The sequence below is a fragment of the Trachurus trachurus genome, assembly GCF_905171665.1.
Source record: "Trachurus trachurus genome assembly, chromosome: 11".
NCBI classification, from domain to species: Eukaryota; Metazoa; Chordata; class Actinopteri; order Carangiformes; family Carangidae; genus Trachurus; species Trachurus trachurus.
Genome location: NC_139904.1, coordinates 494,233 through 617,626, shown reverse-complemented (window position 1 = coordinate 617,626; position 123,394 = coordinate 494,233). Strand labels below are relative to the sequence as shown.

The following is a 123,394-nucleotide window of genomic DNA, read 5'->3' as shown; positions in this document are numbered from 1 at the left end:
AATTTTCTGATAATATCAAACATTATTATGCATTTTACTTTTATATTACAGACATATAAGAATAAAACATAAAGTGTGTTCAACTTCCTGGTAGCAGCAGGACCGGTGTCGCCCTCTGGTGGCCGGTGGTTAGAAAGACGTTTGGAAGAAAAACACGAGTCGAGCAGCTCTTTTTAAAAAGATTATATATTACAGAAACAGGAATTTAAAAAAAAATTACTTACACACATTTTAAAATAATACTTTTTTCTCTTTTCAGCACCATATTGTTTTATGTTGAAATGTTTCGTCTTTTTCAACACAATGAAAAACAAACAACAAGTTGAGGTCGTTCTCTCTGGAGAAGCTCAAGGACAGATTGTGTGTTTTTTTTTAGTTTTTATTTTTATTTTTTAGGTTTCGGCCTCCTGCCCCCTCCCCCCTCTCCCCCCTGACCCCCCCATTACCCCCCTTTTACCCCCCTCCATCCCCTGTTATAGTGAAAAAAAAGACAAGACAAATAAAAAATAAACCCATGTGTGTGATTCTCCCACAGCCACAGACAATAATCATCTTATTGATCGTCTCATTGATCCCCGGGGGCCACAGGCTCGTCCCCCCCCCCCCCTCCTCCTCTCTCAGCCTCCCTCCTTCACGCTTTAGTCTCATGGAAATAAACCAAATAAACCAGATAAACCAACCAGATGACGGTGTTGTGAGTGAATCGGTTGCAGCAGCAGCAGCAGCAGCAGCAGCGATGGCGACAAAGAAGCTGCACAGACCTGGAGAGTCACCGTTTAATCTTTACAGTGGAGGCATTAAAAAAAAAAAATCGAACAGCACAGTACAGTCGATGAAAAACACTAGAAAAGGGATGTTACAATAAAAAAACATGGCCACAGATTCTTTGGTTGTACAACAGGAGTTTGGACAGGGCGAGTTCCACTTCAGCCACAGGAAATAAATACAAATGACATTTATTTTTTTTACCACATTGGACTGGAGTATTCGGTGGTTCTTGTTTTATTTATTTATTTATTTATTATTTTAATCTCAAAGCACCCTGTTTGTTTTAAATAAATACAATAGAATATCACTATTTCTGTACAAATGGATGTAATGCACATTTTCCCCAGTAAAAAAACAAGAGAGACAATGAAAGAAGATGGAGGCCTCAGAGTGAATAACACCACTTTATGCTCGGGTAGATTTAGCACCTGGCCACGCAGTTTCATGCATTTTACTCATCTGATCTGATTTACATGTTTTAAAAAAGCCCTGATGATGATGATAAAGATGAAGTTCCTCAGCTTGGATGCTGATTGGATGAAAAACTAAAAAAGAAAACCTAATCGTAGCATCCAGGAAGTGAGTGAGGAAACACACTGTGATGTCATCGAGCCCTTTAAAAACACATCAGAAACACGCAAATACAGAAACATGGAGTTTAGTTGAACACAGCTGACAACACAAATGGCTTTTTAACAAAAAAATAATAAATCACACGCTGCAGGTTTTACCCAACAACAGGTGATGCTGCTGGTGGCGTTCAATCTTTGGTTTTCAGAGGGGAAGTGTGTGTTTCTAGTGCGAGCAGCGTGATTGACAGGTCGATCAGAGATGATGTCATCACCCCGGAGGAGGAAGAGGAGGAAGAACTGGTTGTTGTTGCTAGGTGACGTAGGCTACATGAGCTGCAGGAAGCGACGTCCTAGAGAACATGTGATCTTTACGTCCAGGCAACCCCCGTGACTCGTGTTTTTCCGCCCTGTTCCTATGGTAACCAGGTGGAACGTACAGTCAAACTCGTAACTTCCCACCTGTGAACTCGTACTAGATCGATGTAGCTGCTCCCCGTTCACAGTTGTAACTCGTAACTTGCCTGGAAAGGCTGCAAATCTGAACCTAAACCCAGAGCGATAGATGTTATATCTATCGCTCTACCTAAACTCAACCAATGGCTTCACTTCACTTACTGTAGCTAGCAGCAGACCTGAGATCAGCCCCAACTGTACAGCAGCACCTTTAAATCCAGGTTAAAAACATTTCTCTTTTCACGTGCTTTTTATAGCCGAGCTCTTTTTAAGAACTTTAAACTTCATCCATTTTCTTTTCTTTTACTTTTTTATTCTTCTTTGCTCCTGTTTTTAACTCTGTGTTTTTTGTTCTTTATGCTGTTCTAATGTAAAGCTCATTGAGTTGCCTTGGTATGAAATGCACTCGGCCTATATAAATAAAGATGCTTTGCCTTGTCTTACTTTTGGGGTTTTTTTCTCCCTATTTCACACCTGTTCATGTCAGTTTTACTAAACTGAACCAGTCAGGAGTTCTTCTCGATGAGATCTATGTCACTTCCTGCAGCTCATGTCGCTACGGCAACTGGCTGCACTTCCTGTCCCGTCCTGAAGGGGGCGACGTTCAAACTCGCTGCTCGCACACGGGACGAGAGAGTGACCCAGGTGTGTGTGAGAGGGGGAGGAGGGGGGAGGAGGAGGGGAGGAGGGGGGAGGTAGAGCAGGTGAGATGAGTGGAAGACAGAGAGAGAGAGAGCGGAGGAGAGAGAGAGAGAGGGGGGGGGGGGGCGTCCGGCCTCTCTCTCTCCTTCTCTCTCTCTCTCAGGCCGGTGAAGAATAAAACACTGTTTGTTTTTACTTTCGACGAACTCGCTCCTGTTTTTCTTTTTGTTTCTTGTCGTTTCTCGCGTTCCTCTTCTTTTTCTTTTTCCTTTTCCTCTTCGTGAGTTTGTCTGTTTTTTTTCTTCTTTTTTTTAGATTCCTCTCCTCTTTACTTTTTTTTAGACGTCCATTATTTGTTGGGAGGATGTCGCTCTCCCCAGGCACGTACTGAGTGTGTGTGAGTGGAGTGTGTCTCACAACAGCATCTGTGTGTGTGTGTGTGTGTGTGCGTGTGTGTGTGTGTGTGTGTGTGTGTGTGTGTGTGTGTGTTTCATATCATTTACAAGTTAATTTACAAATTACTGGGCGTGTATGTTTATCATATATACGTGTGTCTCTAAGTGCATGTGTGTGTGTGTTCGTGTGTTGTTCTCTGCATGGTGTGTGTGTGTGTGTGTGTGTGTGTGTGTGCTTTAGCCTTGGAAACAGACAGGTCCCACTTCAAAGCCAAACTGCTGGTTGCTCTCCCCAAAGTCTGACACCTTGATGTCCAGCAGAGGAAGATGCTCCACCTGAGGTGTGTTGATCTCCAGCACCGTCCTGTCGAAGCCTTTACGATACTGTGGACGCACACACACACACACACACACACACACACACAAAAGACGAGATGGGTCAGAATCAAGATGTTTACACACAAGAAAAAAGCTGTTTGTCTACGTCAGTGTGTAAATGTTCCTTTAATTATGTAGATTTAATGATGGATTATGATCTGTCAGTTTAGAAGTTAATGAGCAGCAGACTCTCTGTTGTGTTCAGTGTTAATGTCATTATTATTATGTCAAGACAATGTAATAAATTAGATTATTCTCAACTGTCCTGAGATAAGATTTATTTGTTCCTGCTGCTGCACAAATGTAAATGTCCCCACTGTGGGACAAATAAAGGAATCTTAACTTAACTTAAAAAAAACCTAAAATGTTCAATATTTCAACCCTGGACCATTATTAGAGGATATCTGAAGACTTAAAAAAAATATATAAATGCAAATCGCTGCAAATCAAGGTCAATTAAAAGTTCCTGTCTAAGGTAATTCATTTTTGGTTTAATATAAAGGTTTAATATGTAAGAATATTTAAAAAACACACGGGTAAAGTTGAAGGAACATTATGTAAAACATAAAACATGTGTAAAAATCCTCACAAAATACTATTGTAAACTAAAGTACTTAGCTTAAACTTAAATAACTTATTATGTTTGCTAAAAATAAATAACTGAAGGTGGTTACTTGTCCAATAGAGGGATAAAATAACATAAAGCATCAGACTAAAATCTAAATAAAAAACAATGGATGCAATAATAAACTGTTTGTCATCGTCTGTGAGGAGATTATTATTATATTTATGTATTTATATTATCTCATGTACTGGAGAAGAGCGTAAATGTGACATTAGACCAGAAGCCAAATATCACCAAATATCTGTGATATCAGATTAATTAGGCGATGAGACGAGATCTGATTGAACAAAAGCAGTGTGTGTGTGTGTGTGTGTGTGTATATGTGTGTGTCTCTGTGTGTGTGTCTCTGTGTGTGTGTGTGTGTGTGTGTGTGTGTGTGTGTGTGTGTATGTGTATGTGTGTATGTATGTATGTCTGTCTATGTGCATGAACTCACAGAGCAGCCGTCGACCAGGGCCTTGATGTAGGGGTTGGTCTGGTAGCTGAGCTCCTGGTCGTTGGCGGCCTGCAGCTGCAGCGCTCGGCCGTAGCTGCTCTTGGCGGCGCCGCGGCGCTCGGCCCAGGCCACGGAGCGGTGGCAGTGGTAGGTCAGGTTCTGCCGCGCCTGCACGCTCAGCAGCCGCAGGAAGCCCAGCTGCACCACGCCCACGGGCTCGCCCAGGGAGTCCACGTAGGAGAACTGGAGGGGACAGGAAGTCACGTTAAAGGAGACATATTATAACCCCCTTTACACAAATTAAAGGTCCAGGGAGTCCACGTAGGAGAACTGAGAGGGGACAGGAAGTCACGTTAAAGGAGACAGATTATAACACCTTTACACAGATTAAAGGCCCAGGGAGTCCACGTAGGAGAACTGAGAGGGGACAGGAAGTCACGTTAAAGGAGACATATTATAACACCTTTACACAAATTAAAGGCCCAGGGAGTCCACGTAGGAGAACTGAGAGGGGACAGGAAGTCACGTTAAAGGAGACAGATTATAACACCTTTACACAAATTAAAGGCCCAGTGTGTAATAACTGTCAAGGTTTATTGCCAAAATCTGAATCTACTAGCCATAAATATATTTGTATAAGTGTATAATTGCTATAAAATAGAGTTTGTTTGGTTTCCGTAGCCTTATAATTACTCTTTTATATCTACATAAAACAAGCGTCTTGCTTTAGAGAGTGTCGCCATCTTGCGCCGCCATGTTTGTACGGCAGCCCGGATGGAAAATCCAGCCAGTCAGAGAGCGCATTTCAAGAGTTTCGCGTTCATAAATAAAATGGTATCGTAAAATGGTTTAGATCTTCACCTCATCGCTCCTGAAATACTCCCAATTATGGTAAAGTGTTTTTTGTCCTCGGAGGCCACCGTCACTTTGCTGACGGGAGGGGTGCAAACTAGAATCTGAACACTGGATGTCACGGTTTTACTCCCATTTTACACACTGGACCTTTAAAATAGTTCCCAGGTGTCCTTAAGTCATGTCTGTGACACGCGTTGGTCCAAATACCCCAAGGATCAAACATCACAGCTCTCTGTTCAGAACGGCTGGTTTCAGTGTCTGTCCCTTTAAATGCAAATGAACCACTTCTGGCCCCGCCCCCTTCTACTGATACCAGGTAGGGTATGCAAATTCGAAAACTAATGACATCATTATCAGACAACAGCTGGTAAAACCACATAGATTTCAACCTAGGGAGCCTGAAAAGTACTGATTTTTCTTGTCAATTCTCACATTTTGGGGCCCAGAAGGCAAAACAACACCTGAATATACGTTAAAGAGCCTCAAACAGGGATTTTTCCATAAGAATAATAATAATAATCTCCCCTTTAAAGAAGAGAAGATGTGAAGAGAGTGACTCACCTTACTGCCAGTGGAGAACTGACTGTACCACGACCCGGGGGTCTCTGAGTCCCAGGAGCTCATCTTCACCTGAGGACCAGATCAGACACGTTCAGTTTGGACCAGTTTGTTTCTTTTCTAAATAAAACTCTTTATCTTGCTGTATATTTCTCTCTCTGAGTCTCTCTGAGCTCCAACTGACCGTGTTGATGCTCTTGCTGGGATACAGACACGTCTCAGCTCCGTTGGTGAAGTTACAGAAGACCTTGAAGGAGTCTCTGGAGCAGCCCTGGTTGGGGTCGATCCAGTACTCTCCTGCAGGAAACCAGGATTTTACATGTTCATTCAGTCTGTGTTCTTAGCTGTTGTTCTTAAAGGGATAGTTCAACATTTTGGCAAGTTGGCCCATTGCAATTATCGCTTTAGTCATAGCAGTAGGTTCATTACCTTTATTTGTCAGTGCGAGCTATTTTTAGAACGGTGGAGCAGAGCCGTGAGCTGCACATTCACCACGCTATGAGATAATAACACAGCGTTACCAGACAGAGTTGTTTTAGAGGGAAATTCATGCAAAACTGCTGATGCACGTTGCCTTCAGGGACAGTTTTTCATCATCAGTCTCTGTATTTCCCTCTAAAACAACTCTGTGTGGTAACGTTGTGTTATTATCTCATAGTGTGGTGAATGTGCAGCTCACAACTTGTCCACCAGAGCGTTGTGGAGTTGTTGGATTGTGTATTTGATGAGTTTGATGAGGGAAACCAAGAAATCCCATAATGAGCCTCCGTAGCGTAGCTCTGAGCAGCTCACGGCTCTGCTCCGCCGTTCTAAAAACAGCTTGCACCGACAATTAAAGATAACGAACCTACTGCTATGACTATAGGGATTATGGTGATGGGCCAATTTGACAAAATGTCAAACTATCCCTTTAATGAAAAGCAGAATCCCCGACACCGGTTTGTTTCTGTGTCCGGTCTCTCACCGTCTTTGAGGTCGGGCTGGCTCAGGTGCAGGTCTTGGCAGGTGCGAGCTGGACTCTCCTCGGTGCCCAGAGGGAAGCGCATGGTCTCGATCTCCTGCCTGAGGGAGTTGAGGGAGCCGAAGATCTCCTCCATGCCCTCGCTGCCCGTCAGGAACTCTGTGCCGGCGGTGTCCGAGGCCGGCATGTCGGGGTCGGACTCGGGCAGCATCTGGCTGGCGTCGATGGAGCGCTTGGACTTGGGACTCCTCTGGATGGGCAGCGGCTGGATGACCTCGCCGGGGGGGCCCTGAGAGGAGGACGGGTTAGATGAAGACGTCAGTGATTAATCCTACGTTTCCTATAGTGTCATCAGGACTTTACACTACCACTGGTCAGTCATAACACAACAAAACACAACACGTAGCATTTAAAAAACAGATAAAAACATGAGAAGCAGCTCTGTGAACATTAAAGGGATAGTTCAACATTTTGCCATAACCCCTATAGTCATAGCAGGAGGTTCGTTACCTTTAATTGTCGGTGCAAGCTGTTTTTAGAACAGCGGAGCAGAGCCGTGAGCTGCTCAGAGCTACGCTACGGAGGCTCATTATGGGATTTCTTGGTTTCCCTCATCAAACTTATCATAGCTTGCACCGACAATTAAAGGTAACGAACCTACTGCTATGACTATAGGGATTATGGCAATGTGCCAATTTGACAAAATGTTGAACTATCCCTTTAAGGATAGTTCTCTTATAAAATAGTAGGCACTTTACTCCATGCACTTTATGACAGATGCACTCTAATGAATCTCAACAGCACTTGACAACACTTATTGTGGATTAAATGCACTTTAACATTGTACCACACCTTTCTCCTTCTGCCTGAAGCTCCCACTGTGTGATGTATTGTATTTGTACAATATTGTGCTTTGTTTTGTCCTTGTCTTAGAGCTAAATCTGGCATATTTACATCTTGTATGTTCATGAATATGCAGAGTCCCGTTACAAATAAAAAAATAAAGAACTTACTGGAGGTCCAGGAGGTCCCTGGACTCCCTTCTCTCCCTTCGGACCAGCTCCTCCCTGAACACAGCACAGAGAGGAGAGAGTTTAGTTTGACAGCATTACATTAAATCAGTGCATTTTATTGTGTTACAGACTTTTACAGGATACTCACAGAAGAACCTTTAGCTCCCTTGATACCTTGAGGACCCTGGAAGAGACACAAGACGTTAGTTTTAGTGTTTATGACATAGAGGTAGAGACAGAGTAGAGACAGAGTAGAGACAGTAGAGTTAGATACAGTAGAGGTAAAGACAGTAGAGTAGAGTAGAGGGACGGTACTCACAGGCAGACCAGGAGGACCAGCGGGGCCGAGCGGTCCGGTTCCTCCAGACATTCCCTAGAGGGACACGAGGGACAGGACGTGAACGTGAGGACACGACGAGTCAAACGTTAGAGGAGCAGACGAGACAGAAGACAAACTCACGTTCTCTCCTTTGGGTCCGTTGGATCCCTGAGGTCCGTGCAGACCCCGGTCTCCCTTCTCTCCCTGCTCTCCCGGGGGTCCGATGAGGCCGATGAGGCCGGGGTGTCCCTTCTCTCCCTTGGACCCGGGGTCGCCACGGAGACCGGGCAGACCAGGAGGTCCCTGCAGGAGGAGGAAGACGAGGAGGAGGAAGGAGAAAGGTTTTAGTAGTTACAGTCTAATCTCACAACGCTAGAAAACCAGATGGGAGATGGAGGGAGATTGACTCTATCATTTCTTCTTCTTTCTTCTTTTCTCTTCTCTTTTTGTGTGTTTGGACCCAAATGTTATGATTTTTATTATTTGTGTCAACTAACTAACTGAATAAAAGCTGAGTGTAGTTTTCCTACCAGAGGTCCAGGAGGTCCTTTCTGTCCTGCAGGTCCTGGAGATCCTTGTTCACCCTGAAACACACACACAGGTGAACAGGTGAACAGGTGAAAAGGTGAACAGGTGAACAGGTGAACACCACACACACAGAGTTAGGTTGCGTCCACATCAGTCTGCTTTAGTCAGGTTGAACTGAACCCAGCAGCGTTTTCCCCCTCAGAGCGTTCTCTGGTCTCAGTCCGCTACCAACTGAACTCTAGAGCGTTTTACTTCTGGTGTGAACCCGTCTTCATCAATAACAGGATGAGCATCGTCTCATTCATTCACTCAAGGAGATGTCTAAACTAGAGCCGCTGTGATGAGCAACTGTGTGATTTTAAAGTTAAAGGAACATTTAGCAAAACATAAAAAAGTGTAAAAAACCCAGTAGTACTTAGCTTAAACTAAAATAACTTATTATATTTGTCAAAATAAACAAAAGAAAGTGGTTCCTTGTCTGATAGACGATTAAAATAACATAAAGCATCAGACTAAAATCTAAATAAAAAACAATGGATGTAGAAAAACAAATGTTCGTCTTTATATGTGAGGAGATATTTATATTAGACATTTGTGCAATAATTCTAATGTTTTTCACATATTTTCATTTTTGTTTTCTATTGTTTTTGTTTCTATTCTATTTCTATCATTTTATCTCATGCTTGTTCACTGTTTTCTGGATGATGTTTTCTTCATTTTTGTCTTAATTGCTGTATTATCTCAATTCAGTAAAGTTTATATATTTATTTGAGGAGATTGTAAATTATAATGTGTAGCCTATATATTAGTTATTATATGTTATATTATTACAAGTTTGTGATTGTGAACTTATTATCATCCACTGACCTCACTGGTCCTGCTTTACGCTACAGAAGAAAAAGGTTGTGGTCGGCTCTTGTGCTCTTGTGTTACCTGTCGTCTTGTGATATGACCGTCTGGTTGCAGAGCGTCTTCAGCTAAATGTGTTAATACATTATGTAATGGCTGCAGTCTCATCAGCTGTTCATATGTGCAGCGCGTTACAGTCAGCTGATATTCAGTCTAGATCGGCACCAACATGACAATAAACCGATGCAAGGACATTGTTGTACTCGTCTAAACTGTATCAGGGTTCACACTCTTTTCTTGAAATCACTTTCCAGGACATTTTCAGCTGCTACAGTTTGGCAGACATGTTATTACACCAAACACTAATTCATTCATGTTTTGAAGAAGTGTTCCTTATTGGACCTTATTTTGTACATTTAACCAGTTTGTTTCTCTCTCAGACCCAGAAGTCTGATTTAAACGCTGCTCTGTCTGGCCACTCACCACTGATCCGGGCAGACCTCTGAGACCTTCTGTTCCTGGTTTTCCCGGGACCCCCTGGGGGCCGACGGGGCCGGTTTTTCCTGCGGGTCCGACAGCGCCGGGGTCTCCCTGCAGACAATGATACAGAAACATGATCAGACTGTTTTATCACTGGTTCTTCTCTCTGAGCAGAATGTTACTGTAACACTGTTAGTTATGTATCAGAGTTGGTAATGTTAACACTGTTAGTTATGTATCAGAGTTGGTAATGTTAACACTGTTAGTTATGTATCAGAGTTGGTAATGTTAACAGTGTTAGTTATGTATCAGAGTTGGCTGATGGAGGAAAAACATCCTCAGTTTGCAAATGATCTGAGAATAAAAGATTTATTCTGGAATAATCAACGGGAATGATCATCAGAGGGAATTATGGGATGTTTATATTGTTTCCTTTGAGTTGAGAGATAAAGCTCACCTTGGTTCCCTTCTCTCCCTGACGTCCCTCTGGTCCTCGAGTTCCTGCTGGACCCTGGTGGAGGAAACACGACGAGTTTTTATTCTGTCAAATCGAATAATCTGAGATGTAGATGAAGCTGAAGTTGGAAGTTTACCCTCTTTCCTGGGGGGCCGAGGGGGCCGTTCTCTCCGGGGGGTCCAGGGGAGCCCTGAGTCCAGAGGCAGAGAGAGGAGGTTAAACATTTTACAAACATTCATCATTCATAAATCTGGATTATTTCTGAATCTGTTTTCCACTCACAGACTCTCCAGCTTCTCCGTCTTCTCCTCGCTCTCCTTTGGCGCCGTCTTGACCCTGAAGGGAAACACATCAGCTCATCACATCTTCTTCTCCTCCAGAGTTCATGTGTATTAAAGAAGATGAACTGAAGTATTTATGATGTATAAACACAGATACTCACTCTGGGTCCCAGCTCGCCGGGAGGACCGGGGTCGCCGGGGAAACCAACGGGGCCCTGCAGCAGAGAAGAAGAAGAAGAAGTAAGAGAGGAAGTCATGAGCAGAGATGACAGAGTACTCCACCACAGTACAAATACTACTGGTCAACATGTACTCCGTTACCAGTAAAAGTATCTCAGTGGACTGCACCACAGATGTAATGGACTTTTACTACTTAACATCATGTCTACATTTGCCACATAGCCCACCATAATGTACTCATCTTTTTCTTTTTCATTTTACGCAACTGTAATGTAAATGTTTGTCTGTTTTTTGTTCTTGTTTTTCTGATTGTTATCATGGCTATTTTTGTATATGTTTTTTCGTGCACTGTCCCTTTATGTTGTGCTGTTAAACTCCTCTTGAAAAAAACAATAAAAATATTATTTAAAAAAGAAAGACACCAAAAAAAAAAAAAAAAAGTAGCTCAGTCGACATGTTACTGCAGTAAGAGTAAATTAAAGGTACTTGAAGTCAAAGTCAGAGTCAGAGTAAATGTCTTTTTTTTTTTTTTTTAAGTATATTTTTCGGCTTTTTTTGCCTTTATTTGATAGTGATGACAGTAGAGATAGACAGGAAAATGGGGAGGCAGAGAGAGGGGGAATGACATGCAGGAAAGGTCTGCCTGACCCGGGACTCGAACCAGGGACGCCTGCGGCGAGGACTGTAGCCTCTACATGGGGCGGCCGCTCTACCCACTGCGCCACGCACCGCCCCAAATGTCTTATTCTCCACATCAATGAATGACTCTAATTGTTTCTAAATGAATGTAAGGAGCTTTTAACTCTTGTTAGTGAGAATGAACTCTTTGAAAGCAGCTGCACTGATGTGCTGCTTTTAGGGGTTAGGGTTTCCTTCTCTGACAAACACAGCTTGTGTCCAATAGGATTTTAGAAAAAGACCTGAAAGTAACCAGTACTTTTCAGCCGTACTACTAATTAACTCCAGTAAATCTATTACTCAAGTAAATTTACTCTGTTACTGTCACCACTGGTCACGTGTTCAATCTGCTGCAGAGTCTAAAGTCATGGATCTGTGTGTGTGTGTGTGTGTGTGTGTGTGTGTGTGTGTGTGTGTGTGTGTGTGTGTGTGTGTGTGTGTGTGTGTGTGTGTGTGTGTGTGTGTGTGTGTGTGTGTGTGTGTGTGTGTGTGTGTGTGTGTGTCGTACAGGGTTTCCTTTGGGACCGTCGTCTCCAGGTCGTCCTCGTCCTCCGGCCGGTCCGGCGGTTCCTGGTTGTCCAGATTCTCCTTTCTCTCCGCGCTCTCCACGAGGCCCCTGCAGACACAGCAACACAACGCTGTGTTAAAGTCACGGACGTTACCGACGGTCAGTGAAGGCACCGCCTCCTGATTCGTCGACCAACTCACCTTCTTTCCGGGCTCTCCGACTATTCCCGGGGGTCCAGACTCTCCAGGTTCTCCCTGTGGACACACAACGACTCTGTCAGCTCAACAAAACTCATGACAATATCAAGATTCAAGACTCAAGACTACTTTATTAATCCCTTAAAGGACAATTCCATTTGGTGGCTCACACACCATGCTCATAGCACAAACACACAACAGCACAAACACACACATAACATAACAGAGAAACCAGGAAAGAAAGAGAGTTGGCAGCTGTGTGCAAAGTCTGCCAGTTGCATGTAAGAAAATGAATAAATACATCATTAAAAATGGGAATTCTAATAAATATCACCAATACAGCTAATGAATGAGCATCTAATCTCCTCTGGTACCTTCTCTCCTAGAGGTCCAGGGTTACCCACACCACCAGGAGGACCTTGAGGACCCTGAAACACACAAATAAAACAATTCAGATTGAATCATTTACGTATTTTTAATTGAATATAGTTTAAACTGTATAGATCAGAGCTGTAAACTCACGTCAGCTCCACTGGGTCCAGCGGGGCCACGGGGTCCTGGAGGACCGGGGGGGCCCTGGAAACAGAGAAGATCATTAAGATTCATGAAGACAGAGAAGAAGCAGGAAGGATGAAGGATGGAGATGGTGTCGGTGTGAAACTCACCAGAGGTCCGACGTCACCGGTCTCTCCCTTCTCACCTGGAGGTCCTGGTAGTCCCTGCAGGTCAAAGGTCACAGCTGAACATCACAAACATCACAAACATCACAAACATCACAAACATCACAAACAGGGCACAAGTCTCCACAGGGCCCTAAGCCCTCTATTGCTACCAATAATACTGATTATTAATCATTTACACACCTACTACAAACTTATTTCATTTTTCATTAGGAATCATCATCCTAGCCTGGCATGTTTTTACCCATCTATGGTTTTAATAAAGCCTTATTCTATTCTATTCTATTCTTAACCTGAAACGGTACCAAATTCAGCTAAAAGTGCAGCCTGGGGTTGATTTACACTTGTTGAACTAGGCCAACAACTAAAAGTAACAGAATAGCATTTGCTGTAAACACATCATCTATGTCTTTATATTTGGTTTTAAATGAACTGCAACAGCAGCAACAACAATTAAAGGTAATTGTAATCACGCAGGATTTCTCTAGGGATCGACAGAAGTTACGCATATTGAAAATTGCTTTTTGGGGCACGAGTGGTTACTTGGCCCTAAGAAGGTGTTTAGTTAGCTTATGTCTTGGACCGGTTCATGTAATAAAATAAAACCCTCTCTGAGAGCAGAGCTGCGTCTCTCTGGGTGTATTTTGTACCTGCAGTCCGATGGGACCCGGTGCTCCGGGGAATCCTCTGGTTCCTTCATCTCCTTTGGCTCCAAACGGCCCCTGTTGGCCCCTGGGACCGAGCTCTCCATCCGCTCCCTGCAGCACAGAGGAGGATCACATGATCACACGACTCCAAATACAACTAATACAACAACTATACAACCTCTACAGACCATCAGGAGTTTGGACTTACAGCGGCACCGGGCTGACCGACGGGACCCATGGGTCCAGGTGGACCGGGAGGACCCTGCAGAGGAGCAGAGGAGCAGAGGACAGTGAGACGGACAGAACAAACCGCAGCACTGGACGGTTTTTATTTCTAATTAGATATAAATGTTGTAGTTGAATCCAGTTGGTCGTCACTCACATGTTCTCCTTTGCCTCCCTTGGCGCCTTTCTGACCGGGCTCTCCGACCTCGCCCTGAGACCACAGGAAACATCACGTTACAGCAGAGTCAAGAACAAACAGCACTGACATACATCCCATAATGCACCATTAACACGCTAACTGAGGTGTTGGTGTGAAGACTGCTGGTTTCTTGCCTTGTCTCCGTCCTCTCCCGGTACTCCTGGTGATCCAGCGGGACCAGGCAGACCCACCGGCCCCTGAACTCCATCGCGACCTGCCGGGCCAATCGGACCTTTCTCACCCTTCACACGAGGAACAAAGTGGAAAAAAAATCAGTCGTTGTATTTTATTTCTGGGATGTTGATCTCATCGTGGAGTCAAGTCCAGGTCCAGGCGGAGACTCACAGGAACTCCCTTCTCTCCAGCGTTGCCCGGAGGCCCCTGAGGACCGGGTCGACCAGGAGGTCCAACAGGTCCAGCTGTCCCAGCCTGTCCCCTCTCACCAGGAGACCCCTACAGAGGGACAACAGCATGAAGACAGTTAGATGTTAGAGACCAGCGGTGTCTTTAAGCTCCATCAGCTGGAGCTGGACTGTGATGAGCGGTTTGACACCTACAGCCGGTCCAGGAGGTCCAGCTGGTCCTTCGCTGCCCTTCAGTCCTCCACCGCCCTGAGAGGACAGAAGAAGAGGATTAATACGTATGAACGTCTCAGTCAGTGTCTGCATCATCATCATCATCATCATCACTAGCCATGTTTCCATCAGCAGTTTAGATCATCTAGATGTTTCGCATCAGAAAATGATGATGGAAACGCTGTAACTCAAACTAAAATCCCCTGATTCACACAAACTAAAATACACTCGCTAGAGCCGGTTTGGTTGATTTGAAAGGGATGAAACAGTCATGTTGAATTAAGTGACGTAGCCACTTTCACCTCGACTGCTCCCGTGTTGCAGTTCACTCACAAGACAGCCTCAGGGTTTCTGCTACATGTAATTGATCGTGGTACACCGCCACACCTTCAGAATGATGTTTTTTTTTCTTTTTCTTTTCTATGTTAAAACAATGTAAAGCAGGGTTTCCACTACCAGTCACCATTACTTTACATTAACCCTTTCCACTGCACAGTTCTTCATAGTTCCTCCTCAGTAAAAACCAAATTTATCAACCAGCGCATCCAGAGTTTATCATTAATACAGTCTCTCTCTCTCTCTCTCTCTCTCTCTCTCTCTCTCTCTCTCTCTCTCTCTCTCTCTCTCTCTCTCTCTCTCTCTCTCTCTCTCTCTCTCACTCTCTCTCTCTCTCTCTCACACACACTTACACACACACGGGCACATGGACAGGTCGCATTGTGACGGTAATAAACATATGCACTAAATCGCGCTAATGTGTTCAAAGTGCTATCCACTGCACATCAGACCGTCAGACCGGGGGGGGGGGGGGACCAAAGTCTGAGACCAAAGTCCGTACTTTTAATGGAAACACACAGGATTCTAATTTCTTTTAATGCTCATTTCCCAGTGATTAGAATCCCTCTGGATGGAAACACGGCTACTGTCTCCGTCTGGTACTCACAGGCGTCCCAGGAAGTCCTCTCTCTCCGGGGAAGCCTCTCAGTCCTGGGGGGCCGTCCTTGCCGGGGCCTCCGGGGGGGCCGGGGTCGCCCTTGGTGCCCTCCTTCCCTGAAGGACCAGACAGGCCCTGCTCTCCGGGGGGGCCGGGGGGTCCGGGGTGGCCGCGCTCGCCCATGGGACCGGTCTCTCCTGATGGACCCTGGGAGGACGGACAGACAGGTTGTTGTTGTTGTTGTTGTTGTTATGAAAACTGATGTGGTTTGTTGTCACGGTGATGAGAGGATGATGAAACACGAGGAGACGACTCACCTGAGGTCCAACGACTCCCGGAGGCCCAGGTGGACCCATCTTCCCTTGGAAACCCTGTAGGAGACAAACACAGTCACTAGAAGATCTGGAAAATACTGAAACTCTGTGCAGATGTTGAGATGTTGAGATGTTGAGATGTTTAGTTCTTCATGATTGGACACGGAACAGGAAACATCCCAGTGCATCAGGAGAAACAGCATCAACCTGACTGATTTAAAGAGGTGGAGCAGTGAATGAGTCTTAAAAACATCAAACTTACAACTTCTCCTCTCTGTCCGGGGTGTCCAGGCAGTCCGTCCTTCCCTGGAGGTCCCTGAAGGAGACAGAAACATTCAGGATCAAAAATCAACTCAAAGCCAAATATCTCAAACCTGCATCAGGGAACAACGTGCTGTAACTGTCTTTATCAACAGCAAAGTGATAAAACCTTCAACATCAACAATCAACTGGAGTTAAAACGTGGTCTTACAGGAGGTCCCTTTGGTCCGGGGAAGCCGTTGGCTCCCTGAGGTCCAGGCAGTCCCTGAAGAGACAACAACATGAGATACAGTAAGAACTCATGATAATATCACACACAGCCATAAAATGTCTGATTAGACTAAACATGAAAAACGCTCTGATCAGGAGCTGCCGAGGACTCACCCTCTCTCCTAGAGGACCAGGAGGGCCGTCGCTGCCAGAAGTTCCCTGATTGAGACAATACAGAAAGTTAATAAACATAAACAGTAGCTGTAGATCGTCTTCACTTCAGCTCTGAGCCACTTTATTCTGAGGAAAAAGCTAAAAAATGAATGTGCAAATGAAAGAAAGGAATCAGGTGATGTTCAGTGGTTAAATTCAGATTGTTAAATAGTTTGATGTAACCAGTGACTAACTAGGGGAGAGTGGGGTAATTTGTGCCATGGGGCAAGTAGTTCCACCCCTGTTATCTAGAAAACCATAGAAGAAGTTGGTCATGTGACCACATATTTTTGAAGGGGCATCCATTTCACTCATCCTATCAAGAAGGGAGACACATGGCTTGAGAGGAAAGCACATTTATGTTCAAAAAACAAGTTTTTGCCCTCCAAAGTAAAATTTCTATGATCAAGGTTTTTTGATTGCCGTGTTTGAACAATTATAGATAACTTTGAAAACAGTTCACACATGTTTTAGTGCTTTATTAAGCTACACCATGAGTCTATACAGTTAGCATGATGCCAGCTCAAAACAGCTGGGGAATCCTTTTTTTTCAAAATGCTGGGCTTGGGGTAATTTGTGCCAAAGGGCCTGGGTTAAGTTGTGCCAGTGGCAGTGCTGTCTGTGTATAGGAGAAACATGGCAGTGGGCACGGATTTGCTTGAAACTTAACATGTGTGATGAGGGACCGCCCCTGAACACACCTGCCTAGTCTGGTTGTGCTCGTAGCCTGGTGGATGAACAAAACATTGTGTTTCTTTGCGCCACAGCCCCCAGCGTGCCTCAGGCCTCCACGACTACATGGGGACAAGCGAGGGCCCGATCATCGCCGCTTCTGGCTTTAATTTTGTATTGAATGTCTTGCTTTTATATAGCATTAACATTTGTGAGATTAAAATTATCTGTTTTACTTCAATTATCAATGGCACAATTTACCCCAGTGAATTCTCTCCAATGGCACAACTTACCCCGCACCGGGGGCAAGTTGTGCCAGATTTTTTATTTTTTTTCTAAAGCTATATTTCTGAAACAGTTGATTTAAGATTCAAAGTGATTGTTCCCAGGGATGCACAACATCCTAAACTATATGCACATATATTAGTTGGGGGCATTATTATAAATCCCTTGCTTTAAAGGCAATTTAAGTAAAAATTGGCACTACTTACCCCGCTCTCCCCTACTAATCATCATCACACTGAGACTCACTGAGCTCGTCTTTATTGGACACAGATGATTTATTAGCGGAGACAAACCTTAGCTCCTGGTTTCCCAGTTGCTCCTCTCGGTCCCCTCTGTCCTCTGGGGCCCTGAAGGTCACAGACAGAGAGTCTCCATCAGTCAGACACACAATGCACATGTGATGCTACATGTGACTACACAAGTAACACAACAACAGCCTCTGGTTTTTGTCTTGTTTTGATGCTTGAACTTGAAACAAAGTTCATCTCCACCATCAGTGACACAGAGCGTCATCAGGACTGAAGTTTTCAAACAGACTGATGTTGTGCTGCTCTTTAATATCACAATAAAACTGAATATGAATCGTTACCGTTGGTCCTCTCTGTCCTCGGGGTCCTGCTTTACCACCCAGACCCTGGAAGGAGAAACAGTCACAGACTCACATCAGACAGAAGAACAAACTGAACATTATTATAACGTTACAGGAATCCTTCAGTCTGGATTTAATCAGGATGAATCCACTCACTCTGGTTCCCTTCTCTCCGTTTGAACCGGGGAATCCTGGGAATCCAAGAGATCCCTGAAAAATAAACACATCAACACCTCAACATCAGTTCTGTTTCTCATCTTTAGAGACGTCACAGTGGAAGACAGATGCTGTATAGACTGTATGTGTGTGTGTGTGTGTGTGTGTGTGTTACCTTGGGTCCTTGTCTTCCAGGATATCCAGGAAGTCCTGGTACACCGAGTTTACCCTGGAATCACATGATGGGATCAGTGGTGTTTAAAGAGTAGTGACATGTTTGTGACAAATTAGATTAGAAAGCTGAGAAATAATGACTTTTAATTTAGGAATATCGTATATGAAGGATAAATGAGAAGCAGCTGATAATGTGCAGAAAACAAAACGTCTTGCAGAAGCTCAGGTGTGCAGTATAAGACGGTCAATGGTTTTGTAAACTGTAGGAGTAAATATCAGATCTGGTGCAACTATGACCACAAGAGGGCGACACGCTGACGTTTCCTCCTCTGGTGTGTTATTAAAAAGGAGGCAGTGACTGAATTTCAAGAACATGAGAAATATTTTGGTAAATTTCTAGGATTTATAACAGACAGAGTCTTCCTCACCTTCTCTCCGAGGAGTCCCAGTGGTCCGAGCTCACCAGGGGGTCCGACGCGACCCTTTGGCCCCTCGGGACCGTCCTCTCCTCTGGGTCCTGGTACTCCAAGCTCTCCCTGCACAGGAAACACATCAGAATAAATCAGCACAAATGATAAAAAGAAAACACATCAAAGATATAAAATGATGATGGAAGAAGTTCATCAGTCCATCTTACCCTCTCTCCCTTCACTCCGAAATCTCCTTTGATTCCAGGGAAACCATCTTCTCCCTACAAACACAAATCCAGAAAACAACAGAAGTTTATTATTGTGCACCAACTTAAAATGTAAATATTACTGTAGTTCACCAAGACAATCACCATTTATAATATATGATACATACATGTAAATAAATAGATTATTTAGTCTCGTACCTTCTCTCCCTTGTGGCCCTTCAGACCGCGGATTCCTTGACCTCCCTGTGATCAAATTAAATAATCACAACAATGATAAGGATGTTGAAATGACGATCAGTTAACAAACATCATTCAGACTGTGTAAACTCGTGTCACATGACTGATCTGTTCTGACCTTGATGCCACGAGGGCCGGGATAGCCGATAGATCCCTGAGGACCGCTGGGACCCTGAGAACAGACACAGACAGAACCACGAGGTCACAAAACTATAAAATATATTCAGGTAAATATGGCGGGCATCACTTTTATCTTAACGACTGCATCTATGAAGACATATTTGAAGTAACAGCAGCAAAATGTTACTGTCAAAGTGCATTTTAACTAATCTCTATGGGAGTCGTATTTAACCAGTGAAGTGACTCTGAGCTGGAGTTCATGTTGACGTGGTGTTTGACTCTCACCTGGTTTCCCTTGGTGCCGGTCGGCCCCTCCTTCCCTGGGTGACCCTGAGGAGAGAGGACAGAGAGGTCAAAGGTCAGGTGTCGTTGGATTCAACTTCAACTTGAGTTCAGTTATAATGATAAAGATAATAAGGGAAGAGGAACGTACAGGAGGACCGTCAGCGCCAGGCATCCCTGGCAGACCTGGTTTTCCTGTTGGACCCTGAAGGAGAAAAGAAAAGAAGACGTTAGAGAAATAAATCAACTATTGTATTAATTTATTCATGTGATCTTTATATTGATCCAGTTTATGTTCATAGAGCGACATCATAACTCTAACAGCATCATCCTGCTGTCCCAGATCAGGATGCAGACTCTGTAGAGTCGACTCCCGTCCAGCAGGTGGAGCTGTGTTGCTATGGAAACTTCTTAAATGGTTTAGTTACCAGACTCATATGACTGAACTATAAGAGACTCAGCTCTGATTCTCACTCAGCCACATAAACCAGGAAGTATCTGCACATCCTGACCTGAGACCAGTTATCACCTGTGTTTGACCAACAGCTTCATGTCTTCAGCTCTTTATGTGACAGAGAGGAGGCAGAATCTCACTGTCATCTCAGTCTGATCTTCTCCTATCAGTCTTATCATTAGACGGAGGGTTAGTTACTCAGATACAGAGGTGACAGTTCACATGCTGCTATTTATTTTATTTTATTTTTCGTTCCATTACTCACTTGATACTTGTGTTATGTTATTTTTACTGATTCGATGACTAGTAACATAATTTACTATTGTATTAATCAGTATATGTTTGTTTTTTGTGTGTATGTGTATTTATGATAGAAAAAAGGAAAAAAAGAAAAAAAAGAGAGTTCACATGTTGCACTTTTTACTCCGTCTACGCTGCTGGATGCAGCTTCATATATAACAGACAGATACATGAGTTATTACTCATCTTGTGTAACTGTGCATCTTGCTCCAAATGTCAAACTGTTGCTTTAAATCAACTTCATCCTGGTGGTTTAATTGTGTAATTGTTGCTTGAAAAATAGTTTCCCCTGATCGAGTGTGATGCAATGAAGACAGAATAACTAGTGTATATATATATTTTGGTGTCTTACTTTCTCTCCATGGGGTCCGATAGCTCCCTGAGGTCCTGGCATTCCCTGTAAACATGAAATAAATGAATAAATAAAACATCAAACACATGAGACATGAGCTCAACAAATGTAAAGAATGCACACGATCAATAATAACACAGCCTCATGCACGGCTTTGTATCTCAGAAACTCAGTGTGATGTGATAAAGTCCTGCAGCTGATCCTGGTCCTGTCTCACCTGAGTTCCTGACGTTCCCTGCTGACCTGGAGGTCCTGGTTCTCCTTGTGGTCCCTGACAGACACAGAGAGAAGAAGGAGAAGAAGATGATGGAGTGATGAGGACGGAGGTTTTACATCATAATGAACTCATAATGACACGATGTTGAACTGATAGTGAGACTGACCAGGTTTCCTTTGGGACCGTGGGGACCGTCGTTTCCTCTCACACCCTGAGGAGAAGAGAAGGAGAAATCAACAGCTGCAGATATCAGATATTAATACTGATACACTCTGGTCAGTGTGTTGGTGAAGCTGACAGTAGTTCTGTAGATGTTGGTGATGATGGATCAGGCTGCTCTAAGGAAACGTCCTGTCTGTTTCATGTTTTACAGCTAAAGTCTACAGTATTCAGTCAGTGTCTTGTTGAGTTTGAAGTTTGAAAATAAAAACATCGTCCTCTTTTTCTCTGTGTGAGGTTAAATACAATAATCACTATAGTGAATCACTGACTGACCTCTTAGTGGTCAAGCTTCACCTGACAGATCGACTTTAAATGCCAGGTTTTGATGGAGAACTCACAGAATAAAAATGCAAAATTTAATATTTTCAGTTCTTCTGCAGAGAGAAACATTGACTCTGAGTCTGACTGAATCTCTGTTAGAGGCAGAAGTTCCTCCATGTTGGACAATCAGCTCCAGGACACATGAATATAAATATAAACACAATGTTAGATCCGTTGTGTGTCTGAACCCTGAGTGACTCTGGGCGTCTCGGTGTCGTGTCCAGGAGTTTGTGGGAACGAGACAAGTTCATTTTTAGGGTTAGACTGGAGATCCCCGGGTCAGTGTGTGTTGCTGTTTCAGGAGCTGCTCTGTGTGTGTGTGTATATATATATATATGTGTGTGTGTGTGTGTATATATATATATGTGTGTGTGTGTGTGTGTGCGGTGGTCAGAGAGGGAGAGACTGAGGTGTAAATACAACAGCAGCACAATGGAGCTTTGTTTCTACTCACAGGAGGTCCAGGGATCCCAGCAGGTCCTTTGGGTCCGAGCAAACCACGAGGTCCCTGAGACACACACACACAGGGACACGTTAGTGAGACACACACACACACAAGTGAAGGTCAGACTTCAACCACACACTGGATCCAAAACAGATCATAATAATAAAGATCATGAACACTGCAAAAACTCATAATCTTTCCAAAGATATTTGTCTTATTTCTTGTCAAAATGTCAAATTTCTAGTCAAAACTAAACTCTTTTCACTTAAAATAATAATCATCACCTAAATGAACTTGTTTTTAGATCATTTTCACTTGTTTCAAACTAATTTTCACTTGAAATAAGTAGAAAAATCTGCCAGTGAAAGAAAGTTTTTTGTGTTTGTAATAAGAAAGAAAAACTTGCTCCACTGTCAGATTTTTCTACTTATTTCAAGTGAAAATCTGCTTGAAAGAAGTAAAAAGTGTCTAAAAACAAGCTGCTTTTAATGTGATGAGTCTTATTTTAAGTAGAATGAGATTTGTTTTGACTAGAAATAAGACAAATATTCTTGGTATTTTGAGTTTTTGCAGTGTACAGGGGGTCAAAGGTCAACGAGAGCTAGCGCAGCGACATTAGCATCATGTAAAATCAGCTGGGTTGCTATGGAAACACTCACTGGTTCACCTGGGAGACCCCGGGGTCCAACGTCTCCATCGTCTCCCTGGAAACAGAGACAGAGAGAGAGAGAGAGAGAGAGAGAGAGAGAGAGAGAGAGACAACAGGTCAGAGATGAAACAGTTTAACCACAGATGGTCGTGGTCGTGGATCGTCACGGCGACGCGTCGTGTCTTCGTACCCGTTCTCCGTCCTCTCCCTGAGATCCCACGGGTCCCAACGGCCCCGTGTCGCCCTGAGGAGACGAGAGAGAAGAGGAGGAGTCAGAGATCAGCTCTCCTCATGATGAAGAGATATCGATAAAGTTAATAAAGTTTGTTGTTTGAATGTGGCGTCGTGGCGTGTTTGTGTTTGTGTTTGTGTTTTGCCGTTGACTCACTCTGTGTCCTTTGTCTCCAGGTAAACCAGGAAGGCCATCGAACCCACGATCACCCTGAGGGACACACACACACAGACACGTCAAGTCACGTCAAGACAAATGTATTTATTTATATAGCACTTTTCATATGGCAAGCGTAAACTCAATGTGCTTCAAAAATGAAAACAAAGATACATTGTGTAACATAAAACAGCATATAGGATAAAAAAAACATTTACAACATTATAAAAACACACACAAATGTATTATTATCATCATTATAATAATAATAATTCTTAAAGCAAACAAGACAGAAATAAAACACAGGCTTTAAACATAACTAAAAGCTGGCGAAAAAAGATGTTTTTAGTTTGCTGTTAAAAGAGGACACTGTTGTAGCAGACTGTGGTTCATTAAAGATACAGTTACTACAATACAGATGCATCATCACGTGTGACTCTACGTCTGATTTACAGACAGAAAGTGTTGCAGCAGCAGGACCGGGAACAATTAACATGTTATTATCATTTATCACATTTTTCACACCTGCAAACATCTAAAAGAAAAAAAAAAAATATATATACTGTATGTTTTAATTCAAGGCGACATGTTTTATGCTGTAAATTCCAGTTGCAGACAGAAGTTACCTTAGATCCAGACTCTCCAGGCATTCCCCTGGCTCCGTCAGCTCCAGCTCTGCCCTGTCAGGAGACCACATGATGTTTAGAAGAGTCTCCACGTCATAGTTTTGTTATTGACAGGACATGTTTGTGCAGATATCATATATATGGATGTTTTTTATACTCACTCTTCTTCCTGATTTGCCTGGAGGTCCCATCAAACCGTGAGGTCCCCGGGGCCCCTGACAAACAACAACACATCTCTCATAAGACACTTTTTTCATATCTTTTCTTTTCTCTATTAGGATCCCTGTTAGCATCAACATACACACAACATACACATAAACATTCACACTTACACATTAGAAACATACATACATACAACGACTACTCACTAATAATAAACTAAACTGCCATAATTTGACACCACAGACGTCACCATTTCTCTAAACTCAGATTTCATTCTATACTTCAATACCTTAAATAATGTAGTATAATACACACACAAAAGTAAATAAAACATAATAATAATTTAAAAAAGTCACATTAATAAACATTTACTGTTAAAAGTGACCACAACCCTGCACTTTGACTACCCGGACACATATCCACTCTAAAGAAAGTACATACAACTACAACTCCATTCAAACTGAAACCACTGTTCAATATGTTCAATCATAATTCATTAAATTCTGAGAGAAACTGTTTTAACAGCATTTTAAAAAGTATGCTGTAGATCTGAGTGGAGTTCACAGTGAGCTCAGTAGTAATATAATACTAAGAGGTGAAAGAGAGAATTAATCATGTGATTCAACATAAAAACTGATTTAAATGGTGTGATTTGGTTGTGGGGTCAGAGGTCGGTGTTTGTACCTGAGGACCGGGGTCTCCGCTCTCTCCCTTCAGACCGTTACTTCCAGGATTCCCCTGAAACAAACACAGTCATCATCATCAACTCTGTTCAACCTTTAATGATGAGAAAGAGACATGAAACCTTTCAGAACTGATAAGAGACTTATGATGACAGTGAGACTGTAGTGAACCTACCAGGGGTCCGGGGCGTCCGGTGAATCCCATGGGTCCTGGTGGTCCCTTCAGAGCCATCTGGAGACAACAACACCTCAGCATCAGAGATCAGGGAGACTTCCTCACACTTATTCATTATCTAAATTATAATTCAAGCTCCTGAATTCAAGCTACAGGGTCCCACTAGCTAAGGGAGCCTCTAAAAACTATTTTATCCCCAACGCCACTCGCCTCCTCAACTCAACATAAGTGATGCACTAACACTGAACTGCTCTTAACTGGCTCTTCTTCCTTTTTTCTAACTAGATGTTTTAACTGTGTTTTTAACGGCATTCTTAATGTATGTTTTTACTTTACGGTGAGCCGAAGGCAAATTTCCACCATGGTGGATAATAAAGATTTATTGTATTGTATTGTATTGTATTGTGTCTGAGACGGGCTCTATACTCTTCTCTCTATTGTAAACGATGAGCACAGTGGAAATGATGAATAAACACGTGGACTGACCCTGGCCTGAGACAAGATGGCTGCAGCCTGAGCTTCCTGTGCAGAAACAGCAGGACCTTTATCTCCTCCGCTCTGACCGAACCGGAACTGCAGGAGGAAAAAAAACAGCATGCATCAACAAAACAAACAACAAACTAGTTCTCGCACTGCAAAAAATCTAAAATCTTACCAAGAATATTTGTCTTATTTCTAGTCAAAACAAATCTAATTCTACTTAAAATAAGACTCATCACATTAAAAGTAGCTTGTTTTTAGACACTTTTTACTTCTTTCAAGCAGATTTTCACTTAAAATAATCTGATAGTGGAGCAAGTTTTTCTTTCTTATTACAAACACAAAAAACTTGCTTTCACTGGCAGATTTTTCTACTTATTTCAAGTAAAAATGTGTTTGAAACAAGTGAAAATGATCTAAAAACAAGTTCATTTTTAGGTGATGAGTTATTTTAAGTGGAAAGAGTTTAGTTTTGACTAGAAATGAGACATTTTGACAAGAAATAAGACAAATATTCTTGGAAAGATTTAGACTTTTTGCAGTGCGAACTAATAAAAAAGACAAACAAATCAAACAGTGTGATGTGAGGTGAACAGAGGGTCAGAGGTGGAAGCAGTCGACTCACCGGCAGCATGACGGAGGTTCCAGGAGGTCCGGGAACGCCGTCGGCACCGGGAAGACCGGCTCGACCAGGAGAACCCTGCAGGACGGACACACAGGGGGAGAGGTGAGCTGATGGGAGCGGTTTGATGGGGAAATAAACTCACAACAAACCAGTAACACAAGAAACACTCACCCTCTCACCAGGATCACCGACAGAGCCAGGAGGTCCAGACGATCCAGAGGGACCGGTGGGACCCTGAGGGAGGAGGAGAGGAGAGGGTTGAGGCGGTGCAGCTGGACGGTGATGTCGCAAACTCCAGAAATACTGTTAATTCATAGTTCACACTTCACAGAAATGAAGACTGTAATATTAAACCTTCATGTACTTACAGCAGGTCCCTCAGGTCCTGGAGGTCCTTCAATCAGCATACCCTGGAGGAAATAAATATAGCTACAATTAGAGATAAAAATACAACACAGGAGGAAAAAACTCAACTCAACAAAGGAACATAAAAGTCGTTACTGCATGAATCAGACTCTGACGCTCTGAGATAAGGTTTGCTTGTTTGTAATTTCACTTTTCCCAACTACAAACTTAGCAGAGACCGCTTTTCTGAGTATTTTGGGAAATAAATATGCACTAAATAAAGTTTAGTTTAAATAAGGTCTATGAAAATAGAAATGTTCAGCATCTTCGCAGGTCGAGAAAACAAGTTGTTCGCCTGTGTGAGGAGTTTCCTGTTTTTATTTAACCTTTATTTAACCAGGCAAGCAAATTAAGAACAAAATTCTTATTTTCAAGTGCAGCCTGAAGGGGAAGGGGGAGGGGAGTGCTAAAAGTGAAAACAAGGGTATATAAATTACACAGGAAAAATTCAATATCATACAATACAATACAATAAAACAGTTAATCAATCTTTAAATATAGTAAATATAGTAAATCTGTTTTTTAAAGGTGCAGCTCAAACATTATTAGAATAACTCACGGGCTCCAGCACGGCAGGATCTCCCTTGTCTCCTTTCTGTCCTCTGACGGCGGCCTGAGGAAAACACACATGTAGCCAACAACACAGCACAGTCAGTACAGATGCTCCTACACACACACACACACACACACACACACACACACACACACACACACACACACACACACACACACACACACACACTGAAAACGACGGCTTTGGGACAGCAAGAAGCTGCACACTCATAAACACACCAACAATAATATAAATAATAACACATTATATTAACCACTGTTACTCCAGTGTAGAAAACAGAAAGATAAAATAAAAACCTGTTTGACTTAAAGAGATAAACTTTAAGGTGACTGAACCGTTCTCCAGACTGATCTAGGAGCAGCTGCTCTACATGAAGCCACACTGAGATAAACAGCATCCAAAACAACAGATGCAGCAGTCGACTCTTTGAGATGCGTCTTTATCTCGTGTGCAACGTTCAAGTGACTCTGTGTTTATCAGGATCCTCTGGCAGCAGCTGTTCCTCCTGTGGTGTTCACTGCACCGGACAGAATAAAACCACTTTCAACTGTTTCGATGTGAGGGCTCAGTCTTGGTTCTTTAAAGGGATAGTTCAACATTTTGGCAAATGAGCCCATTGCCATTATAATCACTATAGTCATAGCAGTAGGTTCGTTACCTTTAGTTGTCGGTGCAAGCTGTTTTTAGAGGGATATGCAGAGACTGTTGATGAAAAACTGTCCCTGAAAGCAACGTGCATCAGTGGTTTTGCATGAATTTCCCTCTACAACAACTCTGTCTGGTAACGTTGTGTTATTATCTCATAGCGTGGTGAATGTGCAGCTCACAACTTGTCCACCAGAGCGTTGTGGAGTTGTTGGATTGTGTATTTGATGAGTTTGATGAGGGAAACCAAGAAATCCCATAATGAGCCTCCGTAGCGTAGCTCTGAGCAGCTCACGGCTCTGCTCCGCCGTTCTAAAAACAGCTTGCACCGACAATTGAAGATAACAAACCAACTGCTATAGGGACGACTATAGGGATTATGGCAATTATGGCAAACTATCCCTTTAAATGTATTCAGATACAGGTTTCTCTGAGGCTGACTGAGAGAACTCTGAACACAAAGACTGAGATTCACAGTCGCAGGTTGAAATTGATTTTGTTTTGCTCTTTTTGTTTGTTTGTTTTTTTGCCTCTGAAGCAAAAAAAACGACTTACGCCTCCCTCGTCTGTCACGGCGGACAGGGCGGGGCCCATGTGGGCGTCGGCCTCCCCGGTCTCAGGCATGGGCTCGTTGTAGTCTCTGTAGGAATAGTCGTATTCCTTCATGCCCACGTCCCCGGTCACATACTCCTCAGTGAAGAGTTCCTCTCCGGCGCCGGCCGCCTTGGAGGCTTCTACCTCCTCTCCCACCAAAGTCGTCTCCACCTGGGGCTGCACCGGCCGGGGGGGCAGGGCCACACGGGGGGGGGGGGGGGGAAGAGGGAAGGGAAAGGAAGGAAGGAAGGAAGGAAGAGAAAAAGATGCAAGAGGAAGAAGAGGTGCAGTATGAAGGGAAAGGTCGTCGTAGGAACAGAAGGAGGAGGAGTGGAGGAGGAGAGGGGCGACGTAGAAAGAAGTGAGTCTTACCTCTTGTACATAAACAGTGACAATGGGACAGAAAACAAACACACAGCTGACAGACTCTATCAGTCCTACTGGTTTAAATCTCCTGTTAATCCTCTATGAAGCTCTATAAATAATAATCACATGTTTCCATCAAAGCTCAACATCACCAGCTTGAGACGCTTTGAGGAAACAGCTGCTGCTACGCAAAGCAAAGTCTATGTTATACAGCTGCAGACTACTGTACTTACCATGGAGTTTACATAGGAATCCAGTGGAATTACACTGTACAGCTGAATATAAAACACTAACCCAACAAACAAATTGTAATAATGACATGATAATTCTTGTTCCTACAGTGTACAGAACTGTCCAGCAAAAACATTCAACTGAAAAACCAAAACCAAGTCGTCAACGTGGGCTGATACAGATCAAATGTTCATGACGACAACATGGATCATCTACTGTGTTTCCTCTCAAACAAGAATGCATTATATTCATCTCCCCGTTGTTTCTGTGGTTAAAGGTGCACATCAAACATTCCTGCGTGAATCCCCTTTTTCTCAAGATGCTTTTGCTCTGATGACGAGACGTGGGCCTGACTGACGAGCAGAGCAGAGTCCTGTGATGAGAGCAAACCCAGGGGATCTTGTTGTTAGGGAAAAGGGGGAGTCACATAAAACTGTTTGATGGTGGGAGCAGATGAATGTTGTGCGTTCTCCTTTGAAGGAGGTTTTTCTCTTATGTCTTGTGTCGCGTGGCGTCGGTGCAGATAAAACAGTGATGTGATGTGTTGGTTAGAGAAGAGACACAGAGCTACGGCTACGAGGTTAAACTACAGACTGGGCTCACCACCACAGTGCTGCACCGTCCTCTTTCCTCTTTCTGTCAACTTTATACCATGTTAAATAGACTAATAATGACCATGCATGTTCTCTACAGGGTCTATCTGCCCCGGCCGTGAGCTGTGAGCTGTGAGCTGATCAGTGTGTCGTTTTCTTTTCTTTACCTGCTCAGGAACCACTTCATGTCCATTCACCTCACCCTCTGGCAGTGGCACCGTCTCCTCATAGTAATAATCAGTCTCTGTAGCGGTGTGGCCGGCCTCGGCATATTCAGTGTCTACATCCTGATTGGTCAAGTTGACAGGAATTGGGGGAGCAGGGAGGAAGTAAGCAGATTTGATTGGAAGAGCGTGGTTAGTTCAAAGTCTGCTTGTGTGAGGTAACGATGAGGTAAAAGGAGAAAATGGAACACATCGTAAAACTGCGGTTGCCAGAGACAAAGAAACGTTTAGTGGCAACTCACATTTTTAAAGTTGTAAAGATCCATTTTTTTTTTTTTAGAAAAGAAATTTCAGGAAGTCGTTGAGTCTCAGCGACTATAAATCTCACCAGGTGTGAGATTTAGGGAGTCGTTGAGACGACACTGCTGAGATTTCTTTTCGTTGCATTGTTGAACCATTATTGCTTCACAAAGCCAAGACTGATGAGAGGGTGAACCTGCACTCAGAGCAGCTATCCATCCCATCATGGAAACATCAGGACCTGATGCTTCGGGATGTCTAGTTTCACCCAAGACCAGAAAACAGAGAAACAAACAACCCAAATCAACAGCCTCACAGAAAATAAATCTCTTCATTCACATGCTAGGACTGTTTCAGACCCCGCCCACCTTGAAAATTGGCAACTTCACTGTCGATTGCACAATAAACACAAGCAGCGCTAATGAAAGCAAACTTAACATTTGCTTTTTTAGATTCTGTGAGGCTGATTCACTTCATATTTGAAAAAATAAAATATGACCAGAGACAGAGAGAAAACACAGGTACTTCAACAAAATGACAGAAAACCAGAGTGAGAGAGTGACGGGGGAGGTTTGTCGTGTTGTGTTGTTGTGTGTAGAGTGTGACAGACAGTATTTGTGTTTTCTCAGGTTTAGTTTCGGTGCCATAGCAACCCCATGCTCATTCATTCACCGGACCGGTTTCGCTGAGAAAAAAGACAAAAAAAGACGGAAGAGACGGAGCGATGGAGTGTGTTCAGGCTCTGAGATCCAGTGTTGAGGGAGGAATATGAAAGAACAATGAAACTGTAGAATGAGCCATGCTTCAGTGTGCACCGCTGTATCATATCATATGGAGCAGGTGGGCTGATGGTGAAGATCATATGATATATAGACAGAGGAGAAGCCGCCCAGCTCGCTATGAACCGCTCCATCCTGAAGACCAGACTGTCCACCATGAAGGATTTACAGCAAACCGTCACTGCCGGCCACTTACTCAGAGATCAAACTACTCCCCGAAGTGAAAAAAAGACAAAACAAGTAAAGTGATACGCCAACATTTTTTTTTCGTATCTTGCCTCACTTCCTAGTCCATGACCAGCAGATAGACACCATCCTTTTGACTGTGCGTGCAGTAACAAGTGAGATGGAGCCGTATCGCCGTAATTAGCTTAGCTCAAACGCTGGAAGACATCCGTTTCCCTTTACATACAGAAAACCATGAGGATAGAATTTGTGCTTTTACTTTGAAACAGGAAGCTAACCTACCCTCGATGTAGCTAGCTTGAACCAAAATAAAGCGTCTTTGCTTGAACCCTCCGTTTTGACCGATCTCGTCCCGTTAGCGGCATTTGACCGCTCAAGATGCCTTACCGGAGAGTTTTGTCAGCTCTGAGACCAAGATCGGCCCGCCGGTTTCCGTTTAGAGTTGCTGAAGAGTTTCTCTGATGACTTTAGGAGGAGGCAGGCTAACACTACCTATACACTTCCAGTGTTTGAGCTAAGCTAATTAGCGACTGTAGGTGGAGGCAGGCTAACACTACCTATACACTTCCAGCGTTTGAGCTAAGCTAATTAGCGACTTTAGGTGGAGGCAGGCTAACACTACATACACTTCCAGTGTTTGAGCTAAGCTAATTAGCGACTGTAGGTGGAGGCAGGCTAACACTACCCATACACTTCCAGTGTTTGAGCTAAGCTAATTAGCAGGGCTCTCAAGTTTTGAAGTGAGTTCAGAGTGAGATTTTACCAGCGGCAGCGGGGATTTGGTTGAAGTGGGGATGGATGTCTGACAAATTACTCATAAATTAATTCAAACAAAAATATTTATGATTTATGACTGGAATATGTTAACCAGGGCGTCATGCAACCCAAAAATTGGAGGGGGCACAGTGAATGTGGATGTGCTATTGTGTGCGCAGCGCGCACAAAATTTTTTGGAGGATGCCCTCAAATCACTTATTTTGGACACTTTACAGGACTCTACACTAGTATTTGTTAGTTTATTTTTAAAGCACAGCACAATGAAAAATGTTTAAGTAGCACGTTATTTAACCTTTAAATAATGTTGAGGGTCCAATGTGACCCATTTTTACATTTAGGAACAGTAAAAACACCCTTATTTTCCTCTGACTTTAAGTTGAACTTGTTCTTGACCAACACAATATTTGATACATACAGATTAATTTAAATGGTCTTTCCTGCCACAACACTATGATGATTACTGTATTTAACTACTTAAATCACAGTAGCATAAACTGATTTGTTGAACTCAGCCTGATGTAAACATTAATAAAACTCAGTAACCAATCACACAGGCAGCTCCATGTTGTCCCTATGTGATGTTCAGGGACAGGTCAGGACTGGGGACAGACAGCTCTGAGGTTGAAGTCCTAATAATGAGATGAGATGCACCTGTGACAGTGACAGGTCTGTAGCTATTGACCACATGTCAGCTGATCAGCTGCATCAGAGGAAACTCCGCTGTTCTCATCTCCGACGAGCGCTTTTTTTTTTTTTTAAATTAAGCTCCGGTAGCGACCGGCTCAAATACGGGAGTAGCCTATAGCCTACTGTAAATCGGCGCGGATCTGGTGTGTTTATCAAAGCTTGGCCGCCGTGCTCAGGCACCGGGTCGGTTTGAGCTGCGTTCATGAAGTTAAGAGGCTGCTTTCAAACTCTTCAGGCAGTGACCAGTGTAGGCTGAGGCCAGTGGGCTAACAGGTAACAGTGTTGTTGTCTCTTTTCACCTCTCTCGTGTGATCAGTGCGCCCTCAAATCTGTTCCACTGCAAAAGCGGTGCAACTTGATGGACGTCACCGTGGTAATTTAAATGCGTGAGAAATACAATGTGTGGCGTGTGAGCGTGTGAACGGGTGGGAATGCGTGTGTCACACGCCAAATGCGTGAGACTTGAGAGCCCTGCTAATTAGCGACTGTAGGTGGAGGCAGGCTAACACTACCTATACACTTCCAGTGTTTGAGCTAAGCTAATTAGCGACTCTGTGGAGGCAGGCTAACACTACCCATACACTTCCAGTGTTTGAGCTAAGCTAATTACGGCGATACGGGCTCTACCTCGTTAACGCACAGTCAAAAGGATGGTGTCTATCTGCTTGTCATGGACTCGGGAGTGAGGCAAGACACGTAAAAAAAAATGCTGGTGTATCCCTTTAAGTTTCACAGTGATTTTGCTGCAGACCCTGGATGGTGGACAGAGCTGCTCCCAGATGGGAAAGACGGGACATATCCGACTCTGGACGCTCCGACCCAAACATGAGCGCTCCTGTTGTACCTGTTGGTAACCGTTGGTGATTTTCTTGGCCGGGACGACGGTTCCACTCAGCACCGACTTGCCGAAGGGCGGGAAGGCTTTGTGCTGGGATTTGACGTTGGCGTCCAGCACCAGTTTGGACTTGGTGGGTCTGGGCGGAGTGGGCCGGGCAGCAGCGGGCGTGGGCGTGGCCTTCTTCGCCATGGAAACCTTCTCCACAACGCTCTTCGCTGCTTTGCTCACGGACGTTTTGACCAGAGGGACTTTGGTGACCACAGTTTTAACTTTGGTGACCTCGGTGACCTTCAGTTGGCTTTTTGCTGCAGGAGCTTTGGTGGCCGCCGCCTTCGCTGCAGCCGCCGCCTTCGTAGGCTCAGGCTTGGAGGACTTTGTGGGTTTGGGCGTTTTGGTGGCTTCTACTTTAGCAGCTGATTTGGCTGCACTGACCACAGTCTTCTCTACTTTAACAACCTTCTCAGTCTTTGTTTTTGTAGTGGTTTCAACTTTTGCCTGAGTAGCAGCACCGTTGCTAACGACTTTCTTCTCTACCACAGTAGTAACTTTGCCATTAGCCTTAGCCTCACCGTTGACTTTGTTCTCAGCCTTGCCGTTAGCTTTGACCTTGACCTCCTTAACTTCAACGGTCACTTTGCCGTTTCCGTTGACTTTCTTCTCAGCTGCAGCTTTGCCGTTGGCCTTGGACACAACAGTGGCCTTTCCATTTCCGTTGGCTTTCTTCTCTGCTGAGGATTTTCCGTTTCCGTTGCCATTGACTTTCTTCTCAACTACAACCTTTCCGTTGCCGTTGACCTTGGCCTGAGCCGTGGGCTTAGCTTCAGCTGCAGCTTTACCGTTGCCATTAGCTTTAGTTACAGCTGCTTTCCCGTTGCCATTAGCTTTAGCTGCACCGTTGGCTTTCTTCTCAGCGGCTGCTTTGCCATTGCTAACTGTTAGCTTAGCCTTAGCTGCTGCTGTTGGTTTGATCTTAGACAGGAGGATCTCAACGGCAGTGGGCTTTGCTTTGAGGGCCTTGGCTGTGGAGGACTTGGAGGCCTTGGTGGGCATAGGCGGCTTCACTACTTTGTACGCTGCAGACTTGGCCAGCTTAGCCGGAGTGGGTTTGGCTTTGACCGGGGTGGTTTTAGTCGGGGCTGCTTTTCCATTGAGCGCCTTCTTCTAATATCCGTGATTATTGTTTAGTTGAGATGTTGTTTAGTATGTAAGAAGTGCATATTGACGAAGGCACGGAGAGAGAGTGGAGGAAGACAAAGATGTATGGAGGGGTTGGGATGGGGGTGAAAAGCACAAACAAGGGATGGACAGAAGGAGAGAGAAAGACAAGAGTGGATGTTTTGAGAAACAATGACATAAAGATGGCTAAGGCTTGGATGATTTACTGAGACTGTACAGGCATTACTGGATACAGCAGAGGATCAATACAAGCTTTACAATGGGAAATTAAAACACAACCGTAAAAACTACCAGTAAAAACCAAATTGACATCAGACATTTGAGAAATTTAATTCCTTTTTACTTTTTTTTCTTTTTGCTGATTTCTCCAGTAATGCCATTCCCAATATTAAAATGACAAAGCAGCATCTTGGTGCTAACAGGAACTGGAGCCTGTGGTTTGGCAGAGGCACTGAGGGTGTGACTGGTCAGGTAAAGCTGGTGCTAAACTCACACACACTGCACAGACACACAAACACACACACGTAAAACATACACATACACTCATGCACTCAGTTTGTAATGCACGGAGCAGCCTAACTACAGACAGTCAGAGGTGGTTGCTGCAGATGAGCCATGCAAATGATGAGATGCCAGGTTTGCATGCAAAGGCAGGTTAGTCACATAAAACCACTAAATGCATAAATCAATTATTACTACTCGTGCTGCTACAGTGAAAACACATGCAAACTAAAAGTGTAAATAAACTGTACAAAAAAAATCACCCAGATAATATAGTACGAGGGGGAAACAGGCCGTCACCGGGGATAGAAACTCCTCAAATATGCAATACACAACAGAGACTTAGAGGAGACAGACTGTGGCATTCATTGAAGTCATGTATGCCATACGAAGGTCAGATGTAAAACCATGATGCATTTCCCAACACAAGAACATGTGCACTGATACGTCGACTGGAAAACTGGTTTGGAAACTGACGACGCAGACGAACAGTCGGTGCATGCGGTGACATCCTCCAAGACAATCACAGTAGAAACCATGCAAGTAACAAGACAACACAGACACAACACAACACATGCCGCGGGTCAAACTGCTGCAAATCCATCTGGAGGTTTCCTGACAAACTGAACGGGCGGAGTTTTCCATAAACAACCACACAACAACCAGTGCTAGAAAAGACAAACAATCACAGGAAAACATTTTACTGATGCAGATCTGTGATTATCCTCTTAACACCTGCTGTGGGACAAACTCCGCCCATCCTGCACACAACGGATTCAGGAAAACACGACGTATTTACAGCGACTAATTTGACCAAGACGACATAAAGAGAAGGTTTCTCCTCACTCTCTTATTCGTTTCCCGTGCTCAGACCCACACAGTAAAACCAGAAATAGAAACCGTAGTTATATGATATTTGCTTTTAATTATGGACTAATTTCATGTTTCTAACACAGATTTAATCTTATTCTTGACACTCTAAACATCAACTTGCTCCTTCAATTCCCTAAAAAGTTTTTTTTACTTTTGTGGAGAAGAATGTGGAAAAGAAACAAGTGTGCGTGTGTGTAACAACACAGCTGCACCTAAACCACCCTAGTGCCCCCACTCGGCCACCTCTGAACACACACACACACATACATACATACATACATACATACATACATACATACATACATACATATATATATATGACAACATGTAAATGACATGAGGACAAAATGAATCACAAGGAGCAGAAGGTTTTCCTGTGTGACGGAGGTGAAGGGATGAGGTGGATGTGGATTAAAGAGAAGGTGAGACATGATTAAAACAAGGGAGGTGTGGAGCCATGAGGGAGGAGAGAGGTATAGAAGTAAGATTTTAATATTTTAGTAAATATATAATGTAAATTTAGTTGATGCTCAAACATATACAATGAATGATCCCTGTGTTATTGCTTTAATACCTCTCTCTCTCATTCTCCGTCCCTTCCACAACCCCAGCTGGTGTTTTCCCTCTCTCTTGCTCCCTCTTTACCTGCAGCTTGGGAACGCCTGTTGTTTCCTCATAATAATAGGGGTATTCATGGTCATCCTGCTCCTCATCAAAGTACTGAGAGCGGTGGAGGGATGGAAGGAGTGAAGGATGGGCAGAGAGGTGGTTTGGCAGCAGAAAGAGGGATGAATGGAGGGAGAGTGGGTGTCCAGGGGGTAAATAAAGGTGAAGAAGAGGGAGAAGAAGGGGTGAAGCAGCAAAAAGGGGGGTAAAAAATAAAACAAAACATGGTGATAGACAGAATGCAAAGCTTTTATTTTTCTCATTCATCAGAGGTCGTCTGTGCTGCTGCTGCATGAAAAGTTCTGATATTTAAAACGTCACAGATGCACAGACGACCTCGACCAATGAGAAAACAGCAAAATAACAAAGCAAAGCAAAGGGAACTGAAGCTGATGAATAAAACCAGAGAGGTTTGTATTCATTCAGAAAGCGGTCATCTCAACACGACAGGAAGTCTGACTAACAACACAGATCTTGTACTTTGGATGAATGAATGCGGATGAGAATCACTCGTTGCTGTTTCTAGATCAGCTTCCTAATATAAACAGAATGAAGGAGATCTTGCAAAGCTTAATATGAGATATTCTGTAACGTGCACATCCAGTCTCAGTGAGCAAAGAGGCTCCACCTTAAGCCATCGTCATGACAAATGCTTTTATTTCTCAATTTAACCAGAAAACCAATCAGAATTTAACTTCATTTTACTTTAACGTTTTAACTAAAGAAATTCTCTGTCTTGGATCCGAGGGAAAGAACGAGGGAGAGTAAAGCGTTGTATCATCCTCTTTCCCCTACCTTTCTGTGGTCCAGTGCAGCGGAGCGACAACTAATCCACTGACGTCATGTTTCTCCACAGCAACGTGTGTGAAATGATGGAAATGTGCCGCACAGGTAGTTAGTTAGTTACCTCGTATCAGACACACAGACCGATATGAGGAGGAAAGTGGATGGATACAAACTGTTGCTGATGACGGGGGGGTGAGGGGTGAGGGGTGAGGGAGGGGGGACAGGAAGGGAGAGCAGCACTTTGATGACATCATCAGATGACAGGTCGGTATCAAACTGAACCTGAGGACTTTTTTCTTTTCACAATAAGAGGTTGTGCTTCAACAAAGAGGCTCATTCAACTCAGAGCGCTGAACCAAAGATCTAATATGAGACAAAAAGCTTGCAATGGTAGCACATCTTCACCTACATTTTAGGACAAAATACTGACTTTGTGCTACCATTACAAGCTTTTTGACTTTTTATTTTTGTTTTCTGAGTGTTGCCTTTGTGTCATGAAGCTTTACAGACAGATTTAATGTCTTTATATCTGGAGTTGAGTGGACTTTGTAACTGGGAGGAACTTAAAGCAAACATGGGAGGGGAATTTGAAAACCTTCGCAAACCTTTTGCCTAAATTAAAGGTGACAAGAACTGACCCTATTGACACATATATATATAATATATAGAAAGGAAAAGTCATTCTCCTGTATTTGCGTCTTGAAATGTGTCCTTCCTATTTTCATTTTCTGCCTTTTCCGAAATTATCAAGATTTTTCCTTCATATATTTCCTTGATTTCTTCATTTCCATTTAGTTCAAGAAGGAAAAAACAGCACTGGCTAAAGAAACTAAACTCTTGTGCCACAGAAAAGGAAACCAAAGTCCACTGGTTCAGTTTGGGTTTGGTTTGTTGGAGCTTTAGATGAGTCTAACGTTGTGCGATCGGCCTGACGGTGTCGGCTCTGTATCTGAAGTGGGTTCATGTGAAACCTTATTGCATGAATAAAAGCTGTTTGTTGTCCGCTGCAGGGAGGTTTTGTTTCTGAGTGTGGAGGAGAAGACGTTGTGTTTTGTTTGTCTGTGTATGTGTAGCTGGTGTGGAGGTGTGTTACTCACGTATGTGTTGGGGTCCTGAGCCTGGGTCTTGGGCAGCGGGGAGTCACAGTCGGGGCTGTAGTGTTCACAGAAGTCGTAGGCAGCCTGAGGGTTGGAGGCGATGAGCAGCTGCTGGATGTCTCCCTGTGGTGACGGACACACGTTAACACACAGTCCCAGTCAGCAAACACACACAACATGAGGCCGAACAACAACATATTATTTTCACTAATGGTTTGTTTTGTAATGTTAATTTTGTGAAGCACAAGTTATTTCTTGAGTATAAAGAAGAATGGGCTAAAGACATCTGGTTTAAACCGAAGCTCAGAACTTATTGCCAGTTGTGTAATTGTGTATTGTCCCAATGTGACTTTGCCACTGGTCAGATCAAAGATAATAATCTTTATGTGCCTATCTGAAGGCTGGGATTCTTCCTCTGGCAGTAGAAGTAGGTCGGTTTAACTCTGTACCTGAGGAGGGAAGACCCTGCACATTATGTCATATAAATGTAATTGAGGATGAACTGCATTTTGTGTTTCATTGTCCGTTATATGACGAAGCCAGAACAGGCAGTTTTTGTTTCAGAAAATGCAAAATGTGATCGGCACCGCGACACAAACACACTCCGTAACTCGTAATCTTTTGTTTATGACAGATAAGACTACACAAACATACACATCGTAACATCGTATATGTTATATAATGTTATCCACCGCTCCATGTATTGATTTTTCGACGGCTTCATTGTAAACAAATGCACATGGCTGAGAGGAGGGTTAGCAACACAGCAGAAAAGACCAGACTTGTATAGTTCCTCTTTAAAGGTGACAATGACTGACCCTGTTGACACATATATAGCCTATATGTATAGAATATATAGAAAGGAAATGTGAAAAATGTTGTGTCGCCATGGTCTGGGCTGATGATGATGAGGTAAAGTTGGAAGTCTTTACTAGAGCTACTTTCATAAAAAGTGCCTGGACAATAAGAAAAAGTGAATTGTTTTGTCTGTACTCTGAGGATTTTGTTTTTGTGTCTAAATATGAAATGTGTCTTGTAAGCCCTTTTTAAAAAAATATTTAACCTTTATTTAACCAGGAATAATCCCATTGAGATTCAGAATCTCTTTTGCAATGGGCCAGAAAAACAGTTTGGCAAATCACATCATTACATTATAATCACCAGCTGCGTTCAGTAATAGTCTACTTGCCAACAATGAGTACCCGGAAATGTTGAGTACCCCAAAGTTTTATGTTAGAAATAGATAGTATGGGTCCCCAGTATTCAGAAACTGCCGGATGCTAACTTATATATATTGGACAATTAGCATAACTGACATAATTAGCACAAAATAGCATAATTTTCTATATGGGCAATATTTCAACAAAATTGACTAGGCTGATCTTGGCAATATTGGAGTGGTTTTAGGGGTTATTGATGATGCTGAATCCATTTCTGACATTTTCAAAATTCAAAATGGCTGTCTAAACCGGAAGTGACCAGATTTTAACCGCCAGTGGGCCGATTTTGATGGATTTCATCTGGTCACTTCCGGTTTAGACAGCCATTTTGAATTTTGAAAATGTCAGAAATGGATTCAGCATCATCAATAACCCCTAAAACCACTCCAATATTGCCCAGATCAGCCAAGTCAATGTTGTTGAAATATTGCCCTTATAGGCAATTATGCTAATTTATGCTAATTATGTCAGTTACGCTAATTGCCCAATATATATAAGTTAGCATCTGGCAGTTTCTGAATACTGGGGACCCATACTATATATTTCTAACATAAAACTTTGGGGTAGGCTACTCAACATTTCCGGGTTCACAATGGGGCCCTATGGGCTGGCAAGTAGACTATAAGAGGACATGTGCATTCATCTTATAGGCTGGGTGCTTTAATTGGTGCATGACACTTAAATAAATATAAATTCATTCATTCATTAATTCACAGCTGCTCTCTGATTGGTCCCTGACCTGGAAAACCTCCTCGTCGAGCAGACGGGCACCGAACACCGTGATGCCGTTGGTGTCGATCTCAGCGTTGTTGCCGCGGGGAAGTGGGCGGGTCATCTTCTTCTTACAGTCGAGCAGCAGAGTCACGTTCTTCTTAGACACGGAGATGGCGATGCGATGCCACCTAGAGACGAGGAGGAGGAGGAGGAGGAGGAGGAGGAGGAGGAGGAGGAAGAGGAGGAGGAAGAGGAGGAAGAAGAGGAGGAGGAGGAGGAGGAAGAGGAGGAGGAGGAGGAGGAGGAGGAGGAGGAAGAGGAGAAGGAGGAGGAGGAGGAGGAAGAGGAAGAAGGCGAATAAACGTGTAATGTGACGACAGGTCTGATTAAACAGGTGTGTAACTCACCACAACACACACACACACACACACACACACACACACACACACACACACACACACACACACACACACACACACACACACACACACACACACACACACACACACACACACACACACATCTGAACCAGTCAGAAGCTGGTTGCCGTGGTTACTGACTTGCCATCAGCCAGGTTGAGGCCTCTGAACAGGGGGTAATCCTCGGGGGCCGGCCGGCCGTTCTGGTCCTCGTACAGGAAGACGGGCGAGCGTCCCAGTTCGATTCCCAGCTGCTGGACGCCCGCCTCGCTGTAGACGGACAGGAGGAAGGCCTGCAGGCCGGACTGGGCCTTTACCAGCGCCATGATGGAGAAGTTCTCTGGGAAACGACCTGAGAGAGGAGAGGAGAGAGGATGGAGGGATGGAGGGAGGAGGAGAGACGATGAGACTGGTCCTCAGTGTGGTATCAGCTATTTACAATACAATATAAACTTTATTGTCCCCGGAGTGAAATCAGCCTTGGACAGTCAACACCTCCAGCAGCTGCAAGCTGTTTTTAGAACGGTGGAGCAGAGCCGTGAGCTGCTCAGAGCTACGCTACGGAGGCTCATTATGGGATTTCTTGGTTTCCCTCATCTAACTCATCAAATACACAATCCAACAACTCCACAACGCTCTGGTGGACAAGTTGTGACCTGCACATTCACCACACTATGAGATAATAACACAACGTTACCACACAGAGTTGTTTTAGAGGGAAATACAGAGACTGTTGATGAAAAACTGTCCCTGAAGGCAACGTGCATCAGAGGTTTTGCATGAATTTCCCTCTAAAACAACTCTGTGTGGCAATGTTGTGTTATTATCTCATAGCGTGGTGAATGTGCAGCTCACAACTTGTCCACCAGAGCGTTGTGGAGTTGTTGGATTGTGTATTTGATTAGTTTGATGAGGGAAACCAAGAAATCCCATAATGAGCCTCCGTAGCGTAGCTCTGAGCAGCTCACGGCTCTGCTCCGCCGTTCTAAAAACAGCTTGCACCGACAATTAAAGGTAACGAACCTACTGCTATGACTATAGGGGTTATGGCAATGGGCCAATTTGCCAAAATGTTAAAGTATCCCTTTAACATAAAAACATTTTTCCATTCACTCCTGAGTGGATACAGTTCATAGACCATATTGCACATAGATATTGTTGCCTTGTGACTGCAACCAAGAAAGAAAAGAAGTAAACCTACAATAAATATGGTAAATAAATAGGTACTGATAAGAATCTATAAAGTGCAGAGTGTCTTTGGGACTTCTAAAAGATCCTAAAAACCAGTAAAAGAAACCCTAAAAAGAATAAAATCTCCAAAAAGAATAAAACCCATTTAAGATTTAGCAGGTGGTTTGTTTAAGAGGTAGATGGATGTTGGGAGGAAAGAGAGTCTGTAGCGGTTACTTTTACATCTGCTTGCTCTGTAATTCATATTCTTGATACAGAATATGTGAAGGATCGTTTAAAATGTTATGTGACAGATTTAAATTGACTGAAGGGTCGGGTTATCTTTAATGCCAATTATTTTCATAGCCGTTTTCACCTGTTTATTGGTGGAAAAAGTGAAGAAACAAAAGAAACAGCTTTTGTTAGACGACTAAAATGTGACTAAAATGTGAATCGTCCCGTGGGAAGTTGACACAGACGCTGAGGACACATAACAATAAGAGGAGGAAGTCGACTGAACCTCAGAGAACCAGATGAAAATCTAATTTGACTCTTGAGGATTTTTCTCCACAGCCACATAAACACTACTTTCTGTTTTCACACAGTTTCTACACTTCATTTGTTCTGGCTCTGCCCTCACAGTTTAACTCAGCCTGCAGCGCAGCAGCAACACACAGTTTAACTCAGCGCAGCAACACATAATTAGACTAAAAAAACCTCTAGGAGCACTGGAGCATGAAGCTCAACGGCCTCGATCAGCTCCACACAGCTGCTGTTGAAATACACCACAACATCAACATAAAGAGCAACCTGTGAGGATGATTACAGGTCTGTGCTCTGTGGAATTCAATCTAAATATTATATATAAAGCTCTGCTGTACGTTCACTTATACACTGTGTAAATAAAACAGATCAAGAGCTAAATGTTCACAATATTATAGATAATAATCCACTGTATTTAGTTGATTGACTAAGTCATTAATGCTCTTCCTGAAGTTGAACTTTCACCATAAACTGCACATTGATTCAGGAGCTGGTTAGAGTAGTCATGGTAACTAGCTGATTGATTTTAACCAGTGAAAGACAATCAGAGTTAACATTATTGTGAAGTTTGAAAATACAAACTCGCACATTTTTTAATACTGAAGATTGAAGACTGTCAAGGTGCTAAAGGCAGATTTCCACTGTGTTTTTAAACCATTGAACAATAAAGTCTTCTCATCTTATCTTATCTCATCTTATCTTTTTTTTTTTTTTTCTTCTTCTCCCTAAAGTCGATTAAATCAAGTCCTCTGTGTGTCTGTTTCCTCCAACATTATGACATTACAATAATAAAACGCTGTCATGCCTCTCTAAACCAGACCAACATGGACAGTAGCAGCGACGTCGTGTCCCGGTGAGACTGACCTGAGAACAGCTGCTTGGTGGGAGCGGAGATCTGGGCCTTCTTGGAGATGCGGTAGGCGTGGTCGGGGTTGCCGGAGCGACGGGAGGAGCAGAAGCCGGGGACTTTCTTCACACCTTCAGGGAGAGACGGGACCTGCAGAGCCCGCAGCACGTCCACCGGGTCTGAGGGACAGAGAGGACGGGGGGAGAGAAGAGGAGAGGAGGGGCATTCAGGGTTATTATTCTTTCTTTTTTTCATTTTTCACATCATTTTGATCTAACGAGTTAACAACATTACACACATTTATCACTGATCTCACAGCAGTGAACTGAGAGTCCTGTTTCATCAGGACAGTTTTACATACAATACAATACATATTTATTTATATAGCACATTTAAAAATACAACCCAGGTTGTCCAAAGTGCTGTACAATAAAACACACAAGCAAAACTAGTGGCAATACAACTAGATGGGATACAGGTAATGTAGCTACAATAGAAGCATGCAATAAAACAATAAAACAAGAGTGAAGACATATAAAACTAAAATGCCAAGGAAAAGAGATGAGTTTTTAAAAGAGATTTAAAGTGCTCGAGTGTTTGTGCAGTCCTAATATTTCATTCGTCACTTCCTGTTTGTGTAAAGATTCACACACAGTTTCACTTTTTTTTCTTCTTTTAAACATATTATAACTCACATTATAACTTTATTCATGTAAACGAGTCACTGCAGCATCTCTACTGTATGAATCAAAGAGATCAGACGTGTGTAAATCTGCATGAGGTGGGAGTGGGAGGAGGATGAGGAGTAGACAAGTTCTACCTCTTGTTATTAATTATTTTATTTTTAGCTATTTATAATCTGTTTTTATTGTTGTGCTGTGTGTGACTGGTTCTATGTCAGCAGCTGACCACATTTGAATTTCCCTCTGGATTAATAAAGTCTATATCTATCTATCTATGAATATAAAAAACAGCTGATGAATTAGAGTCAGTCGACTGCGTCCGGTCATATAAACTGTTTTAATCCTAAACTTCATCTTTATCTTTCTCTGCAAACATTCAATCACAAATCTTAATCTCAGTAATAATCTGACTCCAGGGTGACGTCCACACTGGAAACCGCTGAGCTGCAGTTGGAGAAAGGGAGCAGTGTGTGTGTGTGTGTGTGTGTGTGTGTGTGTGTGTGTGTGTGTGTGTGTGTGTGTGTGTGTGTGTGTGTGCTGATGGGCATCGGTCCAACTCCACATACACATGAGCCACAGTGTGAGTCAGACCCATGTGTTTATCTGAGGACACACAATCACTTCACAGTTTAACCTACTGTAACACACACACACACGGTCCACACACACACGGCCTAACATCACATAAACACACACACACACACACGGCCTAACATCACATAAACACACACACACACACACACACCAGTCTGACATCCTGCGTCCAGTTTCACACACTGAGCTGGACCGGTCTGTTCCTCAGTCTGAGCTTTTATCACGTTGCTCAAAGCAGCGAGTCAGAGAGAGAGGACAACGTCAGCTTTAACAGTGAAGGTTTGATTCCCTCACTGTGCAATGAAGTGGATAAAAGTGACCCGTTTTATTTGATTTATTCTATATCTGATGGAGGTGAAGACCAACGAGTCACAGAAGGAAAAACCAAAGTGCAGCTTCATGTTTTCTCCTGTGAAACCATCATTTAAACATAATTCACTGCTACTTTGACATCCAGCTCTTATTTCTACCACTTTACACCTCTACAGTCTAATTACTGACATGAACAGACTTGTTACTGAGGAGGGTTTTAGTAAATGCAGTGATTAGACTGAGACGTGAGAACACAGAGAATAAAAACATTTATTTTAATGTACAGTAATTACTGAAACGCTGAGACGTTGTGCAACTCGCTGCCTCATTTCAGACAGAAGGACTGAATCACCCGATGCAGCGCTTCACCACCGCTTCACCACCGCTTCACCACCGCTGCAGCCTGAGAACCAGACCAGAGGTAATTACACCGGTTACAACATCTCTCCTGGTTGTGAGCGAAGCAGCTGTAAAGTTTTAAACTCTCACCAACACCCTGGACCTCATCCTCCCTCCCTGGCTCCCTCTTGGCTCTGAGGTGCAGTAACAACCAGTTAAACTCCTTCAGCCAGACCTCGCCACGCTGCACCGCACCGCACCGCGCTGAGCTGAGACACTTCTCATAATAAACCTACGGTGGCACTGACGCATCATGACACAAGAGACCAGGAGATTTAATAGCAAAACCTCCTTTTGATGCTGTTTTCATTTGACGTAACAGCCACATTTATCCACTTTCTCTGTGATGACATCATATTTAAAAAGAAACCGTGTGATCATTCACATCTCACTCAACATCAGTGGTTTAGTCTGTGACCTACTGGGACGGTCTGAAGAACAAATAACTCACAGTAAACTATGACTGAAGCTGCAGGTCTGAATATAGAGGTTCACTGCTGACCTGAGTGTAAACCTCGTCTTAAAGGGATAGTTCAACATTTTGGCAAATTATCCCATTGCCATAATCCCTATAGTCATAGCAGTAGGTTCGTTACCTTTAATTGTCGGTGCAAGCTGTTTTTAGAACGGTGGAGCAGAGCCGTGAGCTGCTCAGAGCTACGCTACGGAGGCTCATGGGATTTGTGCAGGTTACAACTTGTCCACCAGAGCGTTGTGGAGTTGTTGGATTGTGTATTTGATGAGTTTGATGAGGGAAACCAAGAAATCCCATAATGAGCCTCCGTAGCGTAGCTCTGAGCAGCTCACGGCTCTGCTCCACCGTTCTAAAAACAGCTTGCACCGACAATTAAAGGTAACGAACCTACTGCTATGACTATAGGGATTATGGCAATGGGATAATTTGCCAAAATGTTGAACTATCCCTTTAATGAACTTATCAGTGTGATGTTTTATGCATCGACCTCCTCTGTTGTGTGTGTGTGTGTGTGTGTGTGTGTGTGTGTGTGTGTGTTGTCACAGTGCTGCTGGTGTTTAGGTGACACCCAGTCACCACACATGGTAATATTTATTCACACAGAGCAAATGGTGCGTTACCACGGCTACAGGGCGTCTGGACCACAGGCTGTTAACGTCACTCTGCACCGGAGAGAGAGATGGAGAGATGGAGAGATGGAGGAGGGTGTAGCTTTATTCACTGGGAGGATGGATGGATGGATGGATGGATGGATGGATGGATGGATGGATGGATGGAGTTGTCACTGTGATGCTACATTAAACATCCAAAACAGAAACTTCCCTCAAACAGAGAATCAAAGGAGGAAAAGAACCGAAGGGAGAAGAAAGAAGAGAGAGAAACGGGATGAAATGAAGGAAAACGTGAACGTGTCAGTTTTTTTTTAGAAAAGCAGAACAAAAACCAGGTTTCATGCTTTTCTAAATTTGTGTGCACTTGTGTTTCCAAATTTAACAAATCCTGACAGGCACAGATTTATTTTCTCTCTCTCGTACTTTCATGGATCTGCAGAGGAATGTTGGGAATGAAGAGAGAGGAAAGGAGGAGGGTGGAGGCCAGTGGTTCAGGCAAAGGTGGAGGGTGTGTGTGTGTGTGTGTGTGTGTGTGTGTGTGTGTGTGTGTGTGTTTGGGGGGTCGGGCAGTGACAGTAGACAGGCTGGTTGTGTGATGGCAGACCCTGGATCAGATTGCAGCGGCCCCAGTACAATGTGGCGCTCTGTTCTCCGCCGCTCCACCAGCTCAGCTCAACATCTGCAGCCGGGGCCCTTCCTGCCTGGAGGACCACAATCACCACGGAAACACACCCACAAAAACAACACACAGAGGTACACACACTCCGTGGGCCCGTCGGGGGGAAAGTGAGACCATGAGGGGCGAATCTGAACCTGGACTAGGTGGGAAACAGAAGCAGCGACAAACCGCCTTTATATCCGTCCTCTTCCTGCTCCGTCCGCCGCCATAACGGATCACAGATGGCGGCGCCGTTTGATGTGAGCGCCGCCGTTGCCATGATTACACCGCGCTGTCATTAAGACAGGAAACAGGAAACAGAGCTGGAGGTCTAGGTACAGTAGCTCAGACCGCTACAGGTAGAAACACAGTGAACCTCAGCGTGTTGGACATTTAGACACAACAGAATAATATTCATCTACATTACAGAGATGATTACACTTGATTGTATCTTAAAGGGAAACAGTAGTTCAACATTTAGTCAAATTGGCCCATTGCCATAACCCCTATAGTCATAGCAGTAGGTTCGTTACCTTTAATTGTCGGTGCAAGCTGTTTTTAGAACGGTGGAGCAGAGCCGTGAGCTGCTCAGAGCTACGCTACGGAGGCTCATTATGGGATTTCTTGGTTTCCCTCATCAAAACTCATCAAATACACAATCCAACAACTCCACAACGCTCTGGTGGACAAGTTGTGAGCTGCACATTCACCACGCTATGAGATAATAACACAACGTTACCACACAGAGTTGTTTTAGAGGGAAATTCATGCAAAACCACTGATGCACGTTGCCTTCAGGGACAGTTTTTCATCAACAGTCTCTGTATTTCCAATTTGCCAAAATGTTGAACTGTCCCTTTAAACTGCTCTTCAGGTTTAAATGTCATGTCTTTATTTAAACAGCAGAAACAGTTCAATGCTGCAGAAAGTGATCGGACACTTGATGTAAAGTTTGAAGGAGAGGTCTCTGCAGATGTTCAGTGAAGCTTCACGTCTTCATCCAGAGATCTGAGCTGAGTTATTAAAACCCCGATCATTTCTCACTGTGTGTGTTTAACCCTTCTCTTGCCACTGGACCGGGGCTTGAACCCACACACACACACACACACACACACACACCACTGAGACGCTGTGTTGCTGTATAAAGGAGCACTGTACTGTGGAGTACAGGTGCCCCCCGACTGAAACAATCCTGTCACTGTTAAACCCCCCCGACCCCCGACCCCGACCCACTCAGCTCCACACACACACACACACACACACACACACACACACACACACACACACACACACACACACACACACACACACACACACACACACACACACACACACACACACACACACACACAGACCACCAGCTTATTACAACCTGATAGAAAACACATGTGACACTCAGGTTCACTGTAAAACGAGGTGCTGTGATGCGTTCGAGTGCTGCTGGGATTATTTTAGTTCCTCTCAGTCGCCACTAGATGGAGCTGAAGCTGATTTAATTAAGAGTCACACACACATGCACAATGCACATACACACACATGCAGGTGTTTACATGTACACACACTGTGCAAACACACACACACGCTCAGGAGTGAAAGATAAACAATACTTCTGCTGACTGAAGTCAATATGAACACTCAGTCGACTACAGAGCAAACAACTGGACTAACACAACACACACTCCTCTGTCTGCACACACACATCAGACCCTATACACACAACACACAGAGACACAGTTGGTGTTAGACAGTTTGCACAGTTTTCTCATAACAACTAATTATTATCAATTAATGATCACTTTCATGATCAATTAAAGGGATAGTTCAACATTTAGTCAAATTGTCCCATCACCATAACCCCTATAGTCATAGCAGTAGGTTCGTTACCTTTAATTGTCGGTGCAAGCTATTTTTAGAACGGCGGAGCAGAGCCGTGAGCTGCTCAGAGCTACGCTACGGAGGCTCATTATGGGATTTCTTGGTTTCCCTCATCATCAAACTCATCAAATACACAATCCAACAACTCCACAATGCTCTGGTGGACAAGTTGTGAGCTGCACATTCACCACGCTATGAGATAATAACACAACGTTACCACACAGAGTTGTTTTAGAGGGAAATTCATGTAAAACCACTGATGCACGTTGCCTTCAGGGACAGTTTTTCATCAACAGTCTCTGTATTTTCCTCTAAAACAACTCTGTGTGGTAACGTTGTGTTATTATCTCATAGCGTGGTGAATGTGCAGCTCACAACTTGTCCACCAGAGCGTTGTGGAGTTGTTGGATTGTGTATTTGATGAGTTTGATGAGGGAAACCAAAGAAATCCCATAATGAGCCTCCGTAGCGTAGCTCTGAGCAGCTCACGGCTCTGCTCCGCCGTTCTAAAAATAACTTGCACCGACAATTAAAGGTAACAAACCTACCTAGCGATTATGGCAATGGGCCAATTTGCCAAAATGTTGAACTATCCCTTTAAGACAATTAATGCTTTAATTAGGAATAAGATATTGTTTATATAAAGACCACAGAGTTAGTGAACTGGACACACACACACCTGGGTCACTGCACTAGTGAGGTGACAACTGTGCGACTCAGAAATCATTTCTGTCTGAACGTGTGTGTGTGTGTGTGTGTGTGTGTGTGTGTGTGTGTGTGGTTCTGGTATGGCTGTGCCAAATACCAGACACACACTCCAGCTGACACGTTGACCCCTCACCCCTCACCTTTACACAACGAGCACGTTGTTAGACACACAGTTTAAGAGGGATGTGCAATATTGACCACAGATCAAACACTTAAACACACACACACACACACACACTGAGAGAGAAGCATCCTGTCAGATCTAGAAGCGATGTGAGCGCTGAGCTCCGTGAAGTCTAACCTCCAGTCATTCCTCAGTCAGCAGTGACCACAGCTCTGACTGCAGCTTGTAATTTCCAACGTGCAGCTCTATAGTTATGATTTATTTATAATGTCTTGTGTACACAGACAGAAAAACCATCATGAGAACTCATCATGTAAAAATGTACATTATTTATACACTGTAAAAGTCACATTTCTAAGTTTTCATGTGACCGCGTCTGGATCAGAGGTAAAAAAGGAAAAAGACCAACACAACTATTCTTTATGTTACATGAATAGATTTTCATAAAAGCTGCAGCCAGTCAGAGGAAATGACATGATGATCTCTGTTCTTAGACTTTAAATCTCATCATCTCTCATCATCTCATCTTAAAACTCCTTGGATTTTAATACAGCATGAGAGTTGTGTGGTCTCTGTTGGTCTTTTATTGTCTTTTTATATTTCTTAGTGTTTTATCTGATCTTATGTTTTTCTTAGTGCTTTTAATTTACTGTATTTTAACTTTAACTTTCTATATTTTACTGTTCTGTATCTGTTGTGCAGCACTTTAGTAACCTTCTTGTTTTTAAAATATGCTATTATAAATAAAGTGGATTGGATTTACCATTTATTACAAGTCAGTCAGTGTGTGATTAATGATGGGAAATATAATGTTGATCAAGTGAAACATGATATATAGGCAGATGATGAGATATTGATCAGTTTATCAACTCTCTTTGGGCCTTTTGCTTCAAATTAATTCCAACTGAAAGACTCATCACAAATCATCTGACGACACCGAGGATCCAAGTTCACTCTCTATAAGACCAAAGAATTTAAAATCACCAGAGCGTCTTTGTATCAAGTTGATTATTTCTGCATCAAACATAAAACCCAGACACCTGCTGCTGCCTGTGCTGTTTCCTGCAGCTCTTCGTCCTCTACCTTCCTCTCTGCTCTGACTTCAGATCAGTCTCAGTCTCCATGTGGTTTATCTGCCAGCTCCAACATTTACTGTACAGCAGCTTCATGTGGTTGCAGAGCAGCATTCCCTTCTATAAGGAGCTACTGCCACTGCCAGCGTGTGTTCAGTCCTCCACTGTCCCCCGTGTGCCATTATGTGGTCTGAGCTGCACACACACACACACACACACGCTGCCATGCTGGGGTTCAGTGTGGTTTCAGGGCTGCAGGCCACAGTCTCAGGACCAGGAGGCGGCCGGTTGCTCCCGGTAACGTCCTATCACATCAGACAGACAGACAGGGAGGCAGTGAAGACATGAGAGACAGGACTACTGGAACTACTGGACGGCTCAGCGGCCAAAACCAAAACCTCAGAGTCCAAAAACAAAAACCTCTTGTCTTTATCGTTTACTTTGATTCAACAACATGAGAATGGAGAATTCACTGACAGTCAAACTGGGTTTACTGTAAAGCAGATCAGAGCTCAGATTGCACAACAACATAACTACAAAAAACATCTAATCTTTCCCTGAAAACTCCTGAACATACCTATAAATCCTGCAGAAACTGGACAAAACCAGATCTTTAATTACAACCAAACAGTTTTAACCAACTTTATTGACATGAAATGAAACCTCCTCAGTCCGTGATGCCCAGGAGGTGACAAGTCTTCAGACTGATAATAAAGAGAAGAGTTACAGCATCGGGCTTCCACCGCTCAGTAATCATCATCAGTGTTTGTAACGACAGTGGAAATCCCCCACAGCTCAGATCCTCTGTGGATCTTTATGGCTGTAATTTACCTGCAGGAACATGTGTGGGGATAGAAAACTGCAGGGTGCCTTCCACTGTGTGTGTGTGTGGATGTAACACACACACTGTTAATTAAATACAAGCCTGAATATGGAGAGAAAGTGGGAAATGTCTGGAAACTATGTTGCATAAATGAACTGAACAAACAGGTTGACGGTGGATAAATTGATGCATGTTGTCTGCAGGTTCATAAAGATGCTTAGCTTCATATAATTGTTGTGTTTTCTCTGAATGCAAAACAGATATATCTAAAAAAAATAAAGTTTTATTGAAAAGAACACTATGCAAAGAATAATTACAAAGCCTCAGCTCATTTTTTTCAAAATGGCACTTATCTGCTTTTGCAAATGAACTCTTCATATGTTTCATTCCTTATAATTTTGCATTCCAACACAGGGATAACTGCACAAACCACTTCAAATAGCTGCAGTTAATTTATGGGATTACAGCTGCAGGTGTACAGTATGAAATGCTTTTCTGTGATCATAGAACTCTGGTATTTCTATTTCAGACTCCTCTAGTACAGTCCATCAGAGAGCAGCTCTTTCCACCAGTCTGAGCTCAGACCGACATTTAAAAACTATTTTCTGAGGCGGCGCCTGGAAAAGAGCTGTACATTAACCTTACAGCGAGTCTCCCTCCGCAGCCTCCTACACCGAGTTCCTAGAAGCAGCAAAGTACCAGTGACTGGGAATAGCTTCTATACAGACAGCCTGTCATTATGGAGATGGCACGCTGCGCTGTCGTCCTGTAGATCCACGTCTAACCATCCACACACACCACAAAATCATCACCTATGAAACCAAGAGAGGAAGAAGACCAACTATCTATCTTCTGCTCTTGTATCTGCAGCTTCGCCTGAGAGAAGCGACAGTTTGAGGAGATGTCCTGGTTTAGAGCCGAGGCCTCATCTCTGTGTCGCCGTCTCATCTGTTTGTGTAGAGGGTGAGATTTTAAACGTGTGGCTGAGTGTGAGAGAGTCACTGTTCCCTGGCCTCAAATATGCACAAACCTCGAAACACTCGTTAGAAGACAGGTTCACTTTTTAACCCTGCTGCTGAATATAAAAAGGAAATCCTGCTTTACTGTAGGAAAAGCAAATTCATATTCAAGTTCATCTATTTCAAAACTTTAGTAAACTGATCCTAGAGCTGTGGCAGTGTTTATACAGTCTGGTTTTTACTCCAATTAAACATGGAGAAGCAAACAGTCCACTTTGCAAGCAGTGGGATGTCTTTGCCCTGAGCGTGGTGTCTCAGGCAGCTTGCCCTCCCACCCCCTCAGGTTGGTTTTTCACAACCAAAAGCAGCAATCTTACATTTCACAGTGTTAAGTTTAGGCTGAGGTTTGTTGGTCCTGGCAGAGCAGCTGGAATCTGGAGGCAGAGACAGATTAACTTCTGCCTGGGAGGCTCAGCTCAGGGGGAAACGGCTCAGAGGGCGGAGTACAGAAACACCTGATGCTCTGTGTGTTTCTGCATGAACTCAATCTCATTTTGTTGAGGAATAAAAACTATGGACATGGATGAAACCTTCAGATACATAAAAAAAACCCATGATGGTAAAAAAATAAAGGTGGGAAAAAGGAGCCGCAAAGGCTCATGGGAAATGATGACAAGGCAGAGCGGAGGAAAAAGAAGTGGGTTTAGGGTTCAAGCAGAAGCCTGAAATACCACACACTTCCATCCAGTCAGAGGAATGAGCTGCTGTCACCGCGGATAGGGGCTCCATTCAGCAGCAGAGAGGGAGAGGTTGTGTGATGTTGTGTTATGTTGTGTGATGTTGGGTTGTGTTGTGTGATGTTGTGTGATGTTGTGTTATGTTGTGTGATGTTGTGTTAGGTTGTGTGATGTATGTTGTGTGATGTTGTGTTAGGTTGTGTGATGTTGGGTTGTGTTGTGTTATGTTGTGTTGTGTTAGGCCAGGCGCAGACAAGCTGCTCTTTGAGGAGCTGCGCTGCTTTGAAATGAGGTTGAGGAACATCCATGTCAAGAAAATATTGCCCTCTGATTTTCTCCTCCTTTGAACAAAACTGGTCTTTCATGCCTCTCTGGGCGCGCTGCATTCTGGGTGATGGCTGCGCCTCCTTCATCCCTCCTCCTCCTCCTCCTCCTCCTCCTCTCCTCTCCTCTCTCTCTCTCTCTCTCTCTCTCTCTCTCTCTCTCTCTCTCTCTCTCTCTCTCTCTCTCTCTCTCTCTCTCGGCGAATGGAGGATAAACATGAAGCTTTCTGACCACTTTCTTCTCTAAATCGGTCTTTCACTGCCTGGGTGGGGCGCTCTTATAATTTGCACTAAACATCTGCTGCTGCTGCTGCGAAGCCACCAGCGAGAACGCGCACCGCCGGGAACGCGCACAGGGGACGCAGCAGGTAACGACGGGGTTTGATTTGCGTCGCTGTGACGTGATGACGAGATCATCAGGTGATTTTCTACAGTCGGTTTTCTCCAGTCAGATGAAGCTGCGCTGCAACAGAGGCGCATTCACCTCCACACAGATGTGGCAGCAGCGCGTCTCCACCAGGTCTCCACCAGGTCTCCACCCCGCGCTGAGGGAAAACATCCATAGCAGCGTATACAGACGCATATACAACACAAACACAACTGTACAAAGCTCACCACACAGACACGGACACACTAAACGCTTTCACTGCTCCGCCGCATAATAACCTATTCATAAAAATTAAAAAAAAGTCAAAAAATGTCTCGGGCTTCCGCCTCCAAAACACACACGGGACCCGGCGGGAAGGTGCAATCACCTCCTCAATCTGAAACTGGAAACGGGGCCAAAGAACAGAACACACACTGGAGGGGCAGAGTGTTACACAAAACACAAAACCTCTTGGTGCTAAAGCTGCAGCAGCGAAGGAGAAGGAGAGGAAGGAGCCATTGGTGCAACTGTCCAACAAACTTCTAAAGATCATTTAGTGTGAACTGAAACTTTGCTTCAACCTCAACTGATCAAAATGAACTTTCAACTGGCCAATTAAATGTTTCTAAGATTCAAATGTCAAAAGTTTAATAATAAGAATTCAGTTTTATCCTTAATTTGATTTCTGTCCCGCTGCCATTCCACAGCAGAGGTGTCCAGTCCAGTCAGACCTGAACCAGGTGAATCAATGGATTCTCTGTGTTATAAATAACTGCGGCCCCCCAGCGGCCACTGGGGGAAGCGCAGCGCATACAGATCATTCCTACAGTCTACACACTGAGGCAGCGCAGAGTCACAGAGCTGGAAAACTTTACATGAGCCAAAGTAAAAGTTCAAACATGTTCCTCTTAGAGTGAAAGTCCTTATTTATGACTAATATAAAATCAACTTTCTGGATTAAACAGACTAGACATTAGACATTCCTCCTCCCTGCAGCCAGAGTGACGGTGCGCAGGCTGAGCTGGTGAAACAACAGCCACACACACACTGCACCGACAGGTATCAGCTCAAAGGACTAAAACCAACATCACAGTAAAAAAAATTCCCTGAAAGCTCCTCAGCAGCAGCTCTCAGCACCATCCTACCCCATCGCCCCCTCCGGGTGGGGGGGCTGCGGACGTGCGTAAAAATGCGCATCGTCCTGTCAAAACTGAGAGTGATTCTTCATAATGAAATAAAGTTTACTGGAGGAAAAAAAACAACTGAAAAGTGAGAAGTGAAGCAGCTGAATATGTGAAATATGTGAGTGAGGGGACACCTGTAGCAGCAGCAGCAGCAGCGGGGGGAGAAGAGCAGAGTCCGAAGAGGCGAGAAAAAGTTTCATCAGAAACGTGTTGGTTTGGTTTCAAGGAGCAGAAATCAATCAAAGCGCTTTAATTAGCCTCTTCTGGTTGATTGATTTGATTGATTGATCGATAGGACCTTTGAGTAACACCCATTATCGTACAGTGTCAACCTTCTCGATGAGAAAAACAACTTTTTTTAATGGATAGAGAGGAATCAAAACCAGAAAAAAAGTTTATCTTCGTTTGTTTTAAAAACGAAGATTGTTTAGTGTGTTTTATTTCCAAAAAAACTTCCTTTAAAATCATCTGAAGGAAAAACGCAGGTCACTTAACGATGCTTTCTAGGAATTTGTGTAGAAAGAAGAGACACATTTCTAAATACAAACACAATTGAACATATGTGGAGCCTGTCAGGTGCGCTAGTGTCCGATAATGGATGAAGCCTGGATCTTTACGCACCAGCTTCATCCCAGCAGACAGGGAGAACCGGGATAAAACATAAAACACTAATTTTAGTCTCATTTTAAAAAGCTCAACGAACATCGCATGTGTTAATAATAATAATAATAATAAGAGAAGCCGTTTCTTACCTGCCCCAACCACGGTCGTCTGGCACACCGCGAGCGCCACGGCCACCAGCGCGAGGGATGAGAGGTCCATCACGCGCCAAGGTCTCCGTTTCTTCCGGAAGGGACAAGCTCCAATATCCATAGTGCTGCTGCAGCTCCGGCCGGGTCGAGCTGTGGACGGAGGACACGGTGGAAGTTTATCCTCCTCTGATCCTCTGAGTCTGTGACTGACGGACAGACAGAGCGACAGACAGACAGAGCAGCGACCGACTGAAGCGACAGGAAGGCACCGCCTCTGGAGACGTCTGTAGCTCGCTCCTTAATGAGGCGTCTGTCTATCTCTGTCTCTGTTAATGCACAAAGCCTTTACACACTAAAAAAAGGGGGTTCGGGGTGAATAAATATCTTTTATTTTAACGTTTTAACCCCTTAGTGCTGGAGCCCCATTGAGTCAGACTGGACTCAGAGCAGCAGAGAGAGACCTGGAAGCACGCTCTCTCTTTCCCTCTCCCCTTCTTTGCTTTCTCCCACGAAGAGTGAGAGTGTGTGTGTGCATGTGTGTGTGTGTGGAGGAAGAGAGAGAGAGAGAGTGACTGGCAGAAGGGGGTAGAGAGAGAGAGAGAGAGAGAGAGAGAGGGCGTGCGTAATTGCGCAGATCGACGTTGTGGAGGAGCGTCAGTGAGCGGTTTTAATGACAGACCTATACAAATCCTCAGCTCACACACACACACACACACACACACACACACACACACACACACACACACACACACACACACACACACACACACACACACACACACACACACACACACACACACACACACACACACACACACATGACAATGAGGCCTTTCTGCTCAGCGAGTCAGTGTTTGATGTCGGTGCTGCAGCCTCTGTCTGTCTGTGATTCTCTCTCTACACCTTCACTCTGTTGGTCTTTACCTGTAGCACTCTGCGTGTGTGTGTGTGTGTGTGTGTGTGTGTGTATCGGCTGATCTCTGGTTTATCTCCTCCACCAGGTGAGCGCGTGAGGAGCCTCACAGCAGCAGCAGCAGCAGCAGCAGCAGCTCAGACTCAGAGTGAGAGTGAGAGTGAGAGGTCTCTCAGCCAATCAGGGTTTTGTCCGCGCTGCTGGCCACGCCCCTTTCCCCCCGGCCTCGCAGCGCTGCTCGGCCTCTGATTGGTCGGTCCCACGTGGCCTTGTTTTGCAGCATCAGCTCAGGTGCACATGGAGGGAGAGAGAGAGGAAGATGAGTAGATGTGTTCTGTGAATCACCTGTTGGGTCGATGAACAAACTGAACTTTCTGTTTCTCTCCTTCTGAGATGCCTGAAGAAGGTCACACTGAAAGCTGCTTGCAAAAATAAATAGAGATATGCGCAGCGTTGGGTGTGCCATTGCTGATTTTGTTTGTCAAGTGTCTGAGTTCAGCTCCAGCACCTCACAGAAGAATCCTGTCTACGGATGAGTGGTGATTTTTTTCACTCTCTTTTTGAAAAAAAAAAAAAATCATCTAACAAAGATGGCAACAGAAACCTGGATCAGAAACCGAGACAACAGTCTCAACATCACTACAGATGACCGTCTGTGACTTCTTTATGTTCTGGTTTGGCTGCTGGAAGAAGAAAAAACTTTTAATATAAAAATTGTATCTTATCCTATAAACCTGTGAATATTCTCATTTGTCCAGGTCATCCTTATCATTATCCCCAAAGACATTTAAATCAAAAGCAACTGGACAAATAGCAAGTCCAGTTGCTTTTGATTTACATTTCTTTGGGGATATCTTATCCTATATGTGTAAATAAAAAGGATAAAACTGAAGTTTTTTCCACATTTTTCTCAGCGTTAACAAATTCCTTTGAAAAACTAAAACCAACAACGTCTGACCTTCTGACCTCTATGACCTCGTCTGTGGTTTTAAACTCCACATTGATCAGTGGAGTGGTGATAAATCATCTCCTCCACCTGCTGCACACGGCACTGACAGTCTGATGGACTATACTACAGGGTCCTTGTTTTTCATCATTTAACAACATGTCACCATGTAGTTTTATGGTGATGGAGCTGTTGATCATTTGATTTATCAGCTATAGTGTTAAGACACTGACTGAAACATGAAAGCTGCTGCACTCATCTCCCTCTTTCTCCTTTCATCATTTCAGTCTCTCCCTCCTCCACCTGGATCGTCTCTCTGCTGCCTCGTAAACCCTCTCAGCCCGTCGTTAGTCACCGTCTTTGAATTCAGACGCTTCACATCTAGAAAGCAACAATTACCCATAATCACCTCTTGATGCTCGACACCACTCTCTCTGCCCCCCCCCCCCCTCCACCTCTGTCTGATCCAGTCAGTGTTTACATACTTATCACTCTCTGTCACTATCATCTCTCCACACACTCACTAAACACCTGGATACACTGTGACAACACACACATCACACACAGGGGATTACTACTCTATTAGTTACTGGTAGAAGTGAAAGTAACAAACTCTGATCTGTTTCAACACTCGGGTCCCCTATTTATAAGCAGTTTCTGCTTCTTTGGGGTTCCCTTTCATGTACATCTGTCGTAACTGCACATCTAAAGACATGTTTTTCTTGCCAAGTACATGAATAACATATCTGAATCTGAATCTGAACACAAAGCTGCAACTTCACTCTCAACCTTGCAAAGTGTTTAGAAGAATCGAGGTGTTTGATCAAGTCTGCTTTGATGAGGTAAAAAGTGTGAAGCTGCAGAGTCACTGGACCAGTCGGCTCAACATCATGAGTCAGATATATTATGTGTTCATGTGTGTGTATGTGTGTGTGTGACAGAAGTTCATTGTCGCATTTTGCAACAAATTTGGGAAAAGCAACAAAAAGTTCTTTTAGTTTAGTTTAGTCAGTTTTCATTATGTTCTGTTCTGCAAAAAGGGGGCTGCCGCTTCACCCGGCCGGTTCTCTGCTAAGGCGCTGGAGGCATCAAAAGTGTCCAAACTGAAGAAATAGATCTCTGCACACTTAGATCTATGCAATCTCACTTTATTTAAAGCTAAGGATGAAGGTCGTCTGAGACCGAAAGCTTACAGTAGCTTTAAATAAAGTGAGATTGCATAGATCGGAGATCTCTTTCTTCATTATGTTCTGTTCTGTCATGAGTCGGGGTCTCCAGACACAAACTGACCTCTGCAGAGATATTAGTTAGGTTAGTGCCATTAATCTTAACATTAAAACTAAAAACTGAACTGAATTTAAAGTGATTAAAATGAATGTAAACAGTATTAAAAGAGGAACACTTCTAGGAGCACGTCCCATGTTGGCAAAGCCCGATGCAGACATCTCTGGATTGATTTCTAATTGTGCTGATCTGTGTCATACCCCCAGTCTCTATTCCCACTATCCTGTCAATAAAAGGCAAAAATATATCTTAAACAGGGAAACATTTCTTTTAGATGCATCATCAGTGCAATCAGTGTAATACCTACATGCCTTTGGTTTATTTACAGAGAACAGACTGATGTCAGACTTTAGAGCAGGAGCTCACCTACAGTCAAGATAAGAGGCAGCAGACTAAACAGAAAACCAGTGAAACTATCTATTAAAACCTCGACAGAATCAGTGTCACTGTTGTAGGACAGAGAGTCACCAGGAATCATCTATGAACTCTGCTACAAACTGTTACTGTAAAATAAAGAGATGCAATGTGACAGACTGTAGCTTTAATCAAACATCCAGATATTTAACTGGCCGCTGGTTCTGCTTCATTAAAATATTCTAATGATGTGTTTCTAAAGAATAAATCCCAGTCTTCATGTAAATATGAATTCACCTGTTCAATCATGAATTCAATCCTCATGTTCAAGCTGCTTTCTATACGTTTCTGATATAAAGAACATCAGCATCACATCTGGTCCACTGGTTGAACTTTTGTTCTTTATGCATTATTATACATCTCATCATGGACACTTCACTGTCTCCACCAGCGTCTCTAACTTTTCTTTTGATATATTATGTGATGCTTTTTTGGTTCCTTGGGTTTTCAAAAGACTCCACAATCTCCGTGCCCACAACATGTGTCTAAGTTGATGCTAAATTCCAGACAGAGAAAAAAGGGACATGCATAAAGTCCGATGCCCATGTTTTAGGGTCTGTTGTACTGTCTGTGATTTGATTTCACATACGACGCTGCCAAAAGAAGAAAATTGCGCTGCTCTCTCATAAGAAACTACAGGGCTGAGGTTTGATGTATATAGAACGAGAAGGAGCGGCCGAAACCATCAACTCAGCTGCTGCATCCAGCAATTACTGACTTTTTTTCTCCTTTCTCTCTCTAAGCCATATATTACTATAGGGAATATATAGAATATACTAGTGTTCCTACATGGGCGAAGAGAGAGAAATAGAAAAGTTAATTTGATAGAATAAAAAAAACAAAAAACAAAGTAAGAATCTGTCATTTCCACGGACGCCTCCTCGCTGAGAAGTTATTTTCCTCCATTTGTACACAGAGCTGTTGTTTCATTCTCACTGCCAGGGTTTTTGTACTAAATCAGAAAGTCCAGGAAACGCTCCCTCAGTGTGGCAGCGCTCTGGCTTCCTGCACACACTGGAGCGAGTGTGTTTTTTTTTGTTTTTTTTTGAGGACAGGCTGGTTTGGTTCTGAAAGTAGATGCCACAGGCTGTAAAGAGAGACACCCCCAGAGACGCCTGTGGTATGTGTTTGTGCTCGGCGGTGCCCGGGCACTCGGCACTCAGAGGATTGTAATCACCTCCTCTGTTTCATGGAGGACACGAGAGACACAGGAGGTCTGATCTGATCTGTCCGGTTATTCCAGGAGACTCAGAGATCGGTGTTCGAGGAAAATTATAATCACTGCCTCTGTTTTCTATGGACGGCAGCGGTTAGTGGTTCTACATGATGTGATCAACTTTTATCACATGTGATTCAGATTCAGCTTTGTAATGATTCATTTTAGTCGTCTGGAATAAACACAGGAAAAAAATAAAATAAAAAATCCGTGTCTTGCCTCACTCCTGAGTCCATGACCAGCAGATAGACACCATCCTTTCGACTGTGCGTGCAGTAACAAGGTAGATACGGGCAGAGCTGGCGCACTGCTAATTAGCTTAGCTCAAACACTGGAAGTGTATGGGTAGAGGAGGCAGGCTAACACTACCTAAATGGTCTATATAAATACAAGACCATTTAGGTAGTGTTAGCCTGCCTCCACCTAAAGTTGCTAATTAGCTTAGCTCAAACGCTGGAAGTGTATAGGTAGTGTTAGCCTGCCTCCACCTAAAGTCGCTAATTAGCTTAGCTCAAACGCTGGAAGTGTATGGGTAGAGGAGGCAGGCTAACACTACCTAAATGGTCTATATAAATACAAGACCATAGGTAGTGTTAGCCTGCCTCCACCTAAAGTCGCTAATTAGCTTAGCTCAAACACTGGAAGTGTATAGGTAGTGTTAGCCTGCCTCCACCAAAAGTCGCTAATTAGCTTAGCTCAAACGCTGTAAGTGTATGGGTAGTGTTAGCCTGCCTCCTACCTAAAGTCACTAGCTTAGCTCAAACACTGGAAGTGTATAGGTAGTGTTAGCCTGCCTCCACCTAAAGTCGCTAATTAGCTTAGCTCAAACGCTGGAAGTGTATGGGTAGTGTTAGCCTGCCTCCTACCTAAGGTCACTAGCTTAGCTCAAACGCTGGAAGTGTATAGGTAGTGTTAGCCTGCCTCCACCTAAAGTCATCAGAGAAACTCTTCAGCAACTCTAAACAGAAACCGGTGGACCGATCTTCGTCTCAGAGCTGACAAAACTCTCCGGTAAGGCATCTTGAACGGTCAAATGCCGCTAACGGGACGAGATCGGTCAAAACGGAGGGTTCAAGCAAAGACGCTTTATTTTGGTTCAAGCTAGCTACATCGAGGGTAGGTTAGCTTCCTATTTCAAAGTAAAAGTACAAATTCTATCGTCATGGTTTTCTGTATGTAAAGGGCAACGGGTGTTTTATTTTGTGAAAGTAACCGGAAGGCTAGCTTGAGTAGCGTCGAATTCGTCCCAACAAAATTGTAAACAGCTGGTATTTAGACAAATGAACGACACACTGCTGATCTAAACGGCTACTTTCTCACCTAAACATGTTTGAAATGTTGATAAAGTGATATATCTACAGAGTTTAGAGCTAAAATGAAATCAGCTTCTCACTGCTGATTTCAGCTCGGGTAGGAGGCAGGCTAACACTACCCATACACTTCCAGCATTTGAGCTAAGCTAATTAGTGACTTTAGGTAGGAGGCAGACTAACACTACCCATACACTTCCAGTGTTTGAGCTAAGCTAATTGGCGACTTTAGGTGGAGGCAGGCTAACACTACCTATACACTTCCAGCATTTGAGCTAAGCTAATTAGCGACTTTAGGTAGGAGGCAGGCTAACACTACCTATACACTTCCAGCGTTTGAGCTAAGCTAATTAGCGACTTTAGGTAGGAGGCAGGCTAACACTACCTATACACTTCCAGCGTTTGAGCTAAGCTAATTAGCGACTTTAGGTGGAGGCAGGCTAACACTACCCACTTCCAGTGTTTGAGCTAAGCTAAATACGGGCGATACGGCTCTATCTCCCTTGTTACTCAGTCCCTCCAGGAGCGATGTTGCGATCGCAACAATTAACGCAAATTCAGCCAATCACCGCAACTTTTCCGCAAATTGGACCAATTGTCGGTGCTTTCCGCGAGTTACACAGCAGAGAGTGCGAGTCTGGACCAGGTCTGGACGGAGCGGTGGTTGAAAGTGAGTCCACGGAGGAACGGCGTGGCTGGGCTGACGGCAAGAAACTTGATACAACGTGCACAAAGTGATAAATAAAGGAACGTGAGCTGAGTTGAACGTATTGAGTGTGTGAGTTGTCCTGGTTGACCACCCGAGGCTGTTTCCCCCCCCCGCAGCACTCGCCGAGGGGGAATCCAGTAAGTGCGCCACTGCAGGGCCGGAGCGGAGCAGCCGGCGGCCAGGTGCCCCTTCCCCCATCCTAAGGCCCTGGCCCTGGACTTGAGTAGCCACCCTCCCCTCTTTATTCAAAGACTGGACTGTTTTAATAAAACAGTTCTTTTACCACGATTTTTAAACAGACATTTTAATTAAGTAAAACAACTTTCAACTCTATATAATTTTCCTGTGCCTTTCTTAACAAGTGGAAAATTGCTGGTATAACATGACATCACATTAATTTGTGACATTTCAAAATTTCAATTGATTTTTAATTATTCAGAACAAAACTGCAACTTTTTTTTGCAACTTTCGCTGTCTCCCGCAATTTAATCGCAACAAAAGCGCTTAAAACATCGCAACATGCACCGCAATTTTTTCAAAATGTGGCCGCAAATTCAGGCATTTTAGGCCGCAACAATCACAAAAAAAGCCCGCAAAATCCTGGAGGGACTGGTTACTGTACGCACAGTCGAAATTATGGTGTCTATCTGCTGGTCATGGACTCGGGAGTGAGGCAAGACACAAAATTTTTTTTTGGCGTATCCCTTTAAAGTCTTTTGCAAGTGTGTGGAAAACCCTTTTTTTCCTCGTTTACTCGTATCTCTGCACCTGTCTACCGAAGATTTTTCATGTGTGCACCGGCCTCCATACCAAGAAATAAGCACAATCATTTTCATCATCTGGTGTAATTTTGTCTTTTCATAAATCAACAGTATCTTTATCATTTTAATTTGTGTAAAGAACTGCTCATTTTAATGTTCAGTACAACTTAAATGTATGATGACTATGTATTTAGGTTCACCACAGTTTCCCTCATAAACATCAAGCAGCAGATGTGGTGAATCCCGCCCTTTAAAAGAACATCTTCAACACTAACATCTGGAACAGCTGCATCTGACTGAGATCTCCTCAGATGGAAACCAAGGATGAATTCCCACACTATCTATCTATCTATCTATCTATCTATCTATCTATCTATCTATCTATCTATCTATCTATCTATCTATCTATCTATCTATCTATCTATCTATCTATCTATCTATCTATCTATCTATCTATCTATCTATCTATCTATCTATCTATCTATTAAATATGGTATATGTCAAACTTCAGTTCTTATGTCGTCGCTTTTATACCAGTTCAGAACAAATGTCCGTTAAACGGATCAAACACAGATTATCACAACCACAGAGCTGTGTCATCTGGATGATGTCATACTTTACCTGGTCTTATTATGTGATCAGATCTTTTTTTTTTTTTTTATGAAAAATAAAAATATTATATTTCATTATAACATTAGAGTGAGTTCAGTTTATAAAGTGAAACTCGGCCATTTCAAGGTCTGATTAAAACACAGTGGACGAGGCCGTAGAGAGGGACCAGAGGAAACCAGACCTGAGTTAGTTTTATCGTTTTATCTGTTTTCTAAAGACACAAAAAAATGAAGCTTCAGATTGTATTTTGTCTTATCTGCATATGTTTTGTTGTGATGTTTGTGTTTTATTACTGTAAAGCATGTTTTTCATGTGTATTGAAAAGTGCTTTACCAACTATTATATTATTACTATTAAATATAATTGTGACAGTGTAATGATTCACATATTGATGTGTTACCCTGTCATGTCGTGTGTTTCTCATGGTGACACCGGGCGCCTTGTTGCTGCTGGTAAAACATGCAACATGAAGAATTTGGCTCTAAGATCTTGTCTGGTGCAGTTTTAGCTCTGAGTGTCCAACGTCTCTCCTCTACGTGCAGCCGGCAGCAAACACAGCAGCATAAAACAGCACTTTCCTCCCTAGCAACAGTGTCAATCCACACAACCTGCTGACTGTTCACATTATAAAGGTACCACAGATTCCAGAGAGCAGGAACTGCCCCATGACCTCATCGTCCTGAAACAGACCTAGGACCAGTCGGTGAAACCAGCCCGACACCGACCGGCAGCAGGTGCTCCAGCCCAGAACCAGAAGACAATCTGTGTGTCTGAACTCTGCAATTACACAATTAAAGCTCAGTGTCGGCTATATTTGCATTAATAAAACCTTATAATTTGCTGGTGCAGTAATTAAAGGGTTATAACGACCACAAGGTTTCCCTGTGGGGGGAAGCTCCATCAGACGTGGCCACCCACCAGACCGACTCGGCGCTGGCCAATCAGACGCCACTGGAGCTTTAACTGGCTGTAATGTCCAAGAATGACTGGTGTCCAGCTGACACAGTGGTCTGCTGTGGAAACATCTGGGTCAGAAGACGAAGAAGCAGCAGCAGGGAACCATGTCAGCCACATCTATATAGATATATTTTTATATTTCGATGAATCATGTCAATTGCAATTGTATATATATTTTTATAATTCAACGAATTATGTCAAGCACAACTGTATAGATACATATTTTTATATTTTAAATGAATCATATTAAATCACAGCTATATACGTAGATTACATATCTAAAGAATCATGCCCAACCCTGTACCTATGTACCTTTCTGTTATCTACTGATCCTCCGTCTTTATGGACTCTTTATGTTAATAGTTGTGTTGTTTTGGGGACTATGGATGTAATGTAGCACATGTGCTAAATCCAGTGTATTTACTGTGGGTACTCTAGTACTCACTGTTCATTAATATGCACTGTCCTGACTAAATAAACTAATAAAATAAAGTAAAGTAAAGTAAAGTAAAGTAAAGCCGAGGCCGAGGCCGAGGGCGTCTGCAGGAGCAGAGCCAGAGATGAGATGGAGACAAACTCAGCAAAGTGCCTGTGGGCAGCTCTCCCTCTCTCTCTCTCTCTCTCTCTCTCTCTCTCTCGTTCCAAAAGAAGAAGCTTGTAATTACAATAAAGCGGCGGCCATATTATACTGCTGACTTCCTTGAAAAGTCTGTATTTTACTGGGCAGGGCTGCAAACGCACACACACACCCTGCTCGCCACAACACACTGAAATAGATCAGAGCAGCAGCAGCAGCTCGGGGCCGGCCGGGAGGAAACGGAGAAACTAGGGAGTGGACTGATACACATTGGGGTCAAAGAGTGTGTGTGTGAGTGTATATGTGAGTGTGTGTGTGTGTCCATATGTGATGAATACACACTCTGCTCTGGAGGTGTGTGAAGCCAGGTAGAGAAGAAGAAGAAGGGAATTTAACACAGAGAACGGGTCAGTGACTTTGAATCTGGCCACCGAGCGAACACACCCAGCTAACCACACAGCTAGAAATAGGCAGAGAGGAGGAGGAGGAGGAGGAGGAGGAGGAGGAGGATGGAGAAGGGGTGAGGAAGGGGCAGAGTGAGGGAAGGAGGGAGGAGGGAAGGAGGTAGAGCGAGGCGACACAGGAGTGGGTGTGTTCTTCTGTGTGGGGCGAGTGTTCACGGGCTCTGAAGTTTGCGTGCCAACCGATGTATAACAGCATGTGTGTGTGTGTGTGTGTGTGTGTGTGTGTGTGTGTGTGTGTAGGAGAGAGACACACACACACACAGTTTACATATGAGCTGGAGTATACTGCTCTTTTGATATTTGATCAACTGTGCCATTCTCAGCGTTTCTCACGTGTTTCATTCGTGGCTTTTCAACACTTAGAGCAATTCTTCTTTGTTGTTGGGAGTTTTTTTTTTTTAAAGGCTACTTCTTTACCTCCTGACGTTAAATATAGAAATAGGTGAACTGCAAAGATTTGCCCAATTTAGCACAATTACTCACTGTTAGAAGGTAATTTGCCCAGATGGGGACATAATGGCTGCAATAATACCAGGCAATTTAGAAGAAACGGTGATATAGCATGAAGCACAGAGAGGAACAGTCAACCATACTGAGACAGGAAGTCAAATATTTCCACATATGCGCTATAATACACCGCCCTACAACCAGTGTTGGGAAAGTTACTTTTAAAAAGTAATTAGTTATAGTTACTAGAGTTAGTAACTCCACTACTTCACTATAATAGTAACTAGTTACCAGGGAAAGTAACTATTACGTTACTTTTTCTTTCTTTTTTTAAAAGTTTAAATATGTCGAAGAATTTGGATTTTTTTTCTCTCATTTTTAAATTGTATTTTATTGTTTTCATATATTTCACTGATCGCAATTATGGAATGCGAGTGTGTGTTTTATTGAAAGCGAGGCTGGTGTGCGTATGAAAATAGGTACAGTGGGTTTTTTAAGTGCTGTGGCTACAAGCTAATCTCATATTGTCTCTGTACAAAGACAACAAAGACCTTTTTAAATGTGAAAACAGCGGAGACCTATTCAAGATTTGCGTTTGGGCAACAATAACAGGCGAAACATCGAAATGAACTTATTCATGGCCACATCAAGTGAAATTATTAACTTTACCGATTATCCATCTGATTATCTGTCCTGCTGCGAGCGCACAACTTCTCAGGGTATCCGCGGATCCTTAAAAAGTATTACATTTCTTAGAAAATTCTAAGATGGTCTTAAATATATAATACACAGCATATAAAATATGTATGCACTTAAACTTTTATATGAAATAACAGGGTATCCGCGGGGTCTTAAAAAGTCTAAAATTTGAAAATCTAAATTTTAGGCCTTAAAATGTCTTAAATTTGTTGAATTATTGTGTTCAAGTCTTAAATAATTTTAGACAGGTCTTAAATTTTCTTACGCCCACCATGGGCGAGCATTTCACTCGCATTTGCCCCTAAAAAAAAATACATGTGTGAACCGGGAAAATCACAAAAAAGAAAGAGCACAACCTGTGATTGGTCAAAAACTACAAATCCCACAATTCTCTGCCTCAACAATAACAGTAGTTAGTGTAAGTAAGGGAGAGTGGAGCTGTCGGTGAAAAGAGGACACAACGCCACGTCTGATCCTGTTCTATGTTGTCCGTTCACACCTTAATTATTGTATATGTTTAAGGGGTTTTATCCAAATAAACAAATTTCAATATAACCGTTTATTCGTTACGTCCGCGGTGTAAAAGGCCGTAACGCAAAGACGCGATTAGGCGGGCGACGCGGTACACGCAACTTTTTTTTTTTGCGACGCAATACACACAATTTTTTTTGGCGACGGGACCTTCGCGTCTTCGTCTATTTCATCGTCTATTTCAACGAGGAACGCTTTTTTCTTGCTCGAGTTTTGACGCGCGACCAAACGCGAGATACGCGATTTTGTCGCTCGTTTTGACTCGTGACCATTTTGTGTAAATTCGCGTATTCACGAGCCCGCCCATTTTCACTACAACAACAACATTTCTGCTCTCATCAACCATGGTTGAGGTCACATGACCCTGCTTCTGTCAGCGGTGATAAAAGTGAAATATATAATAGGCTAATGAGCCAAGTCGGAGAACAACGGCTTCACTGAGTATTGTAATAACGCGCCTCATTTAACTGTCGGTAACGGTAACGGCGTTGTAACGGTGGAAATAGTCATTAGTTAGATTACTCGTTACTGAAAAAAAGTAACGCCGTTAGTAACGCCGTTTATTCCCATCACTGCCTACAACGGAAGACAGGGGGAACTCCTCAGAGTGCAGTTCTGTTGTCCAGTTAACTGTATTGAACTGAAAATTAGTCAGATCCTTGCTTTTTGCAAGTGGTAGTCTAGCTTAAAAAATAAAAATAAAAACTTTATCTATTTTCTTTTATTTTACTTTTTTATTCTTCTTTGCTCCTGCTTTTTTTTTTTTTTTTTTTTTTAAGTTTTGTCTTTATGTAAAGCACATTGAGTTGCCTTGGTATGAAATGCGCTACATAAATAAAGATGCCTTGCCTTGCTGTGTAAAAATATTTAACTCAAACTTAACATTTTACCCTCATTTACAGACAGAGTTACCTCTAAATCTAAGCTGGCCATACAACACAAGAACGGGGAAACTAACTCCCATTGGTTGGTAGAATGGTAGTAGCCTGTTGGTGTGTTGCATTATTATCATTATTCTATACACAGACAGAACAAGGTAACTCATGTTACAGTGTTCTCTTGTTGTTTCACCACAGTTTTTGGAAGTTACTGTGAAAACTACTCACAAATATATCCCAAATAAGAAGATAACAAAATCTCAATTTTGACAAAAGATGCGTTGTAGGACATTTATTTATTTACAGTTTATCCATATTTAATGTAATAATGTAAATTCACCGCTGCAGTAGAAACCTCATTGTGCTTCCAGCAGCAGAGAGAGATCTGTATCTAAACAACACTGGAATACCAGAGGTTGTAAGAAGTGTGTCGACGAGTGAAGGTAATCCCCCCCCCCCCCCCCCCCCCGCTCCGACTCCTTTTCTAAATGCTGGTGAATATTCCCTAAGCCTGAAATAACCACATCTAGATCTGCATCTAAATACCAGAAACCCTTAGAATGAACCAGAGGCCAGAGAGACGGAGGAGACGTGGAAAGGTACAGCTCCAAGAAACTCACAGGAATGAATACAGAGAGAGGGGGGGGGGGGGGCACAGAGGCATGCAGAGGGTGAGAGGGGATGAATGAATGAGAGCCATTGATAAAGACGGAGGTGAAGGGAGGGCGAAGGAGAGCGAGAGAGAAGGGAGAGAGGGAGGAGGCATCAAAAGGTATTTACACATGGAGATCCCAGAGGGGGGGAGGGAGGGGAGAGGTGGAAGGATGGAGGGATGAAGGGAGGGAGGGAGGGGAGAGGAGGAGGAGAGGAGGGGTAGGAGCATCTCTGACTGACCTACTGACTAGAACACAGGGTGGGGCCTCGGTGACTCTGACACAGCGACAGGTTTGTGTCTTTAGAGCCGCAGCTTTTTCCACAAAGTGAAGTCACCTCAGCAGCAGAGACACACACACACACACACACACACACACACACACACACACACACACACACACACACACACACACACACACACACACACACACACACACACACACACACACACACACACACACACACACACACACACACACACAGACACACACACACACACACACACACACACACACACACACACACACACACACACACACACACACACACACACACACACACACACACACACACACACACCTACACAGACAGAGAGAGACGGGTTTCCCTCTGAGTGAAAGAGCAAAGTGATTACAGCTGTTTAAAGACACCAAACGACACACACTACTGGTTTTTACTGCACTACATTGTGTGTGTGTGTGTGTGTGTGTGTGTGTGTGTGTGTGTGTGTGTGTGTGTGTGTGTGTGTGTGTGTGTGTGTGTGTAGGTGTGTGTGTGTGTGTGTGTGTGAGGACGGTGATGAATCACAGCAACGCCTGATGGACCAGGTCTGAAACATCTGCAACATCAGCTGACTCCTAGAAGACAGTGTTAAATGTAACAGTAAGCTCCATAAGCTGCAGTCTGACTACAGATCTCAGGTCAGTTTCCATGTTCTCCACCTGAGGAAACGTTGTGACTGTGGAGAGACGATGACAGAGGCATTTCCCCCCTCGCCGTGTTCAAAAATAACATCGATCACACCAATTTGTTTTCGGAAAACACTCTTCATTTAGCCTACACCAACCTGCATAAACACGGCGCTAAGAGCTGCTATGACCTACAGGTGGCGCTGTCACAAGAAGCACAAAGCCATGCCATCCAGAACGTTACCACACAGAGTTGTTTTAGAGGGAAATTCATGCAAAACCGCTGATGCGTGTTGCCTTCAGGGACAGTTTTTCATCATCAGTCTCTGTATTTCCCTCTAAAACAACTCTGTGTGGTAACGTTGTGTTATTATCTCATAGCGTGGTGAATGTGCAGCTCACAACTTGTCCACCAGAGCGTTGTGGAGTTGTTGGATTGTGTATTTGATGAGTTTGATGAGGGAAACCAAGAAATCCCATAATGAGCCTCCGTAGCGTAGCTCTGAGCAGCTCACGGCTCTGCTCCGCCGTTCTAAAAACAGCTTGCACCGACAATTAAAGGTAACAAACCTACTGCTATGACTATAGGGATTATGGCAATGGGCCAATTTGACTAAATGTTGAACTATCCCTTTAAGGCCACACTGATCTGACCTGACCAGTTTAGTCTCATGGAGAAACATCAGGTGGAGCTTCACAAGAAACACAACGTCAACACAACGAGCTGCAGCAGCTGATAACCAGCTGAGAACAACAGCTCTTCACTGTTTCTACAGAAGCTTCTGGATGAACCCGCTCTCTGTGTCGCTGCTTCTCCTGTCTGAGGTGATGAAAGCAGAGATGCAGCAGGTATGTGAAGCATCGGAGGCATTCAGCAACAAAGCAACAAAGCCCGGCTGTAAGGGACGGACACGGCCGGGTCAACGGAGAAGGTCAGCGGGGTCGTCTTCCCATCACAGTGACACCGCGCTGTTAGCTGTCCCTGGATCAGCTGAGCTACAGAGGAGGAGCAGCTGGTTTCACACCGGCTGCTGAGCTGCTGAGCTGCTGAGCTGCTGAGCTGCTGAGCTGCTGAGCTGCTGAGCTGCTCTGCTCCAGACTCAGCTGACCTCTGACCTCTGGACCGCACTCCTCCGTCCATGGAGACAAGAAGGCTGTAGGTTATATAACAGAAGCACAAAGAGGGAATCAGATCCAAATCCAGACCTCTATTATAGTTACATGTGGATGTGAACATGGACGTTTATTCTCCACCTGGAGATCATGTTGTGTTCATGTGAGGTAGATGTAGCCTATAACACAAAGAGGGAATCAGATGGTCACCAATAATGAAAACACATCGACTTGGAAAAAACTCTAAGACAAAGAGTTGACCCTTTAACACTGGCCTTGATTTACACCAGTTTAAATGGTTTTATGCGAGTCTTTATGTAAGTCCAGTCGCTTCTCCTGCTAACCCTCCTCTCAGCCATGTGCATTTGTTTACAATTAAGCCAGCGAGAAATCAATCAATAAAGCTGTAAATAACGTTATATATCCTATATACGATGTTATGACCTGTATATTTGTGTAATTTAATCAGTCAGAAACAAGAGATTACAGGTTACAGGGCGCGTTTGTGTGGCGGTGCGGCGGTGCCACAGAGATGAGAGCTGGGACACCGGGTCGGAGGCTCTGATCTTACCAGGTTGGTTTTCAGCCAAGAGACGCTCCATTCTCCCTCGTAAAAAAGTTAAGCCATTTATTAAACCATCACAATTAGTGCAAAGCTCTTTAATTAAGGTAAAAATGTGGCAGGGTTAAGTTACAAATTCTGCATAGTTCCTCTTTAATAGAGGACAATTATGTTATTTACTCAGTACTGGGAGCTGCCTGCAACTGTTTCACTTAAAATGTATGTTATAAAGTGTAGCCTATTAAAATTAAAGTCTTACCTTCTAAACAACAGATTGCTTAAAATCGTTAAAAAAAAAAAAGTTGTTATTTGCTCCAATATGAGACATGTTTTTAGGTTAATGAGCTCTATTGATCATAAAAGTACAAGAACCATCATGCACAGCCTGTAGATCATGTGACTGGGTGCTGTGTCATGAGAGCTTACTGTCTGTCTCTGTTGTAGCCTATGTATGTATGTATGTATGTATGTATCATTTGACATTAAAAAAAAGGTTAATTAATGAAGGTAACTAGAGCAACAATAATAGTGTTTCACACTGTGTTATCAGGTGACCAACACACTTTATATCATGGAAATTATGTAAAGACGCACTTGAAGGCTCTGAACTAATGAAATCAATGGGTTTAAAATAGAAAAGCTTGTTCCCTTCCCTCCTTTTCACTATAAATTATCACATCAGATCCATTTCTGTGGAAACATCTGTGAAACTATCGTTGGGTTTTGACACTATATATTTAAATTTTTACTTTTCTAAAAAGCCTTTGACAGATTGTCCAGGTTAAACGACAGATTAAGAGTCCACATGTTTTCTCACATCAGATCAACTGGTTTTGTTTAGATAATGAACTGTGTGAGTTTCTTTATATCAACCCCTGACTCATCCCAGCCAGTCACAGTGGTACAGCCGTCCTCCATGTTGGCTCTTTAATTCAGCTGTGGATCATTGACTATGTAATAACCATCAGACAGTCCAGTCTGCTGCTGCCCTGTGGGGGCTCAGGTTAGATCACCGGTCCTGAACCGAAGCCCTGAAACCTGCTCCCACAGCTGAGACCACGGCTCTGACAGAGGAACTCCTGAGCGGCCGAGGCCAGCGAGGAGGAATGCACCGGGGGGGGAATGTACCACCAGGGTGTTGAGGAAGGGGGGTGGGGGGGTGGGGGGGCAGCGGAGGAAACAGAGGGGAAACAGAGGGGTCTTTTGTGAGACAGGAAGCTGCAGAGACCACGGCCCTCAGAGCAGCAGAGAGAAACCTGGGCCTAGGCCCTAAGACCCAGGAGGAGGAGGAGGAGGAGGAGGAGGAGGAGGAAGAGGAGGAGGAGGAGGAGGAGGAAGAGGAGGAAGAGGAGGAGGAGGAGGAGGAAGAGGAGGAGGAGGAGGAGGAGGAAGAGGAGGAAGAGGAGGAAGAGGAGGAGGAAGATGGAAGCTGAAGAACATGAAGGATGAACTGCGGAGTGGGAAAGTTGTGCGAGACATTATTTTTTTCCCATGAGCAGCGTTTGATGTTTGGAGCGTTGGAAACAAGTTTCTCCAGGGAATTGAACCAGTGAAGGAGCTGAGGTTAAACATCTAATAAAACACTACAAAGAACTCAACTTTAAATACATTCGTTGTCTTGACTATTAAAAAGGTTTGTGATGTTTGACTTTTTACAGCTGGTTGGACAAAGTTAGGAGTTTAAACTAAACCAAAAGTTTTAGTTTTAAAGGGGAACTATGTAAGTCTGGTTGTTTTTCCTCTGCTTTGCTAACCCTCCTCTCAGCCATGTGCATTAGTTTACAACGAAGCCAGCGAAAAATCAATACATGGAGCGGTGGATAACGTAATATACCATATACAATGTTACGACGTGTGTATTTAGTCTTAACCGTCATAAACCAAAGATTGCCGGTTACGGAGCGCGTTTGTGTTGCGGTGCCACAGAGACGAGAGCTGGGACACCGGGGCGGCGGCCGAGTAACTACACTGATGTTACCAGGTTGGTTTTCAGCCGTGAGATGCCAGGTGGAAGACAAAGAAACTACATTCTCACTCGTAACACCTTACAAGTCATGTATTTAACTCACAATTAGTCTGGGGCTTTTTAATCAAGTAAAAATGCAGCAGAGCCACGGGAGAAATCCTGCTTTGTTCCTCTTTAAAGTTTGAAGTTCGATGCGCGCTAGCTTCATGCAGGAAGATCTACTGATCTAACCACTGAGGCAGATGACTGATCCCTGGACCTGCTGAGGTGGTGACAGTGTTAGTTCAGTAAATGTGTTACCACCATCACTGAGATGCTCCTGAACGAGGCCTGTAACCACCAGTGTGTTGTCGAGCTGTTTTATTTGTTAGGATTAGCTGTGCTGTAGAGCAGTCTATAGTCTTCCTGGGGTCCACATTAAAACCAGTACAATGGGATTATCATCTACATCACAGAACATATGTAAGATACTCCAACGCACAGTGGTTATGAAATAAAATAAAATAAAGGGGTAAAACAAATCAAAATGACAACAACAAGAAAACCTACGACCCTACATAAACCCCTTTGTGTGTATTTGTGTGTGTATGTGTATGTGTATGTTATTTTACAGATGTGAAATTCCAAGATATCTTTTTATTTGCTTTCTGAATGTTAGTTTCTGTGTGAGTTTAGTTGTTGGCAGTGGTCAGGAGCTCCATGATTTCATTGATGTGTGCTTCAGAAGTTGGTGTTTGGTTTGGGAAGCGTGAAGCGGCCTCGTGTTGCCGTCTGGTGCCATGTGTATATGAATCATGATTGTGTTTGAGCTGATTGTAAAGGCATAAAGCTGGACTGTGTTTGCACTGGGCAGCCTCCATGTTTCTATTATTAAGATAAAAACATAAAAAGTAAGATTATACAGGTGGATGTGTTGTGTACTGTACAGGCACATTTACTCTCCACTTGGAAGACATGTGTTCATGTGAAGTAGATGTTTATCTATATATTCTCTGCACATCTGTCCTGTCAATCAAATCAAACAGCAGCATCCAGACATGAAGAAGCTGCTCCATCTACTGCACCGAGCCTCACGTCACGTTCAGGTTCTGATGATGAAGTTTACTCAACACAGAACACTTAACTCACAGAAAATATGGTGTAAGAAGTGGAGTACAGGGACAGTGTGATGCAGGTTTATAGTGACGAGGTCAGAAGCAGCATGAGAGGAGAAGAGGAGCTGATTGACAGGATGTGAACGTGGAGCAGAGAGGAGATGAGAACCAGATCAGATGGAGGGAGGAACAAAAGATCTAAAGAAGAAAAACAAATGATTGATTTCCCAAAAACAAGAGGCTGAACATGCAAAGCTGTACACACTGTACACACACACACACACACACACACACACAGCAGCGGTTAATGAGGTCAGGGAAAAGCAGCAATAAAAACAATCTGAGCTGTTGTGACCATGAGCTCAGTCCAGTCTGAGGAGCCTTCAAAGAGCGTTTCATCTCCACACACACACACACACACACACACACACACACACACACACACACACACACACACACACCAGGGCAGAGGGGTAAATAAGAGGGATGCTGCAGGATGAAAACACACACACCCTCCTCTTCCTCTCTCTGTCCTCCCATCCACCAGTTTCCTGCCGACACACTTCGTCCCTCTCACGTTCGCCCCTGGCACACACACAACAGCTCATTAATCCTCCCACAATACAATACACACTCACAACAACTCCACAACGCTCTGGTGGACAAGTTGTGAGCTGCACATTCACCACGCTATGAGATAATAACACAACGTTACCACACAGAGTTGTTTTAGAGGGAAATACAGAGACTGATGATGAAAAACTGTCCCTGAAGGCAACGTGCATCAGCGGTTTTGCATGAATTTCCCTCTAAAACAACTCTGTGTGGTAACGTTGTGTTATTATCTCATAGCGTGGTGAATGTGCAGCTCACAACTTGTCCACCAGAGCGTTGTGGAGTTGTTGGATTGTGTATTTGATGAGTTTGATGAGGGAAACCAAGAAATCCCATAATGAGCCTCCTTAGCGTAGCTCTGAACAGCTCACGGCTCTGCTCCGCCGTTCTAAAAACAGCTTGCACCGACAATTAAAGGTAACGAACCTACTGCTATGACTATAGGGATTATGGTGATGGGCCAATTTGCCAAAATGTTGAACTATCCCTTTAATCTAAGCACAGAGATGTTAGAAATAAAGTTTTTACATTTTACATGATGAATCTCACTAAACCACATTTAGAAGTATACTTTATCATGGACCCAGAATATGGAATTTGTTACCTGTACATTTTTTTAAACTTATCATTACAACAGTTCAGCAGAGCAGTAAAGTCTCTCCTGTTAACCAGCCGATACTTCCCACATGGTCTGACTATAAACTGGGATTATTTTATATTTCTATCAAGCTGTTGTATTGCATTGTACATGTTAAATCATGTTAAACCATGTTTAAGATACCAACCATGTTCTTTCATCAGTCTTATCATTTTACAACAGGCTCTTCTAGACTAATCTAACTTGTGTAACTACACACTGTTCACATGGCGCCTGCTGCTTCAGTGTTGTGTAATATTATGTTGATACACAACTTTGGGTGCAAATGACCTGCAATTACATTCAAACTGCTACAGTTTATTATTAGAAAACATGTAAACTGGTCAGACTGGACATTATGAGCCCTGACAGGTGAAGTGAATAACACTGTGAGTGTGTGTGGTTTATCAGGCAGCAGGGGAACATGTTGTCTTAGAAGCAGGAAAACAGGTTCACAGGTCCAGCACTCTGTCTCTGAGTGAACGTCTTCTTTCTGCTGCTGTAATGTTTGTGTGTATGTGTATGTGTGTTATTATTGTACCGTGCAGCCAATGCAGGTCAGCTGGGCTCCTCTGGACAGTAATGTTACATGCACTTTTATTTTTTAGTTGTTGTTGCACTTTCTATGATAGTTGTGCGTCAGTGTTAAGCTGCTCTAAACGACATCTCGTTGTTATTTGTAACTGTGTTATTATGACAATGACTTTTATATCAGGCCACTTCATATCCTTGTATCCTCAGTAGTTGTTTTGCACGTTGCCTGGTTGAAGGTTGATTTGTTGTTTGTGTGTCTACATTTTCTGTCTGTTGTGTTGTGTTGTGTTTGTGTATTTTTTTTCTCTCTACTTTCTGTCTTAACTTGGCAGATTTAACAACTACATTTCCCCGTTGTGGGATGAATAAAGTATCTAATCTAATAAAGTATAGGTATAAAGTATTCAGTAGTCAGTTCTTTACAGTATCAGGTTTGTGATTCTAACAGTTAAATCTTAAACTCAAACCTGCAGGAAGTTTCTGAACAGACAAACAGCGTCTTATCTGATGGTTCTCATCATGTCTGATATTCTGAATATGACTTCATGAACTCAGGTGCAGGTTTCCTATGTGCAACAGGTTCAAACACTTGTTTATCACTCTCTTAGTTCAGCTTATTAATGAACAGAGGTGGAGGATAAATGTCTGACTGAATATATGATATTTTTAGACATTTGTTCTTTTAATATTTCTTATTGTGGTGTTTCTTCTGTTGTATTTGCAGCCTTTTCCTTCCTTTTCTCCCTGGAGCGATGAAGTAAATCTGAACTTCATGTGCATGTCGACCTCACATTTAAATCTGACTAATGATTTTGAGGTTTTACAATCAACATAAAGAGCAGCCTGCATCATAAAGGACGAGTACAGTTGATGTGGCGTCTTGTACATGACTCTGATTATATCCCGAGCGGCGAGTCAGTGGCACCATGATGACACGCTGCTTTCAGCAAAACATTCTTAGGGAGTCTGACATATTTTTATCTGCCATGTTGTCCTGATTAGAAACCAAGACCAGATGGAGGATTATATCCTTTATGTGGGACCAGGTCTCAGTTTCAGCCAGATTTAGCTGCTCAGAGACTCGGTCCTCTAAGTGCAGCTGTGTGAAGCCAGAGAGACAGAGAGACAGAGAGACAGCGTTACAGCGTTACAGCGTATCATTACACGCTGACCAGTCATTTCACTTTCTGCTAAATGTTGTCCCTCGTCGTTCCAGAGCTGCGTCCCGTCCCGACGGTCTGGACCCTGTTGACATAAAGAACTGGGCTGAATTCCAGACTAATGGTTGTTTTCATCCTCTACTGTCTCTCATCAGGCGGGTTCTTTCATCTACAACAAACTAAACATGGAAATGATGTGTTTAATGTGTCGCAATAAACACGTTTGGCTGCTGCCAACAATGGGTGGTTTTAATCAGCAGGCTTTGTGTGTGTGTCTGTTTCTCTCATATGGGTATTTTATTTAACTTGCATTGTTTTGGTTTGATTTGATTTGATTTGATTTGATTGTGTATGATCTTGGTATTGTTTTTACTTTGATATTTACAGATTTATTCATTTATTTTATGAACTGTTGGATTGAATCCCTTGTGTTCTGACATTCACTGTTGAAATGTGAGTAACAAGTAAGAAGATTGACTGTCGGTCTAGACTCTATGGTATCTGTCCAGTCTTTACATTTATTTCTTTTATTAACAACCGTAGGCATTTTAAAAATAGCACTTCATGACAGATACTTCCTCCTGACGCACTTTATTAGACTTTAGGAGGTCTTTCACCTCCTACCAGGTCATTGCCTTAATAAGAATGTATTCTTAGCTATTCTTGTCTGGTAAAATAAAGGTTTACTACTACTACTACTACTTTAATGAAACTCAAATAGCACTTTACGACAACTATGGTCGGTAAATGCAACTATTATGTGATGTACCACTATGTTCACCATTTGTTTTGTCTTTGTCTAAATGGAATTTTATTTGTTTGTGGACCATGGGACAACAGATGGAAATGAGTTCTCTACCTAAATCTGACATATTTACATATCAAATAATAGTTTTTGTATGTTCATGAATATGTGGAGTTCCGTTTCAAATAAACTAATAAATGTATAAAATGTAAATGCATTCAAGGAAAACCTAACCCTAAACCTTACATTTTGAAAGAAAAGTAGGCTGTGTGTGTGTGTTGTTTTTTTTTTCCCCTCAAGTGTTTGAACACAGTCTAAATTTTTAAGGCAAAATACTTTAATCCTAATTGTCTGTTTCAAGTTTATGACTTAAACAACTCAAAAAACCTAACAGATAAGCCTGGACATGTGATTTTTTCAAAATCTGCTAATTTTAAATTGTGCGTTTAGGACTGAGTTTAAATGTTAGAATAAATAAAACTTTTCTTCCAGGAAAAATGATGCATGAAATGCACAAGTCCATAAGGGGATTAGAGTTTTTATTTGACTGTGTGGGTTTACCTGAGAGAACAGAAAATAACAGAGGGCAGCGAACACACCTGACATCTCGCCCTGCACGCTGCTGTCAATAAAGCTCTGTCTTCCTCAGGTGTGAATGTGTGTGTGTGTGTGTGTGTGTGTGTGTGTGTGTGTGTGTGTGTGTGTGTGTGTGTGTGTGTGTGTGTGTGTGTGTGTGTGTGTGTGTGTGTGTGTGTGTGTGTGTGTGCGATGTGTGTGTGTATGTGTGTGTGCGATGTGTGGGGTATTTCTGGCGCGTGACTTCAAACGTGTCGTGTTTCTGCAGCTCACAGCTAAAACATTCACCTGGTGGAAATCCACATTTGTGAAGTAGAAATGAAGAGGAATTTGACCCCGGGTAGAAAAGGATAAAAGGTGTCTTTCTGCAGCGCGACCGACACGCCTCACACGCCTCACACAGGGAGAGGAGGGGGGGGGAGAAACAGGAGGGAGGGGGCTGAAGGACGAGGAGCCAGAAGGAGACTGGGGAGTGAGGAGGCCAGGAGAGGAGAGGAGAGAAACGGAGGGAGAAACGCTGACAGAGACAGAGAGAGAGATGAGTGGAGGTGAAAACAGAATTAGTTTCTTATTCAGATCTCCATCAGCTGCAGCAGAGCCATAGCTTCTTCTTCTTCTTCTTCTTCCTGGGTCCAACAGCATCAAATATACAGTTGAAAACACAAAACATAAACATTATAAAAATGAAAAACAAAAGAACAAGTGAGCGATCTGCTGAACCTAACAAAACAACAACAGAGGAAGTGTTTACATTTCTGAACTGTGCTTCATTCATTCTTCCTTATATTAATTGTTCACATACTAATCCTGTTACACACATTTCTACATATAATACATGTATACTGTACATCATTACACATCACACATCATACTTATATATATATATACACATTAACTCTACAGAATATACATTATAATAACACATATCATATATCCATCGAATTATACTCCATATATAAATATACCATGTTGTCTTACTTTGATAAATGCTGTTTTATTCGTGGTGAGTTTGATATTTTTCCATTCTTTCATTCCTCTACAGAACCGTACGTGTGATGGAGTTAGATCTTTAGGTGATGTCAAGAACAAGAACAAGAAGAAGGAGAAGAAGCTGAGACGACCGACTCAGCTGAGGACAGAGAGACGATGTCTTCTGCATCTTTCCAATATCTGACTGCCATGAACAATGTTAAAGGGAAGTTCCACTCAGTATGGGACTATTTCTATCGATACATCAAGGACTTGTCACAATGAGCAGAATATGTTGAATCACATCACAACTGATATAATCACAAACACACAACGGTACAGAGGTGTTGTTGGTGTTGGTGTCCCTGTAGTTTGGTTTTGACTGCCTGTTTGTTTTTGTTTATCTGTTTGTTGTTGTCTTTTGTACGTATTTTATTATTTGTTGAAAGATAAATAAACACTTTAATGACAAAAAGAAAAGAAAAGAAGGTGAGACCAGACTGTGGTGGAGCAGGAGAAGACAGACAGGATGTGAGTCTCTGTCTTCTAGTGAAACTAAAACCTGCTGCTCCCTGAACAAATAAAACTCATCAAACTCCTCATGACTCCTCTCCTCCTGGTCCAACACGTCCAACTGACTGTTACTGCTCCTCAGGTGGAGAGGTCACAGCCTCTTCTCCTCTAAACCCTCTGCAGACAGAGAGCTCTTTGTGGCAGCGCCCTCCGCTGGCAGCAGCCGGCGCTGCGTCCACAGCAGCATGGCTCACACATCTGCATCTGCAGCACGCAGGAGGAGGAGGAGGAAGAGGAGGAGGAGGAGGAGGAGGAGAGAAGAGGAGGAGGAAGAGGAGGAGGAGGAGGAGGAGGAGGAGGAGGAGGAGGAGGAGGAGGAGGAGAGAAGAGGAGGAGGAAGAGGAGGAGGAGGAGGAGGAGGAGGAGGAGGAGGAGGAGGAGGAGGAGGAGGAGGAGGAGGGTGATGCTGCTCAGCCTCCGTCTCATTCATCTGAGCTCACTAAGGAGAGTCAGGGAGCAGTCACCACGACGACGCTGTGATGGAGAGTGAGACTGAGAACAACACTAAACTCACAGAAGAGGAGGTCAGCTCAGTAAAACTGAAGGATAAACAGATGAATCAAAGAGGAAAAGCATCGTAAAGCAGTTTCTACTGTTACTGAATCTATATGAACAGGGCCGTTGCTAGGAATCCTGGGCCCCCTTAAAGAATACTAAAGTGGGCCCCTGTCCTCTGACTTTTCCACTTTTTTTCTTAGACTACGTATGTATTATCATTTTTTATTTAGCCTTCTTTGTTTTGATGCTAATGCAGCATTAATATGAGTATTAGTCAGGGTCTTACGCAGAATAAATCAGTCATACAAAGATTATTCTACTGGGGTTTTTTATGGGCCCCACTGGGCGCTGGGCCCCTAGAGTTATCACCACCTTTCTCCCCTATACAACGGCCCTGTATATGAACCAATTTAAACTGGATTTAGGAAAAACAGGAGGATCATTTCAAAAGAGTGAAATACTAGAATATGAACATGATCCACTGCTTTGGTCTGAACATGATCAATTATCTGTTCAGGATTAAAAAAACAAAACAAACTAAAGACCCTGTGTGTGTGTTTTTTTTTTTTAGCATTTACCATGACGACAGTATGAAAGTATCATCTGCTTTATCTGATAAAACTGCTGCTGAATCCTTAGAATAATCATAGTAAATTGAACATTTATCATTATCTAATGGTGATAGTGGTTCAATTTCAGTTCTGTGCATCCGGCCCCGTTCATAAGCTACACACTGCAAAAACTCTACATCTTACCAACAATATTTGTCTTATTTCTAGTCAAAACAAATCTCATTCTACTTAAAATAAGACTCATCACATAAAAAGTAGCTTGTTTTTAGACACTTTTTACTTCTTTCAAGCAGATTTTCACTTGAAATAAGTAGAAAAATCTGACAGTGGAGCAAGTTTTTCTTCCTTACAAACACAAAAAACTTACTTTCACTGGCAGATTTTTCTACTTATTTCAAGTGAAAATTAGTTTGAAACAAGTGAAATGATCTATGAACAAGTTAATTTTTAGGTGATGAGTCTTATTGTGGAAAGAGATTAGTTTTGACTAGAAATGAGACATTTTGACAAGAAATAAGACAAATATTCTTGGAAAGATTTAGAGTTTTTGCAGTGCAGAGAGCTTTTTTTCAGGTCTGCTGTATATTATGAATTTTGAATTGTATTTTGGATTTTAAAATGATTTGTAAATAAACGAACAAACGCATCATCTGAACAGTGTGTGTGTGTGTGTGTGACAGTGAGGGGAGGAGACAGAGTGATGGAGGAGGGATGAGAGACAGAGTGATGTAGAGGTAGAGAGAGCAGAGTGAGTTAAATATGTGAACAGAGTGAACAGAGCCGCTGGTGCAGGAGAGAAATTTACCTATAAAACATGTTCTGATCTCAGTTCTGCTGCTTTCTTATTGGCCGAGCTACAGAAAAGTTAAAGTAAAAGAAACTACTGTTAAAATTAACAAAACAACAGCTGTAATTTCCCAGATTGGGATCAATAAAGTATATCTATCTATCTATCTATCTATCTTTGACTTTTCAATTTTGTCTTTCCTCGCGCCTCACGTTTTTTTTTTTTTTTTTTCCTTTTTCTCTTTTTTGTGTTCACATTGAACTCAATTTATTTGTATCAGTTCTTTTCTTTTGTTTCGCTTTATTTTCTCACCTCTTTCCATTCATTTATTTAGTGTCGTTATCATTACTACTACTATCATTTCCCTTATCTTTTCTTTTTTATTTAATTTTAATTGTGTTATTTCTCTACCTTGCACAAGGTATGTGATTATAATTTCTTTACAGTGTTTCAGTGATCTGTTAGGTCAAGATGAGGTCGTGTTAGAAGCCTTTTGGGTTTCAGACCTCACCTGCACATTTTTCTTTTCGTATCTTTCTCACTAGTAAGAGAGATAAGTAAATGCACTGTAATTGCACTTTATCTATTTAAACTTGCACTTGCACTTTAGAAACTGGCACTTTACAGATCACATGCACTTTATGTCTAGGTATGAATGTGTATATGATTGTGAGTCACTGTAGAATTCTTGTGTAGTTCTGTCTGTTTGTTTATTACCTGCCAAGGGACTGCGGATGCAAATCAGCAAGTTGCTAACTCTGACGCATTTACATTTGCGCACACGTACGGATGTTCATTAATGTGTATTGTCCCTTTTAAATAAATAAATAAATAAATACATGTTTTGTTCTATTTTATATGTGCAAATAAATAAAGTCCAAAGTCTAAAGGCTGGGAGGTGTAACTTCACCTCCATGCAGATGCAGTTCAAGGAGGAGGAGCAGCAGCAGAAGGCAGCTGGGTGAGGACAGAGGTCAGTGCTCCCTCTAGAGTTGGACAGAGGGAGTGCGGTGGCGGCGGTCAGCTGAGCCGGGGCCCGGGGGTCCTGCTGGACTGAGGAGCGAACCATCTGCAGGACGGGACGGGTCGTACCATCTGTCTGCAGGACGGGTCATACCACTGGATGGAAACAGAGTGGGTGTTTTATGTGGAGCCTGGAGGAAACGAGAGCTGCACTGCAAAAACTCTAAATCTTTCCAGAGATGTTTGTCTTATTTCTTGTCAAAATGTCTCATTTCTGGTCAAAACTAATCTCTTTTCACTCAAAATAAAAAATCATCACCTAAAAACTAACTTGTTTTTAGATCATTTTCACTTGTTTCAAACTAATTTTCACTTGAAATAAGTAGAAAAATCTGCCAGTGAAAGAAAGTTTTTTGTGTAAAGAAAAACTTGATATCAGATTTTTCTACTTATTTCAAGTGAAAATCTGCTTGAAAGAAGTAAAAAGTGTCTAAAAACAAGCTGCTTTTAATGTGATGAGTCTTATTTTAAGTAGAATGAGATTTGTTTTGACTAGAAATAAGACAAATATTCTTGGTAAGAGTTTGAGTTTTTGCAGTGTGGTCATTTTCAACCTCTGCTGTGTTTAAAGCCTCTGGAAACCCAAATCCACAAAAGCCTCCTAACCATGTATTTTAGGGTCTTATGTACATATTATTAAACATGTAAAAATAATTAGAAAAAAGTTTCCATCCAAATTCAAAATATTTGTCTTTTAAGGTTTTGTACAGTAGGTTTGAATTGGGCGGAGTTATCTCTGGGATTTATCACGCAATAAATCCTACCCACTCATAAATCGCCACGTCTCTTGACTCTTGTCATTTAACGCAATTTTCATTTTCACTTCTTGCAACATTTGAAATGATGTGGAACAACTTGACGACTTTCTTCCATGATGAAAGTTTCAAATGTGAATTTTAAAAGAAAGAAAAGAAAAACCAGGCAGCGCAGTTACAGTATTAAAACCTTTACTCGGACATGATACAACAAACAGAAACAAGATTCAGAATTAATGACTGAAAAAATTATTCATATTTTTTTTTCCTCTTTCAATCCCCAAAGCACACGAGTCACTCAGCTCCACAGGTACAATGGAGCAGATACAAACCAGACAGAACAGACACCAGAGAGAGAGAGAAATTAAAAGAAGAGACAGATCGGCTTCTGGTTTTACACTTCTTGTGTTTGTTTAATACTTGGTAATAAACAAAAGATGATGAATAGTGAAGCTGGAGAAGAGAGAGAGAGAGAGGAAACGAGACAAAGAAAGAGTGGATTTTAGAGGTGAAGAGGAAACGATGGAGGAAGATTCTAGATCTACTGGAGAACTGATCGACAGCTGATCTGAGCTCAGTTTGTCTCTCTGACCGTCGCCCTTCACTTCACCATCCACCACCTTAAAACCTACGACCATCATCAGTCGTATTATTCAGTCATTATCGTCCAATCAGGTTCATTCAGAGTGACGAGGTGTTGCCTGGTAACCACAACTCCTCCGTCAGCATCTGAACCAGAACATCAAGCTTATTATTGTGTTGTGTTTTGTTTTGTTTTGTTTCCCCCCACAGCTACGGCCACATGTGTCTGAACGAGGGTTGCTAAGGGCTGGAAACTTTCCATGGGAATTATGGGAATTTATGGGAATTAACTGGAAATTGGGGGTAATATAAACAAACTGTATCAAATCCAAACATAAATGTAAATATTTTGTTTTGTAATAAGCAGACATCCATGCTAAATAATACAATTAAAAAACATTTCAACAGATTTATTTGTGAGTAAAACTTTATGTTATACTTTAAGTTAAAAAAAAGTCCCATTCAAAATGTTAAATGGAAGGAGCCCCCCCCCTCTTGTGCTTTGGGCTCTAAAGTGTGGCCTTCAGGGTTCGAGAATCATCTGTGCATCTGATGGAGGAATAGATAGCACTGTGGTTCTCAAAGTGCGGTCCGGGGACCCCCAGGGGTCCTTGACAGGGTACAAGGGGGTCCCCAACTTTTTTTCTGGACATTTTTAAATGTTTTTTTGAGAAATTGTATCACTTTTTTCTAGAATTTTTACTTTTACTAGAATTTTTTGATAAATTTATTTATTTATTTTTAGAGAGAGAAATGTTTACCATTTTTATCTAGACATTTTTAAACTCTCTTTTTGAGATATTGTTACCACTTTCTCCCTGGGTCCTTGATGTAAAAAGGTTTGAGAACCACTGAAATAGCATATAGATATTCAAGTGTACTTGCATTAAATCTGGTTGTTTTAGCCAAGATGATGCTACAATATATACAACAAGTTCCCTGTTAAAGGGCCAACCTTCAATTTTGTAAATTTTGGATTTATTCCTGTTTATTCCCATATATTCCCGTTAATTCCCATGGAAAGTTTCCAACTTCCTAAATTTTGCTACCCTAGTTTGAACACAGTGAACAGGTGTGTGTGTGTGTGTGTGTGTCGGCTGTGGAAACATCTCAGCAAATCCAGCTGAAGAAGAAGAGCAGGTCTCAATCTTTTATTTGCATTTCACTCGTGTTGGAAACTAAAGCCGACTGTTTCTGGCTGGGGGGGGGGGCCTTTAAAACAGCACCAATACACAGCCCCCCCTCTCCTACAGCCTCTCCACTCTAGTCCGTCAGCACCGGCCCCCGCTCGCCGCCACCGCCGTGTGTGTGTGTGTGTGATGCTGCTACACAATAATCACAACATAACATGTCAAACAAGCGCTGAGGGGGGGAGGGGGGGGGGGGGGGGGGGGGGGGGGGCTGCGTGGAAACAACAGCTTGGCAGTGATAAAGAACCAGTGAGGGTGGTGAGTGGTGTCAGGCCGCCTCATTGATCATGATGGGATGGCCAACAGGTCAAAACGCTGCCGCCATGATAACTAAGCTGTACATAAAGATCTGGGTCACACTTTACTAGAATAGGTGTTAACACTGTCATAACCATGACAACAGCTGTCATAAACATCAATGAATACTTCTGACAGCTGTGGTTAAGTGTCATTCGGTAAGTTATGTCACTTTTGATGCAAAGTTGACATTGTTTGAGATGTTTTTGTTCTGACAACTTGACATAATTGTTAAAGTTTGTCCATTAGGTCTGCTATGACAGTTTAAAGTGTCTTTATGTCAAGTTGTCAGAACAAAAACATCTCAAATAATGTCAACTTTGCATCAAAAGTGACATAACTTACCGAATGACACTTAACCACAGCTGTCATAAGTATTCATTGATGTTTATGACAGTGTTATGTCAATCTGATAAAATACCTATTACAGTAAAGTGTTACCAGGATGTGTCTTCGGTCGCAGCCTCCATTTAAAAAAAAAAAAAAAAAGCCTCTTTAATCAACGTGTTTATTGTGAAGAAGCCAGTAAGTAAAGTTCAAACTGTAACAAAGATGGCGACGACAACAACAACACTGCTACACAGTCAGAAGGTCACAGCATGCGTCTGCCTCGAGTGCAGTGGGCGGCGCGGTGCAATCTGCTGGTCTGGTCTCCCGTGGCAACCACCACCACAGATCGTCGCTGCTCTGCCGTCAAGTAAAGTTAAAAAGCAAAAGAGTGTTGGGGGGGGGGGACACACAACACGGCACTGAACCCCGTCCTCACAGCTCAACAACGCTCAGGCCACAAATAAAATAAAATAAAAAAGCTTCACATCCTTTTCAAACAGTCCAAGAATCAGAAGTTTTTATTCTGCGATGCGAAGCCGCTCGATTGTAAAGTGAAGACGCGTTTGTTAAGTTTTAAAAGGTCAAAGGAAGCAAAGCGGTGGAAACGGGGCAGAGTGAAGGAAGAGAGGAGGAAGAGCTTCTCCTCCTCCTCCTCTCTCCATCCTCTCATCATTAAATCTCAACAAATGAATCAAACAGCTCAGCTCATCACAGCCAAAGCCACACACACACACACAGTAACAGAACACACACACCGTAACAGAACGCACACACCCGACCACTCCACCAGCTTCTGCAGAGCCTCAAGTGTCTGAGCAGACTGAACCAGTTCCTCGTCCTCTACGACCGCAGCTCAGAGCAAAACATAGAGAAACAACGATGTAAATGTCAGAGCAGAAGTAAACACATGGCTGTTAATGGAGGGATGAGAGCTGCCACCTCGTATCCACCGGTGTAACAGACCGAGCTCAACTCACACAAACACTATGTTGCATGACCACTGTTTAACCGTTATAAGGTTATATACCAGTTGCATATTTTGAATTTTTGATGAGTAATTATGAACAAAGATGGCGCCTGCTTCCCATCCCCCGGCTATAAACACGATGCAGTAGCAGCAGGCTGAAACATTCAACAGAGGAAGCTCCAAAACATTAAAATCCTGCAGAAATAAAACAAAAAGCTGCTGTGATGTCAGTCTGAGTTTAACCAATAAGATGTTTAATGATTATTTACAGAAGCACACGTTCCTCGAGTCGCTCTGAGGAAACAAAGCTGTCGCATGGTTGCACTCAATAAAAACTAAAAAAAACCTTCATTCAACACAACAGTCCAACTGTTTCTAACCAGCTCTCACATCTGTGAAGCCACTAAATCCTTCTCAACTGAAGCCTAAAAAACCTCCGGCTGCTGTGATTGGCTCATCATCTGAACGAATCACATCGCAGCATTTACAGTACAAGAACTCTGCTCCGTGTGTGTGTGTGTGTGTGTGGTTAGACCAACTTAAAGACACGTTACACAAACAGCACCTGTCTTACAGGTCAAACTGCCTCCAAGTCCACATCACATGGGGCCGAGGGGCCGAGGGTCAATCTGCTGGGCAGGAAGCTCATCACTCATCGCTCTAGTAGCTGATGGTCCCCTATGGCAACAAGCTATTTTAACATTTAACAGCCAGACTTATGTGTTGTAGATATCTGGATTCCGTTTTGCCTCTTGTCAAAAAGAACATTTCAGATCCACAACTACGTTCTTCCTTCACTGTAACCATTCATGTGTATGGGGTTTGTCATTACAGATATCTACAGTTCAGTTGCAGATATCCACTATGTGAATTACAGATATCTGTAACTGAATTACCACTAGTACTAATTCCAGTTACAGATATCTACAACGTCATTCTGACTAGTCATAATTCCAGTTCAAGATATCTTTAATTCACCTCAATTACAGATATCTACATGTCCCTGTTCAGATATCTGTAATTAAGTTTTGACTAGGAGAAATGACGTTGTAGATATCTGTAACTGGAATTAGTACTAGTGGTAATTCAGTTACAGATATCTGTAATTCACATAGTGGATATCTGCAACTGAACTGTAGATATCTGTAATGACAAACCCCATACACATGAATGTTACAGTGAAGGAAGAACGTAGTTGTGGATCTGAAATGTTCTTTTTGACAAGAGGCAAAACTGAATTACAGAGATCTTGAATAAAAAATCCAACTATTCAAAATGTAGTTAGGACCAGTCAGAAAGACGTTGTTGATATCTACTATGTTAATTCCGGAGAGTCAAACTTAGCTTTTAAATGTTAAATCCTCTCGCCATAGGACCCCAGAGTTAAAACAGCTACGTTCATCATCTCCTCCACCAGTAACAAACTCTTCTCAGCCGCCGCCACATGCACAAGCACTTAGCTGGTGTTCGTTTCTGAAGTAAAGTCGGGGTTCACAGAAGAAAAAGAGGAGATAAAATAAAAAATAAAACGGGAAATCAACATCTGACACAGACCTGGACCGTGGCCGTCTGATTGGTCCGTGTCCTTGCATACTGTGTTTGCATTGATGTGAATGTGCAAATTTTAAACTAAAAGACCATATTAGTTATTTAGCACCTGGTAGAGGCGGCTCGGCACCTCTTCCCTGTAGAACGACACTGCACAATGTTGTACACGATGTCTCTAAGTCCTGTTACGATGTGGTGACTAATGAGAAACTAAATAAACCTCAGTTATGTCAACACTCTGTCCAATACTTCACTAACAGAAACGCTTTGATTTAGAAGATTTAGAAGTTTCTCCTGATCACGTTGTAGCTGCATTTGACTCGCTCAGATTCAGTTGCCCCCCACAAAAAAAAAAAAAAAAAAAAAAAATTCAAATCACAGTAAATGTCAAGTGCCATAGTCAATGAAATCCAGCCAATCAGTTGCCAAGAACAACAGGAAACACTGGCAAGAAGTTGGTGCAAAAGCAGCAGTGAGGTTGTGGTTTGGCCCTGGGCTCAAAACGATGGGATGGGGGGGGGGATGGGGGGGGGGTCGATTCAACAGCAGAAAATAGAGATTTAAAATCTGTTTGTTGGAGCCACTTATTTCCTCTTCACACGGCCGTGAACAGGCTTTTGTTTCTGCATAACTCCTGTGTCTTTTTTATTTTATTTTATTTTTTTAAATTTTTATTTACATCTATTGTACAAAAGTCGCAAGCATCGAGCCAATACACACTGAATAAAGTTTCCAAAGCTGCAGGTAGTAGGTGTAGGATTCCCATCGTTTAACAATGGATCTCATCATTATTGCATTAGAGTAACATAATACTTTAAATAACCGTCTGCAGCTTAAACATTCAGTATTCAGTATTTGGTAAACCACATCCACATCCACATCCACATCCACTGATCGATGCAGAGCAGTCGGCTTTAATTTGCCCCTTGGGGACAAATAAAGTGTTTGATTGATTGAGTCGGCTGAAGAGCTTCTGTTGCAAATCAGCTGAATTAAAACACTGATTAAAAACTACCAGTGAAATGAAACGCAGCATTTCTGTCGGTTTTTACAATCTCCATCTCTGCTGCTGGGTTGTATGTTTCAAAAGAACAAACAAACACTAAGTTTTCCCATCGAGTTCTACAGAGAGAAGTCGGTGGGATCTTCAACACAAGCATCTTGTGTTCGACTTGCTCGGCCACATAATTAGAGACGGGATGATAATGAGCTGCACACAGAACGGGTCAGAGAGTAGAGACGGTTTCGTCTTCTGTGGCCGATAAGAGAGGCGACTATTTCAAGAATAATAGTCGTGGTTCTTTTGTGCAGGAAGTGAAGTGAGCTGTTATTATTCTTCAGTATCTAGTTCGATAACGTATCTTCACATCTGATTCACAATGATGCAATAATGAGAAACCCTACACCCAGCACCTCCGAGGTTGTCTTAGGTCTCTGAGAGAGATGGTCATTTCTAGGAAACAGGAACATTTACACAGTTACAACTCACAAAAGTGCATAAATGACCACCAACAAAGGGAGGATTTTAGAGGGGTGGGGGGGCAGGAGATAAAAGAGAAACAAATCCTCTTTTGTCTTGCATGAAGCTGTACTTCCTGGGAGCCTCAAGCTGTTTAAAATGCCAAACAACTGCCAAAGTAGAGAGAAGGATAAAATCAAAACTAATAAAGAAAACAAAGAAAAAAGAAAAATAATAATAATTCAAGTCATTCTTCTTGCCTTACAAAGCCCGCTGTGCGCATCAGGGAGGGAGGGACTACGTTTATCTGCTCCCAGCCCCTTTTCCTGGATTTCAATGCCTTGGAAAAAGCTCTCATTTCATGAGTACAGTACTTCAAAATAGAAACTCAAACAAGTTTCAGCATGAATATTCAAAAAACAACAAAAAAAAGCATAACATATTTAAATGTTAATGAGATTGGATGAACTCACTGGGAGGGTGTGTCTGCCTGTCCGTCACTGGACACCTCCGGACCAATCAGAGGTGAGCTCAGAGGGTTTGATAGTGGACAGCTGATTGAAATGCTATGCACCTGATTTTCAAGCTAAAAACCCAAAACATGAAGAACTAACTAACTAACTGGCTAAGTGATGGATACAACAGACAGACAGACAGAGGTGCAGCTGGCAGTGTAACCATAGTAACCCACGTAAACACCAGGGGGAGTTCACCAGTTACGCAGAAGCAAAAAAAAACCACTGTGAGATGAAGATGTGAAAACTGAAGGCTAACTTAAAATTCATTAAGACATTTACTGTATATGTGTGAGAACAAGGGGGCGAATAATCCTTGAATGGTCAGGCCCCCCCCCCCCCCCCCATGTGAAAAGATGGTGAACATGTGTGTGTGTTAGAGTATGCTTGTGTGTCAGCACACTGTGCATTCAGAGCCATATTATCTGTGTATTAGCTTTGTAGCATGTAATGTCATGCACGCAAGCAAAGACCTGCAGCTGCATGTGTGGAGATAATCAGCCGGTGGCAAGAAATGTGTGTGTGTGTGTGTGTGTGTGTGTGTGTGTGTGTGTGTGTGTGTGTGTGTGTATACAAGTGTAAGAGCCGGTGTGGTTAAACCAGCAGGTGCTGCAGTTAAGTGAGGCCCAAAACGAAAAAGAGCCAACGAGCCGACACGCGGGGCGACGTGCCGGTGAATCCTGGTGTGCATCAGATCCCAGTCGGACCAAACTGGACCGAACTGGACCGAACCGGATCGAACCGAACCGAACCGGACCAAACCGGACCGGACCGAGCTGCTCTAGGTGAGCTGGTGAGGCGCCTCCAGCATCTCCATCAGGAAGGTGTCGATGGGCGTGTCGCCGATCAGCTTGAAGAAGAACAGGTGCTCCAGGCACTTCAGACCGATGGAGCGGAGCGCCGGCAGCCGCAGGAGCAGCTTCGCAAACCTGGAGGATGAGGAGGAGAGGAGGAGAGGGGAGGAGAGGAGGAGAGAAACGACCAGAGATCTGTCAATCATAGGAACTGAAAACATTAGGGCTGTGCCAAAAAATCGATTCACATAAGAATCGCAATTCTCATTTAATACGATTCAGAATCTATATAAAATGTCCCAAAAAAAGAAACAAATCTTCTAGCTGTCGGCCTTCATTTCCTTAGACTTTGAAAACAGCATGTTTAACAGTACTATTTTTTTTTAATAAAGAGGCACTTTTACTGTTACTTAAAGGGACAACGAGGAGTTTTGTAAAAGTGAAGTGTTTTCTCACTACATTTATGAGCCTCCGCACCGTGAAATTCTTTGACCGGTGCAAGACAGACTCATGTTTTCATTCATCAAGAATTAAAGTCAGAGGTTGGAAGACGATCACATACCGTCGTAGTTCCCACCATAAACGGAGATTCGGCGGTGTTATTCTCATGACTCGCCACGAAACCGAAAGTAAAGAAACGCTGGTCGGCTCGCCCAGCATTTCCACCACCACTAATAATAACAAAATAACCATAGAGACAAAACCATAGATTTATCTAAAATGGACCATTAACAAGTGGTAACGGAGATTCATCCACATTAATATCAGACTTTTTTATTGTCGCAGAATTTTTCGTTCTGCCGCTGGAGAAACTCCTCGTTGTCCCTTTAAGCAATATGTGATACTGCTTTTATGCAACAGTTTCAACGCTTCCATCTAAGCATGGATAAATGTTTAAAACTCAATAAATGTGAAAAAGACACTTTAGTCGTTCTGTCTTGTAAAGCAGACTGGAGTAGATCATGAGGATCCTTTTGCACCGACAGACTAAAGCAGAAATCATTAGGAATCAAGCTGTTTTGAATCGAAAATCCATTTTGAATCGAATCGTAGCCCCAAAAATCAGAATCTAATCTAATCGTGAGATAGTAAAAGATTCCCAGCCCTAGAAAACATGAATTCAGAAGATGCACAAAGCAGAAAGATGATTCACTGGAGTGGAACTAGAAGCTGCAGGTTGTAGAGTCGAGTGACAAAATGTTTTTCTGCACATCACAAACTCTTAACAGTGCAGCTTGTTGTTGTTGCCCCGTGTGTGTGATGGTTGTTGCCCCGTGTGTGTGATGGTTGTTGCCCCTGTGTGTGATGGTTGTTGCCCCGTGTGTCTGATGGTTGTTGCCCCTGTGTGTGATGGCTGTTGCCCCGTGTGTCTGATGGCTGTTGCCCGTGTGCAGCTTGTTGCCCCTGTGTCTGGTCTCTGTTGCCCACCTGCCCTGCTGGTCGGGGTACTTCTGTTTGCAGTAGGACTCCAGAGAGGCGTAGACCCGCTCCCTCAGCAGCTCCACCTCACTGGGGTTGGACAAACCCTTGGCATCTACAGGAGAAAACACACAACATCATCATCAGCTCTACGTCAGCATGAAGCAGGTTAAAGGGATAGTTCACCCAAAATTCAAATTTCAGTCCTCCGTGGCTTCTCTGAGTTACAGGGGGTCTCGGCGTAGCAGTGCATGTCCATATGACGGTTGCAAATGGATACCAACTGTCTTTGTAACAAAAAGACACACCAAAAAACATCCAAATACCTCCATGCTGCTCGTATGTAATGTCCCTCTGGTATTGAAGCCCCAACATGAGAAATTGTCCCGCCGGTCGAGATTTGCACTGACACAGGAAGAGCAGTGAACCGAGACACTGGGAGTTTCCACTACAAAACAAGCTTGAAAAATAGACTTATTTAATTTTTTTCGGAACAATTTCTCATGTCGGGGCTTCAATACAAGATGGACATTACATACGAGCAGCATGGAGGTATTTGGATGTTTTTTGGTGTGACTTTTTGTTATGAAGACAGTTGGTATCCATTTGCAACCGTCATATGGACATGCACTGCTACGCCGAGACCCCCTGTAACTCAGAGAAGCCACGGAGGACTCTGAAACTTCTCCCAGACCTTAGTCCACATGAGGGGGAGGAGATGATGAGGGACATTAGAATTTTGGGTGAACTATCCCTTTAACGTGTCGACTTTAGAGACTTTCATCACTACAGCAGCGTGTGTGTGTTACCGGGGTTGAAGAGGATGATGGCTCTAAGGCAGCCGAGCTCCGTCTTGTCCATCTGCATGTCCCTCATCTTACTCACAAGCTCCGTCAAAACCCTGAGGAGAGGAGAGGAGGAGGAGGAGAGGAGAGGAGAGGAGAGGAGAGGAGGAGGTGGAGGAGAGGAGGAGAGGAGAGGAGAGGAGAGGAGGAGGTGGAGGAGAGGAGGAGAGGAGAGGAGGAGGAGGAGAGGAGAGGAGAGGAGAGGAGAGGAGAGGAGGAGGAGAGGAGAGGAGGAGGAGGAGGAGGAGAGGAGAGGAGAGGAAGGAGAGGAGGAGGAGAGGAGAGGAGGAGAGGAAGGAGAGGAGAGGAGAGGAGGAGAGGAGAGGAGGGGAGAGGAGAGGAGGAGGAGGGGAGGAGGAGAGGAGGAGAGGAGGAGGAGAGAATACAAAAGGAAGGGAAGGGAGGAGAGAAGAGGAGGAGAAGGAAGGCAGGAGAGGAGGAGGAGAGGAGGAGGAAACCCCAGTTGTAGAAAGGAGGAAGAACATGAGGGAGGAAGTGATAGAAACAGAGAGGAGGAAGAAGAGATTATTGAACTGATTCAATCATCACATTGTTGTTTATAGAGACTGATCAGCTGCTTCAGTTGGAACAAACCAACCAACAGGTTAAACCGGTGGAGGAGGAAACTGCTGCTCAGACTGACTGACTCCTGTTGACTTCTGCTGCTCGTCTTTATCATTAACTGTGTTAACAAATGTTGTTACAAGTTATTAAAGCCATTAAAATACTTTACTTTTTATTTATCCACTATTACATCTTTAATATGATTCAAGAATGTAATGTTTGCTCATTTTAAGGTGGAACACTGGTTTGGCTGAAATATTTAATAACTTAAAGACTTAAAAATATAACTTCCTGTCGTCCTTCTGGGTCAATCTGTTCCATTCCTCCATCCTTCCTTTCTCCCTTCCTTCTTTCCACAATCCCTATTCCCTTCCCTCTTTTTCCTCTTTTGATCCAAATTCCCTCCCTCCATCTTTTGTTCCTTCCTTCTTTCCCTTATTCCTTCCTTCTTCTTCCTTCCTTGAAAGAATCTGTTCCCTCCCCTCCATCTTTCTTTCCCTTCCTTCTTTCCACAATCCTTATTCCCTTCCTTCACTTTGTCCTTCCATTCTTCCTCTTTTGATCCAATTGACCTGATCTGTTCCCTCCCGTCTTTCCCTTCTTCCTTCCTTGAACAAATCTGTTCCCTCCCTCCATCTTTCTTTCCTTTTCGCACAATCCTTTCCCCCCTCCCTTCCTTCCATCTTTCCCTTCGTCCTTACTTCTTCCTTCCTTTTTGACCCAATTAACCCATTCTGTTCTCTCCTTCTATCTTTCCTTCCTTTTTCCCTTCCTTCTTTCCACCCATCTTTCCCTTTGTCCTTCTTTCCCTTCGTCCTTCCTTCCTTGACCCAGCAGGACAACAGGAGGGATAATTATAACACATCTGTAACGAGTGTTGTGGTTTGATGGAAGTGCTGATGCAGCGGGTGGAGGGTGAGGTGTGTGACATATTTAAAGATCTATTCTTTTATTTTTTTCTTCTTAAAAACAACTGTTATTCAACAACAACAACAACAACACAGGCAACAATAGAAACACCAACTTACCGCGGCAACAACAGGATGAAACTAAACACTTCCCAACATTACAACATGTTTATTCAGTCATGCTTCACTAGATGAGCACAACATTAATATACATGTGCATCCGCCTAAATAAAAATACTTATAAAAACTAGGTCTGCTCCTTCTGAAGAACATGACATGAATGAAAGATGAAGGGATGACACAGAGCAGAGAGGGAGGAGAGAGAAAGGACAAAGTTTATTCACTAATCCATAATAATCCATCCATCATCTGTGATCGATCAACATGAGATTTTAAATCACGTAAACCGATGTGAACGGGCAGCGATCGACGATACGGTGGTGAACACTGTTAAAATGAAGCTGTTAAACACATCAGGCATCACCATGGAGATGAGTGTTGTCCACTGTTAGTGTTGCTCTGCTGGGACTCTAACGGCTCAACGACGCCCCCCGAAGGCTCCACGGGGAACTGCATCCTCACTGACTCACTGACTCACTGACTGACTGACTGCTGCTGCTCAACAATATCACATCCCTTAGCTTAGCTTCACAAAGCCCAGCCCACACGGTTGGATTTGCTCATCATTATGGTCTGGCGGGGCTCGGCGAGCTTGTGGTTTTGTATAAGAGACGGTTAATTAATGGGCAGAAGATGAAACGTCTGGACCAGACTTCTAGCATTGGAAACTAGTAATAGAGTCTATTTATCAGAGGTACAGGGATGAGGAAGATGTTGGGCAGCACCAAGTGTCATGAAGTTACTGCACTTATTTATTTATTTTTCCTTTTGTATGTATGTGCGCATGTGTATGTATCTGTATGTACTGTATGTGTGTATAATTAGGGTGTATAAGTAAATTATATTCATGATTTGGTAACATAAGATATGTTTAGACAAGGATCTTAGCTAGTCATATAAGGAGAGGGGGGTGGGAGTTTATAAGTTTTACTTCTTCTCACTCCTTTTCGAGTATGCATTCTATATCTCATGTTTAAATGTTTTGTCTTATTCTCTTTTTTTTATTATTTTATTCTCATATTCGAAATAAACACTTCAATCAATCAATCAATCAATCAATCAATCAATCAATCAATCAATCAATCAATCAATCAATCAATCAATCAATCAATCTGCTGTGTTCAGACCCAAACGCTGCTGCGTGACGTCACCGTCTAACCTCTGGAGCTCTGACACTTCTCAGCGTTTTGTTAAAGGGATAGTTCACCCAAGATTGAAATGTCCCTCATGATCTCCTCCCCCTCATGTGGACTAAGAGCTGGGAGAAGTTTCAGAGTCCTCCGTGGCTTCTCTGAGTTACAGGGGGTCTCGGCGTAGCAGTGCATGTCCATATGACGGTTGTCAATGGATACCAACTGTCTTCGTAACAAAAAGACACACCAAAAAACATCCAAATACCTCCATGCTGCTCGTATGTAATGTCCCTCTTGTATTGAAGCCCCGACATGAGAAATTGTTCCGAAAAAAAATTAAATAAGTCTATTTTTCAAGCTTGTTTGTAGCGGAAGCTTCTCAAAGCTCCTCTTCCCAGTTCGTCATATTTGGACGAACTGGGAAGAGAACAGACCCTGGTTCGTCCAAATATGACGAACTGGGAAGAGGAGCTTTGAGAAGCTTCCGCTATAAACAAGCTTGAAAAATAGACTTATTAAATTTTTTTCGGGACAATTTCGCATTTCAGGGCTTCAATACAAGAGGGACATTACATACGAGCAGCATGGAGGTATTTGGATGTTTTTTGGTGTGACTTTTTGTTACGAAGACAGTTGGTATCCATTGACAACCGTCATATGGACATGCACTGCTACGCCGAGACCCCCTGTAACTCAGAGAAGCCACGGAGGACTCTGAAACTTCTCCCAGCCCTTAGTCCACATGAGGGGGAGGAGATCATGAGGGACATTTCAATCTTGGGTGAACTATCCCTTTAATGTTTCCTGTATAACGTTTAGTTCAATAAACCCTGCTGGTCTCTGTGGAGCTGTGGAAAGGCAGTGAAAGCTTCGAGCGACCGTGCAGCTTTTTGGTTCTGTGTTTGTTTCAATGTCGACTCAAGAGGAGGGGTTTAAGAAAAAGTGTTTGTGTAGTGGCGTAATTACCTGTCAAATATGGCCCCAACCTCGGCATTGTGCGCCCTGTGTATTCAATCACAATGTGTTATTACAACGTCATTACACAGTTACATTATTATTATTATATTATTATTATTATTATTACAGTTTTCTGTTGGTGGTCTGAGTCTGAGAGTTAGTTGCTGACAGTTACACTGCAAAAACTCTACATCTTTCCAAGAATATTTGTCTTATTTCTTGTCAAAATGTCTCATTTCTAGTCAAAACTAATCTCTTTCCACTTAAAATAAGACTCATCACCTAAAAATTTACTTGTTTTTAGATCATTTTCACTTGTTTCAAACTAATTTTCACTTGAAATTAGTAAAAAAATCTGCCAGTGAAAGCAAGTTTTTTGTGTTTGTAATAAGAAAGAAAAACTTGCTCCACTATCAGATTTTTCTACTTATTTCAAGTGAAAATCTGCTTGAAAGAAGTAAAAAGTGTCTAAAAACAAGCTGCTTTTTATGTGATGAATCTTATTCTAAGTAGAATTAGATTTGTTTTGATTCTTGGTAAGATTTTAAGTTTTTGCAGTGTGGTTTCAACCTGGAGTTTTAACTGTTGGGAAACAGCGTTGACACATTTCCATGTCAGAGTTCAAACTTGTCTACATGTTGCACCTCCACCCGAAACACTGATCAGTTTAATGACATCAGAGGCTGTAATCTCCCATAATGCACCGCTACACTCACATGTAGTCAGATAAGCAGAAAGGAGGTTATGATCAATCTGATGAGCCAAATGCGCAACAGCAGAAAACCATTAGTACACAGGAAACTAACCAGTCAAACTAGGGATTTCTTTTGGTTTTTTTTAAAAGGTGTTAGCTAGTTTAAAGGAAGTTTCACTGGACTGTGAGAAAAATAAAGGCTTGAAGTGCAAAATACAACATTTAAGAAAATATATTAACAACAAACAAACTAACAAAAGAGAAAACACAACAATTCAAAAAACCCAATAAAACAGAGATAAAGAGATAGGCGCCACTGTCTTTGTCATTCTTGACTCGGCTACAGTTTCACTCGGCTTTTCCTTTGTGAACCTGCTGCAGGTCAGTGAGGCTGTCTTTACACCACAGGCCTTGATGCACAATTACAATTATTTGATTTGTTGCCTATACACGATTATTTTAACCGTCTATTTACATGTTCTATCACCAGTGACCCAGTAATCTGCTTCTACACCTGCTTTGCCTGCTTTGTGAAACAACGCACTGAAGAGGAAATAAACTAGTGATATTATGTTTAAAGGCGGGAGATTTATTAGGTCCCGTTATAATTCCATCATAATTATAAAGGAAGGTGAGTCTGGTGCTCAGAGTTTATATCCAACACGTCACTGTTTACAAAGTTAACGTCTAGTCTGTCATTACAAAATAAAGTTAGCGAAGTGCCTGTATGGAGATGAGATGAGCAGTGACAGTAACGATAGTTGTGTCACCGTCCGATCCTCCGTCTCTCACGTACTGAGGACGGGACAAAACCTCTTGGACAAATTTGTATAAATTGTTTGGTTTTTTTCTCTTGATTTCTCATCGGCTCGTTTCAGTTTTTGCCGGTAGCAAAACGTGAAATCTGGTGTTTCTCTCGCGCGCTCTCTTTTTTCACACTCCCTTGCCTGTCCTCGATCCGCATAGAAATGAATGTTATATGAAAGTAAAAAACAGACGCACTGACACCATGAAAATGAAACACTATTTCCTGTGACAGTGGCCACATCTGGCCACAGCTGGCCACGGTCGTCCAGGTCTCAGGAATTAATATTATCATCGATGACGTACGACACGCATTGCCAGGAAAGATCTGATCTGTCTGTTCAGACTGCAGACACATTCGCAGATATCTGATTTTTATCTGATTTATTTCCACATATAAAAGGGGAGTGAATCTGATCTGACAATATCCGATTCCATGCGCATTTGTCCCGTTTACATGTTCATGTTACAGAACCGATCTGAGCCACTTGAGAGGACAACATCTGAACTGGGTCACTTGAACCTTGTAGTGTAAAGACAGCCTGAGTTGAGTCCTTCCTGCTCAGAATGACACAGACAGAAGGTAGAAACTCTTCACTGGTGGTTAATGTTGAGTTTTCTGAATCCACTGTTTTTCTCTTTTTCTCTGTTTGTGTTATGAACCATCACCATTTCTGTTGTGTAGTTGTCTTTTCTTGGTTTCTGCTCTATTTTGCACTTCTGGTCCTCCCTGATAAGAAGTTCATCTCTAGTATAAAGACATGATATTATTCATGTATTAGATTATTTCCATCCTCCCAGCTGACACAGACCCAGTAGCTTTAGAGAGATGCCGTTGCCAAGCTGAAACAGAAGCTGCTGCAGGAGGCAGGTAGACGCATCAGAGGAAGATCATGGAGTTATAAACTCAGTTAGATAACTTTACCCCAACATTAACCCTTTATAACAATGTAATTACTGTGTAATAAACAGTGGAGTGACACGTTGTGACGTACTTGGGCTTGTATATAAATGTCATCTAGTTGTATTTATTCACACTGGTGCATTTTTATGACTAAGTTTAACTAAGTTCCTGGTTTGTAGTGACGGTCGGTGGCGGCCGCTCACAGATCACACTGTGTGTTATAATTTGGCTCTATATAAAGAAAATCTAATCTAATCTAATAAGATCTAATGATCATTATTGGAGGCTATTTGAGGCCGAACTCTAACTTCACACAACACAGCACAGCACACAGTATCTACTCATGTCCTGCACAATAATGACAGTAAACTAACATTTCTTAACGTATTTTAAAGAGATAGTTCAACATTTTGGCAAATTGGCCCATTGCCATAACCCCTATAGTCATAGCAGTAGGTTCGTTACCTTTAATTGTCGGTGCAAGCTGTTTTTAGAACGGCGGAGCAGAGCCGTGAGCTGCTCAGAGCTACGCTACGGAGGGTCATTATGGGATTTCTTGGTTTCCCTCATCAAACTCATCAAATACACAATCCAACAACTCCACAACGCTCTGGTGGACAAGTTGTGAGCTGCACATTCACCACACTATGAGATAATAACACAACGTTACCACACAGAGTTGTTTTAGAGGGAAATACAGAGACTGTTGATGAAAAACTGTCCCTGAAGGCAACGTGCATCAGAGGTTTTACATGAATTTCCCTCTAAAACAACTCTGTGTGGTAACGTTGTGTTATTATCTCATAGCGTGGTGAATGTGCAGCTCACAACTTGTCCACCAGAGCGTTGTGGAGTTGTTGGATTGTGTATTTGATGAGTTTGATAAGGGACACCAAGAAATCCCATAATGAGCCTCCGTAGCGTAGCTCTGAGCAGCTCACGGCTCTGCTCCGCCGTTCTAAAAATAGCTTGCACCGACAATTAAAGGTAACGAACCTACTGCTATGACTATAGGGGTTATGGTGATGGGGCCAATTTGACAAAATGTTGAACTATCCCTTTAAGGGACATTCCTATATATATATTCACAAGTTAGTAGTGTACATTAGCCAGCCATGGTCACATTTTAAATGCTGCTGCAGTAGGTGCTATGCCGCTGCGTGTGTGTGTACGCGTGTGTGCGCATGCATGTTGTCTATGGGTAAAGCAGCATTAGTCACCAGCCTCCCCGGCATGCGCTGTCACCCTACAGGCAGAACTAAAGCAGCAAAGTCTCTCAGCCAATCACAGCCAACGCAGAGCACAGCAGCTGCAGCCAACCATGGAGGAAGACGCAGTGTCTGAAATCTTATCCCAGCAACTAGTCCAGCTCAAACCTGACTAATGTGTGTTTAGCTCATAGAAGCAGTGAGAGAGAAAAATCATGTGGATAAATAAAGGAAAGTGTTCTTTTTTTCTTTCTTTTTTTCTTTCTTTCTTTCTTTCTTTCTTTCTTTCTTTCTTTCTTCATCTAGACTTAAGTTGATTTACTAAGTGATTTAAAGTAGAGATGGTAGGTTTTACCTGGCCTTTCAGGGTCTGTCTATATCAAGCTAAGAGTAGCTGGTGCTTTTGGAGGAAGGCCTCAGATAAAAGCTCTTAAAGGGATAGTTCACCCAAAATTGAAATTGCACTCATTATCTCCTCCCCCTCATGTGGACTAAGGGCTGGGAGAAGTTTCAGAGTCCTCCGTGGCTTCTCTGAGTTACAGCGGGGCTCCGTGCAGCACTGCATGTCCATATGACGGTTGAGAACGGAGCTCACTTTTCTTGGTCCAAAAAGACACACCAAAAAACATCCAAATACCTCCATAGTGCTCGTCTGTAATGTCCCTCTAGTATTGAAGCCCCGACATGAGAAATTGTTCCGAAAATAATTAAATAAGTCTATATTTGAAGCTTGTTTGTAGCGGAAGCTCCCAGCACTGCTCTTCCTGGTCCGTCCAAATCTCGCACGATTTGCGCCGGCGTCAGTGCAGTGACTTAATTTTTTCCGGAACAATTTCTCATGTCGGGGCTTCAATACAAGAGGGACATTACAGACGAGCAGCATGGAGGTATTTGGATGTTTTTTGGTGTGTCTCATATGGACATGCAGTGCTACGCCGAGACCCCCTGTAACTCAGAGAAGCCACGGAGGACTCTGAAACTTCTCCCAGCCCTTAGTCCACATGAGGGGGAGGAGATAATGAGGGAAATTTGAATTTGGGGTGAACTATCCCTTTAAATCAAACGCTCCAGTGAACTGAATGTTTTTATGGTATCTTTTCCTCTCCGACTGGGTCGCCCACCCACACTGCTGAACGGTGGGGAAGTCACTAACGTCATGTGTGTGTGGTGTTGTTGTGCGTGTGCCTCTGTGTGTTACCTGTCGAAGATGGCCCCGACGCCGGCGCTGTGAGCGCTGTTCCTGTGCACGTGAAGGCCGGTGGCCAGTAAGATCCCATCCTTCACCGAGATGGAGCGATGGGAGAACGATGCAATCAGGAGCTCATTCCAACCTGATGGAGAATCAACGAGTCTGAGTCATTATCATCAATCAAAATGTCAAAGTTTTCTCCTGTTGACTGAATGTTTGCAAATGAAGAATCTCTCATTAATCACGATCTGTAGATTAGTTTGTAAATATGAACCCCTCTGACACCTCGACTGAGATCAAAAGTTAAAAACAGGTCAATTAATACCAATATCCTTCAATGAGGTGTAAAAAGTGAAAGGTCGTGGTCATCCAGACCCTGTTGGTTCATCATGATCTTTGCAGTTTCTCTGTAATGCACCTTTTAAATGAGTTCATCAGAACATTAAAAAAGAAGAAAGTAACTGCCAACTCTGTCTGTTGTTGGAGGATTCGTCAGGAAACATCCGTCCATCTGGAGCAGAGTTTGTAAATTAAACACCGTGCTCAGAGAGAGACTCTACTGGTCCGACAGCTGCTGCAGATCCACATGTGTGAACACGACGTTAAAATGATCGACCACTTGAACTGAACACATGACGACACTGAACCTTCTCAAACAGTTCTCATTTTCTACCTTTGTACCAGGCTTTGAAAAACTAGGCAAGGCAAGGCAAGGCAATTTTATTTGTATAGCCCGTTTTTACCACCAGTTTGTCTCAAAGGGCTTTACATGGCATCGTAACAACATCCTCTGTCCTTAGACACCCACACACTACTTTTTAACACTTAAGATTCCGCTCAGGCTTTTAGATTTAGTTTTATATGAACTGAGATACATGATTATAATAACAACATACAATGTCTTACTCCATCTACACCAGCATCTAATGTTTTGTTTGTGCAAACTGAAGTGCAGCCTTGTGTTACCTGATGTTTGACTGTGTTTGGATAAAGGTAAAGAAAAGTCTGCAACACCAAAGGAGCTACAATGCAATAATTTATTAAAGCTACATGATGTTTCGAGCATCTTCCCCTTTCTCAGTCTAACATCTGAGGAAACCTCATATAGCTTTAAAGGGGAATTTCCTTTTTTTTTTACAATCTGGACCTTATTTCTAGCATATATAATATAATGCAAGTCTACAGGGCAGCGGATGACCTGGATGATGTCATCTCTGAGCGCGGTGCGCCTTGTTGCTACCGCTAATGCTACCGTCCGTTTCTGCGTGTTTCTGACTTGTCAGAACAAAATGAGCAGCTGGATGAAGTTCAGCTTCCACAGGCTTCCTCTCCTCAACCTGGACTCACTAAAGCTCCGGCTAGTTGAGATAAAAATGGACCCGAATGCCGAAGCAGAATGATTATTATCAGAATGAGCCGCGCGGCGCTCAGAGATGACATCATCCAGGTCAGAGGTCAGTAGGTCAACCTACAGACCCCGGATGTTGATAACAGCTAACCCCGGACTCAGAGGGGAATAGCACTAGCCTATCAGAACGAAATATTGGAGAAATGAAGGAGTTTCTCTGCAGATAATGTGTTATTTAGAGGCTGCATTCTGCTGCCCTGTAGACTCCATTATACGGATATACGCGCCTCTCGGCTGGAGCTCATTTCATCACAACCACTTGGAATGACACCAAAGTTATCTGGGGGAGGAAATGATCGGATTTTATGATAGAAATAAGGTCTAGAATGTTAAAAAAACCCGCAATTCCCCTTTAATAAATGATTGCATCGGAGCTCCTTTGGTGTTGCAGACTTTTCTTTACCTTTATGTTACGTTTTTTTGGTCTAGCACCCACCTAACATTGGGCAACTGCTGCTGTACTTGTATGACTGCATTTGGATGTCATGAAGAAGATACAAGTTGAATACTGTACATGGTGATGTAGTAGTGATGTAAACAGCCTATGAACAGAATCACGTCTGATCCGTGAAACCTTCTTTACCTGCACGCAGCAGGATGACCTGGTCGTCCAGCGGCAGCTCAGAGAAGTGAGGGATCCTCTTGGCCCACTCCACCAGGGTGAAGAGCTGCTTGTCTGCAGCCTGGCAGATGTTGGTGACGGGGTCGTTGGGCTGAATAAAGCAGATAAGAGTAGAGAGAGTTACTGGTAACCGCTGCATCGGTACTAGAGGCTGACACACGGGAGTGTTTTTTCAATCCCGTCCCGTCCCGTCCCGCAAAAAAATTCCCGTCCCGTCCCGGTCGCGTGACATCCCGAATAAATCACTCCCGATCCGGTCCTGTTCCCGTTGTTTTCTATTTTAGAACACAGTCGTCATGTAAACGACTGTGTTGACAGACGAACCCCCCCCCCCCCCCCCAGCGCACTGCAGGCTGAATGACAGACAAAACAACACATCTACCGTTTTGTTTTGTTATTTCAATTAGCGATAATGAACGTCCTCCTCATCCTTTCTCTCTCCCTCTCTCTCTTTTTCTTTCCCGCCACCACCGCATCAGCTGACTCCTATAAGCAGTTTCTGCTTCCCTGGGGTTCCCTTTCATGTACATCTGTCGTAATTGTAAATCTGTAATATATTCTCTCCTGCAAAGTACATGAATATAAATATCTGAATCTGAATCTGAATCTCTGACTGGCGGAAAACGTTTCCCTACCGGTATATTGATTTACACATGTTATACTCCGCTGCGTAGCCACGACAGTGATCACTGAGGGTGTGAAGTGTAGCTGCATCAGTCCACACACTCAACTTCTGGACCGGTCTGAGTGAAACCATCCGTGTTCTTAACATAGCTACTGCCTGGCTTGTGCTTCTTTGAATGTTGCGCTTTGATTCCCGGTCCCGTTCACTCCCGTTTACATTTTTTCCTGTCACGTCCCGATCACGTGATTAAAAATAAATTGACTCCCGAATCACGGGATTCACGCGGGAATCCCGAGGAGAAAATGTCAGCCTCTAATCGGTATAACCGAGTCGGCGTGCGGCGACCGAGCTCAACTCACCGAGCTGCCGCCTGAACTTCCATCTGCGTGGAGCTCCGTCTTCTGCTCCACGGCCATCTCCGCCTCTAAGATCTTCTCCACGGGCATCTCCTCGTTCACGGCGCTCGTCGACTCCACCTCGCCCTCGCGCTCTTTGTTCCTCTGCCGTTCCTCCTGGACAGCTGCAGGCGGACGACCGGCCAGAGAGGAACATGGGAGGAAACAATAAAAAAGAAAAGGACAAGACAGAGGAGGAGAAGGTAGAAGAGTAGGGAAAGCAGACAGGAGAAAACGTGGATTAGAGGGACGGGTGAATGAAGGTCGACATGTGGCAACAGGTGCAAAAGATGAGGAATGGAGAGGAAGCAAAGGGTTTGGAGGAAGAGGAAGGAGGAGGAAGGAGGAGGAAGGATGTACCAACAGTGGGACAATGGAGAGGAGGTGAAGTGACGACGTGGCAGGAGATTTACACACAAAAAGAGGCAGAAAGAATAAGAATGGAGAAAGATAAAAGAGTGAGACCAAATTAATGTGAAGAAATGTGCAAAACAGTGGGAAGCAGAGTGACACATAGATGATAAATCCAACGTCTCTCATACTCGTCTTTCACTCTCCTGTCCGGCCCAGTGGACCATGTGGGACACAGACCACACATGGTTATTATTATTCCCTGTGTCGTCGCTGCTGTTTGAAAGTTACACTCAGGTGGAAGTGCTGTTGAAATCTCACTTCAATTTACCTTTTTGTTTTTACTTTTTGACAGATATCTACACTGTCAAAGTTTCTTTTAATCCTCAGCTTAAGGAAACTGTGTCTCTCATGAGGAACTCAGGTCATTGTGACTGGCTCGGTCAGTCATGGACATTCAACTGTGACTTGCTTGTCTTTTTTTTGGTTGTGTGTGTAGGATCACAAATGTTATTTTATGCCCTAAAATCGTGGGTGCGGCAGCTTTTTTTTTTTTTTGAAGCCAATACTGTTCATCACACGTCTGAGATAACAGCTGCATCGTTCAGGAGAAAACAGCACTGTGTCGACCAACAGCTCATCAAACTGACTCCTCTAAGGTTTGATGCAAATGTTCTGTTTCACAGTTTTAGGATAATTGTTCAGTAATGACCAAACAGATCTGAGCAGCACCAGTGATGTCAGTAATGCTACGTGTAAAATCATGATTCAAATACAATGTAAAGAGAGTGTATCTGCCTCTGTCAAGGAGTTAAGTGTTGTGCTGTCATTTCTTTTGATGATTAAGCTGCTGCTGCTGCTCTACAAGACTCAAAGGCTTAAAGAAATCTGTGCAGGAAACGTCTTAACTTTCTCTGTTACAGGCATCAAACAGGGAAGTGACTGCTCTTTAACAGAAGTGGAACTGCTCTGTGGTAACTGTCTGTGGTAACTGACTGTATGTAGCAGGGCATTTTACCCCTAAAATTTGAGTGTGTAAGTCAGTTTTTCATCTACCTACACATGTGCAACCAGTAAATTTGCCGTGTTTTTCTATTAACACTGGTGAAACGTCGAAGGGACGACTCAAAGTATCTGAAATCTGTGATTACAGGTGTCAGGCCGATGTGTGTGAGGATTAGGAATAAAAAGGTGATGTGAATATTTGCTTTGCAAGTCGATTTACGGTGTGTGCCCCTAACATTTTAAGTTAGGGGGGGCCAATGTGCTCCTAGTCTGGAGCTCTGTGTAGTAGCTGTGATCAATAAACAATGAGTAACTTTAAAATAAAGTCAGATGATGATTAAAGAGAGTGTTCTAGCTCAGCAAACTGTCCCTGGATCTGTTCAGTTAAAGAGAACAGGGGGGGGGGTTGATTGGAGGCTGGCACCGGTCCACCTCTGAGCACCGGGGTTGGGGGGGGGGGTATCTATGATCTATCTGATTGTAAGGGATATGTGATCATGTCATATCTCTCTGCTTCTTGCTCACTCATGCAGGCAGACATACACCCCTCCCTCCCTCTTCTCCTTACATCTGTCGTTCATCGTGGCCACTACAGAAGGAGGGAGGGGGGGGAGAGAGAGAACGAGAGGAAACAAAAAGAGGAAGACAGGGGGAAAGGGGGTTAGTGTTTACAAGGCTTACCCACCCCCATCTCCCCCTCCACCACTCTGCACTCGTTCTTCCTATCCCCACATCACCGAGCCTCAGAGCGAGGGAACAGAAAGCTGCTGCCTTCAACCTTCCTCTGTCTGGATTCACTTAAAGGGATACTTCACCCAAAATCGATAATTCACCAATCTTCTACTCACCGTCATGCCAATGAAGGGTCTGGAGAACTTTCAGTCATCAAAATGCTTTAGGAGTTGCAGGGGGGGTCCGACTGGTGACGGGTTTTCATATAATGGCGGCGGATAGAGTTCACTTTGAATGGTCCAAAACACAGACTATGAAACATCCAGATACCTCCATACTGCTCCTCTCTACTGACCCAAGTGTCCTGAAGCCGCCACATGAAAAGCTGTTCGGAAAAAATTAATTTGATCTCTGTTTTTATCCTTGTTGTAGCAGCAGCTCCCAGTAGCTGTTGATGTTCTTCAACGTTTACATCATACATCCACTGGTTTACAACGACGAACGAACATCTTGCAGCAAATCTCACGCATGCGCACAAACATCAATAGTAGCAGTAGCTTCCAGTTGCTCTTGTTGATGTTTGTGAGCATGTGCGAGATTTGCTGCGAGATGTTCGTAGAAGAACGTTCGAAGAACATCTCGCAGCCACTGGGAGCTGCTGCTACAACAAGGATAAAAACAGAGATCAAATTAATTTTTTCTGAACAACTTTTCCATGTCTTGGCTTCGGGACACTTGGGTCAGTAGAGAGGAGCAGTATGGAGGTATCTGGATGTTTCATAGTCTGTGTTTTGGACCAATCAGAAGTGAACTCTATCTGCCACCATTATATGAAAACCCGTCACCAGCCGGACCCCCCCTGCAACTACTAAAGAGTTTTGATGACGATGAAAGTTCTCCAAACCCTTCGTTGGCATGACGGTGAGTAGTTGATTGGTGAATTATCGATTTGGGGTGAGGTATCCCTTTAATGCTCGGGGGCGACGGGGGTCGTCATAGTAACAACAGTGACCACACAGCCTGTCAGAGATAAACTGAGCCGTGATCAGACATGCTGGGGAAGTGAAGCACATTGAGCTGCTGCTCTGCTGCTCTGCTGCTGCTCTGCTGCTGCTCTGCTGCTGCTCTGCTGCTGCTCTGCTGCTCTGCTCTGCTGCTCTGCTGCTCTGCTGCTGCTCTGCTGCTCTGCTGCTCTGCTGCTGCTCTGGGAGGTTCAGCAGCAGATTATCTCAGACTCGACTGGTTTAAAATGGATCTAATGTGATTTTCAGTGTTAAGACGCAGCAAACAGATCAGCTGCAGCTCTGCTTGTTTTATCACATTATTAAAATCACCTGTATCAGTTTATTTGTCTGGTCAACGGTCATATGGTCACTAATATAAGAGTGGTATGTTATGTTTATTCAATATAAACCTCATGAGAATCTGTTTTAACAAGACAACATCTATGATTTGCTTCTGTTTTTGCTTTTTAATTGGTTCAGATCATGACTGATATATTTACCGATGACTGACGAACACCTGCTAAATATGACATGGTTACGTGATGTGCAGACTAGACATGGGCTGCCACAACATACTGTAATGCCTAAAGGTTTACTGTTTTATAACACAATGGATTTAAAAAAATAAAATAAAAATAAAAAAAGTTGATATAGATCAACTGAAAAAAAGATGAAAAGTAAAAGCAAGGGTAGCAAATAGCTCTGAGGTATTATGTGAGTGACATGCAGTAGATTGCAGGACACTGTGGGATGGAAAAGATGCACAACTGTGTCCTCTAATTTTGGACTGGAAATGTGACATTGAACATGGCACCAGAGAACTGAGGGGAAAAACTGTGTGTTTGAAGGAGCTCGTTAGTCTCATGTGAAGTTGGCAGAAGAGTGAGTCCCACAGACCGAATCTGCCACTGGTAAAGGAAACTAGTTTCTTCTAAATCTAGAAACTACGACAGAGTATTAGGGCCACATTGACAAATAAAAAACCACAAACTTCGAGAATAAAGTCGTAAATTTACAACTTTATTCTTGTAATGTTATGACTTTATTCTCATGAATGTACGACTTTATTCTCGTAAATTTATGACTTTATTCTCAAAGTCTGTGTTTTTAGTTTTTTTCTCAATGTGGCCCTAATACTCCGTCGTAAGAAACTGATTTTTTATTTACAGATTTATTCAAAAAGAAAACACTGACATATCACAGACTTCTCTATTCAGATACTTTGCTATGGGACTTGAAACTTCACCTCGGGGGCAACGATCATGATTTGATTGGCTATGAGTTGAAGCATACATACATCTGTGTGTATAAAGTGAAATCGCTGCCGTATCGGGGCTAAACCCGAGGCCACGAGGTTGAAGGAACTGAGGTGAACAACCTGAGGGTCAGTCTGGCTGAGCTCCAGAGATCCAGTGTGGAGATACGACACCGCTCATCTGGGCCGAGTGGGAGAAACAAGAGTCGTCTGGTCTGAAGAGAACTAATCTCGCTCTGTGATCTGAAGCACCTGAGCTGAATTTGTGGCAGCAGAGTGTCTGAATACTTCTGTCAGGAGGATATGTCAGTCTGTCTCCGACTGCTGATTGATGAGGGATTCTTTATAACTTAAGCTGCAACAAAACAAAATGAGAAAATGCAATATATTTGTTTTTTTCCTCCACTACCACAGGATAATCTTAAAATCTGATTTGTTCTGGATGACGTATATTATGTCTGCAGAGCGCCGCTGCTGCAGGACTGAATCAATGTGAGCCTTCAGTGTCTGTCCTTAACAAACACACCACAGCTACTGTGTTGGCAATAACCTTTTTAAATCAAGTTAAAGAGCTCAGCTACTCACATGAAATAAATCATAATTTGCGTTAAAGCCTTCAACAATGTGTGGGAAAGCCGTGTTAAATGAGCGGAAGAGGCTGAGGGTGAGTGGTTCACAAGCCGCTCACCTTCTCTCTTCATGCCCATGGCCAGGCACTTCTGGTAGCGGCAGTACTGGCAGCGGTTCCTCTGCCTCTTGTCCACCATACAGTCTTTATTGTCCCGACACGTGTAGGTCAAGTCTTTGCGTACTGTCCTCTTGAAGAAGCCTTTGCAGCCCTCGCAGCTGTAGACGCCGTAGTGTTTACCTGCAGGTTGAGGGAAGAGAAGAGCCAGACGACTAAGACCAGAGCGACGACACATCTCACAACTCTTTACAGTTTATATTAGGGGTGTAACGGTATATGTATTCGTCCCGTGCCGTCACGGTACGGAGGTCACAGTTCGGTGCACACAGTCACACGACGAATACGTCTGAATGAATATAACATTTTTTTTAAAAAGTCGAGTCCTCACTCCAATCTAGGTGGCGGTGATGAGCCTCGAAGCTGCAGCAACCGTCATAACAGACGAAGAAGGGAAGTCCTGAGAGTGTGAAGTTAGAGGAGCTGCTGCCTCATCTATGTCACCGTGGCTTCTCAATGAAACACAACGGCGATGGCGACGGCTCGCGACCGTAGACTGTAAAGCAGCTCGCGACTGGTCCACCGGACAAAGTCGCTGCGTCGCTAGAAACGCATCAAACACGTAGCGCATGTTCACCCCCCCCTCCTCCGCCATCCCACATGTCAATCACTGATGCGGGGAAAAAGACAACTTGTGTGCAACACCTTATCCCGCTGCTTTTAAGCCTCTTGACATGAACACAGACCAGAAACATCACCAAAGCAACTGGCATCTAGTCTAAATTAACTGTGTGAACCAACATTGATGTTAGTTTCTTGGTTTGTTTTGTTTGTAATAGTTGTCAGTTGTCAAGTACAAGTTTTTTTCACCTCTAGAATTAATGAATGGCATGATAACAACCCTAATGCACTTGTTTAATTTTATATTCTATTTTTTTTTTAACTTTTATAACACAAGACAGATTTTAGTTTTACATTCAATAGTGTGTGTTGTACCGAAACCGTACCGAACCGTGACCCCTGAACCGAGGTACGTACCGAACCGTGACTTTTGTACCGTGTATATATATAAAACAACAGGAAAACAGGAGTAGTATCTAAGGTGAGTAGTCACCAGAGGATCTGTCACCACAGATGGCACAAAGGCGTTTCTGGGAGAGCATGGGCCCGCCGGGGCTGTGGGGCGACAGCGGCTTCAAGCCCAGAGGAGGCTTCACGTCGTCAGAGCTGCTCACGGCGTGGAGCCCCGACATGGACACGGTCGAGTTGATCTGAAAGAGCCACAGGAGCAACGGTGAATGACACAATCACACACAACATTTATTTATTTCATACCTACAACATGGAGAACAGCAGGATGAATATTAGATGAGCCTGAAATGAATGGAGGGGGAAAAAAACAAATCACAAAATTAATGCCAACAGTGTATTTATAGCCTGGTGGAAAAGAAAGACGTACAATGAGAACAATCTCATCAACAAGTCTCTAATGAAGGGTGAGATATTGTCTTAAAGATAGTTTATATTTAATTAGAATAATACACTTTATTTAACTTTCATGACATAAACTGCAGCTCAAAGGGCTTTATGTAAAAAATAAACTTTGGTATCAATTCTTAAATTTAGCTTCCACATGAATATATGAAACATTATAAAAACGGTTTATTCAACATTGCATGTTGTTAGAGGAAATTAAATAGATAGTTTGACATTTTGGCAAATTGGCCCATTGCCATAATACCTATAGTTTTAGGAGTAGGGTTGTTCCCTTTAATTGAACATTCAGCATCTACTATTCAGTATTACTTTTGTTGTTTTTTCCATAACGCCCGACAGTTGTTGACAGTGTGCACTCTCTGTTTTGTCCTCATCCTGCAACACCTGCTAATAAAAAACATGGTGGTGCAATGTAATGCAAACGTAGCCACATGGAATCTTTGAGTTTTCCTAACTAACTAAACACATTGTCCTTCTCCTCAGTGTTGCAGAGCCTGAAGCTCATCTCCATTCATTCATTCATTCATTCATTCATTCATTCATTCATACAGACTGGTGTCGTTGCATGTTCATACTAGTGAACCTGAATCCCCTGCTGGTGGGATCGAGCTGGTCCCGACCTCGCTGGGACTCTGAGCAAAGTTCGGCTCAGGCTTCTTCTTACCCGACCCGAGAACCATGTAAACCATTTTCATTAAAAACTATTTATACTCTGGCTGGCTGAATACACTGACCCCCCCCCATGCACGACCTCTGTGGAATCCAATTCAGGGAGCTCCGATGCAGTGACGGGTAGGGGTGGGAGAAAAAATCGATTCACATAAATATCGCAATATCTTTTTTGACGATTTTTAAATCGATTATTTTTTCAAAAATCGATTAAAATTTTTTTTTTTTTTAAATATTGTGCAATGTGCATTTGTTCGCCTTTTTTACATACAGAGAGTACAGGTTTTGAAAAGGGTTTAAGTTCACTTTATAATGGAGTATGTTAAAGCAGAAGTAAGGTGAATGTTTGTGTTCTTTTTCTAACTTCGTTTGGTGTTTCACTATGGGAATCGCCTTGGCATGACCAACTCTACGGAAGCTCCAATGACACAACGTCTGTCTGTGACAGACAGGTCGAGCTGTGCTGGGGCCCCGCCCCCTCACACTACCACAGCCGACCTGCCCCTCCCAACTCATTCTCGCTTTCTTCCCGTGAGGAACGAAACGAAGCTCCCTCAGCTGATCTAGCCGAGCTAGCCTGGATACCCGCTTAACCGTTCTCAGACGACCCGTTAAGGGACTCACGTCGCCGAACGCGGCTCCGGGTTCGGTTTGGATTGGCCGAGTAAGTATTACGGTCTTGTGAGCAGTGTCCGCGTCGCGGCGAGCTGCTTACTTGGCTACCCAGCATTAAGTTACCGGAGTAGCCGACTGTGTTTATTTAGCATTGGGCTAACGCGTCAGGGCGAGCCGCTACCTGGCTATACCGTGTTAGCTCACTGGTGTAGCCGGCTACAGTGCAGCTTAATACCCGCTGACTAACGTGTTACGGCGAGTCAACCGGGTTTTCGCTAGCACCGTTCTTGTAAGCTAGACTGAGTACCGGGAGCTCTGCTAACGTGTTACGACGAGCAAAACTTCACGGTACGCGGTTAGCTTGGGCTAAACCCCCGGGTGGTAACACCGACGGGCTACCGCGTTACGGCGCGCCTTACGGCTGTATACTCACCTACATCTCCCTTTCCAGACACCATGTCTTCGGCCGCGACCCCCGCCAAAGGGTCCGAGCCGAAGGGGAAGGAGGCTGCATCCCGCCTGTGCCCCGCGTCATGCGGAGCGTCCATCTCGGGCCGGGACCCTCATCGCATGTGCATCGCGTGCATGGGCGCTAAACACGCCCAAGCATCGCTGGCTGATCCCCAGTCATGTCCCCACTGTGCGTCAATGCCAGAAAAGGTACTGGAAAGAAGGCTGAGAGTGGCTGTGGCTAGCAACCAGGACCCATGCCTGGCAGGAGCCACCCCACAGACAGCAACCATCACACATCAGCCACCAGCTAAGGACTGGGTGGACATGATGGATGATGAGGCCACAGACTTGCCTCCCTTATTCGAGGACATCCTCGAAGGGGAGCCTGACTGTGAGGACGCAGAGGGCGATGCCAACTCTGACCTCCTCAACATGGACGAAATGGACGATGAGGAGGAGGATTCCACCTTTCCTGTCCAACAGTCCAGACCCCCCAGCGCATCAGATACTGCTCCAGTGGACAGTAGTCTGTATGAGGTCTGCAAACGGGCTGCAGCAAAGCTAGGGGTACAGTGGCCTGCAGCCCAAGATGCCGAGGGGACGGAGAGAGATTTGTATGATGGCAAAAGGCTCCCACCAGCCCATCCACCATCAAAGCAACTCCTGCCACCAGTACCAGCCTGCATGAGGGAAATGACCCGGTACTGGTCCAGCCCATTTAAGAGTAAGCTTCCAACCAAGGGCTACTCTATGCTGGAGATCCATGGCATGGGGGAACTGGGGTTGGCCGAGCCCCCAGTAGTGGAGCCTTCGGTGGCTTTTCACCTCCACCCCAACCAACGCTCTCTCTCAGCCTCCTCTACCACTTCCCTGCCCAGCAAAACGGAGCGTCTCACCGCCTCCGTTTTCCAGAGGATGTACAAGTATGCAGCACAGTCAGTATGCTCCCTGAACGCAGGCACACTGCTGTCTGCATACCAGGCAGAGATCCTGGAAGAGATGGGTCGACAACTGGACTCAGGGGCACCTAACCCGGCCCTCTGGGACGAGATTTGTGTTGTCAACGACCTCATCCTACGCTCCTCACGAGGCGCGGTGCAAGGCTGCGGTCGAGTGATGGGGCTGGCAGTCTCAGGGGAGAGAGCCTTGTGGCTGAATCTCTCAGGCCTGAGCGACGCTCAGAAGGCAGAGGTCATGGACGCGCCATATGACCCCACCAAAGGTCTTTTCGGTCCAGCGCTGGAAAAGATGAGGGAGACCAGCACCCTCAGGAAACAGGAAGGCGAAGCCTTTGATCTCTGTCTTCCACGGAAACCCACCCCTCGTCCCCCTCAGGCTCCAAGAACTGGCTTTGCTGCTGCGGCTGCAGCAGTAAGGGGGAGACAGTGGGGGGGCAGACCACAGAGGCAGGCAGCTGGTCAGCAAGCCAACCAGCAGCCTCAACAGCAGCCTCAGCAGAACCAAAAGCCATGGGGCAAACACTCCTTCGCTGCTGCGGCAGCAAGAGGCCGTCCCCAACACCCCAGGGGTGCAAAGAGGAAGCAGGCGCCCTGACAGCCCCAGCTTCTCCCTCCCCCCTCCCTTCAAGAAAAGAAGGGAGTCAGGGGTGAATCAAATCCCCGCAGTTCAAGAGACTCTGGCAGTTCTGTGTGGTCCAGAGGTCTCTCTGTCTCTCTCCCCTCATGTTCAAGAGGAGGAGAGTCGGGGTCAGAGGTTAACACAGTGTCACCAAGCACTTTCACCTTGTTTAACAAAAATAAATCTCACACCCTCGCAGCCAGGCTCAGAGCCAAGGGCGAGTTGTCTTCCCCAAAACAAAAAGAAAAACAAAATAAAGACAAAACACTGCCATGCCCCCTCAATTCCCACAGGGGGAGCTCACGCTCCTCTGATGGGAGACAGATCCCGCCAGTCACAGCGGGTGACGTCACCACAGTGCGACAACACAAGCACGTTATCTGCCCGGGCGGCAAATTGGCGCGCATGCGCAGTTCATCCATGGGTTTTGTCAACTGTTTCTCGGGGTTACAGACTACAATTCGCTATGAAACCACCCAGATTCAACGGTGTGGTAGTTTCAGTGGCCAGAGGGGATGCGGCTCGAGTTTTACAGGACGAAATAACGTCACTATTAAACAAACAAGCGATCAGAGCCGTCCCGAGCGAGGAAGCTCAACAGGGTTTTTACTCCCGTTACTTCCTCATTCCCAAGACCTCAAGGACGCATATTTTCATATCGCCATTTATCCCGCGCACAGAAAATTTCTCAGGTTTGCGTTTCAGGGCAAAGCCTACGAGTATCAGGCGATTCCCTTCGGGCTGTCACTAGCTCCCAGGGTGTTCAGCAAATGTGTGGAAGCAGCACTGTCTCCGTTACGGAGCAGCGGTATCAGAATATTCTCGTACATAGACGATTATCTGATATGCTCTCCATCGCGGGAACAAGCGGCCAGAGATGCCGCTGCGGTGATAAACCATCTCGGGGATCTCGGGTTCAATATAAACTGGGCGAAGAGCCGAGTGGAGCCCACACAGTGCACAGAATACCTGGGTCTCAACATAAACTCTCTCTCTTTTCGCGTCACGCTATCAGAGGGGAGATTAATGTCCCTAACACAGTGTCTCTCTCTATTCAGGCTGGGGCAAGCCGTGTCATTCAGACTATGCCTACGCCTGCTCGGCCTCATGGCATCAGTGATTTCTGTGGTACATCTGGGGCTACTGATGATGAGGGATTTTCAGCGTTGGGTCGCGGCACTCCGCCTATGCCCACGCCGTCATCTCAGCCGCAGGTTGGTAATAACACCGGCATGTGTGGCGGCTCTCCGACCGTGGAGGGACACAGCAGCCATAGCGGCGGGGATGCCGCTGGGCGCGGTGGCGTCCAGGGTAACCATGACAACGGACGCGTCCCTGTCAGGATGGGGAGCGACCATGTTGGGCAGAACAGTGAATGGGATATGGGATCAGAGCCGGGCTCTGTCTCATATAAATGTTCTGGAGCTTTGGGCAGTGTTTCTAGCATTGAAACATTTCCAGCAATTTCTTCAGGGTCACCACGTCCTAGTGAAGACAGACAATTCCACTGTAGTGGCATACATAAACCGCCAGGGCGGCACTCGGTCACTGCAGCTGCACAGCTTAGCTCGGAAAGTAATCTTATGGAGCAGTACCCGGCTCCTGTCTCTTCGAGCGACACATGTACCGGGCGTTTTGAACAGAGGGGCGGATCTCCTGTCCCGGGGGAATCCCCTGTACGGAGAGTGGAAGCTCCACCCGCAGGTGGTGGAGCAGATTTGGTTCAGATACGGCCAGGCAGCCGTAGATCTGTTCGCCTCGCAAGAAAACGCGCAATGTCCACTGTTTTTCTCCCTGTCGGACGCAAATGCACCTCTGGGTGTGGATGCACTGGCACACCCGTGGCCAGACGTGCTGCTTTATGCGTTTCCACCGCTCAGTCTGATCTCCCCGACTCTGATCAGAGTGAGAGAACAGGGCCTGCAATTAATCATGATAGCGCCACGATGGCCGTCCAAACATTGGATGGCAGAAATAATACAGCTGCTAGGGGGCGAGCCGTGGCCGCTCCCCATACGCAGGGATCTTCTGTCCCAGGCGGGCGGGGAAATCTACCACCCCCACCCAGACCGCATGGCACTCTGGGCTTGGCCCGTGAGAGGTGGAACCTGAGTGCTGCAGGCCTGCCAGCGCAGGTCATTGACACCATTCAGAACGCAAGAGCCTCCTCTACTCGCTCTCTTTACAGTGGTAAATGGCGTGTTTTTGAGGAGTGGTGTGACTTGAAACATATCATCCCTTTTCAGTGTTCAGTGGTGGACCTGCTGTGTTTCCTGCAGGATTTGGTGGACAAAGGAAAGGCTTTTTCCACTGTTAAGGTGTATTTGGCTGCCATTTCGGCTTGTCACGTGGGCTTTGGAGACAAGCCTGTAGGGCAACATCCCTTAGTCTGTCGTTTCATGAAAGGTGCACGACGCAAACTCCCAGTTTCCAGACCCCTGGTTCCCCTGTGGGAGCTGTCAGTGGTGCTGGATGCCCTCTCTCTCCACCCATTTGAACCTATGGAGGTGGCGGAGATGAAGTTTGTTTCACTGAAAACAGCTTTGCTCTTAGCTTTAACTACAGCAAAGAGAGTGAGTGACCTACAGGCGTTATCCATACGGCCGTCCTGTTTACAGTTTGCACCAGGGCTCTCTAAGGTCTGTTTTAGGCCCAACCCAGCCTTCGTGCCTAAGGTGGTTGAGTCAGGTTACAGGTGTCCCACAGTGGAGCTGTTGGCTTTCCACCCACCTCCATTCTCCTCAGCTGAGGAGAAAAAGCTTAACACATTATGCCCCGTCAGGGCGCTCCATGTGTATGTGAGTAGGACAGCCGGTGTCAGGAGAGATGACCAGCTGTTTGTGTCCTGGGCCACTCCCCATAGGGGAAAGCCTTTGTCCCGCCAGAGGTTGTCCCACTGGATAGTGGAAGCCATATCTCTGGCCTATGGATGCAGGGGTTTGCAGCCCCCCCAGGGTTTGAGGGCTCATTCCACTAGAGGCATGGCCACGTCATGGGCCCTGTTTAGGGGAGTCTCAGTACAGGACATTTGTGCGGCGGCGAGCTGGGCTACGCCCCACACTTTCATAAGGTTTTACAGGCTGGATGTCTCAGGGCCATCTGTAGCACAGGCGGTGCTAGAGGCAAACAGACCAGGGTCTGTATAGCAGCCACTGCCGGGCTTTAACATGATTAGAGCTTCGGGAGATTAAAGGCAATTCGGGAGTGGGCTATATCTCCCATAGTGAAACACCGAACGAAGTTAGAAAAAGAACGTAGGGTTACTTAACGTAATCCCTGGTTCTTTGATAACAGAGTGAGGTGTTTCACCATCACATCCCTACTCGCATAGGCACGGAAAGAAACCGGTCTAGAATGAGTTGGGAGGGGCAGGTCGGCTGTGGTAGTGTGAGGGGGCGGGGCCCCAGCACAGCTCGACCTGTCTGTCACAGACAGACGTTGTGTCATTGGAGCTTCCGTAGAGTTGGTCATGCCAAGGCGATTCCCATAGTGAAACACCTCACTCTGTTATCAAAGAACCAGGGATTACGTTAAGTAACCCTACGTTAATCTAAGTCTTAAATAGTTGTATCTTCCGACAGCAATCACTTCTATAGAGTGTTTGGTCTGAAACACGGGTCTGTCAGTCACTCTGCTCTGCTCTGAGCCCAGGAGAAAACTTTCCTTGTATCCTACAACCTTTATCCAATGAGGAGAGAGAACTGCATAAAGGGGCAGTCCTCTCTGTGTGTGCAGCCAAGGGATGCGCCTGAATGTGGTGACGTAGGGACGAGGACCAATAGATCCATGACGAGGGCGGGGGCTGCTAACTCCATCTGCTGACAGGAAGTTAGACAAAACCACCGGATCGCTTACTTCTGATTTAATTTATAGGCTTCTACAGTATTTGTGTGCAGATAAATGTTAAAAATGCAGACTAAAAAAATCGAGAGAATCGGCAATATCGTAGAATCGCAATTTAAATCGAATCGCCATCCAAAAAATTCGTAGAAGAATCGAATCGGGAGAAAAGCATATGGTCCCAGCCCTAGTGACGGGGAACTGTAACTTCTGGTAACTGTATATTTTCCCTGAGTAAAGACCAACAGAGCGGTGGAGCTTTCTCTACCTGCGGGCTGCTGATGGGGCCGTAGCCCACCGAGGGCGTCCCGGGGAGGCAGGGCGAGCCCAGCGAGGAGCTGATGACGGAGAAGGGCGAGCCGATGCTGCTGATGGGGCTGTTGACGCCGGCCGAGGTGATGGGAGGAAGGGAGGTCATGGAGGCTGCGGCCGAGGGAACCAGAGGGGGCGAGCGTTGGCCCGACGGGGGCGACGACACAGACGAACTGTCTGGGCTGCGGGAATCTGAGGAGAGAAAGCAGAAAAAAGACCATAAACAAAATAGCAAATTTTATCTATGTAATGTTATTTAACCGATATAAGACTGAGTTTGAGCCCTTTTTAAAAAAAATATATAATATAATATAAAAATAATGCCGGACAAAAAATAAAATGCCGGACTAAAAAAGCTTAGAAGGGATACCTCACCTCACCCAAAATCAATAATTCACCAATTTTCTACTCACAATCATACCAAGGAAGGGTTGGGAGAACTTTCAGAGTCATCAAAACTCTTTAGGAGTTGCAGGGGGGGTCCAGCTGGCAACGGGTTTTCATATAATGGCGGTGAATAGAGTTCACTTCTGATTGGTCCAAAACACAGACTATGAAACATCCAGATACCTCCATACTGCTCCTCTCTACTGAACCAAGTGTCCTGAAGCCAAGACATGAAGTTGTTGGGAAATTTTTTTATTTAATCTGCGTTTTTATCCTTGTTGTAGCAGCAGCTCCCAGTAGCTGCACGAGATTTGCTGCGAGATGTTCTTTCGTGTTTACATCCATGGTTTTCAAACGATAGGCACTCTAACAACGACGGACGAGCAGTATGGAGGTATCTGGATGTTTCATAGTGTGTGTTTTGGACCAATCAGAAGTGAACTCTATCCGTCGCCATTATATGTAAATCCATTGCAAGCCAGACCCCCCCCTGAACTCCTAAAGAGTTTTGATGACAAGTTCTCCAAACCCTTCCTTGGCATGACGGTGAGGAGATGATTGGTGAATTAGCGATTTTGGGTGAAGTATCCCTTTAAAGGTGAAAATGTAGGATGATTTTATCTAGCAGTTGTAACAAGTGACAAACGCATACACACACACACTGGACAATTATTAACCAAATACCAGCTGTAAAAAATATAGTTATAACAGGCTGGCACAGATAAAATTTGCACAATTTGCACAATTTTTAATGGTTAACAAGAACAATGACATGCTAATAATTACTGATGAGACCAATGACATTCACTGACTGAACACAGTGGAAACACACTGGTTAAAATCCTCACAGTGTAAACAGAGCTCATTTCAGTTCCCAGTACAATTTGCTTTGCTGTTGACATCACAGGGTTTGATCTCTACTGAAACTGCAGCGGACGACTAAAAAACATCTGGCTTTCAGTTTCTACATAAAAATACTATACTTCTCTCATGTTGATTTAAACAATCCCTTCCTTCCAGTGCTTAGGATTTATTATTATCCCAGTTGTTTGGTTAACTCTTTGTTTATGTTGTGGTTTGTATCTAGCTGTGCTTAAGGCTCTGTTCTGGGTTGTTGTCATCTGATCTAATCTATTTCTCTAGCCTCAAACACACGGGGAAGAAATAAGCCAATCATTTTACCCACACAAATCATCTGCTGTGGCCTAACCCTAACCCTGCTTCCACCACCATGTGAATACGTATTATCAACTCAACTAATGCGACTTCTCACGCTTTTAATTACTGAGAAGTGGGGAACATTTATTTTCTTCTATTCTGAAATTCATGTTACGTACGTTCTACGTTCTTTACGTTCAATCTCCGACACAGCACTAAGTAAACTTGTGCACTGACTTCAAGTTGCATAGTGAGAGAGTGCAGAGTCCTGTGTGTGTGGCCAAACAAGTTCGGCATTTCACCCACACTGGTTTGCCATTAATTTCCTTGCATAGTGGTGCAACAGCGAAACTGTCTGTGACATCTCTATTTTCCTTAGAGGACACTAAGAAACTGAAAAACTGTCACAGTGACAAGTCCTTCATGGAGTTTGTGCTTTTATCATGCACAATTTAAATCCATTACAGCACATGCAACTTTACTGTACAACTGGGTATAATGGTTGACATGAGACAAAGATAAAACACTTACATTTCAAAATCTCAACATTATATTTTAAAAAAATCCACTCTGTTTGGTAGGATGGAAATCTGGATAACTGACCCTGATGGATTTATTTCAAATGAGTAGCCTATTTGCTTTGTAAGTCAAGTCAAGGGGGTTATAGGTCAAGTTTACTCACTGAGATTTAAAAGGCTTCAATTTACTGTAATTTCAGTAAAGACTTCAGCTTGTTTATGTTACATCATATTTCATAGGCCTGACTCTGACTCTACAGCAGACATAATCACAAATGTACAACTCCAATATGTAAAGTTAGCAGTTAAATCAGTCACTCACCAGTATTATGTTTTATTTCTAAGCACCACAGCTGTTGAAATTAAACCTGTTAGAGTAGTTTTCTCACCTCTGCTGTCGCCCATGATGGTGGCTGGCTGGCAGCTGCTACACCGTCGGTCTTCCGTCTCTCTCTCAGCCCGCTATCAAACTCTAGACCGCGGACTGAGGCCCGGGCCCGAGTCGTTTTGGGAAACCAAAAACGGGTCTGAAATTCCAGCACAAGAAAAAAAAAAAGAAAAGAAAAAAAGAGAGAGCTGTGAGCAAAGATAATGTAGTGGCACAGTGAATAGCTCTCTGCTGCTAACAATGTTAACACATAACGATAGTAAGTAGACAACACTCAGTTACATTACAAAGCTGAGGGCTTCCTGTCTGGCTGTCAGGAGAAATAAATCTGTAATTGAAAATGCTTTTTTTTTTTTTTTTTTTGGCATTTGATGTTAACGTTATAGCAGTTAGTTTCGTCAGCTGATGCCAGGACTGACTAGCTCTGATTCCTCACGGAGGACAGAAAAATACATGTTTTTAAATTGAATAATTAAGAAACACTACACTAACAAAAAACACCGACTGATCTTTCTTTGGTTGAACGCTGTAATTAAAAAGAAACGTCCCATTCCCAGTGTTTAGATGGAGCCCAGACAGATGGCAACAAACCACCAACGTCTCTGGAAGCTAAGCTAACGTTAGCAACGGCCAGCTAACAGTTGCTAAGCTAAGCTAAGCGTCTTGACTCAACAACCGTAAACTGGGTGTAAAGTCAAACTGTAACTACGCATCTCGACACGATATTAAAAAACGCAAACGGATACGTGTAGTTTTCATTCCGTGGTAATAAATAAATAAATATGAAGCCAAGTCTCGGCTAAGTCTACAGCTAACTGTTAGCCACCTAACCCAACTAACTTAGCTGGCTGGCTAGCAAGCTAGTTAGCCAAGCTAGTTAGCCAAGCTAGTGTGCATCGGAGCAGAGCTACAGAAGCGAAAACAAACCCGTTCAGCGCAGCCCGTTACCCCGCTACCTCAGTCCGCTATTCACACATTAGCTGGTTGTTCTAAATATATATTAAGTGCAAATAAATTCGGGTTACTGACGGTTTAGCGGCACAGCTTCTTCTCATGAAAAGATGTGGCGACTAGGCCCCGTGTATGTGTATGTGTGTATGTGTGTGTGTGTGTGTCTCTCTCCCCCCACTTTGCCTCGTAGTCAACCCTCCCTCCCCCTGCAAGGATGAAAACATGATGATGGTGGAGGATTTGGCTTAGTGCGCTCCAACATTGGCTGCGAATCACTGCGAAACAGTGCAGCTCTGCTCCTGAAGGCAGGAGAAGGAGAAGAGGAGTTGTTGTGTCTCTCTCTGTGTGTGTGTGTGTGTGTGTGTGTGTGTGTGTGTGTGTGTGTGTGTGTGTGTGTGAGAGAGTCTGTGTGTCTCGCCTCACATGTCACTGAGTGTGTGAGTGAGGGAGACACACACATCCAGTGCAAGAGGTCAAGAGGTCAAGACGAGTTCAGCTCAGTGTGTCAGGTCGCTGCAGAGGTTATTGGAGGACACCAAGCTGCTGCAGCGGGAAATAAAGCAGCTTTTACTGTCTCATATGTGACCTCTTTGTCTTTTATGTTGAAATTAATTAACAATGTATTATTTATTTTTCATTTTCTTCCAGGAGCAGCAGTGCAGACTGTCTG

At 43.6% G+C, this 123,394-nt stretch overlaps 2 protein-coding genes across 5 annotated transcripts; both read right to left on the bottom strand.

Annotated features, from left to right (window-relative positions):
* Nucleotides 1–3,067: 3,067 nt before the first annotated feature.
* col11a2 (collagen, type XI, alpha 2) lies at nucleotides 3,068–55,571 on the bottom strand (the record flags this gene model as incomplete). The annotated part of the gene is made up of 65 exons (XM_083982465.1): nucleotides 3,068–3,214; nucleotides 4,270–4,512; nucleotides 5,686–5,754; nucleotides 5,867–5,979; nucleotides 6,647–6,932; nucleotides 7,657–7,710; nucleotides 7,805–7,840; nucleotides 7,976–8,029; nucleotides 8,117–8,278; nucleotides 8,506–8,559; nucleotides 9,836–9,943; nucleotides 10,290–10,343; nucleotides 10,426–10,479; nucleotides 10,572–10,625; nucleotides 10,732–10,785; nucleotides 11,937–12,044; nucleotides 12,137–12,190; nucleotides 12,508–12,561; nucleotides 12,656–12,709; nucleotides 12,799–12,852; nucleotides 13,464–13,571; nucleotides 13,669–13,722; nucleotides 13,843–13,896; nucleotides 14,019–14,126; nucleotides 14,230–14,337; nucleotides 14,442–14,495; nucleotides 15,403–15,600; nucleotides 15,711–15,764; nucleotides 15,970–16,023; nucleotides 16,180–16,233; nucleotides 16,353–16,397; nucleotides 17,642–17,695; nucleotides 17,938–17,982; nucleotides 18,094–18,147; nucleotides 18,269–18,322; nucleotides 18,696–18,803; nucleotides 18,905–18,958; nucleotides 19,103–19,147; nucleotides 19,260–19,313; nucleotides 19,547–19,591; nucleotides 19,695–19,748; nucleotides 20,650–20,694; nucleotides 20,867–20,920; nucleotides 21,033–21,077; nucleotides 21,864–21,917; nucleotides 22,514–22,558; nucleotides 22,694–22,747; nucleotides 22,892–22,945; nucleotides 23,518–23,571; nucleotides 23,679–23,732; nucleotides 24,364–24,417; nucleotides 24,538–24,594; nucleotides 25,024–25,110; nucleotides 25,643–25,717; nucleotides 25,814–25,876; nucleotides 26,011–26,052; nucleotides 26,607–26,660; nucleotides 27,822–28,037; nucleotides 29,218–29,337; nucleotides 32,788–33,942; nucleotides 37,881–38,003; nucleotides 39,840–40,002; nucleotides 40,375–40,585; nucleotides 42,811–42,972; nucleotides 55,451–55,571. The coding sequence occupies 65 exons, from the start codon at nucleotides 55,569–55,571 to the stop codon at nucleotides 3,068–3,070; spliced, it is 6,486 nt and encodes a 2,161-aa protein (XP_083838591.1).
* A 32,535-nt stretch (nucleotides 55,572–88,106) lies between these two features.
* On the bottom strand, nucleotides 88,107–122,888 carry rxrba (retinoid x receptor, beta a). Of its 4 annotated transcripts, XM_083982480.1 has the most exons (13): nucleotides 122,803–122,888; nucleotides 121,775–121,912; nucleotides 119,279–119,514; nucleotides 111,473–111,629; nucleotides 110,362–110,541; nucleotides 107,311–107,331; nucleotides 105,351–105,511; nucleotides 104,328–104,457; nucleotides 102,346–102,478; nucleotides 97,547–97,582; nucleotides 93,820–93,911; nucleotides 93,020–93,125; nucleotides 88,108–91,726 (listed from the first exon to the last, which is right to left on the bottom strand). In XM_083982480.1, exons 2-13 carry the CDS (start codon nucleotides 121,788–121,790, stop codon nucleotides 91,579–91,581), a joined length of 1,416 nt encoding a protein of 471 aa, XP_083838606.1. In that variant the 5' UTR covers nucleotides 121,791–121,912; nucleotides 122,803–122,888; the 3' UTR covers nucleotides 88,108–91,578. The 4 variants fall into 4 exon arrangements, with proteins under 4 accessions (XP_083838608.1, XP_083838606.1, XP_083838609.1 ...); XM_083982482.1 differs by lacking the exon at nucleotides 97,547–97,582 and having other exon boundaries at nucleotides 88,107–91,726; XM_083982481.1 differs by lacking the exon at nucleotides 107,311–107,331 and having other exon boundaries at nucleotides 88,109–91,726.
* Nucleotides 122,889–123,394: the final 506 nt, after the last annotated feature.

Excerpts from the sequence above, each read along its gene's own strand:
- rxrba (XM_083982480.1), bottom strand. Across the intron at positions 107,332-110,361 it reads CATGGGCATGAAGAGAGAAG|TGGCCACGATGAACGACAGA; the intron begins GTGAGCGGCTTG and ends CTCCTTCTGTAG. Across the intron at positions 91,727-93,019 it reads TACCCCGACCAGCAGGGCAG|GTTTGCGAAGCTGCTCCTGC; the intron begins GTGGGCAACAGA and ends CTCATCCTCCAG.